General features: G+C 39.7%; 2 protein-coding genes across 2 annotated transcripts; both read left to right on the top strand.

Annotated features, from left to right (window-relative positions):
• The first annotated feature begins 27,290 nt into the window (after positions 1-27,290).
• Positions 27,291-47,959, top strand: LOC139309977 (vomeronasal type-2 receptor 26-like). The gene is made up of 5 exons (XM_070934160.1): positions 27,291-27,569; positions 35,945-36,754; positions 44,877-45,104; positions 45,713-45,839; positions 47,049-47,959. Exons 1-5 carry the CDS (start codon positions 27,291-27,293, stop codon positions 47,957-47,959), a joined length of 2,355 nt encoding a protein of 784 aa, XP_070790261.1.
• Positions 47,960-56,115: 8,156 nt separating this feature from the next.
• LOC139309976 (vomeronasal type-2 receptor 26-like) lies at positions 56,116-132,102 on the top strand. The gene is made up of 12 exons (XM_070934159.1): positions 56,116-56,394; positions 60,268-60,481; positions 60,872-61,077; positions 62,947-63,174; positions 72,630-72,869; positions 81,125-81,321; positions 101,764-101,863; positions 106,283-106,556; positions 108,444-109,218; positions 111,221-111,311; positions 111,580-111,747; positions 131,857-132,102. The coding sequence occupies exons 1-12, from the start codon at positions 56,116-56,118 to the stop codon at positions 132,100-132,102; spliced, it is 3,018 nt and encodes a 1,005-aa protein (XP_070790260.1).
• The last annotated feature ends 12,077 nt before the right edge of the window (positions 132,103-144,179 follow it).

Genomic DNA, 144,179 nt, shown 5'->3' with positions numbered 1-144,179 from the left:
AGAAAGGAATTTGGATTTTTTGTGACTGAGCTAAAGAAACAAAACATCCCATTTAGGTGGGATGCTCCAGTTGGTATAATATTGAGATACCAAGGAGAAAGATATCAATTAAATACTGTTGAAAAAGCGGAAGAATTTTACTACAAGGTTCTTAAAATGGATTTAACATCTCCATGTATGCCATCAGTGTTAGGAACACAGGAGGGGAATAAAGAAATGCAAATTGAACAAGAGACTGAAACCCAGGCTAAGCAGATGGAGATGGAGGTAATGGAAAAACAACAAGTCACAGAGGTCCTTTTGGATGAGTCGCTTTTGGATTCTCCTTTAAAAGTTATAGCTGGATTTTTTACAAATACAAGAGAGGGGGCTTTGGATTTTAATGCGATGTTTCATCAAGTTACAGACCAGCATGGAAATCAATCAGCTGATATACAAGTCCTAGAAAGGCAACCAGGATGGAGATCTAAACCACAAAAAGTTAAGAAAAGAAGAAGCAGGTCTTACAATACTAAAAAATTTTAGACTAAACAACAGTCTAATGCCAGTTACTCAAGAGACGATTAAATATAATAAGCGGGATTTATGGATGGCTGATATATGAAAATATAGCGGAGGCAAATTATTGACTTGTACTATTTTGAGAAGAATGACAGATCTCTGCAGTGCTGTGCCTTAGGGATATGGAAGAAGGCCTCTAACTGAGTGGATTGGAACTTTCTATTTTGAACTCTTTGTAAAATGGATTACGCATATGTTGAGCTATAAGGCACGAGAATTATGGTGGGGCATGCAGAAGATCTGGTTGTTACCCTAACATGGTGGTTGGAATTAATAATCTAGCTGAAAGACATTACAGAAAATATTATATGGATTGCAAACTTAAAGTCATTTGAGGATTCTGTTTATATATGGAAATATTTTTTAGTGGTGTGGTGTGGGCAGAAGAATGAAGATATTAAAATATTATGTATGGTAGACCTGTAGCAAAATGGGTGGAGATAGGTTAGGTTACTGATTGTTTAGCTTAGTAAAAGGGATGTTATGTTTAGATATAAACATATGTAAAAGATTTGAATTAAGAGATATATGTATGGGGGTGGAGGAAATGGGTAGATTATGAGTTGAATAAATGCCAAATTAGGAATTATTATAAAGTTTTATAGTTGAAGGTTGCTTTGAAATGTATAGTATAAGAGGGATATAATAACAATGTTAGAAAGAAATGGTTAGTATGTGGGGGTGGTGTAAAAGGATGGTAAAGTATTATTTAACTTGATATCAATGATTTTGTTTTGAAGAAGCCATGGGGGGAGGGGAGGGGGAGGGGGGTTAGGGAGGAGGGGGGAGGGAAAAAAAGGGGGGGGAACTTGTATTTGAAAAACTTTTTCAATTAAAAAAAAAGAAGAAGAAGAAGATGGAACTGATACGTGTTTCCCAAATTCCCAAAGCCAAATAATATTTCCAGGACTGAAATATCCAAACTGATACTGTGTCTTCTACATCTTCTCTCTTGTGGAAGCAAAACACAGATTCCAAAATAAATAATCAAGGCTCACTGCAGTGTTTGTTGTTTGATGAACACAATAGGTAAACATAAAGGTTTCCCTTGCACATGTTTTAGTTGTTCCCGAAACTAGAGGGTGGTGCTCATCCCTGTTTCAAAGCCGAAGAGCCAGTGCTGTCCAAAGATGTCTTTGTGATCATGTGGCCAACATGACTATACGCCAAAGGTGCATGGAACGCTGCTACCTTCCCATCAAAGATGGTCCCTATTTTTCTACTGGCATTTTCTCTGTGATTTCGAACTGCTAGGTTGGCAGAAGCTGTGACAAGTAACGGGAGCTCACCCAGTTACGTGTCACTAGGGATTCGAACCTCTGAACTGCCAACCTTTTGATCAACAAGCTCAGGATCTTGGCAACTGAGCCACCGTGTCTCTTAGGATGAGCACAATAGGGGCTCTCTATTATTGAGACACACCCCTACAGACAAAAGAATGCAACTCTACTGATACTTCTCAGAGGGGATGGAGAAACTAATGCATAAGCATCAGGGGATGTAAGCAGGCATATTCATAGGTAATGCTTTGCAGGTGACCTTTGGCCCTTCTTCTGTCTACTTACCTTCAAGAGGACCAAAGGGAGAAATAAACAATAAAACAAGAGTAAAGGGGACTTGAAATGCCAGATTCTGTGAAGAATATATTCCTATTAGCACCTTAATCTATGGGAATTGTCCTGATAAGAAAACAAGGTGCACTTCAAAAAAATCAAATCCCCTATATCTCTGTATACCAACCTGATGTAGCAGATTCCATTCATCTAAAACCTTCCTTTCCTCACACTCTGTAGCTCCACCATTTCCTGAAGAATCCCCAGATCTACAACAACACCATGCAAGGAATGTACTTGGATGGGAATGGAGATTTGATGGCTGACTTTGACCTTGTGACTTGGGTGGGTTTTCATAATAAGTCAGGCACCAGTGTGAAATTTGGAAGTCTGGCAAGAGAAGGATCTGCAGGAGTGAAATTCAGCATCAACAAGGAAGCCATCACAAGGCACTATGGGCAGAACCAGGTGGGGAAAATCTTCTGTCTCTTCAGTTTTATCATTATCTTCATGAGTATCCCCTCCCTACCCAACTATATATCAGACTGCCTGCCTTCAGATACAGGCTCTTTTCAATTCAACAATAGAAATGGAGAAGGGGTTTTATGAAGTATAGAAGGGTTCTGTTCCAAGGACATCGAAGGAAGTGAGCATGGTTGATTATCACAATCTACTGCCAGTTTCAAGAATAACTTTCCTGACAATTGTTGGACCTCCCTGGAATGGCCACCACCACCACAGTTTGGCCTGGGGGAGAAACAGAATGTTCCATTTCTAATCTTTTTAGCACATACCTAGTTTGTTGACCCCTTCCATCTCTATGTGTCATTTTATAGCTGATGATTGCAGGTGCTTCTGAATGCCAATTCTTTTCACTTTCAGACATTGCCTTACTCCCAGTGTGTGGAAGCTTGTCAGCATGGATATTTCAAGGTGGTCCAGGAGGGGAAACCAAAATGCTGCTACAACTGTGTCCCCTGTGCAGAAGGAAGGATTTCTATCCAAGAAGGTGAATGAGTGGAAATCAATGCAGTCCTTTCAATGAAGATGAATCTGGGTATTTGGGCCAAAGATGTGGTGTGGCGGCATAGAGGTAGAACTCTCACCTCACAATCAGGAGGGTGTGAGTTCAATCCTAGATAGAGGCAGATATTTCTCTCTCTGGGCACAATGCTGAACAAAACTCCTCACTGGCAACAGGAAGAGCATACGGCCATTAAACATTCTGTTAGCTCCATTCAGTTGCTCAGACTCCATCCCTCAAGGGATTATGGGGTCGTTAAAAGATGAAGATGATTTGGGCCAAAGGCATACAGTATTTATTTAACTACAATGATTGTGTAGCAATAATGTGCCAGAATCCCTTTGAATGAGATTTTGAGATGTAGAGGAAACTAAACAGCTAAGGAGATACTTCTATAGCTTTGTGAAGCATCAGTGGAAATGACAGGAAGTAGTCTGTTGCTTGAGCTTGAGAAAGAATGTCATGTTGCTTCTATAGTATGAATGGCACGGCAGTCAAAACAAAAGCAGACTCCAGCCATATCTCTGTCAAGGCCGTCTCCACGGTAACCCACAGTAGCCAGAGGGGAGTGATCTGTACAACCCGCGAAATTGCTTCATTGGAAAATGTGACTGATGACAAACCTTGGGGGGAGGGGAAAAAAGTGTCAGAGCTGGAACGTAAATTACGTGGGGTCAGAGTTGGCTTCATTTGGAATGTGCTGACATGAAGCTCCTAATAAATAACTGGATTTATTTTGAAACTTGGCTCAAGGCTCATGATATAATTAGAGGATCAGAACCCTGATAGCAAGCCAACTCTGACACTCCATAATTTATGTTCCAGCACTGACACTGTTTCCCCCCAGCCTTTTAAAATCATTAACCATTAGGTTTTTGTGGACAAATGGAATAGAAATATTCCAACCCTCTCAGGTTGGCCAGTTCTAGTCCTTAGAGACCTTACTGAATGATAGAAATGGCTGTCCTTCAGCCCTTTCATTTCCTACAGTCCCACGAATGGACAAAAATGGAGAAAAATGAAGGTATTGGTCAAGTTAACTATGTCTCCCCCCAGATTCTCTCCCTTCTTAATATAGTTACATTTTTTCACTTAATCAACTTTGGACATTTATGAATGCAAGCATATCCACACACACATTCATTAATCTATAAATTCATAAATTTATAAATTCATGGAAAATGTTACATTTCTCCTTTGCAGATGCAAACTACTGTATCAGATGTCCGGAAAATCAATATCAGAATGAGAAGCGAGATCAATGTATTGCCAAAAATGTCACATTTTTGTCCTATCAAGAGAATTTAGGAATCATCCTTACTACCTTTGCTCTATTCCTAATTTTGACCACTATCGTTGTCTTGGGAATCTTCATTACATTTCAAGAAACTCCCATAGTCAAAGCCAACAACCGGGACCTCTCCTACATTCTCCTGGTCTCCCTTCTGATTTCCTTCTTGACCTCATTCCTCTTCATTGGTCGGCCAAGGAGAACCACTTGCCTTCTCCGACAAACAGTCCCCAACATCATCTTCTCAATTGCTGTGTCTTCTGTCTTGGCCAAATCAATCATGGTGGTGCTGGCCTTCCTGGCCACAAAGCCAGGAAATGGAGTGAGGAAATATCTGGGCAAGAGTCTGGCCAACACCATCATCATTTCTTGTTCCATTGTCCAGGTTGTCATTTGTTTCACCTGGTTAGGAGTTTTTCCTTCATTCCCTGATTCTGACATGAACTCCCAGCCTCGAGAGATCGTTCTGCAGTGCAATGAAGGCTCTGCTGCTATGTTTTATATTGCCCTTGGCTATATGGGCTTCCTGGCTGCCGTCTGCTTCACAGTGGCTTTCCTGGCCAGGAATCTCCCTGGGTCCTTCAATGAAGCCAAGCTGATCACCTTCAGCATGCTGGTCTTCTGCAGTGTGTGGCTGTCTTTTGTGCCTACCTATCTGAGCACCAAAGGGAAATACATGATGGCTGTGCAGGTCTTCTCCATCTTGGCTTCCAGTGCTGGGCTGCTGGGTTGCATCTTCATCCCTAAGTGTTACATCATTGTGCTGAGGCCAGATTTGAATACAAAGCAGCAATTGATGTTGAAAAGTGAAGTAGAAAATTGATTCTCCTGGATGTTCTGGGGATATATTATATCTGGGGACCTAATATTTTAACTCACCATTAGGTACTTTTCATTTCTCTGACTGCTTTTTAAAGTGATCTCCTGCTTAAGTCCAATTGCCATCTTTTTATCTTTCTATGTTTGGCAGTATTACTTTGCATTTTGGGTTTCTGTATCAGCTTTTAAGTAAGGACATAGTAGCATTTTAGCATGGCAATTTAGAACTTTTTCGTAACTTTAGGAAAGACCATTTTTCTCTTGAATCAAGGACATTTTTTAAATTTGTGTGAACTAACCTTTTCAGCCATTAAACTATAGAGAGAAGATTCTGAAAGTTATTGAATACAGTTGCAAGTTTTAAGTAAGATACCAACCACCTGGGAAGGGACATGATGTAACCCATAAATTTGCCATTTGGGGACTTTTATCTGTAATCCATGTTTTCTATTGTTCAATTCTTACATGTAATCATCTTTTATTTTTTATTGGTTGCTTTCTCATGTATCACACAGACTAAATGTATGTATCATTTCTTTTTCTATGCTATCAAAAGACGTGACACCTCCATCACTTTAATAAATTTTGTAGTTTTTCTGCTGTCATTTGTATTGTTGATTGGAGGTGAAAAGTGACTTTTGCAAAGGTTAATAGTGTTTTTTTCCCCTCTCAAATTCATTATAATAGATTTCATCAGCTTCATGCCAAATTCGGGGTGCCTGAATTTCAGGTAACAATAGGAGAAAAATGGCTGCAATGCAAAAGATGGACTTTAATTTCAAGGGTCATTTATTCACCAATAAACACTTCAGTGTTTAAAACTTTGAATACACAAGCATGTGTGTGTGTGTGTGTGTATAAAATTTACTTTCTTCTAGCAGTCTGGTGGATCTTAATAATTACAAAACAGTTTTATTTGTGAGACTGGTGAGATACATTGGTGCTGTGATTGGTGAGAGATTGGATGACAATTGTCCAGGAAGATAGAGTCCAATAATGGATTCTTTTTTTTTTTATTGCAAAAGTTTTACAAATACATTTTCACCCCTTTTCCCCCACCCCCCCCAAACTTCCCAACCTCCCTAACCCTCCCTAACCCTCCCCTCCCCCCAGACTTCCCTATAATATACTCATAGCTAGTAAAAAGAGATAAAAAACACACAAAAAAACTCTTAATATGACACTTATATAAAAACTTGAACCCCTCCCTCCCCTGTATAGTTTTTCTTTTTACCTCATTACATTAAAATATTTCTAATACATTATTTTCAAATAAAAGCTATTTGATACTTTCTAGTTTGATATTTGTTCTGAACATATTCTATCCACCTTTTCCATTCCCATTCATAAGTCTCTTGTGAACAATCTTTTAAGTATGCTGAAATCTTCGCCATCTCTGCAAAACTGGCCATCTTCAGAGTCCATTCCTCAATAGTGGGCAAAGCTTCATTTTTCCAATATTTACCTATCAACAATCTTGCTGCTGTTATCATATACAATATCAATTTTGTTTCACCCGATGTAAAACCCTTAACTATGCCCAATAAAAACAATTGTGGAGAGAATTGAATTTTTTTCTTCAAAACATTCTGCATGACCCACCAAATTTTTATCCAAAAAGCCTTAACTTTCCTACAGGTCCACCAAACATGATAATACGTAGCATCCAAACATTCACATCTCCAACATTTTGGCTGAACATTAGGGTACATACATGACAACTTTTTGGGATCTAAATGCCATCTATAAAACATTTTATAGAAATTTTCCCTCAGGTTCTGCGACTGTGTAAATTTAACATTCTGAACCCAAATTTTTTCCCATGTTTCCAACATCACTGGTTCTTCAAAATTTTGTGCCCACTTAATCATACAATCTTTAACTAATTCAGTTTCTGAATCCCTTTCTAGCAAAACATTATAAAGCCTTTTGATATGCATTGGACCTTTCTCTTTTATATGTCTAACCAATTCTTCCTCGTGCAACATAATACCAGTTTTTTGGTCCTCTTTCCATCTCAATTGTAATTGATTATATTGTAACCAAGTTAAATTAATCCCTTCGTCCAACAGTGTCTGCAATGTCTTCAGCTGCCATCTGCCCGCATCTGTAAAAAGAACCTCTTTGTATAAAAACCCCCCGAGTGACATTATATTTGTATTCCACAAAGTATGACCAAGATCCAGCCATAGCGGTATTTTATAATCCCATTTGAGTCGGTGCTTCTTCCAAACTCTCATCAAAGAGTCTCTAAGTATATGACTTTTAAATACTTTATCAACTTTGTCATCATAAAATAAGTAAGCATGCCATCCAAATTCAAGATCAAAACTTTCTGCATTCAATATTCCAGCCTTTTTACTTCCAAACCAATCACTTGTTAAAGTTAAAGCTGCTGCATCATAATATAACTGTAGGTTTGGAAGTTTAAGACCTCCTCTTTCTGGAACATCTTGCATAATTTTCAATTTCACTCTCGGCTTTTTCTCGTTCCAGACAAACTTATTGAGTCCAGTTTGCCAGACTTTCAATTGTTTATCACTTTTAAGCACCGGAATCATTTGAAACAAAAAAAGAAATCTTGGCAAAATGTTCATCTTAACTGCTGCTATTCTTCCAAGTAGAGACAGCTGCAGTTTTTTCCAAGTCTCCATGTCTTTCTGCACCTCTCGCCACAACACCTCATAGTTATTTTGAAACAATTTCATGTTTGATTCTGCATCCTGAACTCCTAGATATTTTACCTTAGGTACAATCTCAAAACCTGCCCTCCTTTCAAGCTCATGTTTACGATCTTGTGTCATGTTTTTAGCTATCATTTTAGTCTTTTTTGGATTCAGTCTAAAACCTGAAACTTTACCATAGTCTTGTATAATGTCCTTCATCAGGATTATTGATTCCATTGGTTGTGATAGGGTAACAACCAGATCATCTGCAAATGCCTTTATTCTGTAATCCTCTTGCCTAAACATTATACCTTTCAAGATATTAGAGTCCCGTATTGTATTTAGCAAGACTTCTAGTGTTAGAATAAATAAAAGTGGGGACAACGGACATCCCTGTCTTGTTCCTTTTTCAATTTTAAACTCTGTTGTCAAACTTCCATTAATAATGATCTGTGCCTTTTGCTCTTGGTAAATTGCTGAAATCGCCTGTATAAATTGATCCCCAAAATCCATCTTTTTAAAAGTCTTTAGTAGAAAATTCCAATCCACTCTATCAAAGGCCTTCTCTGCATCCAAAAAGACCAGCACTGCAGGAATCTGTTTATTCTTCTCAAGATATTCCAATAAATCTATTACTTGCCTTACATTATCCTTCATGTGTCTGCCCTCGATAAATCCCGCTTGATCATCATGAATCATCTTTTGGATTACTGGCATCAACCTGTTGGCTAATACTTTCGCATAGATTTTATAATCTGTATTCAAAAGAGATATTGGTCTATAGTTCTCTGGTTTTTTAGGACCGACTTGTTCTTTTGGTATCAAAGATATGTAAGCTGTTGTCCATGATGGGGGTATTTTACCCCCTTGTTGAATATTGCAAAATAAGTCTCTAAGTTGTTCCACCATTTCAGCTTGCAAAGTTTTATAATACACTGCGGTCAAACCATCCGTGCCAGGAGCTTTGGCTGTTTTTAGCTGTTTAATTGCTACTATTATCTCCTCCTCTGTTATAGGAGAATTCATTCTTTCCTTTTGTTGATCAGTAATTTTTGTAACTCTTTAATCGTTTAAATATTTTTCTATAAGTCCATTCTGCACCTCCTCTTTGGCATATAGTTTAGTATAATAGTCCACAAAAGCTTCTTTAATTAATTTTTGTTGAAAAATTTCTTTCCCTCCAATATCAATACTATCAATAGTCCGTATACTTTGTTTTTTCCTCAATGTGTAAGCCAACCATCTGCCCGGTTTATTAGCGTTACAAAATGTATTGTGCTTCGCATATTGTAAGTTTGTTGCAACTTGTTCCGCCATAAGCATTTGAAATTGGTCTTTCAAAAGTTTTATAGCACCACTTATTCTTTCATCTGTCGGATTTTTAATAAGTAACTGTTCTTTATTCTTTATTTCTATTTCCAATTCAGATCTTTTCTTTTGTCGAAACAGTCTATGTTTAGAGTTCATGTAGATGAGTACCCCTCTCATATAAGCTTTACTTGCATCCCACACAATTTCAATTGGGGTACCTTTATTCAAATTTATTTCAAAAAATTCTTTCAAATGCTTTTTAAGTTCTATTGTATTTTTTTCATATCTAAACAAGTTCTCATTTAATCTCCAAGAACGTCTCTCAACCTTATCCATCTCAATTTCTATCCATACTGGGCTATGGTCAGTCAAAATTCTTGGAAAAATCTTTGTTCTTTTTGTCTTAACAAGTAAATCATCTGACAACAAAATGAAGTCAATCCTAGAGAAGGATCTGTGTCTGTCAGAAAAAAAAGTGTAGTCCAATTCTTTTGGATTATGTATTCTCCAAACATCTTTTAGTTCCATATCTTCTTTCATGTCAAAAAAAGTCTGTGGTAATCTGATCCTAGACTTTGCCAAACTCTTTTTATCTAATTTGAACGCAACCACATGTTTATTGGACCCGTGTCCCTCCTGGTTGGTGCTGGCTACCCGGGAGGTTACACGAGGCTGGCTCCAGAGGATTATAAACGCTTCCTTGAGGGAGGGGTTCTTGCCTTCCGCCTTGAAAGAGGCGGTGGTGAGGCCCCTCCTCAAGAAGCCCTCTCTGGACCCAGCTGTTTTAGCAAACTATCGTCCAGTTTCCAACCTTCGCTTTCTGGCGAAGGTTGTTGAGAGTGTGGTTGCGTGACAGCTCCCCCAGTACCTGGAGGAAACCGTCTATCTAGATCCATTCCAGTCCGGCTTCAGGCCCGGGTACAGCACGGAAACGGCATTGGTCGCGTTGGTTGATGATCTCTGGAGGGCTCGGGACAGAGGTTGCTCCTCTGTTCTGGTCCTATTAGACCTCTCAGCGGCTTTTGATACCATCGACCATGGTATCATGCTGCGCCGGTTGGAGGGGTTGGGAGTGGGAGGCACTGTTTTACGGTGGTTCTCCTCCTATCTCTCCGACAGGTCGCAGTCTGTGTTGGCTGGAGGGCAGAGGTCGACCTCAAGGCACTTGGTTTGTGGGGTGCCACAAGGGTCGGTCCTCTCGCCTCTCCTGTTCAACATTTATGTGAAGCCGCTGGGCGAGATCATCCGTGGTTTTGGGGTGCAGTGCCATCTGTACGCTGATGACACCCAGCTGTACATCTCCACCCCAGACCACCCCAACGATGCCCTTGAAGTGATGTCCCGGTGCCTGGAGGCGGTGCGGGTCTGGATGGGGCGGAACAGGCTCCGACTCAATCCCTCCAAGACTGAGTGGCTGTGGCTGCCGGCGTCCCGATATAGTCAGCTGGTGCCATCGCTGACTATTGGGGGCGAGACATTGGCCCCCACGGAGAGGGTGCGTAACTTGGGTGTCCTCCTGGACGCACGGCTGTCCTTAGAAGAGCATTTGACGGCCGTGGCCAGGGGGGCTTTCTATCAGGTCCGCCTGATACGCCAGTTGCGCCCCTTTCTGGATCGGGACTCCCTATGCACGGTCACTCATGCCCTCGTTACTTCCCGCCTTGACTACTGTAATGCTCTCTACATGGGGCTCCCCTTGAGGAGCACTCGGAGGCTCCAACTGGTGCAGAATGCGGCCGCGCGGGTACTTATGGGGGCGGCATGGCGCTCCCACGTGACACCTCTCCTGCGCGAGCTGCATTGGCTTCCAGTGGTCTTCCGAGTGCGCTTCAAGGTGTTGGTTCTCATCTTCAAAGCGCTCCATGGCTTAGGACCCAGTTATTTACGAGACCACCTTCTGCCTCCGATAACCTCCCACCGGCCAACACGCTCCCACAGAGAGGGTCTCCTCAGGGTGCCGTCTGTCAGGCAATATCGGCTGGCGACCCCCCGGGGAAGAGCCTTCTCTGTGGGGGCACCCGCCCTCTGGAATGAGCTGCCCCCAGGGATACGACTAATCCCGGATCTCCGGACCTTCCGCCGGGCCCTGAAGACGTTTTTATTTCAGCAAGCCGGGCTGGGTTGAAAATTTTTAATTGGTGAATTTTATGGGTAACGGGGTTTTAAATTGGAGAAGCCTAAGATAATTTAATTCTGTTTTAATGTATTTTAATATTTGTATTGTGTGTTTTTAATTTTGGCTGTTCACCGCCCCGAGTCCTTCGGGAGAGGGGGCGGTATAAAAATTTAATAAATAAATAAATAAATAAATAAATAAATAAATAAATAAATAAATAAATAATTTAGAATCAATTACTCCATTCCAGTCTCCCATAATTAAAATAGATCTGTAGTCCCATTGCAGTATTTTAGTATGTAACATCTTATAGAAATATTCCTGTTGTTGATTGGGAGCATAAATTCCAATCAGAAGAATTTGGCCATTTGCTGTAAGCAATTCAATTGCTACAAACCTACCATCTTCATCTGCTTCTATAACTTTAGCTGTTAACTTTTTATTTACATAAATAACCACACCATTCTTTTTTTGCGAAGTTGAAGATATAAAATGTGTTCCTAGTTTGGAGTTTATCAAATATTTTTGATCTTGAGTTGTGATATGCGTTTCTTGTAAACAAATTATATCATTATTAAATTGTTTCAAATATGTAAATAATTTCTTCCTTTTCTGTGCTGAATTCAACCCATTCACATTCCAAGATAAACACTTAAACGTCATCTTCATCTTTCTGGAGCAAAGAGCAGAATAATCGAAGGTCATCCGAAAGCTTCGATCTTGCTCCCCCCGTGGCTCCAGTCTCTTGTGCAGTACTCTTAACTGCCTTCTTGTCTTGTCTTTCCTGTTGTTGTTGTTGCTTTTGTTTAAGTAACTTAGATTGAGCTCGAGTTATACGTTGATCCTTAACTTCGATCATCCGAACTGGGTCCAAGATTGGAGAAGATTCCAGCAAAGGCTCATCCAGAAAACCTCCTTCTGCGCCTTGCATTTCCTCTAGTTCCTGCTTAGACTGTTCTTGCTGTTCTCGTTGAGGTTGCTTCTCATCACTCTCCTTAATCTCCAAAACTGTAGATGTACGTGGGGATGGTGTTCTTTCCTTAAGAATAGTAGTGTAAAAGTGCTCTGCCTTCTCCACGGTATTCAAACGATATCTTTCTCCCTTGTATCTGAAAATTATACCAACTGGGGCGTCCCACCGAAATGGTATCTGTAGATTTTGCAATTCCTTAACAAGAAAGCCAAATTCTTTTCTGGTTTTCAGCATTTTAGGAGGTAATTCTTTATAAATTCCAATTCGTGAGCCCCCCACTTGCACAGAAGTGTAAAAGGATTTTTGCAGGATGTCATTTCTTATTTCTCTATCTGTAAAATATATGACCACATCTCTGGGCAATTGTCTTTGTCTGGCCACCCAAGAATTCACTCTGTAAATTTTATCTATTTTGTGAAAAACCACATCAGGATTAACTTGTAGAATCTTGGCCAGGGCCTCAGAACAAACCTGTCTCAAATCCTGTCTTTCCTCTTCTCGAATTCCTCGAAGCCGTATGGCAAACTCCATTGCCCTGAATTGTACCATCACAATCTCATTTTCAACTCTTTGCATTTTATTGTCAACATCAGCAATTTTGTAATCATTGTCTTTCATCTTAACATTAAGTTCTTCAACTTTAGAATCAACTTTCATAATAAATTCTGCCAGGCCAGACGCCACTTCTGATATTTTTTTGGTCACCTTGTTTTGATTCTGTTTCACCATATCTTTAACTTCATTAATTTCCTGCATAAATTCCTGATGTGATTTTTGAAGTTTATCATCTATCTCCTGTTGAGATTTTTCAAATTTATCATCCAAAGTTTTAGAAATAAATTCTTTTAAATCTCCAACATCAAAATCTTTTTTCTGAGTCTGTATCTGTTGTGCTGGGGGAGGCTGTGCTTTATGTGTGGGAGATCCACCTCCTGTCGCTTTCGCTTCCTGCTTCTTTGAGGCCATCCTGCCACGTAGGCTGGTTTTACTAAAAAGGGAAGTTCTTCTTCCTCTCCCACCTCCACAAAGACTTCTGAAAAAGTCCCCCAGATTTAATCAAATAAGAACCAAAGTAAAGCAAAGTCCAGTATTGAAAAAGGAGAAATTTCTCTCTTATTTCTCTTGTTGCAAGCGAAGCAACTTCGTAGCAGTTTAGAAACTTTGTAACAAAGCAAGATGAGTTCAGCAATCCACACTCGCCAGCTCGTTAACTCTAAGGCTAAGCGCCATGTTTTTACAGTTCACTTTCACTCATCCGCATTTTTTCACTCAGATTAGAAAGCCAAGAAAACTCTAATACTTGCGATTCCGAGTTTCAGGGTTCAAGCAACAGTATGCTGCTTATTAAGGCTGGTTCCTTTTCTTTTAATTAGAAGTTTCCTGTAGCCGGCTTGTTCTGCAGAAGCAGACTTGTCCCACGCCGCCCGGAGTTCCAGCAGGTTGAATGGGAGCCGCTCCTGTTCCCTCCCCAGAAACTATTCCCTGGGGGGGTTGCAGGGGCTCAACCTGGACCCTGCGATCTCTCTTCAAAAATTCTAAAGATTTTTGAAGTTTTCGAGCCGCTTCTTAGTCGTGAAACGGCTCTACAAGCGGCGGGGCTGGCGGAGCTTCAAAAGGCACCGCCGCCGCCGAAAACAAGGAAACCGGAAGTCTCCCAATAATGGATTCTTGATGAGTGCCTCTTTAAAACAGGATGGGGACATCCCCTTCATCAGGTATGAAGTTATCAATGCTTGGTCACACAAGAAGTGGTATTCAGTAGGTTCCGACCAGTTCTGGAGAACCGGTAGAGGAAATTTTGAGTAGTTCAGAGAACCAGTAAATACCACCTCTGACTGGCCCACAGCTATCTATTCTCTGCCTCCCAAGTCCCAGCTGATTGGGACGAAATGGGGATTTTGCAGTATCCTTCCCCTGGAGTGGGGAGGGAATGGAGATTTTACAGTATTAATCCCCTGTCACACCTACCAAGCCACACCCACCAAGCCACACCCACCAAGCAATGGCCAGAGAACTGGTAGTAAAAAAACTTTTAATCCCACCACTAGGTCACACCACCAGGCGTAAAGGATGGCTGGGTGAATATATGGATATTTCTTTGATTTATGTTCATTCTACTTCAGACAGGTGTACGTCAACCCACAACATAAATAAAGCATCCATCCTATAACATAAAGGTCTGAACATTAAAAAAATGCACAGTAGGCCTAAGGTAGCATCAACATCATTTAGTTAAAAAGTCCCCAATATAAAAAAGGTAAGAGTAACAACTTCATCATATCAAAAACACAGCATCAAAGAAATAAACTTTCACATATTATATCATGAAAGAAAACCAATTGGAAATCAACTAAGCAGAATGACAGGTGACCCAAATACTCCCAGAACAATTTGGTCTTGGATGCTTCCTGGGAATCCATTACATTGAGTTACATCAGGAGTTTTCCAGCTGGATCCCAGCTCAGCCTGCAGGGAGGACTGAGAACCTCCTACTTCTCAGATAATTATTAGAATGTTAGTGATTTCTTTCTTGCCTTCAGGCTAAATGTCAAGAGATTCCTTATTCCCCCGGATCTCTGGAGGACATCAACAGACTCAGGAGCAACACATAGTACTATCTGACATCATGAAAGTTAGTGCATAAATTGTCTTTTGACACTGGGAAGCTGGTCTACACTTCATGGACTCTGTTGTGTTGGCCCATGTTTCCATCATTTGGAAAGTCCTCTCTGGACTTCATACTGTATTAGAAAAGTCAGTCCTGCTGCAATCTCCTTTCAACATCTCCAAACTCTTCTGCTCTGCTGATTCTGAGATCAGATGCAAAGCAGAGGATTCCTTTGGCTAACCTAGAAATGAACCCACTGCTTCTGCTTCTGATGGAGCTTTTGTTGCCCCAGGCAGCCGGTGGGATGCTTGGCACCAAGTGCTTCTTGACTTTGGAGAGGAATGCAAGAGACCCACTCAACCACTACAGACCAGGAGACCATCTCATTGGTGGACTCTTCCCGGCAACAAATCTTCGACATTTACGGCTGCACAATTTCAGTTCGTTTCCTTCTACAAAGGTTAAGTGGTAAGTCACAGAATTTTGAATGATGTTGTTATATTGCCTTTGAGAAAAAATAAAGGGGAGTTAAATTTCAGTACATTTATATACAAACAGTATGAAGTGCAATAGATTCCGCAGATAACACAAAAGCAAGATTTAATGCTCAGCATCCTGATGTCAAACTGATCTCTATGCAGACAATGTGCTTTGATCTTTCAAGGCTTGGGAGTTTGACCATGGTTGCAGCTTGTCCATCAAAGAAAAGGACAAGAGGCTCTAACTGGTCAGTCCTGGTCAAACCCAGCTGAGAGAAATGGCTGACTTCTTTTCTGAGTCTTTCCTAGAAGACAGTTCTGTATCTTCCAGAAGGAGAGTTCTGGAAGAAGTTCAAAGACATCAGCTCTCAGATAAGGTGTCTCAAGACATTCTCCCAGATGCTCCATCATGGCTTTCCTCAAAGGTCCATGGATTTCTTTAAACACTCCTCTGCCTGATCAGCAGCCATTTATTGTTTCTTTGATGTGGGTATGGACTTCAGTAAAGCATTTGATTAAGTAGACAATAACCTACTACTTAATAAAATAGAAAAATGTGGGCTAGACTGCATCACCACCAGATGGATTCGTATCTGATTGACCATCCCTACTCAATATTTGGTCCTGAATGGAACAGCATCTACATGGAGGGAGGTATGCAGTGGGGTACCCCAGGGCTCTGTTGTAGGCCCAGTACTATTCATCAATTATTTGGATGAGGGGATAGATGGGGAACTCATCAAATTTACAGACGACACCAAGCTAGCAGGAATAGCCAACACTCCAGAAGATAGGCTTAAGATACAGAAGGATCTTGACAGACTTGAACATTGGGCATTGTCTAAAACAATGAAATTCATTGGTGAAAAAAGTAAGGTTCTACATTTAGGGAAGAAAAACAAAATGAACAGGTACAGTACAGTATACATGGTAACTTGCTGAATAGTGGTGACTTTGAGAGGGATCTTGGAATCCTTGTGGACAATCACTTAAATATGAGCCAGGAGTGTGCTGCAGCTGCCAAAAATGCCAACACATTTCTAGGCTGCATAAACAGAGGGATAGAATCAAGATCACAGGAAGTGTTAATACCACTTTATAATGCCTTGGTAAGACCACACTTGGAATACTGCATCCACTTTTGGTCGCCACGATGTAAAAAAGATGTGGAGGCTCTAGAAAGAGTGCAAAGAGCAACAAAGATCAGTAGGGGACTGGAGGCTAAAGCATATAAAGAATGGTTGCTTGAGCTGGATATGTCCAGTCTTATAAAAAGAAGGACCAAGGGTGACATGATAGCAGTGTTCCGATATCTCAGGGGTTGGCACAAAGAAGAGGGAATCATTTATTTTCCAAAGCATCTGAGGGTAGGACTGCAATGGGTGGAAACTAATCAAGGAGAGAAGAAACTTAAAACTAAGGAGCAATTTCCTGACAGTTGGAACAAATAATCAGTGGAACAACTTGCCTTCAGAAGTTGTGAATGCTCCAACACTGGAAGTTTTTAAGAAGAGATTAGATAACCATTTGTCTGAAGTGGTGTAGGGTTTCCTGCCTACTCAAGGGGTTGGACTAGAACAGCGGTCACCAACTGGTGGTCCGTGGACCATTGGTGGTCCGTGAGAAATTTTTGCTGATCCGCAGAAAAGTTATTTACATTTTTTATATTGCACTAAACCAAGGGTCCTCAAACTATGGTCCCTGGGCCGGATACATACAATGAGCATTTCTGTTGCTGCAGAGAGTCTCCCCCCTTTGGGGGCCTTTTTCTATGGGTTGGAGGGGGGCAGAAATTCTGACTCGGGGTCTGCTTCAGCCTCCTGGAGCAGGGCTTTGGGCGAAGGCTGGATGGAAGCATCGGTTGTGGCAAAGAGCCAGAGGGCCTTGTTCCAGTGGGACTGCATCATGGCCTGGAACTGGCTCACCCCGCTGAACCTCCAGGCACCAGTACCTGGCCTTCCACTCCCACAGGTCTTCCCTCAGCTTGGAAAGCCTATGCTCGTAGTCCTCAGTGAGGTACTCCTTCTTGGTCAGATCCAATTTGAACTGAGCCAGCTCTTTTGGCAACTCTTTCTCATGGCAGCTGCTTAGCTCCAACAACTGCTTCCTGTTGGGGCCGTAAAGAGCCCAGGCAGGCAGGTAAGTGGCTGGGAAGGGAGGGGCGAGTAGAGGCCGGCAAGGCACCTCTTGACACGAGTGACATCGAATTGGCCATGCCCACCCTTCTTGACTCCCCTGTTATTCCACTGATACCAAAGTGGGTTTTTTTGGGGGGGAATTTTTTTTTTTATTTTTAAACAAAACTTAAAACATAAAACAATTATCATCCATTACAATTACAGAAAGTGTATTGCTCGGTTACAAATCTTTTGTGCTTAATCCTCTATCCAACATTTTCTTATTTAACAGTTTATTACATTATTATTGTCATTTACCAATTATTTAACAGTAAATTATCCTCCATAAGGGGAGAAAAACCCCTTTATATGTTTTATTATCTTATCCATTTCATATTTCATATTTCATTTCCATTCTTTCTTGTCTAACCATTGATAAAATAAATCCCATATCAAATAATATTGTTTATCTTCTTCTTCCCTAATTTCAAATGTCAATTTACTCATTTCAGCACACTCCAAAATTTTCTTGATAACGTCGTCATCCGTGGGTATCTTCTCTCCTTTCCAATTTTTAGCAAATACAATTCTAGCTGACGTTAAAACATTTACAATTAAATATCTCATTTCTCTATTGAATATTTCTGGTAAAATCCCTAATAAAAATATCTCTGGTTTAAAGTCAATGTGTTTCTTTGTCATTTTTTCCAATCATTTGTGGATTTTAGTCCAATATCTTTTAGCTTCTGTGCATGTCCACCACATATGGTAATATGAGCCCGGAATCTGATGACACTTCCAACATTTCTCCAATTTATTCTTGTACATTCTAGCTATTCTCGCCGGGGGTAAATGCCACCTGTAAAACATCTTATACAAATTTTCCTTATATGCTGTTGACATTGTCATTTTATAATTCTGCAACCATAATTTTTCCCATTTCTCTAAGTCAATCCCATGACCCATATTTTCCCCCATGCAATCATTGTTTCTTTAACTTGTTCTTCTGTCAATTTTACTTCTAATAAATGACTGTACAATTTTTTATTTACATGGTCATCAGAACCTGTTAAGATTTTATCTAAGTTTGTCAAGTTACTATAAAAACCCTCCATTTTAGAATCGTCATCATATCTAGACTGTATTTGCATATATGAAAACCAATCCATTTCAAACTCTTGTTCTTCTAGTTCTTGCTTCAACTTGAGTTCATCCCTTTCATTTAATAATTCACCATATCTAACAATTTGTTCCTTTCTGAATGTTATTACGTGTGAGACTGCTTCAATAGGTGATAACCAGACTGGAATTTTTAAATAGTAACATTGTTTGATCTTCTCCCAGTTTAATAACAATGATTCTCATATCATATGCCTTCTGAAATAACCCTGTACTTTTGTACTTTTATACCACATAAAAGCATGCCAACCCAACAATAAATCATGTCCTTCTAAAGTCAACAATCTAATATTCCTTAGCATTATCCATTCTTTAATCCACATCAAATTACAAGCTTGATAATATAATTCCCAGTCCGGCAAACCAAAACCTCCTCTTGATCTAACATCTTGCATCAATTTTAGGGTTTTTTTTTATATATATATATTTTATTATTAAAATAACATTACAAACAACATATACAATACTTCACCCTGTGCTATACATAAGAAAGGAAGATTTGGTTCTTCGGATATATCCTCATGATCACCAAAATCCACATTCTCGGGGTACAGGTACCGAAGCATCCAATTTTCCCAGCACATAGTCCACGAATGGTTTCCAAATTTTCCAGAAAATATCTTCTTTATAATCACCATTTCTAATTTTAATATCGCATGTCATTTTATCGTTTAAAGCTAATTTCCACATTTCACAATACCATTCTTCTATTCTAAAATTCACATCTAATTTCCAATATCTGGCTATTATAATTCTACCCATTATAATCATAATTCTAATCAATTCTTTCTCATATTTTGTTGCTTCTATTTCCTTAATTATCAACAGTAATATAGTTTCTGGTCTCAATATTATTGCTTTCCCCATCATTTCAAATATCATTTTCTCCAATTGTTGCCAAAACTTTTTAACTTTATCACATTTGTACCACATATGTTCATAAGTCCCTAATTCCATATCACATCTCCAACATTGTTTACTAATTTTGTTATCCATCAATGACAATCTTAATGGAGTCAAATACCATTTCCAAACAACCTTATAATTATGCTCTTTAATCCTTACAGATAAAGTCTTCATAATTCTACTCTTCCAATTCACATTCCAATCTAAATCTGATATTTTAATATTAAGTACTTTTTCCCAATTCATCTTCATCACCCTTTGTGGTTTTCCATCAAAATTTATAATCTTATATATCTTACTAACGAGTCCCTTTAGCCTAATTTCATCTTTCATAATTTGGAATACTAAATGTTCAAATTCAGTTTTACTTCTACTTATCGAACAATTGTCCCTTACTTTCTTAGTCCATTTTTCTATCTGTATTTTCTGAAGTTTTTAACCAATCTATTATAATTTGTATATTTTCATCTTCCATTACCCTATCACGACTTATATTAGTTTTAATCGGCCAATTTTCAATTGTCTTCCCTAAGAAAATTATATCTGGAATTAAAATTTTAACAAATTTATTCCAAATTTTACTCAGTCCCTTTAACCAATAGCTATTAACTACACATTTTGATTTTGCTTTATCTAAAAACCATGTTGAGCCAAATCTCTTGATGTCTTTTAATTCTAAATCTCTCCAATGACTATCTTCACCTTTAAATATTTTTACCACAGTCCTAATAGCATAAACCCAATAATAATTGAGTAGTTTGGGGATTCCTAATCCACCTTCCTTTTGATTTTGATACCACATTTTCTTCATTAATCTAGGTCTTTTCCCACCATTGCAAAATTTATCCAATTTCTTCTGATATCCTTCAATATCTTTCTCTGTCAAGTTTAACGGTAACATCTCAAATAAAAAATTAAACTTTGGCAACAACATCATCTTACACATTGCAATTCTACCAAACCAAGACAACTTTATCATTTTATATTTATCTATCTTTTTCTCAATTTCATTCATCACCACGTCATAATTTAGTTTTTTCATTTCTTTAACTTTGAGTGAAAGTGTTATGCCCAAATATTTCAATGTATTTTTAATCTTTATCCCAAGTTGTTCTTGCATATTCTCCCACTCCTTACCATTATTATTCATTAATAGTTCAGATTTTGACCAATTTATTTTCAAACCTGTCATCTCCTCAAATTCTTCCAAATGCTTATGTATCTTTTTCAAATCTTTCTCTATATCTTTCAAAATAATCAAAGTATCATCCACATACAGATTTATCTTATATCCCTTATACCCTTCCAATTCTTCATCTTTTTCTATCATTTTAGTCAAAATTTCCATAACTAATAAAAATAATGTTGGAGACAGGGGACATCCTTGTCTCGTACCCGCTTCCAATCTTATCTCTTCTGTCAACCTTGCACTACTTTTTTGATACAATTTTGAAATAACATGTATAAACTTATTACCAAAACCTAGTACCTCAACGATTGTTTTAATAGTTTCCCATTGTACAGAGTCAAAAGCTTTAAAAATATCTAATGATACTATACCTATTTTATCAGCATTATATTCAGCAACATCTATAATATTTAATACTCTTCTGACAATATCACTCATGTATCTACCCTTCACAAAGCCTACTTGGTTATAACTTATATATATATCTATAAATCTACTTAATCTATTACTTATAATGGTGGTAAATATCTTTGCATCTTGATTAATTAAGGAGATGGGCCGATAGGACTCAATCCTTTCTAAGTCTTTATCTGGTTTAGGGATTATAGATATCACCGTTCTATTCCATGACAACGGAACTTCTCCACCATGTAAAATTCCATTAAATAATTTTTGCAATTTTGGTATTATTATTTCCTTAAATTCGTTATAAAACTCAGCAGGTAATCCATCTTCACCTGGAGCTTTCCCTAATTTTATTTTTTGTATTAGTTCATTAATCTCGTCTTGTGTTATATCTTCTTCCATCAAGTCTTTATATGTTTGATCAATTTTCACAACATGTTTTTCTAAATAACTTCTCAGTTTTTCCCGATCAATTAATTTTTTCGAATATAAATTTTGAAAAAAGTTCCTGGCCACTTCGCATTTTTCTATTTTTTTATAGCATCTTATACCCTTATCATCTATCAAGGCTCCAATTTCTCTCTTCTCTCTTTTATTTTTCACCATCCTTGCCAATAACTTAGAGTTTTTATTACTAAATTCAAAAAAATTCCTATTTAAATATCTCATATTCTTTTTTACCAATTCTATATCCTCTTCTATCAATTTATTTTTTAGCAAATTTAGTTCCTCCAAAAAAAATTTTCTTTAGTAAGCAAAAATTGATTCTCCAATTCCTTAATCTGGCTTTTATCTTTTTCAATTTTATTTTTATAATTTTTATATTTTCTGCTTGATAACTTGATACTTTCCCTTCTAAACACTGCTTTCATCGCATCCCAAACAATTTCAAATTTAACCTCTCCATTATCATTCAATATCCAACATTCTTCCCATTTTTTAAATATCCATTTTTTATCCTCCTCATTTTTATACAGTTTTTCATCATATCTCCAACAACTTCCTTTTTTCTCAAAATTAAAATCTATTTCCATCGTAACTTCTGCATGATCAGAATCCTTAAAAATTCCCACATCTATCTTATCCACATTATTCAACAAATCTTTAGAAACTAAGATATAGTCAATTCTTGAATATGTATTATGTATCTTAGAGTAAAAAGTGTACACTCTTTCAGTTCCTTTCACTTCTCTCCAAACATCCACCATGCTGTTTCGAAACATCCATTTATTTAAGGTCCCCATTTTATTTGCTCCTCCACAACGAGTGGGGTTAGTACTATCTATTTTATCTCTAATTAAAGTCCCAAGCCACAATTACTTTCCCTACACTTTCAATTTCCAAAATTTTAGTTATTTTTTCAAGAAATTCTTTTTGCTTCTCATTCGGTAGATATAAATTAACCAGTGTCACTTTTTCCTCATTAGTATTTCCCACAATTATTACATATCTTCCTTCATCATCCACAATTACTTGTTCTTTTTCAAAATATACCCTATCTGATATCAGTGTTGCAACTCCTCTAGCTTTTGAAGTTCCAAAAGATTTTTCATAAATTTGCATACCCTTTATATACATTTCATTTGAGCCTTTTTTCTTTTTATCCTTTGGTAATCTCCTGCCATCTACAAAATGGATTAGGGTTGAAAAGAACCTGAAGATATATTATCTCACTGTGTCGAGTTGGATTACTTATAGAAATGAGCAAAAAAGCAGCAGTTATTAGCTCTGCTGGATCGACCCCCTCTTCATCACCAGCGGGAGGACAATGATCAATACAGACAATGATTCAGCAGGAAAAAGAGAAAGAACATGAGAAAGAAAAGGATGCGACAATGCAGATGATTTTGCAAGGAATACAAGATATAAAATCAAAAATAGAGAAAACAGATGAAAAAGTGGAGAATATACAACAGATGATGAAGAAATATGAAGACAGACTTGAAAAAATTGAAGAAAAAGAGGAACAAAGAGATAAAAAAAATCAGAGATATGGATAATAGATTAAAAGAAGTTGAACGTGATAGAAGCGGCTTAGGCTGGGAGATGGATAAATCAGAATTTTACTTAAGATTCCAAAATGTGGAGGAAGAAAAAGGAGAAAATTTGGCAGAAAAAATGATAGAAATTCTTGCAGGAGCTCTAGCATTTTCTAAAGAAAAAATGTTTGATGGCATTGACAAAACTTACCGAGTATATACTAAATACGCAATGAGAAATAAACTACCAAGAGAAGTCCACATAAGATTTACCAAAAAATCAATTAAAACACAAATATTGCAGATAGCAAAAGAGAAGGCATTGCAATATAAGGGCAAGGAAATTACGGTGCTGAAGCAAATACCGAGAAGAGTAAGAAAGCTGAGAAGAGAGTATCAATTTTTGACAAAAATACTGCTCCAGAAAGGAGTGAAGTACAGATGGCTGATACCAGAAGGATTGGTGTTTACATGGCAAATGCAAAGATTTAAAATAGATTCAATTGACAAAGCTAAAGCATTCCTTGTTAAATATATAAGAGAAAAAGATGCTGAGCCAAGAAGGGAAGAGACACTGCTCCAACTATAAGAAGAGGATCTCCTGATGATGGGAAAGGAGGAGAGCGCATTAGAAGGTGCAGTAGGAGGTGCCATAGAATACAAAGAACAACGTGAACCAACACACAAAGTATAAACATGGAGGAGAAAAAGTTAATTACAATAAATATAAAGGGACTTAATATAGCAACTAAAAGAAGAAAAGTATTTCACAAATTGGAGAAATTGAAAACGGATATAATTTGTTTACAAGAAGTGCATATTAAAAAGCAGCATGAATTACTTTTGGTACAGCCTAAATTAGGGAAACGATTTGCTTCACTGCCACAATGTAAGAAAAGAGGAGTGGTTTTGTATATTAAAGATACAATATTAGGGGAAAAAATTACGAAGATGGAGAAGGATGAATTTTGATGGTGGAAATGACAGACAACAATAGGAAAATATTGCTAACAGCGATATATGCTCCTAGTGACAATCAAGAAAATTTCTACAGAAATTTACATTTGAAATTAATAGAGCTGGATTATGACAACATCTGTATGATGGGAGACTGGAATAGTAGATGAGAAAATGGACTATAATACACAAAAGACAATAAAACAGAGTAGAAAAAAGGATACATAACTGCAGAACCGGTGGGATACCATGAACGCTTATGCCAGAGGCCTGATTATTGACTATACAAGGAAAAGAAATATTAAGAAAAGGCAAGCATATAAAATTCTAGAGGATGATTATAAGACATTTGAAAAAGAACTGCAGAAGTTCCTGCAAAAAAAGACATTAAAATGAAAATGGACACAATTAAACATAAAATGGGATTATTAGAGAAAGAAGAGCTAGCACAAAAAATCAGGAACGCTAAACAGAAATATTTTGAAGATGCTAATAAACCAGGCATATGGCTAGCATATAAATTGAAAAAAGAAAGGAACTCAAGGAAAATATCACAGTTAATAGATGATCAAGGACAAATTAAATTTGCAAATGAGGAGAAGAAGAACATTGTACAAGACTATTATAAAAAGCTATATGAAAAAGAAAAGATAGAAGAGGAAAATATTGAACAATATTTACATAAGGCGAATTTATCTCAGATTCCAAAAGATGTTGAGATGATGTTAGAAGGGAATATAACAATGATGAAGTTGACAGAAGCAATTAAAAAACAAAAAAGTGGGAAAGCACCAGGTCCAGATGGATTACTGGCGGAATATTATAAGACTTTGCAGGAATCACTGAGTCTCCCATTACTAGAAATTATGAATGAAGTAATGCTACAGAAGGAAATACCCAACTCATGGTTAGAAGCATATATTACACTTATTCCAAAAGAAGATACCGACCTACAACAAGTCAAATACTATAGGCCTATATCTTTGCTAAACTCAGACTATAAAATCTTCGCTACAATATTAGCAGAAAGACTTAAAAGATATTTAAATAATTTTATACACCCGGATCAAAATGGATTTCTGCCAAAAAGGCAGATTAGAGACAATTTGAGGATAATTTTGGATACATTGGAATATTATGATGCGCACCCAGAAAAGCAAATGGCTTTGATGTTTTTAGATGCACAGAAAGCCTTTGACAATGTGAACTGGCGATTTATGATACTACAATTGAAACAGATGGGCTTTGGAGAGAAATTTGTCCAAGCTATAGAAGCTATATATTATAAACAAACAGCAAAAATAATGATGAATGGAGAGCTGACAGAATTTATTGAAATACAAAAAGGAACGAGACAAGGTTGTCCATTGTCACCACTGTTGTTTGTGTTAACATTAGAAGTACTAAACAGAAATATCAGAGAAGAAAAAGGAATAAAAGGAATGAAAATTCAAAACCAAGAATATAAATTGCAAGCATTTGCTGATGACCTGGTGTTTATCTTGGAAGAACCACTTCAATCTGTAAACAAATTGATAGACAAAATAGGAGATTTTGGGAAAGTGGCTGATTTGAAAATAAATAAAGACAAAACAAAGATGTTGACAAAAAATATGTTAAAAAAACAAAGTGTTTTGAACAGTTCCTCTGTCCTCTCTCTCAAGCAATCAGGGATCGAGACTATTTACTCAAGAGAAATGGAGGAGCTGGTGCTTCTGTTCAGTTCTTAAATGTTTCATATTCTGCCCTATCTCATTTACGTGCACTTATTCCTACATAGAAAAACATGCACACTATGCACATATAACATGTGTATTATAGTCCTTTGAGTGAATCCTGGTTGCTATGCAGGTTTCTGAGCCACATTGTCAGAAGTGGTTCACCAAAAGCTTTTCCTGGGATATTTTTTGACTCCGCAGTTTGAGGGAGGGAGGGAGGGAGGGAGGGAGGGAGGGAGGGAGAGATGCACAGATTGTCTAGGGTGTTTCTGTTTTGGCTTTTAAAAAATAGATGCTGAGATGAAGAATTTTGGTCAAAGACTTGTACAGTCATATTAATGTTAAATATTTTTATTGTTTTATTTCACATATTCCAATTCTATGTTGAACAATGTGTTTTATAAGTGTCCAAAGTGTTAACATATAAACATCATCATCATAATCATTATAATCATATATACATAAACATATATACAACAATATCAATTGTTATTGAAAAGTATACTATTTTCCATTATAGTATCGATTAAAGAACCATCAAAATATTTACTCATCAGTTTTTCTTTCTCATGCAATCCATATTTCACATAAACCCACTCCTCTAACCTCAGTATCTGTCATTTATAGAATAGTTCCCATGTTATAAAATATTCCGAGTCCTCTTTTCCTTTGTCTTTTAAGGTTAACTTATCCATTTCTGCACATTCCAGAATTTTTTTGATTATAATGTCATCTGTAGGCGTTTCTGGATTTTTCCAGTATTGTGCATACACAATCCTGGTTACTGTTAGGATATGTAAAATTAAATATGTGTTACGCTTATTGTAGTTTCCTGGAAGCATGCCCAACAAGAATGTCTCAGGTTTCAAATCTATGTGTTGTTTTCTCATAATTTCCAGCCACATGCATATTTTCTTCCAGCATTTTTTTGCTTTGGGATACGTCCACCACATATGATAATATGAAACTGGTATTTAGAATAGAATAGAATAACAGAGTGGGAAGGGACCTTAGAGGTCTTCTAGTCCAACCCCCTGCCCAGGCAGGAAACACTACACCACTTCAGACAAATGGTTATCCAACATCTTCTTAAAAACTTCCAGTGTTGGAGCATTCACAACTTCTGCAAGCAAGTTTTTCCACTTATTAATTGTTCTAATTGTCAGGAAATTTCTCCTTAGTTCTCAATTGCTTTTGGTTGCATTTCCAACATTTAACAGATTGGTTGTTATACATATTCGCTAACCTTGCAGGTGAATAATGCCATCTATAAAACATTTTATAGATGTTTTCTTTATGCGCTGTTGACATTGTGAGTTTGTGACTTCTATCCCATGATTTCTGCCACCTGTCCAACATTATCACAGAAGAAATTTATTATTTTTGTTGAATATAACATCATGGCATAATGTACATATCTTTTCAGGAAAGCACTTGTGATGTACTGGAAAATTCTGTCCTTCCTTTTTGCCATTCAGGAAATCAACAAAGATTCTCTTCTCTTGCCCAACCTCACCCTGGGTTATAATCTCCATGACAACTTTCGAGATAGAAGAATGACTTTAGATGGTCTGTTGGATTTGCTTTCGACTGGAGAGGCCAATGTTCCCAACTACAGCTGCGGAAGGAAGAGAAACATGCTGGTTCTTCTGGAAGAGACCAACTCTGACATATCCATCCTCATGGCTGCCATATTGGGCATCTACAAAATCCCACAGGTATAGAGCAGGGAAATGGCTCTCCAGGTTTACTCAAGAGCATTTCAAGGAGGTTTCCTCCTTAAAAATCTTAAGCATGAGTTAAGATGAGCAGTCCTTCTTTATTTCACATTTCATGAGCTGCTATTGTGCCTCTGTGGACAAGGCGCCATCGAAACTACAGCTCTAATTTTAACAGAATAACAGAGTTGGAAGGGACCTTTGAGGTCTGCTAGTCCAACCCCTGCTCAAGCAGGAGACCCTTTATCATTTTAGACAAACGGCTGTCCAGTCTCTTCTTAGAAGCCTACAGTGTTGGACACCCACAACTCATCGGTGGGTTCCAAATTTTTTTACTACTGGTTCTGTGGGCATGGCTTATTTTATGCGCATGGCTTGATGATCATGTGACAATTCTTTAGGATTTAGCAGAGGTACTGGTCTACCAGGCTTTTAACTGCTTGCAGAGCTATACCGGTCTACCCATTTAATTTTGCAGGCACCGGTCTACTCATTTGTTTTCTTTTAACACTGATCAGCTGTAGGGTGGCACTTTGAAGCCCCGCGGCAAGAATTTAAACAGTTTTTTTCCCTCTAGTCAATAGCTGGGACCCAGGAGGCAGCAATAGATTGGGAGTGGGGCCAAGTAAAATTAAGTATAATGCAGGGGGGCAGAGGTGGGGGGGCAGGAGGGCATGGGGGCGGGGGGCCAGAACCGGTTTGGTGACTTCATACCGTCACTGCTACTGGCTCGGTGGAACCGGGCTGAACCAGGAGGAAGCCACCATTGCCACAACTTCTGAAAACAAGTTGTTCCACTGATTAATTGTTCTGTCAGGCAATTTCTCTTTAGTTCTAGGTTGCTCCTCTCTTCCTTGATTTGTTTCCTTCCAAATGCTTTCTGGTGTTTTGGAAAATAGGTTGACACACACAAAGACATTCTTCTTTGTGGCAATCCCTCAAATATCACATCCTACAATACTGCACCTTCTATAAGGACTCATGCACCCACCTCATAACACTTCATCTGATAAAATGCCCAGGAAACACTGATCTTTTTTATATACAATCATTATTATCAGATCAGTACAATGTAGTTCCTTTGAATGTAGCTGAGTTTTTTTTTTAAATAAATAATTTTATTTCTATACCACCCTTCTCCTGAAGAACTCAAGGCAGTGTACAGCCTATTAAAAGCACAAAGACAGACATCAATTAAAAATAATTAAAATGATTAAATAATTTCAGCTCAGATTTAAAACCCCAAAAATTTAAAACAGCCAATTTAAAATCATTACATCGATAGCCCGGCCTGACAGAACAATAAGGTCTTGAGGGCACAGCAAAATACACGGAGGTCGGAGATCTTACGCAGTTCCAGGGGTAATTTGTTCCACAGGGCAGGGGCTCCCATAGAGAAGGCCCTCCCCCTGGGTATCACCAGCCGACATAACTTGACCGATGGCACCCTTAGGAGACCCTCTCTGTGGGAGCGGACTGGCCGGTGGGAGGCTATAGGTGACAGAGGTCGGTCTCAAAGGTACTGGGGCCCTATGCCATGGAGCACTTTAAAGGTAGTGACCAACACCTTGAATCGCACCTGGAAGACCACTGGGAGCCAGTGCAGCTCACGCAGGAGGGGTGTCAAGTGGGCACAATGAGTTGCGCCCATAACCACCTGCGCGGCCGCATTCTGGACCAGTTGGAGCCTCCGAGTGTTCTTCAAGGGGAGCCCCATGTAGAGAGCATTACAGTAGTCCAGCCAGGAGGTGACAAGGGCGTGAGTGACTGTGTTATAATGTTTGCAAAATTAGGTACTGACTGCCCACTGACAATCCACCATTAGTTGTAATATATTATCCTGTCGTTCTTTTTAATTTTTTTAATGTTTCTTATCTGTAACATTGGTCTGTGACTGTAGTAAATTATTAGTATTGTTTAAACTTTCAATCTTCCAAAGAGACCAAAACAAACACAAAAACAACTATAGTTAAAAATTACCAGTTAACAAAAAAGGGTCTCTGAAAGCCCCCTCTTTCCAGAAAAGTAGATTTGGATTACTTTTTATCTTTAAATATTCATTGATAACAGAATATTATCATATTCTGTTCATGTCATATCAGAATATTGTAAGGCAGAATATGATCTTTCCCTAGAGGAGAAATGGAAAAACATGTTCTTGGAGACGGAAAGCAGCCCCCAAGTCTTTCTTAATTGCCCACAGTAGTTATTTTGTGCCCATTGAGAAAGAGTGGGCCAGTCTATCCCCAAAACAAAAGACCTCCAGCTCCAGGATGATGGGATTAAGACATGATCCCTCAGGACATAATAGGATTAACCCTCTACCATCTAGCAGCAGAGCTCACCACATTGGTTTTTCTTACCTAAGTGTAGGACTTTACTTTTCTCTACATTGAATTTCACTTTGTTAGATAGGGTCCAGTTTTCAAGTCTGTCAGATCCATCCGAATCTTGAGCCTAACTTCTAGGGTGTTAGCTATTCTTGCCAGCTTAGTATCATCTGCAAATTTGGTAAATTTCCCTTTTATTCCCTCTTATAAGTCGTTTATGAAGATATTGTAGAGTTCTGGGCCTAAGACAGAATCTTGTGGTACCCCACTGATTACTTCTCTCTTTTTTTTTCTTTTTTTTCTTTTTTTTTTATTGAAAAGTTTTATGAAAAATACAAACATTTTCACCCCCCCCACCCTTCCCCCCTCAATCCCCCCTCCCCTTCCCACCCTCCCTTCTCCTTCCCCTCCCTCCCCCCACCCCCCTCCCTAGACTTCCCAGAACGAGCACAGGGTATAACATTCACAAACCAAGAACTAAAATGTGCTAACAAATTATTACATTTCATATTCTCCCTAGATCCTTAACTCCTTATAACTCAGAAAAAACAAACATAAACTACTTAATATTATTTCATTCATAAGCTATATGAATCTTCTTATTCGGATACTTCTTCTGTATGTAATCAATCCATTTTCTCCATTCCGATATATATCTCTCATTTGAATGGTCTTTAAGGTATGATGAAATTTTTGCCACTTCCGCCAAATGCGCAACTTTTAATGTCCATTCCTCAATAGTAGGTGGATCTTCCTTCTTCCAGTACTGTGCCACCAGTAACTTGGCAGCTGTTATTAAGTTCAAAACCAGCTTAGTCTCTATTACAGTACAATCCGTAACTATTCCCAACAGAAAAAACTGTGGTGTAAATTTAATTTTTTTCTTCAAAATATTTTGAATAATCCACCATATTTTTATCCAAAAAGCCTTAATCTTTTTACATGTCCACCATATATGAAAATATGTAGCATCTTCACACTCACATTGCCAACACTTGGGTTGTAAATTTGGATACATATAAGCTAGTTTTTTTGGGTCTAAATGCCATCTATAAAACATTTTGTAAAAATTCTCCCTTAAATTTTGTGCTTGTGTAAATCTTACATTTCTAACCCATATCTTTTCCCATGTTTCCATCATTATTGGTTCACCTACATTTTGTGCCCATTTTATCATACAATCCTTGACTAAGTCTGTTTCTGAGTCTATTTCCAATAATGCATTGTACAATCTTTTTATGTGCATTTGACCTTCATCTCTTATTTGCTTTATCAGATTCTCATCCTGCTGCAAAATACCAATTTTTTGATCTTCTCTCCATCTGGCCAGCAGCTGTCCATATTGAAACCAAGTCTTAATAATCCCTTCTTCTTTTAATTGTTCCATGGATTTTAACTGTAGTCTGACTCCTTCCTTATAAAGAAGTTCCTTATATGTAATCTTATCTTGCTTTTGCTCTAAATTTATGTTCTCTATCGCGTGTCTGGGTACTGTCCATATTGGTAACCTATCATTTAGTTTATATTTATACTTTTTCCAGACACGCAATAGAGCATTTCTTAATATATGACTTTTAAAAGTCTTATCTACTTTCTTATCATACACTAAGTAAGCATGCCAGCCATAAACCAAACCATATCTTTCAATATTCAATATCTTTTCCTCCGTTAAGTTTATCCAATCTGTGATTGCTGAGAGGGCAGCAGCTTCATAATACAATCTTAAATTGGGCATCTTAAGACCACCTCTTTCTCTAGTATCTTGCAATATCTTTTGTTTGACTCGTGGTTTCTTCCCTGCCCACACAAATTTATTTATGCCCTTCTGCCATTCCTTCAAGTTCTCATCTTTTTTAAGTATAGGTATCATTTGAAAAAGAAATAGAAATTTTGGTAAAATATTCATTTTTACAGCAGCTATCCTTCCCAGCAAAGACAGTTGTAGTTTTTTCCAGTTGTCCAACTCTTTCTGTATTTTGTGCCATAATGGTTCATAGTTATACTGATATAATTTCGTATTTGCAGTCATAATATAGATCTTTCCATCGATGTGCCCTTTTGCATATTCATAACAAAAAATTCTTTCATAAATTTTTTACACTCTTTTACATTTTCTTCGTACCTAAACAAATTATCATTTAACCTCCAGGACCTCCTAGGCCCTTTCTCATACTCCAATTCCAGCCAAACTGGACTATGGTCTGTCAATGTTCTTGAGCAAATCTTCATATTTTTCACCCTAGATAAAAGATCGTTAGTAATTAATATAAAATCAATCCTTGAAAAGGATTGATGTCTATCTGGACAAAAAAGTAAAATCTTTTTCTTCCAGGTTTCTTTCACGCCAGATATCTCTCAACTCCCAGTCATCCATCATTTCCCAAAACGCTTTGGGCAATTTTGCTCTTGTTGACACATTTTGTTTAGGTCCCATCTTGTCTTTTTTAAGATCCAAAACACCATTCCAATCGCCTAACAGGATACAAGTTTTATATGCCCAGTGTGTCAATTTTGAATGTAGTAAATTATAAAAGTTTTCTTGCTGTTGATTCGGGGCATAAACTCCGATTACAAGTATTTTTTCTCCTTTTACTAAAAGTTCTATCGCTAAAAATCTTCCTTGATCGTCTGCTTCAATTAATTTAGCAACTAAGTCTCTTTTCAAATATATAACTATACCATTTTTCTTTTCTGGTGCTGCTGCTACGTAAGATGTACCAAGTCTTGCATTAATCAGATATTTTTGATCTTGTATTCTTATATGAGTCTCTTGTAAGCAAATTACTTCATTCTTAAATTGCTTAAGATAGTGAAATATTTTTCTTCTTTTCTGTGGAGAATTCAAGCCATTAACGTTCCAAGTCAAAAATCTAGTTCCCATCTCTGGGCCTTTGGAGCCTCTGAAGCAAGTCCTGATGCTCTGATCTCATTTGAGTTTTAGGTCTTGCTCCCCCCACTGCTCCTGTTCTAGTAGTATCTTGAATCATTTCTTGAGTTGCCATCTGGGATTGTTGCTGTCTTAATTCTTCCTTGAGTCTAGCTGTCACCGATCTGGTCTGTCTTTGATCCTTTGGTAACTGCGAAAAATCAATCAGCGCCAACTCTTGAGTAGCCATTTGAATTTGTAATATTTCTTCTTGATCAGCCCAAGCTCCCCCCTGAACTACTGTCATGAGCTCTTCTGTCTCAGCTTCCATTACTTCTTTCTTTCTTTTGCCTTCTGGTGATTTAGTTGATTTGGGTGTGCCAGCCTTTAATACATTAGTATGAAAATCTCTTGCTTTCCAAATTGTATTAAGCCGATATCTCTCTCCTGAATAAGTCACCACTAGTCCAGTTGGCACCTCCCATCTGTACTGTATCTGATGTTTTCTCAGTTCATCCACCAGAAAGGCATACTCCCTTCTAGCTCTCAAGATCTTAGGGGGGATTTCTTTCATTGTCATTACTTCCTGGCCTTCCACCCGAAGCTTGTTTTTAAAAGTAGCCTGTAAAATTTCGTTGCGTACTCTCCTTGTAGTAAAATATATCGCAATGTCTCTTGGTAGATGTTTCTGTCTAGCAATCCAGGAATTAACACGGTACAGCTTGTCCATCTGCCAGCCCAGATCATTTTTGGACTCCCCCACCAGCGGTGCCAATGCCTCAGACATCATTTCTCTCAAATTCTCTTGTTTATTCTCCTTCACCCCTCTGAATCTTAAAGCAAATTCCATATCTCTGTATTGTACCATTATTACATCGTCTTCAGCCCTTTGAATTCTGTTTTGAGCTTCTCCTATTTTACTATCCAAAATTTCAGAAGATTGTTTAATTTCCTCAACTCTGTCATCCACCATCTCAATATTGCCTGCCAGACACTTAAATGCCATTAATATATCATCCCTAATCCCCTGATTGCGAATTGCAATCTCATCTGACACAGCCTGTATCTTTTCATTAGTTTCCTTAATTTTTTCATTAGTTTCCTTAATTTTTTCATCAATCACATCAACAATTTTATTTTGGGTGATTTGGAAAGCTTGTTGCAACATTTCCAACGTTAAAGTCTGTGGATCCGCTGGAGGAGCAGAAACTTGTAATCTAGGAATATGAGCTGGGGAGCTACCAGCACTCCCAGTTCCTTTAGTAGGAACAGTTTTTACAGACTTTGAGGCCATTTCCAGTTTAAAATTAGTCTTTATATTTAATCAGAGTCAAAAAGAAGAGTTCCTCAAAAGATTTCCCAATGTTAATTAACGTTTAAAATCCTCCTTCTGTCAGCACAAAAGCTTTTTTTTTTTCCCAAGCGAAGGGCTGCCAGCAAAATGAAACTTTTCCTGTAACTTTCTGTTTCCCCCGCCCTTTCAAGCTTCAATCGCCATATTGTTGCAAAGTACTAAGTGATTACTTCCGAAGGAGGCTCTAGGCATTGGAGTTAGGTAAAAAATACTTGCAGTCTGATTTCTCCTTGCTCGTTCCGCCTGCTGTTAGTTCAAGATGTTAATTCCCTCATTTCCATTCAGCAAGATTGGTCGCGGCTTCTAATTCCACTAATTAGCTAATTAGCGGAGACGTCCCTGGTCTGGAGCGGCTTGACAGGCTTTTAGGGAGCGCGCACCCTTCGCGCCCCAGGATTTTTCCTAGGGCGTTCAGGGGGGTTCTACCTCCACCTGCCTGCTCTTCTCTCTCCCCTTTGCCCGGGGAGAGAATTTCAACCCTCCAGACAGCGTTTGTCGGCTGTTCTGGGGCTTTAACGGAGCCAGGGAGCAGACGCTCTCAAAAGAACATCTTTCGAGGCTCGCGGAGCCAGCGGAAGTTACTGCTTACTTCTCTCCATGTAGACTTAGACCCACCCTCCAGGCTTCAACCAAACTTAGTTCAGACAACCTACAGAGCCAGCTATGACCCCAACAACAGCCAATAGTATACATGAACAGGAAGTTCACAGGAACAGGAAGTTCAAGTGCAAAGCCCAAAAGAAGATATGAAAGCTCCTCACTCTCAACTCCATGTGGTCAGCTGCCCAGGACCTCAAACCCATGTGGTTCTGCTTCATCATTAAAGCACCTTTCCAATCAGCCTCCATGTTTCCAGTGTCTTTCTCCCGGCTTAGAAATGAACCGGAGGGATATTTCTTCCCAAACCCTTTAAGTCCTGCCTACCTTAGCAGTTTGAAAGCATGCAAATGCAAGTAGATTAATAGGTACCATTTTGGAGGGAAAGTTCAATTTGCCTTTGGCATATAGCCATGCTGGCCACATAACCATGGAAATTGTCTTTGGATAATGCTGGCTCTCTTGACCAAAAAACGGAGATGAGCACCATGCCCTAGAGTCAGATATGACAGGGAAATTGTTACTTTCTTTATTAAGTCCATCAAGGTAGGCTAAGAATCTTCCAGTCATTGTCTATGATCTGACCTTTTTTTCCCTAGGTGGCATGAAGAGCCATCTTTCTGGGCACATGAGCTGTTGCCCAACTTACCTGCAGCTGTGCATGCACTCACACCCCAGTTAGTGTTTGGGCCTCGGATGCGCATGCATGTAATTCAGGGGACCCAGTTGATCTTCCGAGCTATCCTGCGCATGTACATGCATGCATGCACAGATGATGTTCACACACGTGTATTGCATGCACAAAATCCACATGCATGCATAGAAGGTGTGGTTGCACATGCAGTGCACAGGATGCATAGATGGTGTGATTTCATGTGCAGCGCACGGGTGAGCCATGCAAAAGTCACATGCATGCATAGATGGTGTGGTTGCATGTGCAGCGCATGGGCGAGCCATGCAAAAGTCACATGCATGCATAGATGGTGTGGTTGCACATGCATCACACAGGACGCATGTGCAAGTTGCATGCATGCACAGATGTTGCAGTTGCGCGCACAGTGCATGTGGAGGAGCCACGCACTAGCACAGATAGTATGCATACACACAAAGCGCATGAAACACATACCTGTTCAGCAGGTGAGTAAATGGTTGGCCACCACTGCCATAGGATCTAACACTTTGACTTTGTAAAATCCTAAAATCAAACACAAACTGTCTTTTTTTCCAGATCAGCTACACTTTTATTTCACCCTTCCTGAGTGATAAAACTCAATTACCCTTTTTCTACCGGACCGGACCCAAAGAAGGTGCTCAGAATCTGGGAATTGTTAAACTGCTACTGTATTTTCGATGGACATTCATTGGCCTCCTCGCTGCAGACACTGATAATGGAGAACGTTTCATTAGGACCTTCAATCCTGTGCTGGCTCAGAATGGCATTTGTGCTGCTTTTTCAGAAATTGCATTACTAAATAACAAGAACATCAATTATATGGTTCCTATTTTCAAAATGTGGCACCAAGTCAACGTATTTGTTTACTATGCAGAGTTTACCTTTGTAGAAGGAGCAGGCTATGTAGAAATCATATTCAACTTTATGAAAAAAACTGTTGCAGGAAAAGTTTGGATCACAACCGCTTTGTGGGATCTCTCCATTGAATTATCATATAACAGTTTCTCTTTAAAATACACCCGTAGTATTTTTTCTTTTCTGATCCAGACCGGCCAAAGGACCAGATCTGAAGATTTGAGAGAATTCAATATTTTAATCAAAGCATTTATGATTAAAACATTTCACTGTTCATATGGGAAACCTGCCTTGTCTGTGAAAGGCTGGACAAGGTGCCTAGAGGAAAAGAACATGGGGACTCTACCTCAAGAGAAGATTGACAAGATCTTTTCTCTAGATAGCTCCTTAACTTACAATGCCATCCAGATTGTGGCACATGCCTTAAATGCGGCCTATTCATCCCAATCCCAAAGGACAACAATGAAGAGAAAAACCAGGCTGGAAGTTGAAAAGATCCAACCATGGCAGGTATTCCCATGGAATAGAAATTATCGATTCCTATTCCTACAGGTTTCATGTTTATTTCTAAGTGTGACGTATAGATGGTGAAGATATACAAAACTCTCTCTGAGAAGCGTGGAATATATTGAGAAAAAATGCTTTAATGAGTCATATTTTCCTCATGAAATCCCTTGTCTTCATCCTTCTTTTATGCTTTGAACTCCCACAGTGCCGAACAACAAATTATCCCTTGCTGAGAGGGGTGGGATTGAAAATTTCTGCAACCTGTTTTCTGCCTGGTTGCTGGCTGGGCATGTTCATGGGGGCGTGGTCTATTCGGCATTCTGCACCACATTGGGGGTGTTTTTTCACCCTCCCCAGGCTCTGGAGGCTTTCCTGGAGCCTCCAGGAGGACGAAAACGGCCTCCCCTGGGCATCGGAGGCCCTCCGGAGGCCAGAAACGAGCCCATTTCCAGAAAACCGGTACACATGTTTCCCCCCCCTCCCGGGAGCATTTGCACATGTTCTGCACTTACCTGACATCCAAAACACATGAAGACTCTTGCGAGGGGCAGGGAAGGGCAGGCAGTGTTATCCAGTCCTTGGAACAACCGGTTCAGCGAACCAGATTAAAATTAACATCCAGTTCACCCAAACGAATCCGAACCAGCTGAATCCCATCCCTGCTTGCTGATATTGTCACGCACACCACTACAACATTTTCATCTCTCCCCCTGTGAGCTTTTCTTTCTTCAGAATCCGTTATTTCCACTTAGAAAAGGGATTTGGATTCTCTTTTGAGTACCTCAAAATTTTACCTCTAAATAGATAAATAAATACCTCTAAATAGAGTACCTCTAAATTTTAATTTTAAAATTTGGATTCTCTGATTGTCAGTGTACATCTTTGTAGGGGCTCCCAAAGAGTGCCAAAATCAATATATTAGTCACTCCTGACTTGATTTTCAAGCTTTCCTTCAGATATCAAGAACATGGAACTGACATGTGTTTCCCAAATTCCCAAAGCCAAATAATATTTCCAGGATTGAAATATCCAAACTGATAATGTGTCTTCTACATCTCTCTTGTGAAAGCAAAACATAGGTTCCAAAATAAATAATCAAGGCTCACTGCAGTGTTTGTTGTTGGATGAACACAATAGGTAAATATAAAGGTTTCCCTTGCACATATGTTTTAGTTGTTCCCGAAACTCATCTCTGTTTTAAAGCCGAAGAGCCAGTGCTGCCCAAAGATGTCTCTGTGATCATGTGGCCAACATGACTATATGCCAAAGGTGCATGGAACGCTGTTACCTTCCCACCAAAGATGGTCCCTATTTTTCTACTTGCATTTTCTTTTTTTTTTAATTTTAAAAACAAACTTTATTCAATATAAAAAGATAAAAATTGTACAAAATGTTCTTAACTCTAAAAATACAATTCTAAATTACATACATACTAACACTAACAAACAGGATTATCTATCTATAATATTTAAACATGTGAATATATTTATATATATATATATACATTAACCTTAATTTCTTAATGACGGTGTATATTTGTTACGTTTAATTTCTTACTATATTTGACATTACTTTTTTTTCCCATTGATTAATCCATTCATACCATCTGTCCCATATTTGGAAATACTGTGAGTCTTCCTTATCGTTTAATTTTAAAGTTAATCTATCCATTTCTGCGCATATAAATATCTTTTGAATTATTTGCTGTTCTGTTGGCAACTGTTCTAATTTCCAGGATTGGGCTAGGGTTAATCTAGCCGCTGTGATTATATGTAACGTGATGTACTTTATTTCCTTTCTACTACTTTTTTTAAGTATACCTAACAAGAAAATTTCAGGTTTTAGGTCAATCTCTTCTTCCGTTATTTCTATTATCCAGGTTCTAATTTTCATCCAAATTTTTTTTAATTTTTGGGCAGAGCCACCAAAGATGATAAAAGGTTCCCAGTGTTTGTCTGAATTTCCAACATATCGGGTTAAAATTTGCATACATTTTTGCCAATCTAGCAGGGGCTAGGTACCACCTATACCACATCTTGTAATGGTTCTCTTTATATGTTGTTGCCTTTGTTATTCTGCAATTATTTTCCCATATCATTTCCCACTCTTCCAATTGTACATTTCTTTCAATATTCCTAGCCGAAGCTATCATTTGACCTTTAACTATGTTTTTTGCCAAATCAAACTCTAATAGGTATTTGTAAATCTTTGAGATTAATTTTCCCTCTTTGGTTTCTAATAATTTATCTAGTTGGTTAGATTTTATTTCAACTCCTCCTTCTTCACTGACTTTTTTGTATCTGGTTTGTATTAATAAGTACGGCCACCAGTCCATTTCTATACCTTGGTCCCTGAGCTCTTGCCGTGATTTTAGTCTTCCATTTATGTCCAGAACTTCTTTGTAGCCTATTATTTTTTGGGTGGCTGATGTATTGGGGTGCATTGTTGCCTCTAATGTAGATATCCAGCCTGGGACTTTCATATAGTGCTTACGTTTAATTTCCAACCAGGTGCCAATTAGTGAGTTTCTTATTATATGATTTTTGAAATGTTTGTATGTTTTATTTCCAATATTCCACAAATAAGCATGCCAGCCTTTTAATAAATCGTGACCTTCCAATTTCAATATTCTTCATCTTTATCACCACAATTCTTCCTAGCAGCGATAATTTAAGTTTCCCTCATCTCTCTAGGTCTTTTTTAATTTGTTGTATTAGTTCTCCATAGTTGTTATCTTTGATAGCTATATTTCTGGTTGTCAAATTCATACCTAGATATTTTATCTTTTTAACTGCTTGCAGTCCCGATTGTTGTTCCAATTCTTCTATTTGTTTTATTGTTAGATTTTTGGTTAATATTTTGGTCTTGTTTTTATTAATTTTTAGCCCTGCCACCCTGCCAAATTTCTCTATCTACTCTGTCAATTTTAATTGTGTTTCTAGTGGGTCCTCTATGAAGAATACAAGGTCATCAGCAAAGGCTTGGACCTTGTATTCTTCTCCTTTTACTTTAAGTCCTTTTATGTTTTTATTTAGTCTAATTCTCCTAAGCAGATTCTCCAGGGTTAAAATGAAGAGCAGGGGTGAGAGTGGGCACCCTTGTCATATTCCTCTACTTATTTCAAAGAAATCTGTTAATTCCCCATTCACTAGTGGTCTTGCCTTCTGATTTGTGTATATTGTAGATATTATCTTTTCAAATTTCTCTCCAAATTTCATATTTTTTATTTGTTGTGTCATGAATCTCCAATTGACCCGATCAAAAGCTTTTTGTATATCCAGAAAAATCAGCGCTGCCTGTTTCTCTGGATGCACCTCATAATATTCTATTATATTAATCACCATCCTTAGATTATTTTTAATTTGTCTTGTCGGCAAGAATCCATTCTGATCTGGATGTATTCTGTTATTTAATATTATTTTTAATCTGTTCGTCATTAAGTTCATAAAGATTTTATAATCGGTATTTAGTAGGGAAATTGGCCTATAATTACTAATTTGTGTTGTATCTGTCCCTTCTTTGGAGATTAATGAAATATGTGCTTCCTTCCAAGATTCTGGTATCTTTGCTTCTTTTAATGCCTCATTGTAAACCTCTAATAATATCCCATTTAATGATGTTCCTAATCCTTTGTATAGTTCTATTGGTAGCCCATCTGTTCCCAGGGTTTTATTATTTTTTTTGTTTCCTGATTGTTTCCTGTAATTCCTCCATCGTAATCTCCCTATTTAGCATCTTTTTTTCCTCTTCCGTTATCACGGGCATTTCCTCCTTTTTTAAATATTGGTATATTTCTTCTACTTTCACCTTATCTTGATTATATAGGTTTTGGAAGAATTGAATTGCTATCTCTCTTTTTTTTTTTCTGGGCTCTGTTGCAACTTGCCTTCATTGTCCTGTAGTTGATGGATTATTCGTTTTTCCCTTTCTTTTCTTAGTTTATAAGCCATCCACCTCCCCGGTTTATTTGCCTGCTCAACTTGATTTTGTCTTATGAATTTCAATGCATTGACATATTTTTCTTGTTTAAGTATATTCAATTTATGTTTGGCTGCCATCCAATTGACTCTTATTTGTTCGTCCCCTGGTCTTTCCTGTAATTTCTCTTCCCAATTTTTAATCTCACCATAAATTTTGTTATATTCCTTTTCCCTCTCCTTTTTCCTTTTACTATTATAGGCTAATGTAATTCCTCTAATGTAGGCTTTTGTTGTGTCCCACAAATTTTGTAAGGATGTCTGATTTTTATTATTATCCTTGAAGAACCATTTCAGTTCTTCTTCTATTCTCTCGGTATATTATTTTTCTTTCATTACCTGTGTATCCCCCTTTCTCCATCCTCTCCATTCTATTATTAATGGGTTATGATCAGCCCAGTCATTTGTCCCTATCTCTACTGATTGGATCTCCTGTGTTAAGGTCTTCGTAGCCCATACCATGTGTATCCTCAACCAAGATTTGTGAGCGTTGGAGTAGTATGTATACTTTTCCTCTTTGGGGTTATATGGTCTCCAAATGTCTACTAAATTTAGTTCTTCTATGAGGGATAAAAATGTTTTCGGTAACAAATTTTTCTTATTATTTTTTTTATTCTGATTACTTCTATAGTCTTTTTTTGGGGGGGTCTACAATGGCATTAAGATTGCCTAGCAGGCATACATTTTCTATATTTTGTTCTATTATTTTTTCATGTAGGTTTTGGTAAAATTCTTTTTGTTCACTATTTGGTGCATATACCACAACTAATAACACATTTTTACCTTTAAGATTAACTTCAATCATCACGGTTCTTCCTATTCTATCTACATATTTAAGTTTGCTTTCTATCTCTTCTTTAACATAACATAAACTGCTATACATTTTTTTCTTCTCATCTGTTAATGATATACATAATTTCCCTAGTTTTTTGCATTGTAGATACTTTTCTTCTTGTTTTCTTATGTGGATTTCTTGAAGACATACTATGTCTGCTTTTTGTTTGATTAATTTTCTAAATGTTTGATTTCTTTTAACAGGAGAGTTAAGTCCGTTTATGTTTATTGATATAATTTTCAGATTCCTGTCCATTTTTAAATTTGGTCTTTGTGCCTTTTCTATAGTATCCACTTTTATCTTTTTCCCCTTCCATGTGGCTAATACTCCTTCCGGCAATAACCATCAAAATAATATTTGTTTTCTGTTTAATAATGCAGTGAGGAATCCATAATCTTTCCTTCACTCTCTAATTTTGGTATTTGTTTTAATGTTATTATCTCTTTTTATTTATAATATATTGGTTTTTCTTTAGCTATTTTAAAGACAATATCTCTAACCATATTTCTTACAAAATGTATGTGGACTTTTCTTGGGAGCCTATGTTGTCTCGCGTAGTTGGTATTTACTCTGAATACTTTGTCTATTTCGTTGATAATCTCCTCTTTATCTCTTTGCAAAATCTCGGCTATCATTTCAGCCATTACTAATGTCAGGTCTTCATCTCCTTCTTCTCTTACGTTTTGGAATCGTAAATAGAATGCCGCTCTCTCCATTTCCAGTTGTGCCACTGTACTTTCAAGTTCTTTATTGAGACCTGTCATTTTTACATCTAATAGTTCTAATTTCTCTTCTGTTTGTTCTGTTTTTTTTTCCTATGGCCGTAATCCTTTGGTCGTTTTTTGAAATCATCTCCTGAATGGAGTCCATTTTTCCATTTAGTTTTTGGATATCTTCTTTGACAGAATTTTTAAGTTCATCTAAGTCTCTCCTGGTTTCCTCATGATTTTTAGACATACACTCTTGCATTTTTTGCATAGTCTCCTGTATTGTCACTAACGTGGTCTGAACCGTCTGCATACTCATGGTCGGGGTTTGTTTTTCAGTTGGGAAAATCCCTTCTATAGTTTTTTGCGTCGCTGGAGATGCCATTAATCCAATTGGTGTTGAAGTAACCTTCTTCCCTCATTTTACTGTGGTTACTGTAGTAGATGTCATTTCTTTCAGAATTTTATATTGTTTTTCTAAAATTCTGTCTACTTTTTCCCAAATCAGCATCCGCTTCTCAATCAATTTTTTTATACTATTTGATATTAAAGTTCTTAAATGAGATTAACTATCTTCTATTTCTATTATTCTTATGGTAAATATCCTCTTATATTCAGGTATGTGATCACAATCTATATTGCCTTACTAATTTACCTTATATCTCTATTATTCCACTATTATTCTGATTGATTTTCAATTCAATTGGTTATACTAATCAAAGCTATAAGTACTATATATCCTATAGAAATATATTGTTAATACAAACTTATACCAAATGTTATGATATTTTATCTCTAAGATAATTAATTAGTTATCTAACAGACGTTATAATAAATTAGATATCAGTAAAAAAGTATATAACGGTGTAAAAATCAAAATATTACAATATTACAATATTTAAGCAATTCTAAGTCTCTCTCTCTCTCTCTCTCTCTCTCTCTCTATCTATCTCTATCTCTATCTCTCTCTATCTCTTTGTATAGTATTAATACTATACAATTAATTACTTGTATAGTAATTAATATCTCTCTATAGTATTAATACTATTTGAGTTAAGTTGATCTTCTAATAAATAATTAAGATAATTAAGAATAAATTAATTAAGGAGTAATTAAGAATAAATAAATTACTATAATTACTATAATTACACAGTAAAACTTATAATTCAATGTATCGTTAATATTGGAAATTATTATATTTAAAATATATGTAGCATATAAGTATATAATATAAGTATAAGTATAATGTAAGTATATATGGGTTTTTCTTTTAAGGGTTAATTACTATAAAATTCACTGTTCTTTGCACTGATCACGTTTTTGCACTTCTCCAAAATCCACCAATATTAATCCACTCTTCTTAAAATTAGAAAGCAAAGCACACACAGTCTTTCACTCTTACTGTCCAAAATGGCAATCCTTACTTTCCGGTTTCTTTTTATCACAGATTAGTTGTTGTCTATATTGTTCTTCTCCGTCGGTGTAGCTTTACCCAGAAAAGAAAAATCAGTGTCCTGCTTCCTATCGTTTCTTTCTCCAAGATACACTCTCTTTTAAATGTCTCTTCAGTAAATAAAACTAACGTGGCAGGTTTCGCTGAGTCACTTCGCTCCTCTCGTTGTTTGCCGCCTGCAACTTTCTGAGTCTCTCTGCCTTTCCGCTACTCCTCCGGGCTCTAGGTTTGATCTCCTCCTCGCAGCAATTATCAATAGAGTTATTTTAACTTTTTGTTCTCCTGCTCACACCGATTTTCACCCCGTGCTCACTCGTTCGCTTCCTGCTTTTATACTTGAAATGTTGAGTCTCTGGTCTGGCCAGATTGGCCGTCTTCTTCTGGAATAAGGGCTGTTCTCGGCGTGGTGGGAGACCGCACCTCTCCACACCGCCTCCTCCGAAGTATCCCTCTTTCAGACGGTCCACCGCAGCACCGATCTCTCCCACAACGGGCTCCGAAACGCTGAAAAATCAACAAGGAATGCGGAGCACTCCTTCTCCATGTCGCCTCGACCCACGCCTCAACCGGAAATCCTTTCTACTTGCATTTTATACGTGATTTCGAACTGCTAGGTTGGCAGAAGCTGTGACAAGTAACAGGAGCTCACCCAGTTACATGTCACTAGGAATTCGAACCTCTGAACTGCCAACCTTTTGATCAACAAGCTCAGCATCTTGGCAACTGAGCCACCGTATCTCTTAGGATGAGCACAATAAGGGCTCTCTATTATTGAGACACACCCCTACAGACAAAAGAATGCAACTCTACTGATACTTCTGAGGGAGGATGGAAAAAATAATGCATAAGCATCAGGGCATGTAAGCAGACATATTCATAGGTAATGCTTTGCAGGTGACCTTTGGCCCTTCTTCTGTCTACTTACCTTCAAGAGGACCAAAGAGAGAAATAAACAATAAAACAAGAGTAAAGGGGATTTGGAATGTCAGATTCTGAGAAGAATATATTCCTATTAGCACCTTAATCTATGGGAATTGTCCTGATAAGAAAACAAGCTGCACTTCAAAAAAATCAAATTCCCTATATCTCTGTATACCAACTTGATGTAGCAGATTCCATTCATCTAAAACCTTCCTTTCCTCACACTCTGTAGCTCCACCATTTCCTGAAGAATACCCAGATCTACAACAATACCATGCAAGGAATGTTCTTGGATGGGAATGGAGATTTGATGGCTGACTTTGACCTTGTGAGTTGGGTGGGTTTTCATAATAAGTCAGGCACCAGTGTGAAATTTGGGAGTCTGGCAAGAGAAGGATCTGCAGGAGTGAAATTCAGCATCAACAAGGAAGCCATCACAAGGCATTATGGGCAGAACCAGGTGGGGAAAATCTTCCGTCTCTTCAGTTTTATCATTATCTCCATGAGTATCCCCTCCCTTCCCAACTATATATCAGACTGCCTGCCTTCAGATACAGGCTCTTTTCAATTCAGCAATAGAAATGGAGAAGGGGTTTTGTGAAGTATAGAAGGGTTCTGTTCCAAAATTATCGTAGGAGGTGACATGGGGGTGTAGGAAAATTCAGGCAGGATTTAAGGGGAGAGAGAAACAAAATCACTTGAGTTGCCCATGTTCATTTTGACATTCAAGAGGTTGATGCTATAGCTGGATATTTGGTGGAAAATGTGTGCAAAATTAATCATACTGCAGAATTCCAGAATTCCTGTTTCTTCTATGTCAGTTTCTAAAATGGAAGCATGGTTGATTATCACAATCCACTGCCAGTTTCAAGAATAACTTTCCTGACAATTGTTGGGCATCCCTGGAATGGCCACCCCCACGACAGTTTGGTCTGGGGGAGAAAATAGAATGTTCCATTTCTAATCTTTTTAGCACATACCTAATTTCTTGACCCCTTCCAACTCTATGTGTCATTTCATAGCTGATGATTGCAGGTGCTTCTGAAGGCCAATTCTGTTCACTTTCAGACATTGCCTTACTCCCAGTGTGTGGAAGCTTGTCAGCATGGATATTTCAAGGTGGACAAGGAGGGGAAACCAAAATGCTGCTACAACTGTCTCCCCTGTGCAGAAGGGAGGATTTCTACCGAAGAAGGTGAGTGAGTGGAAATCAATGCAGTCCTTTCAATGAAGATGAATCTGGGTATTTGGGCCAAAGATGTGGTGTGGCGGCATAGAGGTGGAACTCTCACCTCACAATCAGGAGGTTGGGAGTTCAATCCTAGATAGAGGCAGATATTTCTCTCTCTGGGCATAATGCTGAACAAACTCCTCATTGGCAATAGGAAGAGCATACGGCCATTAAACATTCTGCTAGCTCCATTCAGTTGCCCAGACTCCATCGCTCAAGGGATTATGGGGTCGTTAAAAGATTATGATGATTTGGGCCAAAGACATACAGTATTTATTTAACTATAATGACTGTGTAGCAATAATGCGCAAGAATCCTCTTGAATGAGATTTTGAGATGTAGAGGAAACTAAACAGCTAAGGAGATACTTCTATAGCTTTGTGAAGCATCAATGGAAATGACAGGAAGTAGTCTGTTGCTTGAACTTGAGAAAGACTGTGATGTTGCTTCTATAGTATGAATCGCACGGCAGTCAAAACAAAAGCAGACTCAAGCCATATCTCTGTCAAGGCCATCTCCACGGTAACCCACAGTAGCCAGAGGGGAGTGATCTCTACAACCCGCGATACTGCTTCATTGGAGAATGTGACTGATGACACATCTTGGGGGGAGGGGGAAACAGTGTCAGAGTAAATTGTGTGGGGTCAGATTTGGCTTCATTTGGAACATGCTTACATGAAGCTCCTAATAAATAATTGGATTTATTTTGAAGCTTGGCTCAAGGCTCATGATATAATCAGAGGATCAGAACCCTGATAGCAAGCCAACTCTGAGACTCCATAATTTACGTTCCAGCTCTGACACTGTTTCCCCCCAGCCTTTTAAAATCATTAACCATTGGGTTTTTGTGGACAAATGGAATAGAAATATTCCAACCCTCTCAGGTTGGCCAGTTCTAGACCTTAGAGTCCTTACTGAATGATAGAGATGGTTGTCTTTCACCCCTTTCATTTCCTACAGTCCCACAAATGGACAAAAATGGAGAAAAATTGAGGTATTTGTCATGTTAACTATGTCTCCCTTCAGATTCTCTCCCTTCTTAATATAGTTACATTTTTTCACTTAATCAACTTTGGACATTTACGAATGCAAGCATATCCACACACACACTCATTAATCTATAAATTCATAAATTTATAAATTCATAGCAAATGTTATATTTTTCCTTTGCAGATGCAAACTACTGCATCAGATGTCCAGAAAATCAATATCAGAATAAGAAGCGAGATCAATGTATTGCCAAAAATGTCACATTTTTGTCCCATCTAGAAAATTTGGGAATCATCCTTACTACCTTTGCTCTATTCCTAATTTTGACCACAGTCTTTGTCTTGGGCATCTTCATTACATTTCAAGAAACTCCCATAGTCAAAGCCAACAACCGGGACCTCTCCTACATTCTCCTGGTCTCCCTTCTGATTTCCTTCTTGACCTCATTCCTCTTCATTGGTCGGCCAAGGAGAACCACCTGCCTTCTCCGACAAACAGTCTTCAACATCATCTTCTCAATTGCTGTGTCTTCTGTCTTGGCCAAAACAATCATGGTGGTGCTGGCCTTCCTGGCCACAAAGCCAGGAAATGGAGTGAGAAAATATCTGGGCAAGAGTCTGGCCAACACCATCATCCTTTCTTGTTCCATTGTCCAGGTTTTCATTTGCTTCACCTGGTTAGGAGTTTTTCCTTCATTCCCTGATTCTGACATGAACTCCCAGCCTCGAGAGATCGTTCTGCAGTGCAATGAAGGCTCTGCTGCTATGTTTTATATTGCCCTTGGCTATATGGGCTTCCTGGCTGCCATCTGTTTCATGGTGGCTTTCCTAGCTAGGAATTTGCCGGGGTCCTTCAACGAAGCCAAGCTGATCACCTTCAGCATGCTGGTCTTCTGCAGTGTCTGGCTGTCCTTTGTGCCTACCTATCTGAGCACCAGAGGGAAATACATGGTGGCTGTGCAGGTCTTCTCCATCTTGGCTTCCAGTGCTGGGCTGCTGGGTTGCATCTTCATCCCTAAGTGTTACATCATTGTGCTGAGGCCAGATTTGAATACAAAGCAGCAAATGATGTTGAAAAGTGAAGTAGAAAACTGAATCTCATGGATGTTCTGGGGATATATTATATCTGGGGAGATAATATTTTTACTCATCATTAGGTACTTTTCACCTCTCTGACTGCTTTTTAAAGTGATCTCCTGCTTAAACCCAATTTCCATTTTTCTATGTCTGGCAGTACTACTTGGCATTTTGGGTTTCTGTATCAGCTTTTAAGTAAGGACATAATAGCTTTTAGGATGGCAATTTAGACCTTTTTCATAATTTTAGGAAAGCCCATTTTTCTCCTGAATCAAGGACATTTTTTAAATTTGTGTGAACTAACCTTTTCAGCAATTAAACTATAGAGAGAATATTGTGAAAGTTATTGAATACAGTTGCAAGTTTTAAGTAAGATACCAACCACCTGGGAAGGGAAATGATGTAACCCATAAATTTGCCATTTGGGGACTTTTATCTGTAGTCCATGTTTTCTATTGTTCAATTCTTACATGTAATCATCTTTTATTTTTTATTGGTGGCTTTCTGATGTATCACACAGACTAAATGCATGTATCATTTCTTTTTGTATGCTATCAAAAGACTTGACACTTCCATCACCTTAATAAATTTTGTAGTTTTTCTGCTGTCATTTGTATTGTTGATTGGGGGTGAAAAGTGACTTTTGCAAAGGCTAATAGTGTTTTTTCCCCCTCTCAAATTCATTATAATAGATTTCATCAACTCCATGCCAAATTCGGGGTGCCTGAATTTCAGGTAACAATAGGAGAAAAATGGCTGCAATGCAAAAGATGGACTTTTCATTTCAAGGGTCATTTATTCACCAATAAACACTTCATTGTTTAAAACTTTGAATACACAAATGTGTGTGTGTGTGTGTGTGTGTGTGTGTGTGTAAAGTTTACTTTCTTCTAGCAGTCTGGTGGAGCTTAATAATTACAAAACAGTTTTATTTGTGAGACTGGTGGTGATATACTTTAGTGCTGAGATAGGTGAGAGATATGGAGAGATTGGATGACAATTGTCCAGGAAGGTAGGGTCCAATAATGGATTCTTGATGAGTGCCTCTTTAAAACAGGATGGGGACATCCCCTTCATCACGTATGAAGTTATCAATGCTTGATCACACAAGAGGTGGTATTCAAGAGGTTCTGACCAATTTTTTATAGTTTGGAGAACCAGTAAATACCACCTCTGACTGGCCCACCCCTATCTATTCTCTGCTGTCTGAGTCCCAGCTGATTGGGAGGAAATGGGGATTTTGCAGTATCCTTCACCCAGAGTGGGGAGGGAATGGAGATTTTACAGTATTCTTCCCTTGGAGTGGGGAGGGAATGGAGATTTTACAGTATTATTCCCCTGCCACACCCATCAAGCCACGCCCACCAAGCCACACCCACCAAGCAATGGCCAGAGAACTGGTAGTAAAAAACTTTGAATCCCACCACTGGGTCACACCACCAGGTGTAATGGATGGGTGGCTGAATAGATGGATATGTCTTTCATTTCTGTTCATTCTACTTCAGACAGGTGTATGTCAACCCACAACATAAATAAACCATCCATCCTATAACATAAAGGTCTGAACTATAAAAAATGCACAGTAGGCCTAAGGTAGAATCAACATCATTTAGTTAAAAAGTCCACAATAAAAAAAGGTAACATAACAACTTCATCATATCAAAAACACAGCATCATACAATAAAACTTTCACATATTATATCATGAAAGAAAACCAATTGGAAGTCAACTAAGCAGAATGACAGGTGTCCCAAATACTCCCAGAACAATTTGGTCTTGGATGCTTCCTGGGAATCCATTACATTGAGTTACATCAGGATTTCTCCAGCTGGATCCCAGCTCAGCCTGCAGGGAGGACTGAGAACCTCCTCCTTCTCAGATAATTATTAGAATGTTAGTGATTCTTTCTTGCCTTCCAGCTAAATGTCAAGAGATTCCTTATTCCCCTGGATCTCTGGAGGAGATCAATAGACTCAGGAGCAACACATAGTACTATCTGACATCATGAAAGTTAGTGCATAAATTGTCTTTTGACACTGGGAAGCTGGACTATACTTCATGGACACCAGGAGGTCTGCTGTTGTGTTGGCCCATGTTTCCATCATTTGGAAAGTCCTCTCTTGACTTCATATTGTATTAGAAAAGTCAGTCTTGGTGCAATCTGCTTTCAACATCTCCAAACTCTTCTGCTCTGCTGATTCTGAGATCAGATGCAAAGCAGAGGATTCCTTTGGCTAACTCAGAAATGAACCCACTGCTTCTGCTTCTGATGGAGCTTTTGTTGCCCCAGGCAGCCTGTGGGATGCTTGGCACCAAGTGCTTCTTGACTTTGGGGAGGGATGCAAGAGACCCACTCAACCACTACAGGCCAGGAGACCATCTCATCGGTGGGCTCTTCTCTGCCACAAATATTCGACTATTACAGCTGCACAATTTCAGTTCTTGTCCTTCTATAGAGGTTAATTGGTAAGTCACAGAATTTTGAATGATGCTGTTATATTGCCTTTGAGAAAAAAAATAGGGGGAGTTAAATTTCAGTACATTTGTATACAAACAGTATGAAGTGCAATAGATTCAGCAGATAACACAAAAGCAAGATTTAATGCTTAGCATCCTGATGTTGAACTTATCTCTATGCAGAAAATGTGCTTTGATCTTTCAAGGTTTGGGAGTTTGATGATGGTTGCAGCTTGTCCATCAAAGAAAAGGACAGGAGGCTCTAACTGGTCAGTCCTGGTCAATCCCAGCTGAGAGAAATGGCTGACTTCTTTTCTGAGTCTTTCCTAGAAGACAGTCTTGTAACTTGCAGAAGGACAGTTCTGGAAGAAGTTCAAAGAAATCAGCCCTAAGATCAGGTGCCCTTAAGACATTCTAAGTGCTCCATCACAGCTTTCCTCATAGGTCCATGGATTTCTTTAAACTCACCACTGCCAGATCAGCAGCCATTTATTGATTCCTTGATGTGGGAATGGACTTCAGTAAAGCATTTGATAAAGTAGACCATAACCTACTACTTAATAAAATAGAAAAATGTGGGTTAGACTGTATCACCACCAGATGGATTCGTAACTGACTGACCAACCCTACTCAATATGTGGTCCTCAATGGAACACATATACATGGAGGGAGGTATGCAGTAGGGTACCCCAGGGCTCTATTTTAGGCCCAGTACTCTTCAACATCTTCATCAATGATTTGGACGAGGGGATAGATGGGGAACTCATCAAATTTACAGACGACACCAAGCTAGCAGGAATAGCCAAAACTCCAGAAGATAGGCTTAAGATACAGAAGGATCTTAACAGACTTGAACATTGGGCCTTATCTAACACAATGAAATTCAGTGGTGAAAAAAGTAAGGTTCTACATTTCGGGCAGAAAAACAAAATGCCTTGGTACAATATAGTATGCGTTGTTCCTTGCTCAATAGTGGTGACTGTGAGAGGGATCTTGGAATCCTTGTGGACAATTAATTAAATATGAGCCAGGAGTGTGCTGCAGCTGCCAAAAAAGCCAACACAGTTCTAGGCTGCATAAACAGAGGGATAGAATCATGATCACCTGAAGTGTTAATACCACTTTATCATGCCTTGGTAAGACCACACTTGGAATACTGCATCCACTTTTGGTCACCACGATGTAAAAAAGATGTGGAGTCTCTAGAAAGAGTGCAAAGAGCAACAAAGATCATTAGGGGACTGGAGGCTAAAGCATATAAAGAATGGTTGCTGGAGCTGGATATGTCCAGTCTTATAAAAAGAAGGACCAAGGGTGACATGATAGCAGTGTTCCGATATCTCAGGGGTTGCCACAAAGAAGAGGGAGTCATTTATTTTCCAAAGCACCTGAGGGTAGGACTGCAATGGGTGGAAACTAATCAAGGAAAGAAGCAACTTAAAACTAAGGAGCAATTTCCTGACAGTTGGAACAAATAATCAGTGGAACAACTTGCCTCCAGAAGTTGTGAATGCTCCAAGACTGGAAATTTTTAAGAAGAGATTAGATAACCATTTGTCTGAAGTGGTGTAGGGTTTCCTGCATAAGCAGGGGCTTGGATTAGAACAGTGGTCACCAACTGGTGGTCCGTGGACCACTGGTGGTCCATGAGAAATTTTTGGTGGTCCGCAGAAAAGTTATTTGCATTTTTTTATATTGCACTAAATCAAGGGTCCTCAAACTATGGCCCCTGGGCCGGATGCATACAATGAGCATTTGTGTTGCTGCAGAGACCTCCGCCCTTGGGGGCCTTTTCTATGGGTTGGAGGGGGGCAGAAATTCTGACTCGGGGTCTGCTTCAGCCTCCTGCTGCAGGGCTTTAGGCGAAGGCTGGATGGAAGCATCGGTTGTGGCGAAGAGCCAGAGGGCCTTGTTCCAGTGGGACTGCATCATGGGCTGGATCTGGCTGACCATCTCATTCCGCCAGTACCTGGCCTTGCACTCCCGCAGGACTTTCCTCTGCTAGGAAAGCCTATGATCGTAGTCCTCAGTGAGGTCCTTCTGCTGAGCCTCCTTCTTGGCTAGATCCATTTTGAACTGAGCCAACTCTTTTGCCAACTCTTTTCCATGGCGGCTTCTTAGCTCCAACAGCTGCTTCCTGTTTGGGCCCTAAAGAGCCCAGGTAGGCAGGTGAGTGGCTGGGAAGGGAGGGGCAAGTAGAGGCCGGCGAGGCACATCTTGAAGCGAGTGACATTCAGTTGGCCATGCCCACCCAGTCACATGCCCACCTAAACACACTCACCCAGCTGGTCATTAGGCAGATCATATAAGTGGTCTGCGGGATTTTAAATTATGAATTTAGTGGTCTCTGAGGTCTGAAAGGTTGGTGACCCCTGGATTAGAAGATTTCCAAGGTCCCTCCCAACTCTGTTATTCTATTCTATCCTAAGATGTTCCTTCTTGACTCACCTGTTGTTCCAAAGATGTTGACAAAAAAAATGTTAAAAAAACAGTGTTTTGAACTGTTCCTCTGTCCTCTCTCTCAAGCAATCAGGGATCGAGACTATTTACTCAAGAGAAATGGAGGAGCTGGTGCTTCTGTTCAGTTCTTAAATGTTTCATTTTCTGCCCTATCTCATTTACGTGTACTTATTCCTACATAGAAAAACATGCACATTATGCACATATAACATGTGTATTATAGTCCTTTGAGTGAATCCTGGTTCCTATGCAGGTTTCTGAGCCACATTGTCAGAAGTGGTTCAGCAATAGCTTTTCCTGGGATATTTTTTGACTCTGCAGTTTGAGGTTGAGAGAGAGAGAGAGAGAGCAAGTGACAAACAATGCACAGATTGTCTAGGGTGTTTCTGTTTTGGCTTTTAAAAAGTAGATGCTGAGATGATGAAGTTTGGTCAAAGACTTGTACAGTCATATTAATGTTAAATATTTTTTATTGTTTTATATCACATATTCCAATTCTATGTTGAACAGTGTGTTTTCTAGGTGTCCAAAGTGTTAACATATAAACATCATCATCATCATCATTATAATCATATATACATAAACATATATACAACAATATCAATTGTTATTGAAAAGTATACTATCTTCCATTATAGTATCGATTAAAGAACCATCAAAATATTTACTCATCAGTTTTTTCTTTCTCATGCAATCCATATTTCACATAAATCCACTCCTCTAACCTCAGTATCTGTCATTTATAGAATAGTTCCCATGTTATAATATATTCTGAGTCCTCTTTTCCTTTGACTTTTAGGGTTAACTTAACCATTTCTGCACATTCCAGAATTTTTTTGATTATAATGTAATCTGTAGGCGTTTCTGGATTTTTCCAGTATTGTGCATACACAATCCTGGTTATTGCTAGGATATGTAAAATTAAATATGTGTTACGCTTATTGTAGTTTCCTGGAAGCATGCCCAACAAGAATGTCTCAGGTTTCAAATCTATGTGTTGTTTTCTCATAATTTCCAGCCACATGCGTATTTTCTTCCAGTATTTTTTTTGCTTTGGGACACATCCACCACATACTGTATGATAATATGAAACTGGTATTTAGAATAGAATAGAATAACAGAGTGGGAAGGGACCTTAGAAGTCTTCAAGTCCAACCCCCTGCCGAGGCAGGAAACCAGGGGTGGGTTCTAATTTTTTTTACTACCAGTTCTGTGGGTGTGTGTTGAGGGTAAACTGCCCTATGCAGAGTTGAGCGACAGACCAGACAGCATTGCAACACAGATACTCTCAGACTCTGAACCTTGTTAGAAAAATAAATAGTTTTTACTTGTTGTAAAACAAACAAACCTGGCTTCTCATAAACAAAGATAACACTTTCAATACAAAACAGAGTTTGCTTACAGTTCTAGTTCCGTAACACCGACACAGTATCTTTAGCAGTAATATCACGAGCAGGAGTGAGTAAGAGTGAATGAACTTCCTGCCTTCCTTTTATTTCTGTTTTAACCACTTAATCAATTAGTCATCTTGCAGCAGTTAAAGTAACAGTACATATTATCTACCCAACCGTAGGATAAGAATGCTTTTTATGCAATTTCAGGTGTGTTAACATGTCACCACCCTTAAGGAGTCTTGTGCGAAACAACTTTCGTGTAATGTTAATTTGCGCCCCTACAGTGTCACGAACATAAAGATGTTTCAAATTTCCCCAGCATTTTGCAGCAGACTGTTCACCCTCGATATGAACAAGCTGGGTATCTTCTAGAGACAAACCAAAAATACACAATGCACTCTCATTCTTCCTCTGGAACTCAGCTATCTTCCTGGCATCCTCGGCATTGTCAGCATTCCAGGAGGTCACATCTGGTGGATTCTGCATTACATCCCATAGCCCTTCTGCGCAACAGGAAACTGCACTTGGTGGACCAGGATTTGTAGTTGGTGCCATCCAGCCGGGTAACCAGCAATAAATTGGGAGCTGGAGCTTGTACCATCCTCACCAGGATATTAAATATGTATCAGAACGTCTGGAGCAATAGTGCTGCAACTCTCTTATTGCTGTAACTGGTACACACACTCTGGCACTGGGCCCAGAACCAGGGTTGAGGGTAAACTGCCCTCTGCAGAGTTGAGCAATGGACCAGACAGCGTTGCAACACAGATACTCTCAGACTCTGAACGTTGTTAGAAAAATAAATAGTCTTTACTTGTTGTAAAACAAACAAACCTGGCTTCTCATAAACAAAGATAACACTTTCAATACAAAACAGAGTTTGCTTACAGTTCTAGTTCTGTAACACCGACACAGTATCTTTAGCAGTAATATCACGAGCAGGAGTGAGTAAGAGTGAATGAACTTCCTGCCTTCCTTTTATTTCTGTTTTAACCACTTAATCAATTAATCATCTTGCAGCAGTTAAAGTAACAGTACATATTATCTACCCAACCGTAGGATAAGAATCCAACAGTGTGGCTTATTTTGTGGGTGTGGCTTGGAGGTCATGTGACTAGGTGGGCATGGCTAGCTGGTCAGAGTCATTTCTGGAAGGACCTCGCACTTACGACCAGTCCTCAGACTTACGACCAGTCCTCGCACGTATGACCCGACTCATTTGTTTGCTTTTAACACTGATCAGCTGTAGGACGGCCTTTTGAAGCCCCGCGGCAGGAGTTTAAAAAGTTTTTTTCCCTCTAGTCATCAGCTGGGATTCAGGAGGCAGCAATAGATTGGGGGTGTGGCCAAATAAAAGGTAAGAATAACGTGGGGGGAGGGCGGGGGGGAGAACCAGTTCGGTGACGTCATATCGTCACCGCTACTGGCTCAGCCGAACCGGACCGAACCGGGAGGAACCCACAACTGCAGGAAACCCTACACCACTTCAGACAAATGGTTATCTAACATCTTCTTAAACACCTACAGTGTTGGAGCATTCACAACTTCTACAGACAAGTTTTTCCACTTATTAATTGTTCTAACTGTCAGGAAATTTCTCCTTAGTTCTAAATTGCTTTCAGTTGCATTTCCAACATTGAACAGATTGATTGTTATATATATTCGCTAACATTGCAGGTGAATAATGCCATCCATAAAACATTTTATAGAGGTTTTCTTTATGTGCTGTTGACATTGTGAGTTTGTGATTTCTATCCCATGATTTCTGCCACCTGTCCAACATTATCACAGAAGAAATTTATCATTTTTGTTGAATATAACATCATGGCATAATGTACATATCTTTTCAGGAAAACAGTTGTGATGTACTGGAAAATTCTGTCCTTCCTTTTTGCCATTCAGGAAATCAACAAAGCTCCCCTCCTCTTACCCAACCTCACCCTGGGTTATAACCTCCATGACAACTTTCGAGACAGAATGTTGACATTGGATGGACTGTTGGATTTGCTTTCGACTGGAGAGGCCAATGTTCCCAACTACAGCTGCGGAAGGAAGAGAAACATGCTGGTTCTCCTGGAAGAAGCCAACTCTGACATATCCATCCTCATGGCTGCCATATTGGGCATCTACAAAATCCCACAGGTATAGAGTTGGGAAATGGTTCTCCAGGTTTACTCCAGAGCATTTCAAGGATGTTTCCTTCTTAAAAATCTTAAGCATGAGTTAAGATGAGCAATCTTTTATTTCACATTTCATGAGCTGATATTGTGCCCCTGTGGACAAGGCGCCATCGAAACTACAGCTCTAATTTTAACAGTCCAACCTCTGCTCAAGAAAGAGACCATTTACTGCTACTGGCTAGGTGGAACCGGGCCAAACCGGGAGGAAGCCACCATTGCCACAACTTCTGAAAACAAGTTGTTCCACTGATTAATTGTTCTGTTAGGCAATTTCTCTTTAGTTCTAGGTTGCTCCTCTCTTCCTTGATTTGTTTCCTTCCAATTGCTTTCTGGTGTTTTGGAAAATAGGTTGACACACACAAAGACATTCTTCTTTGTGGCAATCCCTCAAATATCACATCCTACAATACTGCACCTTCTATAAGGACTCATGCACCCACCTCATAACACTTCATCTGATAAAATGCCCAGGAAACACTGATCTTTTTTATATACAATCATTATTATCAGATCAGTACAATGTAGTTCCTTTGAATGTAGCTGAGTTTTGTTATACTGTTTGCAAAATTAGGTACTGACTGCCACTGACAATCCACCACTTGTTGTAATATATTAACCTGTCGTTCTTTTTAATTTTTTTTAATGTTTCTTATCTGTAACATTGGTCTGTGACTGTAGTAAATTATTAGTATTGCTTAAACTTTCAATCTTCCAAAGAGACCAAAACAAACACAAAAACAACTATAGTTAAAAATTACCAGTTAGCAAAAAAGGGTCTCTGAAAGCCCCCTCTTTCCAGAAAAGTAGATTTGGATTACTTTTTATCTTTAAATATTCATTGATAACAGAATATTATCATATTCTGTTCATGTCATATCAGAATATTATAAGGCAGAATATGATCTTTCCCTAGAGGAGAAACAGAGAAACATGTTCTTGGAGACAGAAAGCAGCCCCCAAGTCTTTCTTAATTGCCCACAGCAGTTATTTTGTGCCCATTGAGAAAGAGTGGGCCAGTCTATCCACAAAACAAAAGACCTCCAGCTCCAGGATGATGGGATTAAGACATGATCCCTCGGGACATAATAGGATTAACCCTCTACCATCTAGCAGCAGAGCTCACCATATTGGTTTTTCTTACCTAAGTGTAGGACTTTACTTTTCTCTACATTGAATTTCATTTTGTTAGATAGGGTCCAGTGTTCAAGTCTGTCAGATCCATCTGGATCTTGAGCCTTACTTCTAGGGTGTTAGCTATTCCTGCCAGCTTAGTATCATCTGCAAATTTGGTAAATTTTCCTTCTTTTCCCTCTTATAAGTCGTTTATGAAGATATTGAAGAGTTGTGGGCCTAAGACGGAACCTTGTGGTACCCCACTGCTCCCTTCTCTCCATGACGACTTAGACCCACCCTCCAGGCTTCAACCAAACTTAGTTCAGACAACCTACAGAGCCAGCTATGACCCCAACAACAGCCAATAGTATACATGAACAGGAAGTTCAAGTGCAAAGCCCAAGAGAAGGTATGAAAGCTCCTCACTCTCAACTCCATGTGGTCAGCTGCCCAGGACCTCAAACCCATGTGGTTCTGCTTCATCATTAAAGTACCTTTCCAATCAGCCTCCATGTTTCCAGTGTCTTTCTCCCGGCTTAGAAATGAACCAGAGGGATATTTCTTCCCAAACCCTTTAAGTCCTGCCTTCCTTAGCAGTTCAAAAGGGTGCAAATGCAAGTAGATTAATAGGTACCATTTTGGAGGGAAAGTAACAGTGTTCCATTCGCCTTTGGCATGTAGCCATGCTGGCCACATAACCATGGAAATTGTCTTTAGATAATGCTGGCTCTCTTGACCAAGAAACGGAGATGAGCACCATGCCCTAGAGTCAGATATGACAGAGAAACTTTTACATCCTTTATTAAGTCCATCAAGGTACGCTAAGAATCTTCCAGCCATTGTCTATGATCTGACCCTTTTTTCCCCTAGGTGGCATGAAGAGCCATCTTTCTGGGCACATGAGCTGAAGCCCAATTTACATGCAGCTGTGCATGCACTCACGCCCCAGTTGGTGTTTGGGCCTCGGGTGCGCATGCATGTAATTCAGGGGACCCAGCTGATCTTCCAAGCTACCCTGCGCATGCATGACCTCTCAGCGGCATTCGATACCATCGACCATGGTATCCTGCTGCAGCGGCTCAGGGGGATAGGGTTAGGAGGCACTGTTTTACAGTGGTTCTCCTCCTATCTCTCGGGCCGTCTGCAGTCTGTTTGGGCGGGGGGTCAGGGATCCTCCCAGAGGCCTCTCACTTGTGGGGTGCCTCAGGGATTGGTTCTCTCCCCTCTGCTCTTTAATATCTATATGAAACCGCTGGGTGAGATCATCCGTGGTTTTGGGGTGAGGTATCATCAATATGCTGATGATACCCAGCTTTACATCTCCACCCCTGACTACCCTAGGGATGCCCTTTCCGTGATGTCCCACTGCCTGGAAGCGGTGCGGGTTTGGATGGGGAGGAACAGGCTTAGACTCAACCCTTCCAAGACTGAGTGGCTGTGGATGCCGGCATCCCGGGATCTGGAGGTTCCATCCTTAATGATCGGAGGTGAAATCCTTGCTCCCTCCGACAGGGTCCGCAACTTGGGTGTCCTCCTGGATTCTCGGCTGTCTTTAGATGACCATCTGACGGCCGTAACCAGGGGGGCCTTCGCACAGGTCCGTCTTGTGCGCCAGTTGCGCCCGTTCCTAGACCGGGATGCCCTCGCCACGGTCACTCACGCCCTTGTTACCTCTAGGTTGGACTACTGTAACACCCTCTACATGGGGCTGCCCTTGGGATGTGTCCGGAGGCTTCAGCTAGTCCAAAATGCAGCCGCGCGGGTAGTTACGGGGGCGTCTAGATACTCCCGTGTAACACCTCTCCTGCGTGAGCTGCACTGGCTACCGGTGGCACTCCGGATACGTTTCAAGGTGCTGGTGCTCACCTATAAAGCCCTTCATGGCTTAGGCCCGGGGTACTTGCAGGACCATCTCCAGCCGTTCTCCCATCGTCCTGTGCGCTCTCACAGAGTCGGCCTCCTCAGGTTGCCGTCGGCCAAACAATGTCGGCTGACGACCCCCAGGGGGAGGGCGTTCTCTGTGGGAGCCCCGACCCTCTGGAATGGATTGCCCACTGAGCTCAGGACAGCCCCCGACCTTCTTTCCTTCCGTCGCGAGCTGAAGACGTGGCTCTTCCGCCAATTAAACTGATCCGTTTGGGGGTACACTGGTATAATTTTAAATCGTTTTTAATTGGGTTACTGATTTTAATTTGGTATTGTATTGTGATTTGTATTGAAGTTGTCATTTTGTAAGCCGCCTTGAGTCCCTAGGGAGAAAGGCGGCATATAAATCGCAATAAATAAATAAATAAATAAATAAATAAATAAATAAATAAATAAATAAATGCACAGATGACGTTCACACACGTGTATTCCGTGCACAAAATCCACATGCATGCATAGAAGGTGTGGTTGCACATGCAGCGCACAGGATGCATAGATGGTGTGGTTACATGTGCAGCGCATGGGTGAGCCATGCAAAAGTCACATGCATGCATAGATGGTGTGGTTGCATAGGATGCATGTGCAAGTTGAATGCATGCACAGATTTTGCAGTTGCGCGCACAGTGCATGTGGAGGAGCCACACATTAGCACGGATGATATGTGTACACGTAAAGCGCATAAAACGCATACCTGTTCAGCACTCGGTGAGTAAAAGGTTGGCCACCACTGCCCTAGGATCTAACACTTTGACTTTGTAAAATCCTAAAATCAAACACAAACTGTCTTTTTTTCCAGATCAGTTACACTTTTATTTCACCCTTCCTGAGTGATAAAACTCAGTTACCCTTTTTCTACCAGACCGTCCCCAAAGAAGGTGCTCAGAACCTGGGAATTGTTAAACTGCTGCTGTATTTTCGATGGACATTCATTGGCCTCCTTGCTGCAGACACTGATAATGGAGAACGTTTCATTAGGACCTTCAATCCTGTGCTGGCTCAGAATGGCATTTGTGCTGCTTTTTCACAAATCACATTACTAGATAACAAGAACATCAATTATATGATTCCTACTTTCAAAATGTGGCACCAAATCAATGTATTTGTTTACTATGCAGAATTTACCTTTGTAGAAGGAGAAGCCTATGTAGAAATGATATTCAACTTTATGAAAAAACCTGTTGCAGGAAAAGTTTGGATAACAACCGCTTTGTGGGATCTCTCCATTGAATTATCATATAACAGTTTCTCTTTAAAATACACCCGTAGTATTTTTTCTTTTCTGATCCAGACCGGCCAAAGGACCAGATCTGAAGATTTGAGAGAATTCAATATTTTAATCAAAGCATTTATGATTAAAACATTTCACTGTTCATATGAGAAACCTGCCTTGTCTGTGAAAGGCTGGACAAGGTGTCTAGAGGAAAAGAACGTGGGGACTCTACCTCAAGAGAAGATTGACAAGATCTTTTCTCTAGAAAGCTCCTTAACTTACAACGCCATCCAGATTGTGGCACATGCCTTAAATGCGGTCTATTCATCCCAATCCCAAAGGACAACAATGAAGAGAAAAACCAGGCTGGAAGTTGAAAAGATCCAACCATGGCAGGTATTCCCATGGAATAGAAATTACCTATTCCTATTCCTACAGGTTCCATGTTTATTGCTAAGATGTATAGATGGTGAAGTGTGGTATATATTGAGAAAAATTGCTTTAATGAGTCATATTTTTCCCATAAAATCCCTTGTCTTCATACTTCTTTTATGCTTTGAACTCCCACAGTGCCGAACAACAAATTATCCCTTGCTGAGAGGGGTGGGATTGAAAAATTTCTGCAACTGGTTTGCTGCCTTGTTGCTATCTGGGCATGTCCATGGGGGTGTGGTCTACTCGGCATCCTGAACCACATTGGGGGTGCATTTTCACCCTCCCCAGGCTCCGGAGGATTTCCTGGAGCCTCCAGGAGGACGAAAATGGCCTCCCCTTGGCATCGGAGGCCCTCCAGAGGCCAGAAATGAGCCCATTTCCAGAAAACCAGTACACCTGTTTTCCCCCCCTCCCGGGAGCATTTGCACATGTTCTGCACTTACCTGACATCCAAAACACGTGAAGACTCTTGCGAGGGGCAGGGAAGGGCAGGCAGTGTTATCCAGTCCTTGGAACAACCGATTCAGCGAACCAGATTAAAATTAACATCCAGTTCACCCAAACGAATCTGAACCAGCTGAATCCCATCCCTGCTTGCTGATATTGTCACGCACACCACTACAACATTTTCATCTCTCCCCCTCTGAGCTTTTCTTTCTTCAGAATCCGTTATTTCCACTTAGAAAAGGGATTTGGATTCTCTTTTGAGTACCTCAAAATTTTACCTCTGAATAGATAAATAAATACCTCTAAACAGAGTACCTCTAAATTTTAATTTTAAAATTTGGATTCTCTGATTGTCAGTGTACATCTTTGTAGGGGCTCCCAAAGAGTGCCAAAATCAATGTATTAGTAACTCCTGACTTGATGTTTCAAGCTTTCCTTCAGATAACAAGAACATGGAAATGACATGTGTTTCCCAAATTCCCAAAGCCAAATAATATTTCCAGGACTGAAATATCCAAACTGATACTGTGTCTTCTACATCTTCTCTCTTGTGGAAGCAAAACATAGGTTCCAAAATAAATAATCAAGGCTCACTGCAGTGATTCTTGTTTGATGAACACCAATATAAAGGTTCCCCTAGCACATATGTTTTAGTTGTTCCCAAAAGTAGGGGGTGGTGCTCATCTCTGTTTCACAGCCGAAGAGCCAGTGCTGTCTGAAGACGTCTCTGTGATCATGTGGCCAACATGACTATACGCCAAAGGCGCATGGAACTCTGTTACCTTTCCACCAAAGATGGTCCCTATTTTTCTACTTGCATTTTCTACATGCTTTCGACCTGCTAGGTTGGCAGAAGCTGCGACAAGTAATGGGAGCTCACCCAGTTACGTGTCACTAGGGATTCGAACCTCTGAACTGCCAACCTTTCGATCAACAAGCTCAGCATCTTGACCACGGAGCCACCGTGTCTCTTAGGATGAGCACAATAAGGGCTCTCTAATATTGAGACACACCCCTACAGACAAAAGAATGCAACTCTACTGATACTTCTCAGGGAGGATGGAAAAACTAATGCATAAGCATCAGGGCATGTAAGCAGACATATTCATAGGTAATGCTTTTCAGGTGACCTTTGGCCCTTCTTCTGTCTACTTACCTTCAAGAGGACCAAAGAGAGAAATAAACAATAAAACAAGAGTAAAGGGGAATTGGAATGCCAGATTCTGTGAAGAATATATTCCTATTAGCACCTTAATCTATGGGAATTGTCCTGATAAGAAAACAAGCTGCAGTTCAAAAAATCAAATTCCCTATATCTCTGTATACCAACCTGATGTAGCAGATTCCATTCATCTAAAACCTTCCTTTCCTCACACTCTGTAGCTCCACCATTTCCTGAAGAATCCCCAGATCTACAACAACACCATGCAAGGAATGTACTTGGATGGGAATGGAGATTTGATGGCTGACTTTGACCTTGTGAGTTGGGTGGGTTTTCGAAATAAGTCAGGCACCAGTGTGAAATTTGGGAGTCTGGCAAGAGAAGGATCTGCAGGAGTGAAATTCAGCATCAACAAGGAAGCCATCACGAGGCACTATGGGCAGAACCAGGTGGGGAAAATCTTCCGTCTCTTCAGTTTTATCATTATCTTCATGAGTATCGACTCCCTTCCCAAACTATATATCAGACTGCCTGCCTTCAGATACAGGATCTTTTTAATTCAGCAATAGGAATGGAGAAGGGGTTTTGTGAAGTATAGAAGGGTTCTGTTCCAAAAACATCGAAGGAAGTGATATGGGGATGTAGGAAAATACAGGCAGGATTTAATGAGAGAGAGAAACTTGAGTTGCCCATGTTCATTTTGACATTCAAGAGGTTGATGCTACAGCTGGATATTTGGTGGAAAATGTGTGCAAAATCAATCATGCTGCAGAATTCCAGAATTCCTGTTTCTTCCATATCAGTTTCTGAAATGGAAGCATGGTTGATTATCACAATCTACTGCCAGTTTCAGGAATAACTTTCCTGACAATTGTTGGACTTCCCTGGAATGGCCACCCCCACCACAGTTTGGCCTGGGGGAGAAAAAGAATGTTCCATTTCTAATCTTTTTAGCACATACCTAGTTTCTTGACCCCTTCCAACTCTATGTGTCATTTTATAGCTGATGATTGCAGGTGCTTCTGAAGGCCAATTCTGTTCACTTTCAGACATTGCCTTACTCCCAGTGTGTGGAAGCTTGTCAGCATGGATATTTCAAGGTGGTCCAGGAGGGGAAACCAAATTGCTGCTACAACTGTGTCCCCTGTGCAGAAGGAAGGATTTCTATCCAAGAAGGTGAATGAGTGGAAATCAATGCAGTCCTTTCAATGAAGATGACTCTGGGTATTTGGGCCAAAGATGTGGTGTGGCAGCATAGAGGTAGAACTCTCACCTCACAATCAGGAGGTTGTGAGTTCAATCCTAGATAGAGGCAGATATTTCTCTCTCTGGGCACAATGCTGAACAAAACTCCTCATTGGCAATAGGAAGAGCATACGGCCATTAAACATTCTGCTAGCTCCATTCATTTGCCCAGACTCCATTGCTCAAGGGATTATGGGGTCATTAAAAGATGAAGATGATTTGGGCCAAAGACATACAGTATTCATTTAACTACAATGACTGTGTAGCAATAATGTGCCTGAATCCCCTTGAATGAGATTTTGAGATGTAGAGGAAACTAAACAGCTAAGGAGATACTTCTATAGCTTTGTGAAGCATCAGTGGAAATGACAGGAAGTAGTCTGTTGCTTGAGCTTGGGAAAGAATGTCATGTTGCTTCTATAGTACTATGTCAAAACAAAAGCAGACTCCAGCCATATCTCTGTCAAGGCTGTCACCACGGTAACCCACAGTAGCCAGAGGGGAGTGATCTCTACAACCCATGAAATTGCTTCATTGGAGAATGTGACTGATGACACACCTTGGGGGGAGGGGGAAACAGTATCAGAGTAAATTGCGTGGGGTCAGAGTTGGCTTCATTTGGAACATGCTTACATGAAGCTCCTAATAAATAATTGGATTTATTTTGAAGCTTGGCTCAAGGCTCATGATATAATTAGAGCATCAGAACCCTGATAGCAAGCTAACTCTGACAGTCCATAATTTATGTTCCAGCTCTGACACTGTTTTCCCCCCCAGCCTTTGAAAATCATTAACCATTGGGTTTTTGAGGACAAATGGAATAGAAATATTCCAACCCTCTCAGGTTGGCCAGTTCTAGTCCTTAGAGACCTTACTGAATGATACAGATGGTTGTCCTTCAGCCCTTTCATTTCCTACAGTCCCACGAATGGACAAAAATGGAGAAAAATGGAGGTATTTGTCATGTTAACTATGTCTCCCCCCAGATTCTCTCCCTTCTTAATATAGTTACATCTTTTCACTTAATCAACTTTGGACATTTACAAATGCAAGTATATCCACACACACACTCATTAATTTATAAATTCATAAATTTATAAATTCATGGCAAATGTTACATTTCTCCTTTGCAGATGCAAACTACTGCATCAGATGTCCGGAAAATCAATATCAGAATAAGAAGCGAGATCAATTTATTGCCAAAAATGTCACATTTTTGTCCCATCTAGACAATTTGGGAATCATCCTTACTACCTTTGCTCTATTCCTAATTTTGACCACAGTCTTTGTCTTGGGCATCTTCATTACATTTCAAGAAACTCCCATAGTCAAAGCCAACAACCGGGACCTCTCCTACATTCTCCTGGTCTCCCTTCTGATTTCCTTCTTGACCTCATTCCTCTTCATTGGTCGGCCAAGGAGAACCACCTGCCTTCTCCGACAAACAGTCTTCAACATCATCTTCTCAATTGCTGTGTCTTCTGTCTTGGCCAAAACAATCATGGTGGTGCTGGCCTTCCTGGCCACAAAGCCAGGAAATGGAGTGAGAAAATATCTGGGCAAGAGTCTGGCCAACACCATCATCCTTTCTTGTTCCATTGTCCAGGTTGTCATTTGTTTCACCTGGTTAGGAGTTTTTCCCTCATTCCCTGATTCTGACATGAACTCCCAGCCTCGAGAGATCGTTCTGCAGTGCAATGAAGGCTCTGCTGCTATGTTTTATATTGCCCTTGGCTATATGGGCTTCCTGGCTGCCGTCTGCTTCACGGTGGCTTTCCTAGCCAGGAATTTGCCTGGGTCCTTCAACGAAGCCAAGCTGATCACCTTCAGCATGCTGGTCTTCTGCAGTGTCTGGCTGTCCTTTGTGCCTACCTATCTGAGCACCAAAGGGAAATACATGGTGGCTGTGCAGGTCTTTTCCATCTTGGCTTCCAGTGCTGGGCTGCTGGGTTGCATCTTCATCCCTAAGTGTTACATCATTGTGCTGAGGCCAGATTTGAATACAAAGCAGCAAATGATGTTGAAAAGTGAAGTAGAAAACTGAATCTCATGGATGTTCTGGGGATATATTATATCTGGGGAGATAATATTTTTACTCATCATTAGGTACTTTTCATTTCTCTGACTGCTTTTTAAAGTGATCTCCTGCTTAAACCCGATTTCCATCTTTCTATGTCTGGCAGTATTACTTGGCATTTTAGGTTTCTGTATTAGCTTTTAAGTAAGGACATAGTAGCTTTTAGCATGGCAACTTAGACCTTTTTCATAATTTTAGGAAAGCCCATTTTTCTCCTGAATTAAGGACATTTTTTAAATTTGTGTGAACTAACCTTTTCAGCCATTAAACTATAGAGAGAATATTGTGAAAGTTATTGAATACAGTTGCAAGTTTTAAGTAAGATGCCTACCACCTGGGAAGGGAAATGATGTAACCCATGAATTTGCCATTTGGGGACTTTTATCTGTAGTCCATGTTTTTTATTTTTCAATTCTTACATGTAATCATCTTTTATTTTTTATTGGTGGCTTTCTGATGTATCACACAGACTAAATGTATGTATCATTTCTTTTTGTATGCTATCAAAAGACTTGACACCTCCATCACCTTAATAAATTTTGTAGTTTTTCTGCTGTCATTTGTATTGATTGGAGGTGAAAAGTTACTTTTGCAAAGGCTAATAGTGTTTTTTTCCCCCTCTCAAATTCATTATAATAGATTTCATCAGCTCCATGTAACAAAATCCAGGTAACAATAGGAGAAAAATGGCTGCAATGCAAATGATGTACTTTTAATTTCAAGGGTCATTTATTCACCAATAAACACTTCATTGTTTAAAACTTTGAATACACAAGGGTGTGTGTGTGTGTGTGTGTGTGTGTGTGTGTGTGTGTGTGTGTGTAAAATTTACTTTCTTCTAGCAGTCTGGTGGATCTTAATAATTATAAAACAGTTTTATTTGTGAGACTGGTGATATACTTTAGTGCTGAGATTGGTGAGAGATATGGAGAGATTGGATGACAATTGTCCAGGAAGGTAGGGTCCAGTAATGGATTCTTGATGAATGCCTCTTTAAAACAGGATGGGGACATCCCCTTCATCAGGTATGAAGTTATCAACGCTTGGTCACACCAGAGGTGGTATTTAGCAGTTTCTGACAAGTTCTGGAGAACCGGTAGAGAAAATTTTGAGTAGTCCAGAGAAACGTTAAATACCATCTCTAACTGGCCCGCCCCTATCTATTCTCTGCCTCCCGAGTCCCAGCTGATTGGGAGGAAATGGGGATTTTGCAGTATCCTTCCACTGGAGTGGGGAGAAATGGAGATTTTACAGTATTATTCCCCTGCCACAGCCACCAAACCACGCCCACCAAGCAATGACCAGAGAACCAATAGTAAAAAACTTTGAATCCCACCACTGGATCACACCACCAGGTATAATGGATGGGTGGATGATTAGATGGATATTTCTTTGATTTATGTTCATTCTACTTCAGAAAGGTGTATGTCAATCCACAACATTAATAAAGCATCCATCCTATAACATAAAGGTCTGAACTATAAAAAATGCACAGTAGGCCTAAGGTAGTATCAACAACATTTAGTTCAAAAGTCCACAATAAAAAAAGGTAACAGTAACAACTTCATCATATCAAAAACACAGTATCATACAATAAACCTGTCACATATTATATCATGAAAGAAAACCAATTGGAAATCAACTAAGCAGAATGACAGGTGTCCCAAATACTCCCAGAACAATTTGGTCTTGGATGCTTCCTGGGAATCCATTACATTGAGTTACATCAGGATTTCTCCAGCTGGATCCCAGCTCAGCCTGCAGGGAGGACTGAGAACCTCCTACTTCTCAGATAATTAATACAATGTTAGTGATTTCTTTCTTGCCTTCAGGCTAAATGTCAAGAGATTCCTTATTCTCCTGGATCTCTGGAGGAGATCAACAGACTCAGGAGCAACACATAGTACTATCTGACATCATGAAATTTAGTGCATAAATTGTCTTTTGACACTGGGAAGCTGGACTATACTTCATGGACACCAGGAGGTCTGCTGTTGTGTTGGCCCATGTTTCCATCATTTAGTAACTCCTCTCTTGACTTCATACTGTATTAGGAAATTCAGTCTTGGTGCAATCTGCTTTCAACATCTCCAAACTCTTCTGCTCTGCTGATTCTGAGATCAGATGCAAAGCAGAGGATTCCTTTGGCTAACCCAGAAATGAACCCACTGCTTCTGCTTCTGATGGAGCTTTTGTTGCCCCAGGCAACCTGTGGGATACTCGGCACCAAGTGCTTCTTAACTTTGGGGAGGGATGCAAGAGACCCACTCAACCATTACAGGCCAGGAGACCATCTCATCGGTGGGCTCTTCTCGGCAACAAATATTCTACTATTACAGCTGCACAATTTCAGTTCTTGTCCTTCTACAGAGGTTGATTGGTAAGTCGCAGAATGTTGAATGATGTTGTTATATTGCCTTTGAGAAAATAATAGGGGGAGTTAAATTTTGGTACATTTGTATACAAACAGTATGAAGTGCAATAGAATTCAGCAGATAACACAAAAGCAAGATTTAATGCTCAGCATCCTCATGTCGAACTGATCTCTATGCAGACAATGTGCTTTGAGCTTTCAAGGCTTGGGAGTTTGATCATAGTTGCAGCTTGTCAATCAAAGAAAAGGACAGGAGGCTCTAACTGGTCAGTCCTGGTCAATCCCAGCTGAGAGAAATGGCTGACTTCTTTTCTGAGTCTTTCCTAGAAGACAGTCCTGCATCTTCCAGGAGGACAGTTCTGGAAGAAGTTCAAAGACATCAGCCCTCAGATCAGGTGCCTCAAGACATTCTCCGGTTGCTCCATCATGGCTTTCCTGATAAGTCCATGGATTTCTTTAAACTCACCACTGCCAGATCAGCAGCCATTTATTGTTTCCTTGATGTGGGTATGTGGGGAAATTGATTAAGTAGATCATAACCTACTACTTATTAAAATAGAAAAATGTGGGTTAGACTGCATCACCACCAGATGGATTCTTAACTGACTGACCAACCCTACTCAATATGTAGTCCTGAATGGAACAGTATCTAAATGGAGGGAGGTATGCAGTGGGGTACCCCAGGGCTCTGTTTTAGGCCCAGTATTCTTCATCAATGATTTGGACGAGGGGTTAGATGGGGAACTCATCAAATTTAGAGATGACAGCAAGCTATCAGGAATAGCCAACACTCCAGAAGATAGGCTTAAGATACAGAAGGATCTTGACAGACTTGGTCATTGGGCGCTATCTAACAAAATCAAGTTCAATGCTGAAAAAAGCAAGGTTCTACATTTAGGGAAGAAAAACAAAATGCACAGGCACCATATATGTGGTACCTTGCTCAATAATAGTAACTGTGAGAGGGATCTTGGAATCCTTGTGGACAATTAATTAAATATGAGCCAGCAGTGTGCTGCAGCTGCCAAAAAAGTCGACAGAGTTCTAGGCTGCATAAACAGAGGGATAGAATCAAGATCACATGAAGTCTTAATACCACTTTATAATGCCTTGGTAAGACCACACTTGAAATACTGGATCCACTTTTGGTCGCCACGATGTAAAAAAGATGTGGAGGCTCTAGAAAGAGTGCAAAGAGCAACAAAGATCATTAGGGGACTGGAGGCTAAAGCATGTAAAGAATGGTTGCTGGAGCTGGATATGTCCAGTCTTATAAAAAGAAGGACCAAGGGTGACATGATAGCCGTGTTCCGATATCTCAGGGGTTGCCACAAAGAAGAGGGAGTCATTTATTTTCCAAAGCACCTGAGGGTAAGACTGCAATGGGTGGAAACTAATCAAGGAAAGAAGCAACTTAAAACTAAGGAGCAATTTCTTGACAGTTGGAACAAATAATCAGTGGAACAACTTGCCTCCAGAAGTTGTGAGTGCTCCAACACTGGAAGTTTTTAAGAAGAGATTAGATAACCATTTGTCTGAAGTGGTGTAGGGTTTCCTGCCTACTCAAGGGTTTGGACTAGAACAGTGGTCACCAACTGGTGGTCCGTGAGAAATTTTTGGTGGTCCGCAGAAAAGTTATTTGCATTTTTTATATTGCACTAAATCTAGGGTCCTCAAACTATGGCCCCTGGGCCGGATACATACAATGAGCATTTGTGTTGCTACAGAGAGTCTCCCCTCTTTGGGGGCCTTTTTGTATGGGTTGGAGGGGGGCAGAAATTCTGACTCGGGGTCTGCTTCAGCCTTCGTGCAGGGCTTTGGGCGAAGGCTGGATGGAAGCATTGGTTGTGGCGAAGAGCCAGAGGGCCTTGTTCCAGTGGACTGCATCATGGCCTGGAATTGGCTCACACCACTGAACCTCCAGGCAGCAGTACCTGCCTTGCACTCCCGCAGGTCTTCCCTCTGCTTGGAAAGCCTATGATCATAATCCTCAGTGAGGTCCTTCTGCTGAGCCTCCTTCTTGACCAGATCCAATTTGAACTGAGCCTGCTCTTTTGCCAAATCTTTCTCATGGCGGCTGCTTAGCTCCAACAACTGCTTCCTGTTGGGGCCCTAAAGAGCCCCGGTAGGCAGGTGAGTGGCTTGGAAGGGAGGGGCGAGTAGAGGCTGGCGAGGCACCTCTTGACACGAGTGACATCGAGTTGGCCATGCCCACCCAGTCACATGCCCCCCTAGCCTCACCCACCCAGCTGTTCATTAGGCAGATCATATTAGTGGTCCGCGGGATTTTAAATTATGAATTTAGTGATCTCTGAGGTCCGAAAGGTTGGTGACCCCTGGACTAGGAGATCTCCAAGGTCCCTCCAACTCTGTTATTCTATTCTATCGTAAGATGTTACTTCTTGACTCACCTGTTGTTCCACTGATACCAAAGTGTTTTGAACAGTTCCTCTGTCCTCTCTCTCAAGCAATCAGGGATCAAGACTATTTACTCAAGAGAAATGGAAGAGCTGGTGCTTCTGTTCAGTTTTTAAATGTTTTATTTTCTGCCCTATCTCATTTACGTGCACTTATTCCTACATAGAAAAACATGCACACTCTGCACATATAACATGAGTATTATAGTCCTTTGAGTGAATCCTGGTTGCTATGCAGGTTTCTGAGCCACATTGTGAGAAGTGGTTCACCAATAGCTTTTCCTCGGATATTTTTTGACTCCGCAGTTTGAGGTAGAGAGAGAGAGAGAGAGAGAGAGAGAGAGAGAGAGAGCAAGTGACAAACAATGCACAGATTGTATATGGTATTTCTGTTTTGGCTTTTAAAAGGTAGATGCTGAAATAAAGAATTTTGGTCAAAGACTTGTACAGACACATTAATGTTAAATAAATTGTTTTAATTGTTTTATATCACATATTCCAATTCTATGTTGAACAGTGTGTTTTATAAGTGTCCAAAGTGTTAATATATAAACATCATCGTTATCATCATCATCATCATATATACATAAACATACATACAACAATATCAATTGTTATTGAAAAGTATACTATCTTCCATTATAGTATCGATTAAAGAACCATCAAAATATTTACTCATCAGTTTTTCTTTCTCATGCAATCCATATTTCACATAAATCCACTCCTCTAACCTCAGTATCTGTTATTTATAGAATAGTTCCCATGTTATAAAATATTCTGAGTCCTCTTTTCTTTTTACTTTCAGGGTTAACTTATCCATTTCTGCACATTCCAGAATTTTTTTGATTATAATGTCATCTGTAGGGGGTTTCCGGATTTTTCCACTATTGTGCATACACAATCCTGGTTACTGTTCGGATATGTAAAATTAAATATGTGTTACCCTTATTGTAGTTTCCTGGAAGCATGCCCAACAAGAATGTCTCATGTTTCAAATCTATGTGTTGTTTTCTCATAATTTCCAGCCACATGCATATTTTCTTCCAGTATTTTTTTGCTTTGGGACACGTCCACCACATATGATAATATGAAACTGGTATTTAGAATAGAATAGAATAACAGAGAGGGAAGGGACCTTAGAGGTCTTGTAGTGTTGGAGCATTCACAACTTCTGGAGTCAAGTTGTTCCACTGAGTAATTGTTCTAACTTTTCAGAAATTTCTCCTTAGTTCTAAATTGCATTTGGTTGCATTTCCAACATTTAACAGATTGATTGTTATACATATTCGCTAACCTTGCAGGTGAATAATGCCATCTATAAAACATTTTTTTTAAATTTGATTTATATGCCATCCTTCTCCGGAGACTCAGGGCGGCTTACAATGCGTTAAGCAATAGCCTTCATACTTTTGTATATTTATACAAAGTCAGCTTATTGCCCCCACAAACTGGGTCCTCATTTAACCTACCTTAGAAAGGATGGAAGGCTGAGTGAACCTTGAGCCTGGTAAGATTCGAACCTGCAGAAATTGCAGGCAGCTGTGTTTAATTACAGGGTGCATTAAACCACTGTACTACCAAGGCTCTTTTATAGAGGTTTTCTTTATGTGCTGTTGACATTTTGAGTTTGTGATTTTTATCCCACGATTTCTGCCACCTGTCCAATATTATCACAGAAGAAATTTATCATTTTTGTTGAATATATATAACATCATGGCATAATGTACATATCTTTTCAGGGAAGCATTTGTGATGTACTGGAAAATTCTGTCCTTCGTTTTTACCATTCAGGAAATCAACAAAGCTCGCCTCCTCTTACCCAACCTCACCCTGGGTTATAACCTCCATAATAACTTTCGAGACAAAATGTTGACATTGGATGGTCTGTTGGATTTGCTTTCGAATGGAGAGGCCAATGTGCCCAACTACAGCTGTGGAAGGAAGAGAAACATGCTGGTTCTCCTGGAAGAGGCCAACTCTGACATATCCATCCTCATGGCTGCCATATTGGGCATCTACAAAATCCCGCAGGTATAGAGTAGGGAAATGGCTCTCCAGGTTTACTCCAGAGCATTTCAAGCAGGTTTCCTTCTTAAAAATCTTACGCATGAGTTAAGATGAGCAGTCTTTTTTTAAAAAAGTATTTTTTTAATTTTTTTATAACAAAAACATAAAACTCATCTTTTCAAAACAAAGCTTTTACTCCGGTCACATTCAAACAAATCATTAACAAATCTTATTTTTCAATTGACATAACTAAATATTTTAAACAAATCTTTCCTCAAATCTATCTGTATAATTATGCCATTATCTCCAAAAACCCATTACTTAATCTTGAATCCTAATCTGTTCCAGTCGGGGTTCAGGCCTGGGTACAGCACGGAAATGGCATTGGTCGCGTTGATAGATGATATCTGGAGGGCTCGGGACAGGGGATGTTCCTCTGTCCTGGTCCTGTTAGATCTCTCAGCGGCTTTTGATACCATCGACCATGGTATCATGCTGCACCGTTTGGAAGAGTTAGGGGTGGGAGGCACTGTGTTGCAGTGGTTCTCCTCCTTTCTCTCTGACCGGTCGCAGTCTGTGTTGACAGGGGGCAGAGGTCGACCCCGAGGCCCCTCATATGCGGGGTGCCGCAAGGGTCGGTTCTCTCGCCCCTCCTGTTCAGTGGTTTATGTGAAGCCGCTGGGCGAGATCATCCGTGGTTTTCGGGTGAGGTACCATCAGTACGCTGATGACACTCAGCTGTACATCTCCACCCCAGACCACCCCAACGATGCCCTTGAAGTGATGTCCCGGTGCCTGGAGGCTGTGCGGATCTGGATGGGGAGGAACAGGCTCAGGTTCAACCCATCCAAGACCGAGTGGCTGTCCCGATATAGTCAGTTGGTGCCATCACTGACTATTGGGGGCGAATCATTGGCCCCCACGGAGAGGGCGCGCAACTTGGGCATCCTCCTGGATTCACGGCTGTCTTTAGAAGAGCACTTGACGGCCATGACCGGGAGGATTTTTCATCAGGTTCGCCTGATTCGCCCGTTGCGTCCCTTTCTGGATCGGGACTCATTACTCACAGTCACTCATGCCCTCGTCACCTCCCGCCTGGACTATTGTAACGCTCTCTACATGGGGCTCCCCTTGAGGAGCACCCGGAGGCTCCAACTGGCGCAGAGTGCGGCCGCGCGCGTGGTAATGGGAGCGACATGGCATTCCCATGTAACACCCCTCCTGCGCGAGCTGCACTGGCTCCCGGTGGTCTTCTGGGTGCGCTTCAAGGTTTTGGTTACCACCTTTAAAGCGCTCCACGGCATGGGACCTGGGTACTTGTGGGACCGCCTACTATTTATTTATTTATTTATTTATTTATTTATTTATTTATTTATTTATTTATTTATTATTCAAGTTTCTATACCTCCCTTCTCCTTTCGGACTCAGGGCAGTGAACAGCCAAAATAAAACATTTATACATAAAGTACGATTAAAAATAGATTTAAAATAATTAAATTTGGCCCATAGTTTAAAATTTATCAATTTAAAATCCATATCAAAATTTAAAATCAACCATAAAATCATAAAATCAAGAGAGACCGGCTAACTGAAAGAGATGAGTTTTTAGGGCCCAACGAAAAGTCCGGAGGTCGGAGATCACTCGTATCTCTGGGGGTAGATTGTTCCAAAGGGTAGATGCCACCACAGAGAAGGCTCTCCTCCTGGGGGTCACCAGCCGGCATTGTCTAGCCGATGGCACCCTGAGGAGGCCCTCTCTGTGGGAGCGAACTGGCCGGTGGGAGGCTATTAGTGGCAGAAGGCGGTCCCGTAAGTACCCTGGCCCTAAGCCATGGAGCGCTTTAAAGGTGATCACCAACACCTTGAAGCGCACCCGGAAGTCCACCGGAAGCCAATGCAGCTCGCGCAGGAGAGGAGTCACATGGGAGCGCCCCATTGCTCCCATAATCCCCCGCGCAGCCGCATTCTGCACCAGTTGGAGCCTCCGGGTGTACCCCAAGGGGAGCCCCATGTAGAGAGCGTTACAATAGTCCAGACGAGAGGTGACGAGTGCTTGAGTGACTGTGCGTAGGGAGTCCCGATCCAGAAAGGGGTGCAACTGGTGTATCAGGTGAACCTGATAAAAAGCCCCCCTGGCCACGGCCGTCATATGCCCTTCTAAAGACAGCAGTGCATCCAGGAGGACGTCCAAGTTGCGGGCCCTTTCCGTGGGGGCCAGTGATTTGCCCCCAATAACCAGCGATGGCGTCAGCTGGCTATACCGGGACGCCGGCAGCCACAGCCCCTCGGTCTTGGAAGGGTTGAGTCGAAGCCTGTTTCTCCCCATCCAGACCCGCACGGCCTCCAGGCAGTGGGACATCACTTCCAAGGCATTGTTGGGATGGTCTGGGGTGGAGATGTACAGCTGAGTATCATCAGCGTACTGATGGAACTCCACCCCAAAACCACGGATGATCTCACCCAGTGGCTTCACATAAATGTTGAACAGGAGGGGCGAGAGGACCGACCCTTGTGGCACCCCACAAACAAGGTGCCTCGGGGTCGACCGCTGCCCCCCTGTCAACACGGATTGCGACCGGTCAGAGAGATAGGAGGAGAACCACCGCAAAACAGTGCCCCCCCAATCCCAGTCCCTCCAGCTGGCGCAACATGATACCATGGTCGATGGTATCAAAACCACCAATAGCCTCCCACCGGCCGGTATGCTCCCATAGAGACAGGCTCCTCTGGGTGCCGTCGGCCAAACAATGCCGACTGGTGGCCCCCAGGGGGAGAGCCTTCTCTGTGGGGGCACCTACTATCTGGAACGAGCTCCCCCCAGAGATACGGAGGATCCCGGATCTGCGCACCTTCCGCCGTGTTTTAAAGACCTTATTATTTCACCAGGCGGGCCTGGCCTAATTTTCTCCCTCTTTTATAAAAGATTTTTAATTTTTTAAATATCTCTTAGTATTTTATATATTCAATTTTAAAATTGGTTTTAAATAATTTGGGATTTTAATTTGTCTGGGCCAAAATTATTTAATTTGATTTTAATTCTATTTTTAAATTTTGTATGTATGTTTTTTATTGTTTGGCTGTGCACCGCCCTGAGTCCTTCCGGAGTAGGACGGTATAGAAATCAAATCAAATAAATAAATAATAAATAAATAAACCAATTATCAATCCATTTTTCTCTTTCATTTGCTTAGATGGATATATTTTAACAATATGAATCATACAATTACATTAAGCATTCCAAAAATATTTAATTTCAACATATCCATTTTGTTTCTAATTATTAAACTCAAAATTTATACTCTTTATTTCTATTATTAAACCTAACTTATCCATTTTATCTTAACTATCACTCTCAACATGTGTCTCCTCAGTTTAATTATCCCACCTCCTTTTGTATTTTCCTAAAAAGAAAAAAGAACCCAGCGTTATTTATCATTTATCTTTATTGTTAAACCAATCATTTTTATTTCTTAACTATAACACAACATAACCATTTATTTGACTGTTGGACACAGCATATCCTTTTTTTTTAATTTTTTGGCTGATACACAGCATGCCCTTTCTTGTTTGGCTGTTAAACACAGCATGTTAATTTTTGTTTTTTGGCTTTTAAACTCAGCATTTCATTTTTATTTTTGTTTGGCTGTTACATGGCATATTCAGTTTTGTTTTGGCTGATACACAGCATAACCTTTTCGTTTGGCTGTTCAACACAGCATAATATAACTTTTTGGCTGTTAAACACAGCACTTTCATAATTGGTTTAACTTTATCTATTTAAATCTCTAGTTAATCCTTTCTTTGTTGTTTCCATCCATCTATACATTGTTTTTTCACATAGTCATTATTTTTCTGTATCCTTTTTCATAACATTCATAACATTTTAACATTGAGACATGTGTTGGTTCTTGCTTAAAACATATCTTTAAATGTATTTAATTCCTTTTAATATTTTCAGTTAATCATATTTATCCTTATTCTTTCCTTTAGCATTTTAACTTTAAAACATAGTTCTTGCATCAAGCATATCTTACATGTATTAATTTCTTTTAACATTCTTAATTTCTGTAGAGACCTCCCTTAATATTACAATTTATTTTTGCTTTATTTTATTTTTAATCACATTATCTTCATTTCCTTGCCTTTCCATTCTCCAATATTAATTTTATTCTCCATAAATCAAATTAATTCTCTTTTCTTATTTTTATTCCGGACATAATATTTCAAATCTTTTTCTTTTAGAGCTACACTTAGTCCTTCTTTTATTCCTGCGCCAGCTCAGTTTCCCATAACAAAGGAAAGTTACAAAGTTCCTCTTTACACCAGATGGTGTCTCTCTGTAATTCACATTTGTGTTAGTGATGCAAACCTCCATTTTATTTGTTGTTATATAACCATCCAATCTTCTTCTTTTAATTTATTTATTTATTTATTTATTTATTTAATTTGTATACCGCCCTTCTCCCAGAAGGGACTCAGGGCGGTGAACAGCCAAAATTAAAAAACATACAAATGCAAGAGTTAAAATAATTAAAAGAATTAAATCATTGGCTTAAATTAAATTAAAAAGGTATCAAATCTTCTTTTCCTTTAAGAAACCCAATTCAAAATTTTAAAATGTTTAGTCTTTTCACCATATCTCCAAATTAATTCTCATAATTCTGTCCCAAAATTAGTTGTTTCAGAGGTCTTTGTCTCTTTAAAGTTGTAGATTAAAAAAAAAAAATTCCAAAGCCCCTTTGTTGTGTACCCAGTCTTGGAAGGGTTGAGTCGAAGCCTGTTTCTCCCCATCCAGACCCGCACGGCCTCCAGGCACCGGGACATCACTTCAAGGGCATCGTTGGGGTGGTCTGGGGTGGAGATGTACAGCTGAGTGTCGTCAGCGTACTGATGGTACCTCACCCGAAAACCACGTATGATCTCGCCCAGCGGCTTCACATAAATGTTGAACAGGAGGAGCGAGAGGACCGACCCTTGCGGCACCCCACATATGAGGGGCCTCGGGGTTGACCTCTGCCCCCCTGTCAACACAGACTGCGACCGGTCAGAGAGAAAGGAGGAGAACCACTGTAACACAGTGCCTCCCACCCCTAACTCTTCCAAATGGTACAGCATGATACCATGGTCGATGGTATCAAAAGCCGCTGAGAGATCTAACAGGACCATGACAGATGAGCAACCCCTGTCCCGAGCCCTCCAGAGATCATCTACCAACGCGACCAATGCCGTTTCTGTGCTGTACCCGGGCCTGAAGCCCGACTGGAACGGATCCAGATACGACATTTCATCCAGGTGCTGGGGGAACTGATGCACAACCACACTCTCAACAACCTTTGCCACAAAGCGAAGGTTGGAGACCGGACGATAGTTTAGCAACATTGCCGGGTCCAGGGAAGGCTTCTTGAGGAGAGGCCTCACCACCGCCTCTTTCAAGGTGGCGGTAAAGTCACCCTCACCCAACGAAGCATTTATAATCCCCTGGAGCCAGCCTCGTCTCACTTCCCGGGAAGCCAGCACTAACCAGGAAGGACACGGGTCCAATAAACAAGTGGTCGCGTTCAGTCTGACCAGAATCCTGTCCACGTCCTCAGGGGTCACAGGATCAAACTCATCCCAGATAACATTCTCAAGACCTGCCCTAGTCTCTCCCCCTGAGACTACCCAGTCGGAGTCCAAATCTTCCCAAATCTGAGTGATTTTGTCATACAGATACTGAGCAAAATCCTCGGCTCTACCCTCCAAGGGGTCCTCCCGCGCTTCCTGGTGGAGCAGGGAGCAGGTCACCCTAAAGAGGGCAGCCGGGCGGTTATCTGATGACGCAATAAGAGCAGCAAAATAGCTACATTTTGCTGCTTTTATCGCCACTAAGTAATTCCTAATACGGGATCTTACTAGTGTCCGGTCAGATTCAGAAAGACTGGCCCTCCAACTACTCTCTAGGTGTCTTTTCTGGTGCTTCAACTCCCTCAGCTCCTCGGTAAACCAGGGAGCCAATTGAGATCGGCGCCGGGTCAGAGGCTGCAAAGGCACGACCCGATCCAGAGCTCCAGCGGCCGCCCTATCCCAGGCGGCCATTAGGTCTCCTGTCGAGGCATGTGCCAGAGCCTCAGGAAATGGCCCAAGCTCCATCTGGAATCTGTCAGGTTCCATCAGGCGCCTGGGGCGGAACCATCTTACCGGCTCTGCCTCCCTGCGGCGGGGTGCAGCGGTTCGAAGGTCAAGACGAAGGAGAGAGTGATCTGACCATGACAAGGGTTCGGTAACTATATCCCCTATCTCAAGATCCCTCAACCACTGTCCAGAGATAAAAACCAGATCCAGCGTGTTTCCCCCCGTGTGGGTAGGGCCATGAATTAACTGGGTCAGATCCATAGCTGTCATGGAAGCCATGAACTCCCGAGCCACCTCAGATGCCTCACCCATGGACGGCAGGTTGAAATCCCCCATGATCATAAGCCTAGGGGTATCAACTGCCACCGCGGCGATGATGTTGAGTAGCTTGGGCAGGGCTGTTGCCATGTGGCAGGGAGCCAGGTACGTGATCAGCAAACCCATCTGAACCCCATGACCCCATTTCACAAAAAGGGATTCACAGCTGGCCGTCTGAGGAACAGTGGCCTCCCTCGGTCTTAGACCTTCTTTAATAATAACCACTACCCCCCCCACCCCTCCCCTGTGACCTCGGCAGATGGAATGCTTGGAAACCTGGCGGGCACATTTCAACGAGGGGAACCCCCCCCTCCTGGCCCAACCAGGTCTCCATAACACCTGCCAGGTCCGCACCCCCCTCCTGAACAAGATCACAAATGAGGGGGGCTTTGTTTACTACGGACCTGGCATTGCACAGCATCAGCCAGAGGCCTGGGTCCTGATGGTCTATGCAACCTGAGGAGCGAGTAGAGCCTTGGGGGCCGGAGCACACCACCGCTTGTAAACAGCGAGTGCGCACTCCCCTAACACAATATGGCCCCCTGCTCCCGCCATATCTACCCCTCCCACCTACAGTACTGATGTTCAGAAAACTATCCGAACAAGCTCTAACCCCCCCTCGACCCCGGGTCCCCCACCCCCCATGCCGCGCTTCACTGCCAGACCCGACCCTCCCCCTTGTGGGTTATCCCCCATACCCACAGCCCAAATTCCAATCTGACCCACCCCCTCCCTGGGACCCCTTAAAAATTGACTAAAATTTTCAATAGAAAACCCCTCAATCCCCTAGTTTGCACATGCCACCTCTCTGGGTCCAAAAACCCATCCTTGAGGTGGGCCCTCGATAGTGAGGAGGGCCACATCTGTGAGAGGGGGGAATCTCGCAGCGCAAGAAGATCCGCTGTTGTGTACATCTCCAAGATACAGCGATGGAGGCATGGAGCTCAAACAGGGGACTTCACAAAAGATGTAACACAGCCATTTGTTCATTGATGTACTATTGGTATCTCTACTGTCCTCCCACGACAGTAGGAGGGTCCTGATTATCTCATCCAATGGGAACGTCCTCCAGCCTGCCCTCTCACGGCAGGGCCCCCAGGGGGGCCGTAGATCGAACTTCTCCGACAGACGAGACTCATGATGTAATAGAGGACCCCTCAACAGTTGCATCAATTGGCTGACCCATGGTCAGAGGAAGAGTTTATCAGTCTATCAGTCAGTCAGTGAGTCACTTCAGGGGCAAAGATGGAAAATCCTTGGCATAGTCTTATACTCAAGATCACATCCGAATAAGTCCCAATGAAAAAAAGGGGGGGAGAAAGGAGGGGGAAGAAGGGAAAAGGGGAAGAGAGGGGGGGAGAGAGAGGACTCACTCCGGGCAAATAATGAGCCCATTTAGGCGGACACAGTACCCGGGGGGGGGGAAGAAAAAGGGCTGGTATCCATACGAGGGAAATCCCTCTGTCACCCACCAGCCCTATTTTCCTCAGTTCTTCCAGACCCCAGCCTCCATTAAATGTCACAGGAGGCCTCCAGGTCCTCTGCAGCAACCAGGATATTACGAGGGGGGGGGTCTCTCTTCTCCAATCCCAAGACCCGTTTATACTCCTCTCAGTTTCTGAGTGGGTTAGGTGGAAATTCAACGGGCTTCCACCACTCGCTGCCCCAAAGCCATTCTTCCCCCTTCATCTTCTCTGCCAATGCCTCTGGGCTTATCCAGGGGCGAGGGAGGTCTTAAAAAAACACTCGCCTCGAGCTCCACTGACTGAGCCCGCCGCCGCGATGATAAGCCACCATATCTCCGCTCTCTGCGCTGCTCTGCTCTCTTTTCTCACCCTTCTCCACTCCAGCAGCACTTCCATTCTCAGTTCTCCTCTCTCAGTTCTCGCCCGATAAGCCACCATGCCTCAGCTTTCAGCTCCGCTCTCCGCTCCCCTCCAGCAGGGCCTCCGCTCTCGGCTCTCGGCTCTCTCAGCAGCATCGGCAGCATCGGAGCGGCACAATTTCCACTCTCCCTTGCCGCTTCCGACTCCGAGAACGTCCAGGGGTGAGAAGGTCTCAAAACCCTTGCCCCGGACTCATCTGACTGAACCAGGGGTTGCTGATGGTCGAGCTCCCCTGTAGTACCCCCTAAGGCCCCGAAAAGTCCTCCATCTTGCTTGTTTTATCAAATTTTCTTCACTTTGTGTAATACCAATTTTCTGATCTTTTTTCCATCTATTCTGCAGCTGTACATACTGAAACCAGGTTTGAATTGCCCTTTCCTCTCTTAGTACATTCAGAGGCTTTAACTGTAATACATTTCTTTCTGTAATCAGAAGTTCTTTATAAGTAATTACATTCTGTCTTTGTTCTATATTTATATTTTCTATCGCATGTCTGGGTACTACCCACATGGGTATCTTGCCATTCAATTTATATTGGTATTTTTTCCAAACACACAGGAGGGCATTCCTTAATATGTGACTTTTAAAAGTCCTATCCACCTTCTTCTTATAAACTAAGTAGGCATGCCAACCATATAGCAAATCATACCCTTCAATATTCAGTATTCTTTCATCTGTTAAATTAACCCAGTCACTAATTGCTGACAAAACAGCTGCTTCATAGTACAATTTTAGATTGGGCAATTTCAAACCTCCTCTTTCACGTGTATCCTGCATTATTTTTAATTTAACTCTTGGTCTCTTCCCTACCCAAACAAAGTTGTTAATGCCTCTCTGCCATTCCTCCAAATTTGCATCCTTTTTAAGTATTGGTATCATTTGAAAGAGAAATAGAAACTTGGGCAGAACGTTCATTTTAACTATTACTATTCTTCCCAACAAAGACAGTTGTAATTTTTTCCATTTATCCATTTATCACATTTGCCTTGTATCGAAATAAGTTTTCATTCAGTCTCCAAGATCTCCTAGACCCCTCCCCAAACTCTAGTTCCATCCACACCGGATTATGTGTGGATGGAAGCTGGAGCTTCCCATCTGTATTGCAACTGACGCCTTCTAAGTTCATCAATTAAAAATGCATAGTCCTTTCGAGATCTTAACATTTTGGGGGGAATTTCCTTCATTACAAAACCTCCTGTCCTGCCACTTGAAGTTTCTTCTTATAAGAAACTTGTAAAACTCCATTTCTTGTTCTCCTTGTAACAAAGTAGATCACAAGATCTCTTGGTAGTTGTCTCTGTCTGGCAATCCATAAATTAACGCAATAAATTTTGTCTATTTGCCAGTCACACTCTGCTTTAGATTCTCCAGTAAACTGAGCAAGGGCTTCTGCAAAAATCTCTCTGAGATTTTCCTGGTTATTTCCTTTGAAGCCTCTGATCGCGGGGGTTAGCGCTCCCAAAGGAGCTGCCGTCGACGCCTGTGGTACCACCAGAAGTTCCCCCCAGCACTTTTCTCCGAGGAACTTGCCTGTTCCTCTCGGTAGTCCAAGGAGCCCCTCTTCTTCCCCTGTCCCTGCAAGACTGGTTCGGTCCGAAGAACCATCAATAGCGGTTCGGCAGCTGGGGTTTTCGTGGGACTCATCAGAGCCCGCTATTTCCCTGACTCTCTCACCATGATGCCAAACCGGAAGTCGGTGAGCAGTCCTTTTTTATTTCACATTTCATGAGCTGATATTGTGGCCCTGTGGACAAGGCGCCATCAAAACTATAGCTCTAATTTTAACAGAATAACCTTTGAGGTCTCCTAGTCCAACCCCTGCTCAAGCAAGACCCTTTACCATTTTAGACAAATGGCTGTCCAGTCTCTTCTTAAAAGCCTACCGTGTTGGACACCCACAACTTCTGAAAACAGGCTGTTCCACTGATTAATTGTTCTGTCAGGCAATTTCTCTTTAGTTCTAGGTTGCTCCTCTCTTCCTTGATTTGTTTCCTTCCAACTGCTTTCTGGTGTTTTGGAAAATAGGTTCACACACACACACACACACACACACACACACACACCTTCTTCTTTGTGGAAATCCCTCAAATATCACATCCTACAATACATCACCTTCTATAAGGACTCATGCACCCACCTCATAACACTTCTTCTGATAAAATGACCAGGAAACACTGATCTTCTTTATATACAATCATTATTATCAGATCAGTACAATGTAGTTCCTTTGAATGTAGCTGAGTTTCGTTATACTGTTTGCAAAATTAGGTACTGACTGCCCACTGACAACCCACCACTAGTTGTAATATATTATCCTGTCATTCTTTTTAATTTTTTAAATGTTTCTTATCTGTAACACTGGTCTGTGACTGTAACAAATTATTAGTATTGTTTAAACTTTCAATCTTCCAAAGAGACCAAAACAAACACAAAAACAACTATAGTTAAAAATGACCAGTTAGCAAAAAAGAGCCTCTGAAAGCCCCCTATTTCCAGAAAAGTAGATTTGGATTTCTTTTTATCTTTAAATATTCATTGATAACAGAATATTATCATATTCTGATCATATCATATCAGAATATTATAAGGCAGAATATTATCTTTCCCTAAAGGAGAAATAGAGAAATGTGTTCTTGGAGACAGAAAGCAGCCCCTAAGTCTTTCTTAATTGCCCCCAGGAGATATTTTGTGTCCGTTGAGAAAGAGTGGGCCAAATGGATTGAGAATACTACAAATGGATCATTTACATTTAAGCCTATATCAATCAACAGTTGTTTATAATAGTTCTGTGTACATTAAAGACAGACAAGAAAATTCAGCTTCCATGGTTGATAAACTAATGTGCTTTTACCTGATAGATTTCCATCCTATTAATGAATTTCCCAACATTATTGCAATTCCTGATGTTGATTTACGTGTGGATAAATCAGTTGCAAAACTAGGTCAGCATTCAGCAATCAGTATATGCAGTTAATACAAGATCATTGTTAGACTCTAAATATAACGCATAATGCATTGTTTGTTTTAAATATCTTAGTAGTCTCTTTGCAGCTTGCCAATGCCTCTCAGTTGGTTCAGCATTATACCTAGCTAGTTGATTTACACTACAGGATATATCTGGCCCGGGGGTGAAATGCTCCCAGTACGGACCGGATCGGGTGAGTAGATAGCGGAGATTGAGGCTAGTTCGCCGAACCGGGAGCAATGGCTGGATGGCCATGCCCCCGAACCGGTCCACAGCCTGCAGTCCTGCATGCTTGCCTGTCTTCCATGCTGCCTTCCTGGCGTCCCGGTGGCCAGCTTGAGAAGGCAAGCAAGCAGAAACCCACGTGGAAGGCAGGCGAGCATGGCAGGGCTGCGGGGAAGGAGCCCAGGTGGAAGGCAGGCAAGCATGGCAAGGCTGCGAGGAAAGAGTCAAATTTAGTGTCTCTCAATTTGCAAAGAATCGTGATAATTAAAAAGATCAGTAAGCCTAAATATCAATAACAGAGACCGAAGCTGTTTGTGTGTGTTTATGTAAATGTGGGTGTGGGTGTGTGGGTGTATGGGTGTGTTAAGCACGAAGCATTACAAAGTGCTGGGCTACTCACGACACCTTCCTTCCCGGGCACGGCAAAGAACCGGGAAGTCTGGGTGCGTGTGCTCGAGGGAGGAAGCCTCTGCCTGCTGATCAGGCAACGCAGCTGGGATCATCAGAGCCTTTTAAAAGCATTTTTTACAACCTCTTAGCCGAAGTGGTTGTAGAAAAAAATGGTTTTAAAAGTAAAAAAAAAATATTGGCCACGCCCACCCAGTCACATTACCCCCCACCAAGCCACGCCAACAGAACTGGTAGTAACACATTTTAGATTTCACCCCTGATCTGGCCTAGACCAATTACTAATATAAGATAGACTACCAATCAAGGATTGATAAAGTTCCTTGTTGAATACAGGACTTTGAATATTATCATGGTTAAAATCCTGACTCATTGGTGTCTTCGCAGGCTTACATAGTTCCATATTATAGTGTTTTAACAATTGGCTAATTTTACTAGCTTGTGACACTTTATACCCTCTATTAGTTTTCACAATATCGAAATCTAAATAGTGCTTGATTTTACCTATATTTCACCTAGATTTCTAATCCTAAACTTATTCTGTAACATAGAAATAAGTTCTGTTGCTTCCTGTTCTGTTTTTGTAATAATAGCAATATCATCAGTAAACAAGAGTAAAAACAAAATCAAACCATCTTTCTCCTGTTTAAATAAACATTTATCTGCTACACCTTCAATAAAACCCATAGCATTCAATTCTTTAACTATACATCTATTCACTCATACCCTGATTGCTTTAAACCATAGAGACTTCTTTAGTTTCCAGCAATCAGTTCGCTCATCAATTCTTACACCTAATGGTTTTTTCATATAGATATTGTGCTGTAAAGGTGCATGTAAATATGCTGTCTCAATATCTTTTTTAAAAAAAGAGTTTTTATTGAATAAGCAAGATTATAACAATTCAATGTTTTCGGTTTGGCTACGTGCAATTATATTATATACATTATGTAAATAGTATCGATTAAAGTTTATATAATTTAAAATTTAAATATTTGTTACGTTATTACATTGACAGTTATAGTAGATCTTATTACTTTACCTATATATGTTGCATAAATAGTTTGATACTGTTTCTCTTAATTCAAATTAACATTACATTTATTTCCCAGCCACTTATACCACCTTTCCCATACCGTGCAAAATTCCGAATCCTCGTTCTCATTTAATATATAAGTTAGCCTACACATTTCAGTGCATTCTAACATTTTACTAATTATCTGTTCTTCTGTTGGGCCTCCTTTCTCTTTCCATTGTTTCACATACACTAATCTGGTGGCAGTAATGAGGTGTATTATTAAGTATTTCTTCTTCTTCCCATATGCCCTTCTTAGCACTCCCAGGAGATAGATTTCTGGCTCCCAATTGATATTTTCATCTATTAATTATTGGATCCATTTTAAAAATTTTCTCCAAAATTTCGTCGCTTCCGGACACGTCCACCACATATGTTAGAAGGTACCTTGGGGATAGCCACATTTCCAGCACATTGGGTTTTCATTCAGGTATATTTTCGCTATCCTGGCTGGCGCTAAGTGCCACCTATACAGGATTTTGTACTGGTTCTCCTTGTATGTTACTGCTCTAGTCAATTTGAGGTTATTATTCCAGATTTCTTCCCAATCGTCTAAATTTATATTGTGTCCAATATTTTTCCCCCAAGCAATCATCTGATCCTTAACTATTTCTCCTTCCCTGTCATATTCAAGCTTGTATGAGTATAATTTGGCTAATAATTTATTTTCTACTCCCATCCATATACTATCAAATCCATTGGTCCCTATTTCTATGCCACATTCCTCCTTATCTTTCCTGTATCGTGATTTAATTTGCAAGTAAGGCCACCAGTCAATTTGAATCCCTTGTTCCTCCAAGGCCTTATTTGTTTTACGATTGCCACTTTCATCTAAAATCTCTTGGTATGTAAACATTTTTTTCATACCTAACAAATTTGGATATATCATTGCCTCCATTATGGAGGTCCATTTTGGGATTTTTGTGTAGTGTTTGTATCTGATTTCCTTCCAAGTCTGCATTAATACATTTCTAATTTTATGTCTATAGAAGTACGTCTCAGCCCCTTTTCCTTTATCCCACAAGTAGGCATGCCAGCCTTTCTGCAGGTCATACCCTTCCAGTGTCAAGAGTCTTTTGTTTCGTAATTCAGCCCATTCTCTTAACCAGACTAGATTAGCAGCTCTCTGATATATCTCCCATACTGGGAGGCCGAATCCACCTCTATTCCTTTTGTCCTGCAGTGTTTGAAGTGCAATCCTTGGCTTTTTCCCTCCCCAGATAAATTTCCTTATGGTCGTATTCAAAACTGAGCCTGGATAGCTCTGCAGACAAAGGCACTGTAATTTAACACCAGCAGTCTGCAATTAAAGTAAGTTCGAATCTTGCCAGGCTCAAGGTTGACTCACCCTTCCATTCTTTCTAAGGTAGGTAAATTGAGGACCCAGTTTGTGGGGGCAGTAAGCTGACTTTGTATAAAATATACAAAAGTATGAAGGCTATTGCTTAACGCACTGTAAGCTGCCCTGAGTCTGTGGAGAAGGGCAGCATGTTGCAATATTTTCAGGATCAGACTCAATAAGATTAGTGAGAGTTAGAGGTTTGAATATATTTTCTTTTATTTACAGCAGGCATTCTATATTCACTGAATATTCTCAGATAGAAGCAAGGAAAAAGATGCAGACAGCTCCTTATATATACAATGGGAGGAGCTAGATGTGGCAGTGGTGAATTATGAATACATTAAGGAGTGAAGAATAAATTAACCCCTGATACCCCGTTCATATACTATTTACACATTGGAGAATAAGGCATTTACATCTGACAAATCCCCCTCTAAATGCCGATTCGTTATGCAACACCAATTACATTCAGATTCAGGACAATACAAGACATACAATTTAGAAGTTAAATATTTGTGCTGCTTAGAAGGTAAAGGCTTTGTCAATATGTCAGCTAATTGTTCTGAAGTATCACAATGCACTGCTTTAATAAATCCATCCTGAGATAATTGTCTCACATGTTTAAATTTTATATCTATGTGTCTGGACCTTTGTCCAATGGCGTCAGATCTAGATATTTCAATGGCTGCTTTGTTGTCTTCATGCATAACAAAAGGCAAAGCAGGTTTTTTCCAAACATCTGAAATTAAATCATTAAACCATACAAGGTTATTTGCAGCTTTGGATAAACAAACATATTCTGCTTCTGTCGTTGAAGTGGCCACTAGTTCTTGTTTACCAGTGTACCAGTAAACTGGACAGTCATTTAAGAGGAATATATAGCCAGATGTGCTTTTTCTACATGAGGTGTCTCCAGCCCAGTCCGCATCTGCGTAACATGTAAGCTTTGGTTCTTTATTATCGTTAGGTTCTAACATTAAACAAAAGTCTAGTGTACTTTTCAGATATCTTAAAATTCTTTTAACAGCTTCCCAGTGATACATTGTTGGCTTGCTGACATGTCTGGATAATAAATTGAGTGGTAAAGCGATATCTGGTCTTGTCCAATTAGATATATAAAGAAGTGAACCTATGATTGATCTATAAAATGTGTTATCTTTGAATTCGGGAGAAGATTCATCAGTATTTCTTAGAAAGTCAGTTTGCATAGGAGTATCACAAGGTTTGGCATTATTTAGATTGCATTTATTTAAAAGTTCTATGATCTTATCTCTCTGAGTAAGTTTGAATCCTCTTTTAGTCTTATTAATTTGAACACCAAGATATTTGTTTACTTTGCCTAGAGATTTTAATGAGAAATGTTCATTTAGCTTAGTTACAAAGGTTTCTCTTCTCTCTTTATGTTTTCCTATGTATAAAATGTCATCCACATAAATCAATACAAATTCTATGTAATCATCACCCTTTTTTACAAAGAAACAGTTATCAGCAGTGGTAGCATTGAAGTCCATGGTTTTAAGTACTTTTACTAAACAATCATACCATTGTTTACCAGATTGTTTTAACCCGTATAAACTCTTGTTTAACAACCAAATCTCATTTTTGTTTGTGTATTGACTGTGAGGTGCTCTTACATATATTTCCTTATCTAGTTTTGCGTGTAGATACGCAGTCTGTATGTCATATTGGAATACATCAAGATTGAGTGCTGATGCTACCACTAGAGCTGTTTTGACACTCTCTGTTCTTACTGTGGGGGAATACGTGTCAGTATAGTCCTCCGGATATTTCTGTGCATAACCTTGTGCAACTAGTCTAGCTTTGTATAGGGTATTGCCTCCCTCTAAGTTCTTAATTTTATATATCCACCTGGTACCAATAATTGTTTTATCTTTAGGAGCAACTGCAGGTGTAAATACATTTAGTCCTTGTAAACTTTCCATCTCTTTTTTCATCGCTAATTCCCATTTTTCTTTTTCTTTACTAGGGAGTTTTAACACTTCCTCATATGTATTAGGTGTTGTTGGCTCACCATCCATATGCATTATATAATCCTTGTATTTATTTGGTATTTGATTTCTGGTGTTTCTAATAGTTTTTTTAGGTTTACTATCGTTATCATGCAAATATCTTGCTTCCTTTTTTGTTAGTGTATCTGTTTTTATTTTGTGTTGGCTATTTGTCCATGTTTTGGTTTTGTTTTTATATTTGTTGATATCTTGCTTTTCTATAGTCTCTTTCTCATGAGATTTTGTATCTTTGTTGTTATTTGGAAATATTTCATTAAGATGTATTTTAGACCAGTTGGCCTGTTCATGGAACACAGCTGTTCTGGAGACTATAAATTTGTTATTATTATCAATGAATCTGTATCCTTTAGTGCCTGTCTCGTAACCCATAAATCTGAGTCTTCTGGACACGTTTTCTCCCTTTCTTCTTAATTGCTTAGGTATGTGTACGTCTGCAGTGACTCCAAATATGTGCATGTGTGCTAATTTTGGTTTCCTATTATACATCACTTCATATGGTGTCTTATTTACAATGCTGGACCAGGTTCTATTCTGTGTGTAATTTGAATAATGTAAGGCTTCTGACCAGAATTGTTTGCTTAAGCCAGCATCTTCCAATGTGCATCTAATCATGGTTTGTAATGTTGAGTTCTTCCTCTCCGCAATCCCGTTCTGGAACGCAGAAAATGGGCTAGATGTGTAATGTAACATTCCTTTGTCTTTTAACCATTGGGAGAATTCTTTAGACATGAATTCACATCCCCTATCTGTCATAATTTGTTTTATTTTGATATTGTGTTGTGTTTCTATGCGTTTGTAAAATTCTTTAAATTTTTGAAAGGTTTCATCTTTGTGTTTTAATGTATAAACAAATCCATAGCGGCTATAATCGTCTACTATTGTCAAGAAGTAACATTTTCTATAAGTGATTGATGGAGTTAATGGACCAACTAAGTCCATGTGTACTAAATCAAAAATTTTGTTGGTTGATCTAGTAGATTTTCTTGGTCTGGGACTAGTTTTTAGTTTTGTAGATTTACATACTGAGCATTCCAAATAGTTTTCACAATTTTTTATTTTAACACCTTCTGCGTGTTCAGTCATTTTTTGTACTACAGGAAAACTGGCATGTCCTAACTTCCTATGTAAGATGTGAGCACACTCATCATGAATTGGCTTACCTATTTTTGGTTTTTTTTCATTGTGTGTATCTACGTGATCATGAGATATTTTACATTCATCATTGTCACTGTTGCTAATATTTTCATTATCTACTTCAATACAATCTTCCATATTTGAATCAATGTTATGCAACCATTTTTCCTTTGTTATCAGATAAGGTAGGCCTCCTTTAATCATCACAGTGCCTATATTTATTTTATTCTTCTCCAAAGTCGCTTTTCCTTTAGAAAAAACAATGTTAATGTCAGAATCTCTACTTAGTTTTATGGCACTTAGTATGTTATGAGGTATTTCAGGTATTAACAATACCCCCTCTATTTTTCCTAGACCAGGCAGGGTTACATTCCCTCTACCTAATACTTGAACCTTTTCTTGGTTAGCTACCTTTATTACAAATTTATCTTCTATAAATGAAGACAATATATTTTTCTTATTAGTGGTGTGATTAGTTGCTCCAGAATCAATAAGCCAATTATTGTTCTCATTTTGCTGTATGTTAGTGTTGTCTTGTTTATTTAATCCATTTAGTGAACCAGATTTTCTATCCTTTGAATTATCTCTGCCCCCTCTATTCTCTTTGTAATTTGGTGGGCTTCTATATCTATGTCTATCTATGGAAGACTGTCTATAATTGTATTTGTTTCTATATTCTGACCTATGTCTTTCTTTTGAAATTTTGGGGCAATCTCTCCTATTGTGTTCCCTGGATCCACAGTTATGACATTTAAATGTTTCATTATATTTTTCTTGGAAAGCTACTTTCCTATATGGTTTGTGTTCTATGTGATTGTTAGAACGATTCCTTCTTGAATTGTCTTCTGCTATTAATTTATTGGATAGACTTTCTATGGATAAGTATCCTAGATTGATTGTGTCTAAATGTGTTATATAATTGTCCCATGATGGATCAAGTGAGTTGATAATAACACTTTTCATTGTTTGGTCTGAAATCACCTCCCCCCTCAAATGCAGCTCAGCTCTTATTTTGTTTAAAGATATTAAGTGCTCACTTATGGAAACCCCTGGTTTTATCCTAGATGAAAAGAAATCTTTAGACATCCTTGTGGTGGTAGCTACACTGTCACTGTGAAACAAATTAAACATGCATTGAATAATTTCTGAAACAGTCAGATTTGGCTTAATGCTGTGATACATTGCAGGAGACACACTAGATATTAATAAGAAAAATGCTCTATGGTGTAAACAATCTATTTTTAGAGTCCAAGGTCTTTTTGGGGGACTAGTGATAAAAAATAGTAAGTTTTCCTTCATAAAGACAACCTGGAGCTGTTGATACCATTCTTGCAAATTAATGCCATCTACCCTTAGCTTTGGGAAGTCACTGGGTAAATTTCCGACATTATTAGGTCCATTACTTACAACCTGAGGCAGTCCGTGGTCTCGTAAATGCAGAAAGTTACAAAACGGCATGGGGATGCTCGCAACGAGCCTGCACGGTCTCCTCGCCAGTTCATGTCTTCCCGGGCCGTCTGCGTAGTCTTGCGCATGCGCGTTGTCCATTTCTTCCTTGAAGTCGTCATGAAAGGTTCTCCTCACCGCGGCTCGCTCGTTCCGCTCCTCCTCAGATGAATCGGTCTCTGGTTCGACTTTGGGAGTCCTGACGACGGCGGCTGTTCTTCCTTTTCTTCTGAGGGCGTTGGTGCTTGCTTCGGTCTGTGGCGTGGGGCGGTATCGGCAGGGCTCTCTGGGTTCGGGCGTCGGCGCTCTCGTAGTCAGGATGGGAGCGGGCAGGTCTTGAGGCATTGGCTTGCTCGCTCGCTTCTTCGTTAGCTTTTTAGTAATTTTTAGTTTTGGCCCAAATGCAGCAAAAAGCGTTTTCATTGCTGATTTTATTTGGTAGTTTTTTGAATCACCTTCACTTTCTGATTCTGATTCTTCTGAGGAGTTTGAATCTTCTTTTTCATTTTCGTTGTCTGATAACGTTTTTCGTGCCAGAAATTTTGAATTGAGCTTTTTGATTGGCTCTGCTTCGCTCACCTTGGAGGCCTGTTGAAACCAAGATGGCTGCCATTCAAAATTTCGCGCTGGATCACCGTTTTTCTTCTTCACAATATTTTTTTCTGCAGTCATATCACTCACTGTTTTTGGGTCTTTAGACTTTTCATTAGTGATGTTTTTCTCTCTCGCTGCTCCGCTGTTCTTCAGCATATCTTGGAGGTTCGCGATGAGGCTTTCATCGTTCTTCTGGCTCTTTAATAGTTTTAATATTTCTGACCTGAGTTCGTTATTCTCTATTTCGATTTCCTCCTGGTCATCATTTTCATCTATAATTTCTTCGTCTTCAGTGGTGTATTCTTCGGATTCTCTCGAAATTGCGTTTGTGGATTCGTTGAATATTTCTTGTTCTGTTTCCATTTCTTTGCTGTATGCCCTGGTGTTGGGCCTATCTTTCTTAGACATTTTTAAGTTTTTATTGAGTCAATTAACCATCCTCTGCTACCAGCTTGTTGCAATATTTTCAGGATCAGACTCAATAAGATTAGTGAGAGTTAGAGGTTTGAATATATTTTCTTTTATTTACAGCAGGCATTCTATATTCACTGAATATTCTCAGATAGAAGCAAGGAAAAAGATGCAGACAGCTCCTTATATATACAATGGGAGGAGCTAGATGTGGCAGTGGTGAATTATGAATACATTAAGGAGTGAAGAATAAATTAACCCCTGATACCCCGTTCATATACTATTTACACATTGGAGAATAAGGCATTTACATCTGACACGGCATATAAATCAAATTAAAAAAAAATCTAAAAAAAAATATTATCTAAATTAACTGGTGTAGTTTGAAATAAGTATACCAGTTTAGGTAGGATGCTCATCTTAATGGTAGCTATCCTACCTAATATTGATATTTGCAGCTTCCCCCACCATTCCAAATCTTGCTTAATTTTGCCTAATAGTGGTACATAATTATCTTCCTTTAAAGACGTGCATCTAGCCCTTATCCAAACTCCTAAGTATTTTATCTTTTTGACTACTTGCAGACCTAGAGTTTCTTCTAATATTTTCTGTTGCCCACCTGACATATTTTTGGTTAACATTTTGGTTTTTGTTTTGTTCAGTTTAAATCTGGATAGCTTCCCATACTGGTCCAATTCTTCCAATACGTTTTTCCCGGTCTCTAGTGGTTCTTCCATGATTAATGCAACATCATCGGCAAATGCTTGAGTTTTAAAAGTTTCACTCCTAATTTTTAATCCTCTTATCTCATTATTACGTCTTATATTCGTCTTAACAGAACCTCCAGAGCCAATATAAATAAAAGCGGTGACAGCGGGCAGCCTTGTCTCACACCTTTACTAATCTGAAAAGTTTTTGTCATGTCACCATTTAATATAATATTTGCACTTTGTTTATCATATATTGTTGTAATCGCTTTCTCAAAGTTTTCTCCAAATTTCAACTCTCTAATTTGCTGAATCATGAATCCCCAGTTTAAATTGTCAAACGCCTTCTGGGCGTCAAGGAAGACTAATGCCATTTGTTCCTCAGAGTGTGTTTCATAGTATTCTAAAATATCTAACACTACCCTCAAATTATTCCTAATCTGCCTTCCCGGGAGAAATCCATTTTGGTCAGAGTGGATCCAATTGTTCAATATCGTCTTCATCCTACCTGCAATTATACTCATAAATATTTTATAATCTATGTTGAGTAGGGAAATCGGCCTATAATTCTTTATTTGATTTGATTTGGTACCTTCTTTTAACACCAATGTAATGTATGCCTCCCTCCACGAGTCTGGAATTTTGGATCCGCTCAGTGCCTCATTACATATTACCAACAGTTTTGAGGTGAGTATTTCTTCTAGGTCTTGATTTTTGTACAGCTCTCCTAGGAGACCATCCGGGCCTGGAGATTTGTTATTCTTTAATTTTGAAATTACCCTCTTTAGTTCCTCAATTGTGATCTCTCTGTTGAGCATCTCACTTTCTTCCTCTTTTATCTGAGGGAGCTTCTCCTTTGCCAAGTATTGTTTGATATTCTCCATTGGGATTTCCTCCTCCTTATACAGGACCTCATAATATTTCTGGGCAAATTCGAGTTTTTCCTCCTCTTTATTCAAAAGCGTTCCATCCAGATCCTCCAATTGATAAATAATCCCCTTTTCTTTGTCTTTTTTTAATTTATACGACAGCCACTTCCCCGGTTTATTTGCGTTCTCAAAATAATATTGTTTAGATTGTTTAATTTTACAAGCCAATTCTTCCTGTTCTAATAAATTTAATTTGTGTCTCATTGCCATCCAATTTTCTTTTGTTGCCTCATCACCCGGGTCCCTCTGTAGTCTCTTTTCTGCATCGCCTAGTTGCTCCACCAAGTCTTTCTGTGCCTTCCTTTTCTCTTTATTTTTGTATATGTTGTGCGATATTACTAGCCCTCTTAAGTATGCCTTCATTGTATCCCAAACAACCACTCGAGGGATCTCTTGATTTTCATTTTCCAAAAAAAATAGTTTTAGCTCTCCCTCGAGTTTTTTGGTATACTCCTTGTCTCTCAAGATTTGGGTATTTAGCCTCCATCTCTTCCGTTGTTTCCTATGTAAATTTTTCCACCTTATCTCTAGTGGACTATGGTCAGCCCAAATATTTGGGGTTATTTCCACTTAGTCAATTTCTATCCCCAAACCCCTAACTGACCCACACCATGTCAATTCTTGACCAAGAATTTTGGGGTTCGAATAAGAAGTATATTGCTTTTCATTCTGGTGTAGGACCCACCATAAATCCACTAGATTGTGTTCATCCGCTAGTTCGAAGAAGGTTTTTGGCAACTTTCCCCTTTTTTTCTTTTTTTCATTCCCGCTCCTATAATCCTTATCTGGGTTTAATACCCCATTAAAATCCCCGACTATACAAATATTCCTATATTCCAATTCACTTATTTTTTCACCTAACTTCTTGTACAATTCTGCTGTCTCAATATCTATATGGGGATGGGGAAAAACAGGCTCCGACTCAACCCCTCCAAGACCGAGTGGCTGTGGCTTCCAGCGTCCCGATATAGCCAGCTGATGCCATCACTGGCTATTGGGGGTGAATTACTCGCCCCCACGGAGAGGGCTCGCAACTTGGGCGTCCTCCTGGACGCACGGCTGTCTCTAGAAGATCATTTGACGGCCGTGGCCAGGGGGGCTTTTTATCAGGTTCGCCTGATATGCCAGTTGCGCCCCTTTCTAGATCGGGACTCTCTACGCACAGTCACTCAGGCACTAGTCACTTCCCGCCTGGACTACTGCAATGCTCTCTACATGGGGCTCCCCCTGGGGTGCACCCGGAGGCTCCAGCTGGTCCAGAACGCGGCCGCACGGGGGATTATGGGGGCGACGAGGCGCTCCCATGTGACACCTCTCCTGCGCGAGCTGCACTGGCTCCCAGTGGTCTTCCGGGTGCGCTTCAAGGTGTTGGTGACCACCTTTAAAGCGCTCCATGGCTTAGGGCCGGGGTATTTACGAGACCGCCTTCTGCCACCAATAGCCTCCCACCGGCCAGTACACTCACACAGAGTGGGCCTCCTCAGGGTGCCGTCCACCAGACAATGTCGGCTGGCGACCCCCAGGGGGAGAGCCTTCTCTGTGACGGCGCCCACCCTCTGGAACAACCTTCCCCCAGAGTTACGGATAATAACAGACCTCCGGATTTTTCGTCGGGCCCTGAAAACTAGCTGGGCTGGCTTGAGCTAAATTTTAAATTGATTTTAAATTGGGTTGTTTTAATTACAGCCAAAACATTTAATTATTTTAATATTGTTTTTAAATTTTGTATGCTCTGTTTTTACTTAGGCTGTGCACCGCCCTGAGTCCTATTGGAGAAGGGCGGTATAGAAATTTAATTAAATAAATAAATAAAATAAATCTATATGAGTAATTCGATAGTCATTTTTTGCTGCCCACACTAACATTGTTTTCAATGTAGTCGCTCTTAAACTGGGAGCAAAAACTTCATCATAGTCTTTTTCAGACTGAGGAAATCCTTGAGCAACTATTTATTTATTTATTTATTTATTGATTGATTGATTGATTGATTGATTGATTGATTGATTGATTCAATTTATATGCCGCCCTTCTCCAGAGACTCAGGACGGCTTACAATGCATTAAGCAATAGCCTTCATACTTTTGTATATACCTGCTTTCGGCCCCCCCAAGCGGTGTTCTTTTTTATACAAAGTCAGTTTATTGCCCCCACAATCCGGGTCCTCATTTTACCTACCTTGGAAGGATGGAAGGCTGAGTCAACCTTGAGCCTGGTGAGAATTGAACTCGCAGTAATTGCAGGCAGCTGGCAGGTAAAGTGCTAATTTTAACAGCACATTAGTCCTCTGTGCCACCAAGGCTCGTCTTAACTAATCTTGCTTTATGGGTTACAGTTCCATCAACACCTGTTTTTAATTTATAAACCCCTTTACAACCAATTAAACGTTCGCCTGGTGGTAACTTAACATTTTCATACACATTTAACTCAGTTAATGATTTAAGTTCTTTATCCATAGCTTCCTTCCAAGCTACTTGATCCTTTTCAGGATACAATTTGAGGTCATTGTAGTTAGAAGGTTCTATATTTACCTGACAAACCACACTAGCTTGATACCTATCAAATGAATGTTTAACCCGAGTAGATCTTCTAGGTAATTCAGGACTCATAACCAGTATTTCAACTAATTCCTCCCCTAAAACTTCCTCTTCCTTTACAGTATTAGGTTCTACATCATCTATTACATCTTCAGGGGTATTATTGAACATTTGAGTATCAATAATAACACTATCCTCATTTTTGTAACCAGCTTGCTCAAGCTTATCCCAACCAACATGCTCCAGGAATTTAGCACTATCACTACAATAAATGCTAGTGGTACCTGGCGCTCAAAATCTAAATGATCTGTGATTATATTCATATCTAACAAAAAAACATTTTCTAGCTCTTTGTTGTCCCTTTCGCCTTAATTGCGAGGGAATATGAATCCAAGCAGGAGCACCAAACGTATGCAGATAGCTTAATTCAGGTTTTCTACCATGCCAAATGTAAATGGTAACTCACCAATTGATGAATTAACTATGTTATTCAAAACATGATTAGCACACATTAGTGCTTCACCCCAAAGTGTTTCAGGCAAACAAGAATCCGCTAACATTGACTTAGCCATAGCTTGCAGTGTTTGTCCTCTGGGTTCTATATAAGCATTACGTTGCGGTCTATAAGGGGCAGAATGTTTATGTTCAATACCTGCCTCCCGTAACATATTCTCTAATTTTATATTGGTAAACTCGGTACTATTATCTCTTACCAAGCAAACCACCTTATGTTTCTGTTTTCTCTCAACAAATTTCAGCCAATTTGATATACGCTGAAATGTTTCTGATTTAGTTTTCATCAAGTAACAGAAACCATAACGAGAAAAATTATCAATAATGCTTAATATATAGCAGGCTCCACCTAAACTCGGTTGTTTAGGAACAATTATATCAGCAAACACTACTTCTAATGGTTCTTTAGTGTTAAATCCATTGACTCTATTTGCTGGGGTTACTTTGCTCTTCTCTTGGTTACATGCATTGCAACTGAGATATTTATTACAAGGTTTTAACCTTATCCCCTCAGATAATTCTACTGTCCTTCTCAACACCTTAAAATTCACATATCCTAAATGCTGATGAAGCAAATGAATGCATTCATCATGTGGCTTATTATTGTCATAAACCGAGTTAGCATTAGCCACAATTGCTGGATCATCCTTCAATATAAATAAATCATTCTTTAACTTTGCAATAACACTTTTACCATCTTTTTCTATTAAACATTTATCTCCCCTAAAGGTTACTACAAATCCAGCTTGTAATAATGATTTTACAGATAACAAGTTGAATTTTAGTTTCAGTATATATAACATTGGTAACTGCTCATTTATAAATGAACAATATGCAATACCTTCTCCAGCTACTTTCATTTTCCATCCATTGGCTAATGTTACATGTTGTTTACTATTAGTCAGTTTTACAAACTTTTATTTACTTCTAGTGATGGATTGCAATGCACCACTATCAACTACCCACAAATCATAGTTTACAGTAGTGGAACTGGATATAAACCAGTTGCAACTCAGAGAAAATTAGTTCCTTTTCATGTAGCTCTTGTAAAGTTATCTTCATAAACTCCAAATGAGCTAACATATCTGCACCTTTAAGAAGATGAGATTTAAACTTTACATGTAAGGTGTATGTGTGCACCCACACTATCATGAACATAAATTCTCTTCAGATTGTTCCAACACCTGGCAGCAGAATCTTCACCATGAATATGGACTAGCTGCTGGTCACTCAGTGTCAGTTCAATTATACAAAGAGCTTGTTCATTATACCATTTAAATTTAACTATTTTCTTTGCATCTTCATCATCTGCTGGATTCCATACAGTTACATCTGGTGGATCATTAACTACATCCCATAGTCCTTCCTTATGCAGAAGTAGGCTGCATTTCATAGACCAGGAAACATAGTTTGTTCCATCCAAAAGGATTATCAAGGTTATGCTGGATGACTGTTCTTATGCCATCTTCACTTGGACAAAAAACAACTAACACAGTTGTCTGAATATACTACTGTGCATTCACACTAACTCTCAGTGTCCTGGGCCCATATCCAATGTTAAGGATATTCTTAGCTCATAAACGATGTTGTGGGTTATTGAGCAGACTACCCTTTGAGTATATGCATAAAAGTGACTGGGAGTGTTTGTGAATAGTCACAGTTAACATACAGACATACTGACTTGTGGTAGTGTTTTACTTTTAAGGAAAAGTAAAGCAAAGTCCAAAAACAATCCAAGTCATACACAGATAAAGCAAGAGTTAAAAGATCAATCCAGGGATATTTCAAGTACAAAGTCTTCTTACCAGTTGTAGTCATACACAATAAAACAGTTCTTTTTGAGTTTCCAGCAGGAACAAGTTCAATATTAAAACAATCAATAAATAGTAGAAAGAAAGAAATAGCAATGATCAAACAGTGATAATGCAGAGAGATCAGGTAGAGAATTCTAGCAAATAAGCAGGTAAAATGGTATAGTGTCCACACAAGCCATGATTCATGCTTTCCTTAAGTACATTGGCTACAGAGCTTAGCCAATCAGGATACAGGATGATGCAATACAGTCTTAAAGCAATATGATAACTTTTGACTGCAAATATGGTTTATATATTGCCTGAACAACTAGTTAGACAATTAGCCATGTTCTAACAGTATGAAAGCTCCTCACTCGCAACTCCAAGTGATCAGTTGCCCAGGACTTCAAACCCATGTGGTTCTGCTTCATCATTAAACCACCTTTCCGATCACCCTCCATGTTTCCAGTGTCTTTCTCCCTACTTGGAAATGAACCAGAGGGATATTTCTTCCCACACCCTTTAAGTCCTGCCTACCTTAGCAGTTCAAAAGTGCGCAAATGCAAGTAGATTAATAGGTACCATTTTGGAGGGAAAGTAACAGTGTTCCATTCACCTTTGGTGTATAGCAATGCTGGTCACATAACCATAGAAATTGTCTTTGGATAATGCTGGCTCCCACAGCCAAGAAACGGAGATGAGCACCATGCCCTAGAGTCAGATATGACAGGGAAAATTTTACTTTCTTTATTAAGTGCATCAAGGTGGCTAAGAATCTTCCAGTCATTGTCTATGATCTGACCCTTTTTTTCACTAGGTGGCATGCAGAGCCATCTTTCTGGGCACATGAGCTGTCATCTAACTTACCTGCAGCTGTGCATGCACTCATGCCTTGGGTGCGCATGCATGTAATTCAGGGACCCAGCTGATCTTCCGAGCTACATGTGCATGCATGTGCATGCATGCACAGATGATATTCACACACGTGTATTACATCCACAAAAGCCACAGGCATGAAAAGTTGGTGCGATTCCATGCGCAGCAGACGGGGGAGCCCTGCAAAAGTCACATACATGTGTAGATAGTATGCTTGTGCAAAGAGTGCACAGGATGCATGTGCAAGTCGCATGCATGCACAAATGGTGCAGTTGCATGCACAGTGCACGTGGAGGAGACACGCATTAGCACGGATGGTATGCGTACACGCAAAGCGCACAAAATGCATACTTGTTCAGCACTCGGTGAGTAAATGTGTGGACGCCACTGCCCTAGATTCTAACACTTTGACTTTGTAAAATCCTAAAATCAAACACAAACTGTCTTTTTTTCCAGCTCAGCTACACTTTTATTTCACCCTTCCTGAGTGATAAAACTCAATTACCCTTTTTCTACCGGACCGTCCCCAAAGAAGGTGCTCAGAACCTGGGAATTGTTCAACTGCTGCTGTATTTTCGATGGACATTCATTGGCCTCCTTGCTGCAGACACTGATAACGGAGAACATTTCATTAGGACCTTCAATCCTGTGCTGGCTCAGAATGGCATTTGTGCTGCTTTTTCACAAATCGCATTACCAGATATCAAGAACATCAAATATATGATTCCTATTTTCAAAATGTGGCACCAAATCAATGTATTTGTTTACTATGCAGAGTTTACCTTTGTAGAAGGAGAAGCCTTTGTAGAAATGATATTGAACTTTATGAAAAAACCTGTTGCAGGAAAAGTTTGGATCACAACCGCCTTGTGGGATCTCTCCATTGAATTATCATATAACAGTCTCTCTTTAAAATACACCCATAGTATTTTTTCTTTTCTGATCCAGACCGGCTAAAGGACCAAATCTGAAGATTTGACAGAATTCTATATTTTAATCGAAGCATTTATGATTAAAACATTTCACTGTTCATATGGGAAACCTGCCTTGTCTGTGAAAGGCTGGACAAAGTGTCTAGAGGAAAAGAACGTGGGGACTCTACCTCAAGAGAAGATTGACAAGATCTTTTCTTTAGATAGCTCCTTAACTTACAATGCCATCCAGATTGTGGCACATGCCTTAAATGCGGCCTATTCATCCCAATCCCAAAGGACAACAATGAAGAGAAAAACCAGGCTGGAAGTTGAAAAGATCCAACCATGGCAGGTATTCCCATGGAATAGAAATTACCTATTCCTATTCCTACAGGTTTCATGTTTATTGCTAAATGTGACGTATAGATGGTGAAGATATACAAAACCCTCTCTGAGAAATGTGGAATATATTGAGAAAAATTGCTTTAATGAGTTATATTTTTCTCATGAAATCCCTTGTCTTCATCCTTCTTTTATGCTTTGAACTCCCACAGTGCCGAACAAAATATTACTCCTTGCTGATGGGGGTGGGATTGAAAATTTTCTGCAACCGGTTTGCTGCCCAGTTACTGGCTGGGCATGTCCATGTGGGCATGGCCTACTCGGCATCCTGCACCACATTGGGGGTGCATTTTCACCCTCCCTAGGCTCCGGACGTTTACCTGGAGCCTCCAGGAGGGCAAAAAGGGCCACCTGGGCATTGGAGGCCATCTGGAAGCCAGAAATGAGCCCGATTCCAGACTTCTGGTATGCCCGTTTACCCCCCCCCCAAGCCTTGCACATGTCTTACCAGGCATCCAAATCGCGTGAAGACAATTTGGGAGGGGCAGGGTGGGGCAGGCGGTGTCAGCCAGTACTTGGAAAAACTGGTTCAGCGAACCAAATTAAAATTAACATCCAGTTCTCCCAAACCAGTCTGAACCGGCTGAATCTCATCCCTGCTTGCTAATATTGTCACGCACACCACTGCAATATTTCTATCTCTTCCGCTTTGAGCTTTTCTTTCTTCAGAATCTGGAATTTCTACTTCGAAAAGGGATTTGGATTCTCTCTCCGTATATTAGAATCCAATACAACATTGTATGATTGTCAGTGTACATCCTTGTAGGGGCTCCCAAAGAGTGCCAAAATCAATATATTACTCACTCCTGACTTGATGTTTCAAGCTTTCCTTCAGATAACAAGAAGATGGAACTGGGCTTCCTGTTTGGCTTCTGTCACCGTCAGACGGTCTTTTGAGACCGCCAGCCCTGTCGCCCGTAAAGAGCCGCCTTTACAGCTGAAAGGCGGCTTGAAAAACTCATTTCCTTAAGGAGATGTGAGATAGAGCCGGCGAGGGCATGTAGAGCCCTCTTCGAAGTCCCCAGAGTTTTTGTTTTACTCTTGGGGACGAAGCAGGATGAGGCTCCCTATTCTGCTTGCCGCTGCTCCGGGCTTCGGGAGAACTCTGCTTTTTGCAGAGCCAGGCAACGGGACCAATCCATTCAATGAAAATCAACAGATTGTTTAAACAAATAGGATGAGATCTGGATTTTGGACCCTAAATCGCAAGTATTTCTAACAATTTTATAAGTGATTTTAAAAGCGAAGAAAAGAGGAAAAAAAAGTTTAAAATGGCGACTGACTGAGGCTTGAGAAGAAGAAAGCTGAAAGCGAAAGTCCTTCCGCCTGAATAGTTTAACAAGTTACAAAGTAGCAATAATAGCACTGGCTAGAATTGAAAAGAATAATTTCTACTTTATGTTTCTTTCTTCTTGGAGATTTTATATTGATATTGTTTGGAGAGAAGTCTTTTTCTTTAAAAAGAGTCTGTCTGTGTGGCAGGATGGCGTTAAAACTGATAAAGCCAGACAAACAAGTAGCGGGGGGGGGTTTCCCCCATTTACAAACCATATGAACAAGTTTTGAATTTGCAGACTCAGAAGAATGGTTTTAACCTAAAAGAATTTGTCTTGGAGGAGATGGCAAGACATGATGAGATTGTGAACCAGAATCTTGAAAAATTCAGGCAGGAAATTAAAGAGTTGGTACAACAAAAATATGCCAATTTGAAACAACAGTTTGTAACAGCTTTGAAAACTTTTTCAGAAATAGTTATAAAGATGGATAAAGATATGAATTTAGAACTAGAGTCTAAAATGGAGGAAGTTGATCATAAGATTTATAATTTGGACAATAAAATACAAAGAATTGAAAATGATTTGATAAATATTCAAGACAATAGCTCAGAAGTAAAGTCTAAAAAGGAAGCAGATCACGAGACTTACAATGCAGGTAATATAAGACAAAGGATTGAAAAAGAAGTTGTAATGATGCAATACAGGTCCATGGAATTTGCGGTCAGAATGAGGGGACTACAGGAAAATAATAGAGATGATTTGAGAAAGATGTCTGCTGAAGTTCTGGCTGTGATTTTAAAGGTTAGTCCTGAAGAGGTATCCTGTAAGATTGATAAGGCCTACAGAGTAAATTCCTGGGTTGCAAAGCAAAGGCAGTTGCCTAGAGATGTGGTGATTTACTTTACAGATAAAGGAATAAGAAATGATATTGTGCAAAAGTCTTTTAACTCCACTCTAGAACTGAATAGAAGGAAGATTTGGATATATAAAGAGCTGCCATCCAAGATGTTAAAAGATAGAAAGGAATTTGGATTTTTTGTGACTGAGCTAAAGAAACAAAACATCCCATTTAGGTGGGATGCTCCAGTTGGTATAATATTGAGATACCAAGGAGAAAGATATCAATTAAATACTGTTGAAAAAGCAGAAGAATTTTGCTACAAGGTTCTTAAAATGGATTTAACATCTCCACGTATGCCATCAGTGTTAGGAACACAGGAGGGGAATAAAGAAATGCAAAATGAACAAGAGACTGAAACCCAGGCTAAGCAGATGGAGATGGAGGTAATGGAAAAACAACAAGTCACAGAGATCCTTTTGGATGAGTCGCTTTTGGATTCTCCTTTAAAGGTTATAGCTGGATTATTTACAAATACAAGAGAGGCGGCTTTGGATTTTAATGCGATGTTTCATCAAGTTACAGACCAGCATGGAAATCAATCAGTTGATATACAAGTCCTAGAAAGGCAACCAGGATGGAGATCTAAACCACAAAAAGTTAAGAAAAGAAGAAGCAGGTCTTACAAAACTAAAAATTTTTAGACTAAACAACAGTCTAATGCCAGTTACTCAAGAGACAATTAAATATAATAAGCGGGATTTATGGATGGCTGATATATGAAAATATAGCGGAGGCGAATTATTGACTTGTACTATTTTGAGAAGAATAACAGATCTCTGCAGTGCTGTGCCTTAGGGATGTGGAAGAAGGCCTCTAACTGAGTGGATTGGAACTTTCTATTTTGAACTCTTTGTAAAACGGATTACGCATATGTTGAGCTATAAGGCACGAGAATTATGGTGGGGCATGCAGAAGATCTGGTTGTTACCCTAACACGGTGGTTGGAATTAATGATCTAGATGAAAGACACTACAGAAGATATTATATGGAATATAAATATAAAGTCACTCGGGTGGTTTTTTATATACGACAACATTTATTACTGATTGGGGCAGATGGTAATTGAAGATACTGAATATACTGTTGGAAACAGAACTTGATGTTACCCTAACATGGGCGATGGAATTAATAATCTAGCTGAAAGACATTACAGAAGATATTATATGGATTGCAAACTTAAAGTCATTTGAGGATTCTGCTTATATATGGAAAAATTTTTAAGTGGTGTGGTGTGGGCAGAAGAATGAAGATATTAAAATATTATGTATGGTAGACCTGTAGCAAAATGGGTGGAGATAGGTTAGGTTACTGATTGTTTAGCTTAGTAAAAGGGATGTTATGTTTAGATATAAACATATGTAAAAGATTTGAATTAAGCGATATATGAATGGGGGTGGAGGAAATGGGTAGATTATGAGTTGAATAAATGCCAAATTAGGAATTATTATAAAGTTTTATAGTTGAAGGTTGCTTTGAAATGTATAGTATAAGGGGGATATAATAACAATGTTAGAAAGAAATGGTTAGATATGTGGGGGGGTGTAAAAGAATGGTAAAGTATTATTTAATTTGATATCAATGATTTTGTTTTGAAGAAGCCATGGGGGAAGGGGAGGATGAGGGGGGTTAGGGAGGAGGGGGGAGGGGAAAAAAGGGGGGGGAACTTGTATTTGAAAAACTTTTTCAATTAAAAAAAAAAAGAAGAAGATGGAACTGATACGTGTTTCCCAAATTCCCAAAGCCAAATAATATTTCCAGGACTGAAATATCCAAACTGATACTGTGTCTTCTACATCTTCTCTCTTGTGGAAGCAAAACACAGATTCCAAAATAAATAATCAAGGCTCACTGCAGTGTTTGTTGTTTGATGAACACAATAGGTAAACATAAAGGTTTCCCTTGCACATGTTTTAGTTGTTCCCGAAACTAGAGGGTGGTGCTCATCCCTGTTTAAAAAGCCGAAGAGCCAGTGCTGTCCAAAGATGTCTTTGTGATCATGTGGCCAACATGACTATACGCCAAAGGTGCATGGAACGCTGTTACCTTCCCACCAAAGATGGTCCCTATTTTTCTACTGGCATTTTCTCTGTGATTTCGAACTGCTAGGTTGGCAGAAGCTGCGACAAGTAACGGGAGCTCACCCAGTTACGTGTCACTAGGGATTCGAACCTCTGAACTGCCAACCTTTTGATCAACAAGCTCAGGATCTTGGCAACTGAGCCACCGTGTCTCTTAGGATGAGCACAGTAGGGGCTCTCTATTATTGAGACACACCCCTACAGATGAAAGAATGCAACTCTACTGATACTTCTCAGGAAGGACGGAGAAGATAATGCATAAGCATCAGGGGATGTAAGCAGGCATATTCATAGGTAATGCTTTGCAGGTGACCTTTGGCCCTTCTTCTGTCTACTTACCTTCAAGAGGACCAAAGGGAGAAATAAACAATAAAACAAGAGTAAAGGGGACTTGGAATGTCAGATTCTGTGAAGAATATATTCCCTATTAACACCTTAATCTACGGGAATTGTCCTGATAAGAAAACAAGCTGCACTTCAAAAAAATAAAATTCCCTATATCTCTGTATACCAACCTGATATAGCAGATTCCATTCATCTAAAACCTTCCTTTCCTCACACTCTGTAGCTCCACCATTTCCTGAAGAATCCCCAGATCTACAACAACACCATGCAAGGAATGTACTTGGATGGGAATGGAGATTTGATGGCTGACTTTGACCTTGTGACTTGGGTGGGTTTTCATAATAAGACAGGCACCAGTGTGAAATTTGGGAGTCTGGCAAGAGAAGGATCTGCAGGAGTGAAATTCAGCATCAACAAGGAAGCCATCACGAGGCATTATGGGCAGAACCAGGTGGGGAAAATCTTCCGTCTCTTCAGTTTTATCATTATCTCCATGAGTATCCCCTCCCTTCCCAACTATATATCAGACTGCCTGCCTTCAGATACCGGCTCTTTTCAATTCAGCAATAGAAATGGAGAAGGGGTTTTGTGAAGTATAGAAGGGTTCTGTTCCAAAATTAACGAAGGAGGTGACATGGGGATGTAGGAAAATACAGGCAACATTTAAGGGGAGAGAGAAACAAAATCACTTGAGTTGCCCGTGTTCATTTTGACATTCAAGAGGTTGATGCTACAGCTGGATATTTGCTGGAAAATGTGTGCAAAATCAATCATGCTGCAGAATTCCAGAATTCCTGTTTCTTCCATGTCAGTTTCTGAAATGGAAGCATGGTTGATTATCACAATCCACTGCCAGTTTCAAGAATAACTTTCCTGACAATTGTTGGACCTCCCTGGAATGGCCACCACCACCACAGTTTGCCCTGGGGGAGAAAAAGAATGTTCCATTTCTAATCTTTTTAGCACATACCTAGTTTGTTGACCCCTTCCAACTCTCTGTATCATTTTATAGCTGATGATTGCAGGTGCTTCTGAATGCCAATTCTTTTCACTTTCAGACATTGCCTTACTCCCAGTGTGTGGAATCTTGTCAGCATGGATATTTCAAGGTGGTCCAGGAGGGGAAACCAAAATGCTGCTACAACTGTGTCCCCTGTGCAGAAGGAAGGATTTCTATCCAAGAAGGTGAATGAGTGGAAATCAATGCAGTCCTTTCAATGAAGATGAATCTGGGTATTTGGGCCAAAGATGTGGTGTGGCAGCATAGAGGTAGAACTCTCACCTCACAATCAGGAGGGTGTGAGTTCAATCCTAGATGGAGGCAGATATTTCTCTCTCTGGGCACAATGCTGAACAAAACTCCTCATTGGCAACATGAAGGGCATCCGGCCATTAAACATTCTGCTAGCTCCATTCATTTGCCCAGACTCCATTGCTCAAGGGATTATGGGGTCATTAAAAGATGATGATTTGGGCCAAAGACATACAGTATTCATTTAACTACAATGACTGTGTAGCAATAATGTGCCTGAATCCCCTTGAATGAGATTTTGAGATATAGAGGAAACTAAACAGCTAAGGAGATACTTCTATAGCTTTGTGAAGCATCAGTGGAAATGACAGGAAATAGTCTGTTGCTTGAGCTTGGGAAAGAATGTCATGTTGCTTCTATAGTACTATGTCAAAACAAAAGCAGACTCCAGCCATATCTCTGTCAAGGCTGTCACCACGGTAACCCACAGTAGCCAGAGGGGAGTGATCTCTACAACCCATGAAATTGCTTCATTGGAGAATGTGACTGATGACACACCTTGGGGGGAGGGGGAAACAGTATCAGAGTAAATTGCGTGGGGTCAGAGTTGGCTTCATTTGGAACATGCTGACATGAAGCTCCTAATAAATAATTGGATTTATTTTGAAGCTTGGCTCAAGGCTCATGATATAATTAGAGCATCAGAACCCTGATAGCAAGCTAACTCTGACAGTCCATAATTTATGTTCCAGCTCTGACACTGTTTTCCCCCCCAGCCTTTGAAAATCATTAACCATTGGGTTTTTGAGGACAAATGGAATAGAAATATTCCAACCCTCTCAGGTTGGCCAGTTCTAGTCCTTAGAGACCTTACTGAATGATACAGATGGTTGTCCTTCAGCCCTTTCATTTCCTACAGTCCCACGAATGGACAAAAATGGAGAAAAATGGAGGTATTTGTCATGTTAACTATGTCTCCCCCCAGATTCTCTCCCTTCTTAATATACTTACATCTTTTCACTTAATCAACTTTGGACATTTACAAATGCAAGTATATCCACACACACACTCATTAATTTATAAATTCATAAATTTATAAATTCATGGCAAATGTTACATTTCTCCTTTGCAGATGCAAACTACTGCATCAGATGTCCAGAAAATCAATATCAGAATAAGAAGCGAGATCAATGTATTGCCAAAAATGTCACATTTTTGTCCCATCTAGACAATTTGGGAATCATCCTTACTACCTTTGCTCTATTCCTAATTTTGACCACAGTCTTTGTCTTGGGCATCTTCATTACATTTCAAGAAACTCCCATAGTCAAAGCCAACAACCGGGACCTCTCCTACATTCTCCTGGTCTCCCTTCTGATTTCCTTCTTGACCTCATTCCTCTTCATTGGTCGGCCAAGGAGAACCACCTGCCTTCTCCGACAAACAGTCTTCAACATCATCTTCTCAATTGCTGTGTCTTCTGTCTTGGCCAAAACAATCATGGTGGTGCTGGCCTTCCTGGCCACAAAGCCAGGAAATGGAGTGAGGAAATATCTGGGCAAGAGTCTGGCCAACACCATCATCCTTTCTTGTTCCATTGTCCAGGTTGTCATTTGTTTCACCTGGTTAGGAGTTTTTCCTTCATTCCCTGATTCTGACATGAACTCTCAGCCTCGAGAGATCGTTCTGCAGTGCAATGAAGGCTCTGCTGCTATGTTTTATATTGCCCTTGGCTATATGGGCTTTCTGGCTGCCGTCTGCTTCACGGTGGCTTTCCTGGCCAGGAATTTGCCTGGGTCCTTCAATGAAGCCAAGCTGATCACCTTCAGCATGCTGGTCTTCTGCAGTGTCTGGCTGTCCTTTGTGCCTACCTATCTGAGCACCAAAGGGAAATACATGGTTCCTGTGTAGGTCTTCTCCATCTTGGCTTCCAGTGCTGGGCTGCTGGGTTGCATCTTTATCCCTAAGTGTTACATCATTGTGCTGAGGCCAGACTTGAATACAAAGCAGCAATTGATGTTGAAAAGTGAAGTAGAAAACTGATTCTCCTGGATGTTCTGGTGATATAATGTATCTGGAGAGCTAATATTTTTACTCATCATTAGGTACTTTTCATTTCTCTGACTGCTTTTTAAAGTGATCTCCTGCTTAAACCCAATTTCCATCTTTCTATGTCTGGCAGTACTACTTGGCATTTTGGGTTTCTGTATCAGCTTTTAAGTAAGGACATAGTAGAATTTTAGCATGGCAATTTAGACCATTTTCGTAATTTTAGGAAAGCCCATTTTTCACCTGAATAAAGGACATTTTTTAAATTTGTGTGAACTAACCTTTTCAGCCATTAAACTATAGAGAGAATATTCTGAAAGTTATTGAATACAGTTGCAAGTTTTAAGTAAGATACCAACCACCTGGGAAGGGACATGATGTAACCCATACGTTTGCCATTTGGGGACTTTTATCTGTAATCCATGTTTTCTATTGTTCAATTCTTACATGTAATCATCTTTTATTTTTTTATTGGTGGGTTTCTGATGTATCACACAGACTAAATGTATGTATCATTTCTTTTTCTATGCTATCAAAAGACTTGACACCTCCATCACCTTAATAAATTTTGTAGTTTTTCTGCTGTCATTTGTATTCTTGATTGGAGGTGAAAAGTGACTTTTGCAAAGGTTAATAGTGTTTTTTTCCCCTCTCAAATTCATTATAATAGATTTCATCAGCTCCATGCCAAATTCGGGGTGCCTGAATTTCAGGTAACAATAGGAGAAAAATGGCTGCAATGCAAAAGATGGACTTTAATTTCAAGGGTCATTTATTCACCAATAAACACTTTATTGTTTAAAACTTTGAATACACAAGCGTGTGTGTGTGTGTGTGTGTGTATAAAATTTACTTTCTTCTAGCAGTCTGGTGAATCTTAATAATTACAAAATAGTTTTATTTGTGAGACTGGTGAGATACATTGGTCCTGGGATTGGTGAGAGATTGGATGACAATTGTCCAGGAAGATAGAGTCCAATAACGGATTCTTGATGAGTGCCTCTTTAAAACAGGATGGGGACATCCCCTTCATCAGGTATGAAGTTATCAATGCTTGGTCACACAAGAGGTGGTATTCAGTAGGTTCCGACCAGTTCTGGAGAACCAGTAGAGGAAATTTTGAGTAGTTCAGAGAACCAGTAAATACCACCTCTGACTGGCCCACCCCTATCTATTCTCTGCCTCCCAAGTCCCAGCTGATTGGGACGAAATGGGGATTTTGCAGTATTCTTCCCCTGGATTGGGGAGGGAATGGAGATTTTACAGTATTAACCCCCTGTCACACCTACCAAGCCACACCCACCAAGCCACACCCACCAAGCAATGGCCAGAGAACTGGTAGTAAAAAAACTTTTAATCCCACCACTAGGTCACACCACCAGGCGTAAAGGATGGCTGGGTGAATATATGGATATTTCTTTGATTTATGTTCATTCTACTTCAGACAGGTGTACGTCAACCCACAACATAAATAAAGCATCCATCCTATAACATAAAGGTCTGAACAATAAAAAATGCACAGTAGGCCTAAGGTAGCATCAACATCATTTAGTTCAAAAGTCCCCAATATAAAAAAGGTAACAGTAACAACTTCATCATATCAAAAACACAGCATCATACAAATAAACTTTCACATATTATATTATGAAAGAAAACCAATTGGAAATCAACTAAGCAGAATGACAGGTGTCCCAAATACTCCCAGAACAATTTGGTCTTGGATGCTTCCTGGGAATCCATTACATTGAGTTACATCAGGAGTTTTCCAGCTGGATCCCAGCTCAGCCTGCAGGGAGGACTGAGAACCTCCTACTTCTCAGATAATTATTAGAATGTTAGTGATTTGTTTCTTGCCTTCAGGCTAAATGTCAAGAGATTCCTTATTCCCTGGATCTCTGGAGCAGATCAACAGACTCAGGAGCAACACATAGTACTATCTGACATCATGAAAGTTAGTGCATAAATTGTCTTTTCACACTGGGAAGCTGGTCTGCACTTCATGGACTCTGTTGTGTTGGCCCATCTTTCCATCATTTGGGAAGTCCTCTCTTGACTTCATACTGTATTAGATAAGTCAGTCCTGCTGCAATCTCCTTTCAACATCTCCAAACTCTTCTGCTCTGCTGATTCTGAGATCAGATGCAAAGCAGAGGATTCCTTTGGCTAACCTAGAAATGAACCCACTGCTTCTGCTTCTGATGGAGCTTTTGTTGCCCCAGGCAGCCTGTGGGATGCTTGGCACCAAGTGCTTCTTGACTTTGGAGAGGAATGCAAGAGACCCACTCAACCACTACAGACCAGGAGACCATCTCATTGGTGGACTCTTCCCGGCAACAAATCTTCGACATTTACAGCTGCACAATTTCAGTTCGTTTCCTTCTACAAAGGTTAAGTGGTAAGTCACAGAATTTTGAATGATGTTGTTATATTGCCTTTGAGAAAAAATAAAGGGGAGTTAAATTTCAGTACATTTATATACAAACAGTATGAAGTGCAATAGATTCAGCAGATAACACAAAAGCAAGGTTTAATGCTCAGTATCCTGATGTCAAACTGATCTCTATGCAGACAATGTGCTTTGATCTTTCAAGGCTTGGGAGTTTGACCATGGTTGCAGCTTGTCCATCAAAGAAAAGGACAAGAGGCTCTAACTGGTCAGTCCTGGTCAATCCCAGCTGAGAGAAATGGCTCACTTCTTTTCTGAGTCTTTCCTAGAAGACAGTGATGTATCTTCCAGAAGGACAGTATTGGAAGAAGTTCAAAGACATCAGCCCTCAGATCAGGTGCCTCAAGATATTCTCCCAGATGCTCCATCATAGCTTTCCTCAAATGTCAATGAATTTCTTTAAACTCACCACTGCCAGATCAGCAGCCATTTATTGTTTCTTTGATGTGGGTATGGACTTCAGTAAGGCATTTGATTAAGTAGACCATAGCCTACTACTTAATAAAATAGAAAAATGTGGGTTAGACTGCATCACCACCAGATGGATTCGGAACTGACTGACCAACCCTACTCAATATGTGGTCCTGAATGGAACAGCATCTACATGGAGGGAGGTGTGCAGTGGGGTACCCCAGGGCTCTGTTTTAGGCCCAGTACTATTCATCAATGATTTGGATGAGAGGATAGATGGGGAACTCATCAAATTTACAGACGACACGAAGCTAGCAGGAATAGCCAAAACTCCAGAAGATAGGATTAAGATACAGAAGGATCTTGACAGACTTGAACATTGGGCATTATCTAACACAATGAAATTCATTGGTGAAAAAAGTAAGGTTCTACATTTAGGGAAGAAAAACAAAATGCACAGGTACAGTACAGTATATGTGGTAACTTGCTGAATAGTAGTGACTTTGAGAGGGATCTTGGAATCCTTGTGGACAATCACTTAAATATGAGCCTGCAGTGTGCTTCAGCTGCCAAAAATGCCAACACAGTTCTAAGCTGCATAAACAGAGGGATAGAATCAATGTTAATACCACTTTATAATGCCTTGGTAAGACCACACTTGGAATACTGCATCCACTTTTGGTCGCCACGATGTAAAAAAGATGTGGAGGCTGTAGAAAGAGTGCAAAGAGCAACAAAGATCAGTAGGGGACTGGAGGCTAAAGGATATAAAGAATGGTTGCTGGAGCTGGATATGTCCAGTCTTATAAAAAGAAGGACCAAGGGTGACATGATAGCAGTGTTCCGATATCTCAGGGGTTGCCACAAAGAAGAGGGAGTCAAACTATTCCCCAATGCACCTGAGGGTAGGACTGCAATGGGTGGAAACTAATCAAGGAGAGAAGCAACTTAAAACTAAGGAGCAATTTCCTGACAGTTGGAACAAATAATCTGTGGAACAACTTGCCTCCAGAAGTTGTAAGTGCTCCAACACTGGAAGTTTTTAAGAAGAGATTAGATAACCATTTTTCTGAAGTGGTGTAGGGTTTCCTGCCTACTCAAGGGGTTGGACTAGAACAGCGGTCACCAACTGGGGGTCCGCGAGAAATTTTTGGTGGTCCGTAGAAATGTTATTTGCATTTTTTATGTTGCACTTAACCAAGGGTCCTCAAACTATGGCCCCTGGGCCAGATACATACAATGAGCATTTGTGTTGCTGCAGAGAGTCTCCCCCCTTTGGGGGCCTTTTCGTATGGGTCGGAGGGGGGCAGAAATTCTGACTCGGGGTCTGCTTCAGCCTTCTGGTGCAGGGCTTTGGGCAAAGGCTGGATGGAAGTATCAGTTGTGGCAAAGAGCCAGAGGGCCTTGTTCCAGTGGGACTGCATCATGGCCTGGAACTGGCTCACCCCGCTGAGCCTCCAGGCACCAGTACCTGGCCTTCCACTCCCACAGGTCTTCCCTCAGCTTGGAAAGCCTATGCTCGTAGTCCTCAGTGAGCTACTCCTTCTTGGCCAGATCCAATTTGAACTGAGCCAGCTCTTTTGCCAATTCTTTCTCATGGCAGCTGCTTAACTCCAAAGACTGCTTCCTGTTGGGGCCGTAAAGAGCCCAGGCAGGCAGGTAAGTGGCTGGGAAGGGAGGGGCGAGTAGAGGCCGGCAAGGCACCTTTTGACGCGAGTGACATCGAGTTGGCCATGCCCACCCTTCTTGACTCCCCTGTTATTCCACTGATACCAAACTGTTTTGTTTTTTTTTTGGAATTTTTATTTTTATTTTTAAACAAAACTTAAAACATAAAACAATTATCATCCATTACAAGTACAGAAAGTGTATTGCTCGGTTACAAATCTTTTGTGCTTAATCCTCTATCCAACATTTTCTTATTTAACAGTTTATTACATTATTATTGTCATTTATCAATTATTTAACAGTAAATTGTCCTCCATAAGGGGAGAAAAACCCCTTTATATGTTTTATTATCTTATCCATTTCATATTTCATATTTCATTTCCATTCTTTCTTGTCTAACCATTGATAAAATAAATCCCATATCAAATAATATTGTTTATCTTCTTGTTCCCTAATTTCAAATGTCAATTTACTCATTTCAGCACACTCCAAAATTTTCTTGATAACGTCGTCATCCATGGGTATCTTCTCTCCTTTCCAATTTTTAGCAAATACAATTCTAGCTGCCATTAAAACATTCACAATTAAATATCTCACTTCTCTATTGTATATTTCTGGTAAAATCCCTAATAAAAATATCTCTGATTTAAAGTCAATGTGTTTCTTTGTCATTTTTTCCAATCATTTGTGGATTTTAGTCCAATATCTTTTAGCTTCTGTGCATGTCCACCACATATGGTAATATGAGCCCGGAGTCTGATGACACTTCCAACATTTCTCCAATTTATTCTTGTACATTCTAGCTATTCTCGCCGGGGGTAAATGCCACCTGTAAAACATCTTATACAAATTTTCCTTATAGGCTGTTGACATTGTCATTTTATAATTCTGCAACCATAATTTTTCCCATTTCTCTAAGTCAATCCCATGACCCACATTTTTTCCCCATGCAATCATTGTTTCTTTAACTTGTTCTTCTGTCAATTTTACTTTTAATAAATGACTGTACAATTTTTTAATTACATGGTCATCAGAACCTGTTAAGATTTTATCTAAGTTTGTCAAGTTACTATAAAAACCCTCCATTTTAGAATCGTCATCATATCTAGACTGTATTTGCATATATGAAAACCAATCCATTTCAAACTCTTGTTCTTCTAGTTCTTGCTTCAACTTGAGTTCACCCCTTTCATTTAATAATTCACCATATCTAACAATTTGTTCCTTTCTGAATGTTATTACGTGTGAGACTGCTTCAATAGGTGATAACCAGACTGGAATTTTTAAATAGTAACATTGTTTGATCTTCTCCCATTTTAATAACAATGATTCTCATATCATATGCCTTCTGAAATAACCCTGTACTTTTGTACTTTTATACCACATAAAGCATGCCAACCCAACAATAAATCATGTCCTTCTAAAGTCAACAATCTAATATTCCTTAGCATTATCCATTCTTTAATCCACATCAAATTACAAGCTTGATAATATAATTCCCAGTCCGGCAAACCAAAACCTCCTCTTGATCTAACATCTTGCATCAATTTTAGTTTTTTTTTAAATATATATATATATATATATATATATATATATATATATATATATATATATTATTAAAATAACATTACAAACAACATATACAATACTTCACCCTGTGCTATACATAAGAAAGGAAGATTTGGTTCTTCGGATATATCCTCATGATCGCCAAAATCCACGTTCTCGGGGTACAGGTACCGAAGCATCCAATTTTCCCAGCGCATAGTCCACGAATGGTTTCCAAATTTTCCAGAAAATATCTTCTTTATAATCACCATTTCTAATTTTAATATCGCATGTCATTTTATCGTTTAAAGCTAATTTCCACATTTCACAATACCATTCTTCTATTCTAAAATTCACATCTAATTTCCAATATCTGGCTATTATAATTCTACCCATTATAATCATAATTCTAATCAATTCTTTCTCATATTTTGTTGCTTCCATTTCCTTAATTATCAACAGTAATATAATTTCTGGTCTCAATATCATTGCTTTCCCCATCATTTCAAATATCATTTTCTCCAATTGTTGCCAAAACTTTTTAACTTTATCACATTTGTACCACATATGTTCATAAATCCCTAATTCCATATCACATCTCCAACATTGTTTACTAATTTTGTTATTCATCAATGACAATCTTAATGGAGTCAAATACCATTTCCAAACAACCTTATAATTATGCTCTTTAATCCTTACAGATAAAGTCTTCATAATTCTACTCTTCCAATTCACATTCCAATCTAAATCTGATATTTTAATATTAAGTTCTTTTTCCCAATTCATCTTCATCACCCTTTGTGGTTTTCCATCAAAATTTATAATCTTATATATCTTACTAACGAGTCCCTTTAGCCTAATTTCATCTTTCATAATTTGGAATACTAAATGTTCAAATTCAGTTTTACTTCTACTTATCGAACAATTGTCCTTTACTTTCTTAGTCCATTTTTCTATCTGTATTTTTTCAAACCAGCCTAAACCCAATTTTTCAATGATTTCTTTTTTCCTCCTTTCATTTTCTGAAGTTTTTAACCAATCTATTATAATTTGTATATTTTCATCTTCCATTACCCTATCACAACTTATATTAGTTTTAATCGGCCAATTTTCAATTGTCTTCCCTAAGAAAATTATATCTGGAATTAAAATTTTAACAAATTTATTCCAAATTTTACTCAGTCCCTTTAACCAATAGCTATTAACTACACATTTTGATTTTGCTTTATCTAAAGACCATGTTGAGCCAAATCTCTTGATGTCTTTTAATTCTAAATCTCTCCAATGACTATCTTCACCTTTAAATATTTTTACCACAGTCCGAATAGCATAAGCCCAATAATAATTGAGTAGTTTGGGGATTCCTAATCCACCTTCCTTTTGATTTTGATACCACATTTTCTTCACTAATCTAGGTCTTTTCCCACCATTGCAAAATTTATCCAATTTCTTCTGATATCCTTCAATATCTTTCTCTGTCAAGTTTAACGGTAACATCTCAAATAAAAAATTAAACTTTGGCAACAACATCATCTTACACATTGCAATTCTACCAAACCAAGACAACTTTATCATTTTATATTTATCTATCTTTTTCTCAATTTCATTCATCACCACATCATAATTTAGTTTTTTCATTTCTTTAACTTTGAGTGAAAGTGTTATGCCCAAATATTTCAATGTATTTTTAATCCTTATCCCAAGTTGTTCTTGCATATTCTCCCACTCCTTACCATTATTATTCATTAATAGTTCAGATTTTGACCAATTTATTTTCAAACCTGTCATCTCCTCAAATTCTTCCAAATGCTTATGTATCTTTTTCAAATCTTTCTCTATATCTTTCAAAATAATCAAAGTATCATCCGCATACAGATTTATCTTATATCCCTTATACCCTTCCAATTCTTCATCTTTTTCTATCATTTTAGTCAAAATTTCCATAACTAATAAAAATAATGTTGGAGACAGGGGACATCCTTGTCTCGTACCCGCTTCCAATCTTATCTCTTCTGTCAACCTTCCGTTCACCTTCACTCTTGCACTACTTTTTTGATACAATTTTGAAATAACATGTATAAACTTATTACCAAAACCTAGTACCTCAACGATTGTTTTAATAGTTTCCCATTGTACAGAGTCAAAAGCTTTAAAAATATCTAATGATACTATACCTATTTTATCAGCATTATATTCAGCAACATCTATAATATTTAATACTCTTCTGACAATATTACTCATGTATCTCCCCTTCACAAAGCCTACTTGGTTATAACTTATATATCTATCTATAAATCTACTTAATCTATTACTTATAATGGTGGTAAATATCTTTGCATCTTGATTAATTAAGGAGATTGGCCGATAGGACTCAATCCTTTCTAAGTCTTTATCTGGTTTAGGGATTATAGATATCACCCTTCTATTCCATGACAACGGAACTTCTCCACCATGTAAAATTCCATTAAATAGTTTTTGCAATTTTGGTATTATTATTTCCTTAAATTCTTTATAAAACTCAGCAGGTAATCCATCTTCACCTGGAGCTTTCCCTAATTTTATTTTTTGTATTACTCCATTAATCTCGTCTTGTGTTATATCTTCTTCCATCAAGTCTTTATATGTTTGGTCAATTTTCACAACATGTTTTTCTAAATAACTTCTCAGTTTTTCCCAATCAATTAATTTTTTCGAATATAAATTTTGAAAAAAGTTCCTGGCCACTTTGCATTTTTCTGATTTTTTATAGCATCTTATACCCTTATCATCTATCAAGGCTCCAATTTCTCTCTTCTCTCTTTTATTTTTCGCCATCCTTGCCAATAACTTAGAGTTTTTATTACTAAATTCAAAAAAAAATCCTATTTAAATATCTCATATTCTTTTTTACCAATTCTATATCCTCTTCTATCAATTTATTTTTTAGCAAATTTAGTTCCTCCAAAAAAAATTTTCTTTAGTAAGCAAAAATTGATTCTCCAATTCCTTAATCTGGCTTTTATCTTTTTCAATTTTATTTTTATAATTTTTATATTTTCTGCTTGATAACTTGATACTTTCCCCTCTAAACACTGCTTTCATCGCATCCCAAACAATTTCAAATTTAACCTCTCAATTATCATTCAATCTCCAACATTCTTCCCATTTTTTAAATATCCATTTTTTATCCTCCTCATTTTTATACAGTTTTTCATCATATCTCCAACAACTTCCTTTTTTCTCAAAATTAAAATATATTTCCATCATAACTTCTGCATGATCAGAATCCTTAAAAATTCCTACATCTATCTTATCCACATTATTCAACAAATCTTTAGAAACTAAGATATAGTCAATTGTTGAATATGTATTATGTATCTTAGAGTAAAAAGTGTACACTCTTTCAGTTCCTTTCACTTCTCTCCAGGCATCCACCATGCCGTTTTGAAACATCCATTTATTTAAGGTCCCCATTTTATTTGCTCCTCCACAATGAGTGGGGTTAGTACTATCTATTTTATCTCTAATTAAATTAAAGTCCCCAGCCACAATTACTTTCCCTACACTTTTAATTTCCAAAATTTTAGTTATTTTTTCAATAAATTCTTTTTGCTTCTCATTCGGTAGATATAAATTAACCAGTGTCACTTTTTCCTCATTAATATTTCCCACAATTATTACATATCTTCCTTCATCATCCACAATTACTTTTTCTTTTTCAAAATATACCCTATCTGATATCAATGTTGCAACTCCTCTAGCTTTTGAAGTTCCAAAAGATTTTTCATAAATTTGCGTACCTTTATATACATTTCATTTGAGCCTTCAGATTTCTGATGGGTTTCTTGCAAAAATAATATAGCTGGTAAATCTCTTTTAATTTTAAGTTCCAATCATCTTCTCTTGATCTGATTCCCTGTACCCATCACATTCCATGTCATTACTTGGATTGATTGTAAAGTATGAGGACATAACAGAGATAAAAGATCAAATGCTTAAGATGGGTGGAACATATGCAAAAACATCAACACCAGAAGAAAAGGGGGCTGCTGGAGGACAAGACCCTAAAGGATTAAAGTGGAAGGAAATCTCACCTGCGATGGTTGAACAAAAGAAAAGTCGTGATGATATAATGGGAGATGGAGCGGATAAGAAATTGAAGGATCTTGAAAAAGAATTGCAGGAAGCTGAGCGCGGGGAAAAGTTACCACCCTTTTCTCTGAGAGATGAATTTAAGTAGACTACCCGAAAGAAGTGACCCGACCATTAGCACGTCCCCTCTCCCCCACTCTCTTTATAGAGGCGGAAACCAATTGAGGATGTGGGGGACGAAGATTGTTTGTTATTTAATGTTTGATGTGTCTTTTGTCCTTTTTTCTTTTTTTTCTTTTTTTTCTTTTATGTTGAATGTTGTTTGGAATGTGGGAGATTGGTGCTGGGATCTGGGCAGAGAAAGGAAGAGGAGGGGAAAGGATTAAAAAGTTACAGTTTAAATGAGCATCAATTTTAGTTTTATCCTTGCCTTTTTGCCCTGCCATATATATTTTAACACCATTTTATTTAAATCTTCAAAATATTTTTTTCCCAACTTAATTGGAATTGTCTGAAATAAATATAAAAGTCTGGGCAGTATATTCATTTTAATAGTTGATATTCTCCCTATCAATGATAGCTGCAAATTCTCCCATTTTGTTAGATGTTGCTATCTGTTGTTTAAGCTTATCATAATTATTCTCCTTAAGAGTACCACATTTTGCTGTCAAATGTATTCCCAGATATTTAACCTTATTCGTGACCTACATCCTTGATACTTCCACCAATTCTTCTTTCTGTTTTTTTAACATTTCCTTTTTCTCTTTTGGCCCTTTTTCTTTTCTTTTTTTCTTTTTTTTTTACTTGCTGATTGGAGATTCTTACTTGAATTTGTTTTTGGCTATCCCAGATGATTGGTTTAGGGCACAAAAGAGCATGAAGAGTGCTGTTTTTTGGGGGTATTTTTTTTTTCTTTTCTCTTCTTCTTTTTCCTTTTTTCCTTTTTTGGTTTTTTTTTTTCTGTTTCTTTTTTCTTTTTTCTTTTTATCCTTTGGTAATCTCCTGCCATCTACAAAACGGATTAGGGTTGAGAAGAACCTGAAGATATATTATCTCACTGTGTCGAGTTGGATTACTTATAGAAATGAGCAAAAAAGCAGCAGTTATTAGCTCTGCTGGATCGACCCCCTCTTCATCACCAGCGGGAGGACAATGATCAATGCAGACAATGATTCAGCAGGAAAAAGAGAAAGAACATGAGAAAGAAAAGGATGCGACAATGCAGATGATTTTGCAAGGAATACAAGATATAAAATCAAAAATAGAGAAAACAGATGAAAAAGTGGAGAATATACAACAGATGATGAAGAAATATGAAGACAGACTTGAAAAAATTGAAGAAAAAGAGGAACAAAGAGATAAAAAAATCAGAGATATGGATAATAGATTAAAAGAAGTTGAACATGATAGAAGCGGCTTAGGCTGGGAGATGGATAAATCAGAATTTTACTTAAGATTCCAAAATGTGGAGGAAGAAAAAGGAGAAAATTTGGCAGAAAAAATGATAGAAATTCTTGCAGGAGCTCTAGCATTTTCTAAAGAAAAAATGTTTGATGGCATTGACGAAACCTATCGAGTTTATACTAAATATGCAATGAGAAATAAACTACCAAGAGAAGTCCACATAAGATTTACCAAAAAAAATCAATTAAAACACAAATATTGCAGATAGCAAAAGAGAAGGCATTGCAATATAAGGGCAAGGAAATTACGGTGCTGAAGCAAATACCAAGAAGAGTAAGAGAGCTGAGAAAAGAGTATCAATTTTTGACAAAAATACTGCTCCAGAAAGGAGTGAACTACAGATGGCTGATACCAGAAGGATTGGTGTTTACATGGCAAATGCAAAGATTTAAAATAGATTCAATTGACAAAGCTAAAGCATTCTTTGTGAAATATATAAGAGAAAAAGATGCTGAGCCAAGAAGGGAAGAGACACTGCTCCAACTATAAGAAGAGGATCTCCTGATGATGGGAAAGGAGGAGAACGCATTAGAAGGTGCAGTAGGAGGTGCCATAGAATACAAAGAACAACGTGAACTGAGCCCTAATAGATCAACAAAACCAACACACAAAGTATAAACATGGAGTAGAAAAAGTTAATTACAATAAATATAAAGGGACTTAATATAGCAACTAAAAGAAGAAAAGTATTTCACAAATTGGAGAAATTGAAAATGGATATAATTTGTTTACAAGAAGTGCATATTAAAAAGCAGCATGAATTACTTTTGGTACAGCCTAAATTAGGGAAATGATTTGCTTCACTGCCACAATGTAAGAAAAGAGGAGTGGTTTTGTATATTAAAGATACAATATTAGGGGAAAAATTATGAAGATGGAGAAGGATGAATTTTGATGGTGGAAATGACAGACAACAATAGGAAAATATTGCTAACAGCGATATATGCTCCTAGTGACAATCAAGAAAATTTCTACAGAAATTTACATTTGAAATTAATAGAGCTGGATTATGACAACATCTGTATGATGGGAGACTTCAGTGGAATAATAGATGAGAAAATGGACTATAATACACAAAAGACAATAAAACAGAGTAGGAAAATTTTGCTGAAATCTTTTTTTAAGATGATAGAGGAAATAAATTTAAAAGATATATGGCGAGAAAGAAATGCAAAATATAGACAATATGCTTTTTATTCTAATAGACATTTATCATGGTGCAGAATAGATATGATATGGTTGACTATGGACTTGACCTCGAACATAGAAGAAATAGCCATAGAGGCTAATTCTTGGGCAGATTATAATACAATGATGGTAAGATGGAAAGGACAAAGGAGAAGGTCTAGATGGACCTTAAACCCTACAATATTAAAAGAAAAGGATTTCCTACAGAACATGGAGAAAAAATTAACTTTTTTTTTCAAAGAAAATAGAAAAGAGGATACATCACTGCAGAACCGGTGGGATACCATGAATGCTTATGCCAGAGGCCTGATTATTGACTATACAAGGAAAAGAAATATTAAGAAAAGGCAAGCATATAAAATTCTAGAGGATGATTATAAGACATTTGAAAAAGAACTGCAGAAGTTCCTGCAAAAAAAGACATTAAAATGAAAATGGACACAATTAAACATAAAATGGGATTATTAGAGAAAGAAGAGCTAGCACAAAAAATCAGGAACGCTAAACAGAAATATTTTGAAGATGCTAATAAACCAGGCAGATGGCTAGCATATAAATTGAAAAAAGAAAGGGACTCAAGGAAAATATCACAGTTAATAGATGATCAAGGACAAATTAAATTTGCAAATGAGGAGAAGAAGAACATTGTACAAGACTATTATCAAAAGCTATATGAAAAAGAAAAATAGAAGAGGAAAATATTAAACAATATTTACATAAGGCGAATTTACCTCAGATTCCAAAAGATGTTGAGATGATGTTAGAAGGGAATATAACAATGATGAAGTTGACAGAAGCAATTAAAAAACAAAAAAGTGGGAAAGTACCAGGTCCAGATGGATTACCGGCGGAATATTATAAGACTTTGCAGGAATCACTGAGTCTCCCATTACTAGAAATTATGAATCTTCTTCTTTCTTTTCTTTTATTAAATTTGTATACCGCCCTACTCCCGAAGGACTCAGGGTGGTGAACAGCCATGGAATAAAACATATAAATACAAAATTTAAAATAGATTAAAACGAAATTAAAATAATTTGGCTGAACAAAATTTAAAACCCCAATAATTTAAAACCAAATTTAAAATTTCCATTTAAAAGGGGAAAGACTTAGGTCAGGCTGGCTTGGTGAAATAAAAAGGTCTTAAGCGCGCGAAGGAAGGTACGCAGATCCAGAATCCTCCGTATCTCCGGGGGGAGGTCGTTCCAGATCGTAGGTGCCCCCACAGAGAAGGCTCTCCCCCTGGGGGCTGCCAGTTGACATTGTTTAACAGCCAAACAAGAAAGGGCATGCTTTGTATCAGCCAAAAAATTAAAAAAAAAGGATATGCTGTGTTCAACAGTCAAATAAATGGTTATGTTGTGTTATAGTTAAGGAATAAAAATGATTGGTTTAACAATAAAGATAAATGATAAATAAAGCTGGGTTCTTTTTTCTTTTTAGGAAAATACAAAAGGAGGTGGGATAATTAAACTGAGGAGACACATGTTGAGAGTGATAGTTAAGATAAAATGGATAAGTTAGGTTTAATAATAGAAATAAAGAGTATAAATTTTGAGTTTAATAATTAGAGACAAAATGGGTATGTTGAAATTAAATATTTTTGGAATACTTAATGTAATTGTATGATTCATATTGTTAAAATATATCCATCTAAGCAAATGAAAGAGAAAAATGGATTGATAATTGGTTTATTTATTTATTATTTATTTATTTCATTTGATTTCTATACCGTCCTACTCCGGAAGGACTCAGGGCGGTGCACAGCCAAACAATAAAAAACATACATACAAAATTTAAAAATAGAATTAAAATCAAATTAAATAATTTTGGCCCAGACAAATTAAAACCCCAAACTATTTAAAACCAATTTTAAAATTGAATATATAAAATACTAAGAGATATTTAAAAAATTAAAAATCTTTTATAAAAGAGGGAGAAAATTAGGCCAGGCCCGCTTGGTGAAATAATAAGGTCTTTAAAACACGGCGGAAGGTGCACAGATCCGGGATTCTCCGTATCTCTGGGGGGAGCTCGTTCCAGATAGTAGGTGCCCCCACAGAGAAGGCTCTCCCCCTGGGGGCCTCCAGTCGGCATTGTTTGGCCAACGGCACCCAGAGGAGCCCATCTCTATGGGAGCGTACCGGCCGGTGGGAGGCTATTGGTGGTAGTAGGCGGTCCCGCAAGTACCCAGGTCCCATGCCATGGAGCGCTTTAAAGGTGGTAACCAAAACCTTGAAGCACACCCGGAAGACCACCGGGAGCCAGTGCAGCTCGCGCAGGAGGGGTCTTACATGGGAACACCATGTCGCTCCCATTACCACCCGCGCGGCCGCACTCTGCGCCAGTTGGAGCCTCCGGGTGCTCCTCAAGGGGAGCCCCATGTAGAGAGCATTACAATAGTCCAGGCGGGAGGTGACGAGGGCATGAGTGACCATGCGTAACGAGTTCCGATCCAGAAAGGGACGCAACGGGCGGATCAGGCGAACCTGATGAAAAATCCTCCCGGTCACGGTCATCAAGTGCTCTTCTAAAGACAGCCGTGAGTCCAGGAGGACACCCAAGTTGCGAGCCCTTTCCGTGGGGGCCAATGATTCGCCCCCAATAGTCAGCGATGGCACCAGCTGACTATATCGGGATGTCAGAAACCACAGCCACTCGGTCTTGGATGGGTTGAGCCTGAGCCTGTTCCTCCCCATCAAGATCCGTACGGCCTCCAGGCACCAGGACATCACTTCAAGGGCATCGTTGGGGTGGTCTGGGGTGGAGATGTACAGCTGGGTGTCGTCAGCGTACTGATGGTACTCCACCCCAAAACCACGGATGATCTCACCCAGCGGCTTTACATAAATGTTGACCAAAAGGGGCGAGAGAACCGATCCTTGTGGCACCCCACATATAAGGGGCCTCGGGGTCGACCTCTGCCCCCCCGCCAACACAGACTGCGACCGGTCGGAGAGAAAGGAGGAGAACCACCTTAATACGGTGCCTCCCACCCCCAACTCTTCCAACCGGTGCAGCATGACACCATGGTCGATGGTATTAAAAGCCACTGAGAGGTCTAACAGGACCAGGACAGAGGAGCATCCCCTGTCCCGAGCCCTCCAGAGATCATCCACCAATGCGACCAATGCCGTTTCCGTGCTGTAACCAGGCCTGAAGCCCGACTGGAATGGATCTAGATACGTCGTTTCATCCAGGTACTGGGGGAGCTGTCGTGCAACCACACTCTCAACAACCTTCGCAACAAAGCGAAGGTTGGAGACTGGACGATAGTTAGCCAATACTGCCGGGTCCAGGGAAGGCTTCTTGAGGAGAGGTCTCACCACCACCTTTTTCAAGGCGGCGGGAAAGACACCCTCACCCAATGAAGCATTTATAATCCCCTGGAGCCAGCCTCGTGTCACCTCCTGGGAAGCCAGCACTAACCAGGATGGACACGGGTCCAACAAACATGTGGTCGCATTCAGTCTACCCAGAATCCTGTCCACGTCCTCAGGGGTCACAGAATCAAACTCATCCCAGATAACATTCTCAGGACCTGCCTCCATCATCCCCGCTGGATCTACCTAATCGGAGTCCAGATCTTCCCGAATCTGAGTGATTTTGTCATGCAGATACTGAACAAAATCCTCGGTTCTTCCCTCCAAGGGGTCCTCCCGCGCTTCCTGGTGGAGCAGGGAGCAGGTCACCCTAAACAGGGCGGCTGGGCGATTATCTGATGACACAATAAGAGCAGCAAAATGGGTACATTTTTCTGCTTTTATCGCCACTAGGTAATTCTTAATATGAGATCTTACCAGTGTCCGGTCAGATTCAGCACAACTGGCCCTCCAACTACTCTCTAGGCGTCTTTTCCGGCGCTTCATCTCCCTTAGCTCCTCAGTGAACCAAGGAGCCAGGTGAGATCGGCACCGGGTCAGAGGCCGCAAAGGCACGACTCGATCCAGAGCTTCAGCAGCCGCCCTATCCCAGGCGGCCACTATGTCTCCAGTCGAGGCGTGAGCCAGACCCTCAGGGATTGGCCCAAGCTCCATCTGGAACCTGTCAGGTTCCATCAGGCACCTGGGGCAGTACCATCTTGTCGGTTCCGCCTCCCTGCGGCGGGGTGCAGCAGTTCGAATGTCAAGGTGAAGGAGAGAGTGATCCGACCATGACAAGGGCTCGATGACTATATCCCCTATCTCGAGATCACTCAGCCACTGTCCAGAGACAAAAACCAGATCCAGCGTGTTTCCCCCCGCGTGTGTAGGGCCATGAATTAACTGGGTTAGGTCCATAGCCGTCATGGAAGCCATGAACTCCCGAGCCACCTCAGATGCCTCACCCACGGACGGCAGGTTGAAATCCCCCATGACCATAAGTCTGGGGGTATCAACCGCCGCCGTGGCGATGACATTGAGAAGCTCGGGCAGGGCTGCTGCCACATGGCAGGGAGCCAGGTACATGATCAGCAAACCCATCTGAACCCCATGACCCCACTTCACGAGGAGAGACTCACAGCCGGCTGTCTGAGGGACAGTGGCCTCCCTCGGCCTAAGGCCTTCTCTAATAATAACTGCTACTCCCCCACCCCTCCCCTGTGACCTCGGCTGATGGAATGTGTGGAAGCCTGGTGGGCACATTTCTACCAGAAGGACCCCTCCCTCCGGGCCCAACCAGGTCTCTGTAATACCCGCCAGGTCCGCTCCCCCCTCCTGAACAAGATCACAAATGAGGGGGGCTTTATTTACTACAGACCTGGTGTTGCACAACATCAGTCACAGGCCCAGGCCCTGAGGGTCTGTGCAACCTGGAGAACGAGTGGAGCCTTGGGGGCTGGAGCGCACCACCGCTCGAAGACAGCGGGCACGCGCTCCCTCCACATGATATGGCCCCCTGCTCCCGCCATATCTACCCCTCCCACTCACAGTACCGATGGTAAAAACACAATCTGGACAAGCTCGACCCCCCCATCACCCCAGGATCCCCTACCCCCCCTGCCGCGCGTCATGGCCAGGCCCGACCCTCCCCTGAATGAAGTAATGCTACAGAAGGAAATACCCAACTCATGGTTAGAAGCATATATTACACTTATTCCAAAAGAAGATACCGATCTACAACAAATCCAAAACTATAGGCCTATATCTTTGCTAAACTCAGACTATAAAATCTTCGCTACAATATTAGCAGAAAGACTTAAAAGATATTTAAATAATTTTATACACCCGGATCAAAATGGATTTCTGCCAAAAAGGCAGATTAGAGATAATTTGAGGATAATTTTGGATACATTGGAATATTATGATGCGCACCCAGAAAAGCAAATGGCTTTGATGTTTTTAGATGCACAGAAAGCCTTTGACAATGTGAACTGGCGATTTATGATACTACAATTGAAACAGATGGGCTTTGGAGAGAAATTTGTCCAAGCTATAGAAGCTATATATTATAAACAAACAGCAAAAATAATGATGAATGGAGAGCTGACAGAATTTATTGAAATACAAAAAGGAACAAGACAAGGTTGTCGATTGTCACCACTGTTGTTTGTGTTAACATTAGAAGTATTAAACAGAAACATCAGAGAAGAAAAAGGAATGAAAGGAATGAAAATTCAAAATCAAGAATATAAATTGCAAGCATTTGCTGATGATCTGGTGTTTATCTTGGAAGAACCACTTCAATCTGTAAACAAATTGATAGACAAAATAGGAGATTTTGGGAAAGTGGCTGGTTTGAAAATAAATAAAGACAAAACAAAGATGTTGACAAAAACTATGTTAAAAAAACAAAGTGTTTTGAACAGTTCCTCTGTCCTCTCTCTCAAGCAATCAGGGATCAAGACAATTTACCCAAGAGAAATGGAGGAGCTGGTGATTCTGTTCAGTTCTTAAATGTTTCATTTTCTGCCCTATCTCATTTACGTGCACTTATTCCTACATAGAAAAACATGCACACTATGCACATATAACATGTGTATTATAGTCCTTTGAGTGAATCCTGGTTGCTATTCAGGTTTCTAAGCCACATTGTCAGAAGTGGTTCACCAAAAGCTTTTCCTGGGATATTTTTTGACTCCGCAGTTGGAGGTTGAGAGAGAGAGAGAGAGAGAGAGAGAGAGAGAGAGAGAGAGAGAGAGAGAGAGAGAGAGAGAGAGAGAGAGAGAGAGGTGGGGGGGAGAGAGAGAGCGCAAGTGACAAACAATGCACAGATTTTCTAGGGTGTTTCTGTTTTGACTTTTAAAAAATAGATGCTGAGATGAAGAATTTTGGTCAGAGACTTGTACAGTCATATTAATGTTAAATATTTTTATTGTTTTATATCACATATTCCATTTCTATGTTGAACAATGTGTTTTCTAGGTGTCCAAACTGATAACATATAAACATCATCATCATAATCATTATAATAATATATACATAAACATATATACAACAATATCAATTGTTATTGAAAAGTATACTATCTTCCATTATAGTATTGATTAAAGAACTGTAGGAAGAAATATCCTTCTGGGTTTAGCTCCAAGTGGGGAAAAGACACTGGAAACATGGAGACTGCTTGGAAAGATAGTTTAATGGTGGACAGGATCACATGGTTTGAGTTCCTGAACAGAAAAGGGGCAAGATACAGCGAGTCCCTGGGTTTTATGCTCTCTCTGGCTTTGAACTTCCTGGGCCCCCGAAAGAGTATCCTGGTTGGTTGTCAGACTCCCAGGGGGTGGGGGGTCTTAGCTAACCTTGCTGGCTGATGTAATATTCCCAGGTGCAATGTGGTGAGTTTCTGTTGCTAGATGGGTCCTTTGTGTTGCAGATGATGGTCCATTGACAAAGATTGAGTTTCTGCCTCTGGCCCATTGACAAAGGGTGGGGGCAGGAAGATGGGAGCTGCTTCATCTTTAAAACATGCTTCTCCATTTCTCATCCAGGGAAACATAATATTCTGCCTTTTTAATATTTCCTAAAATATTTCATTCTTCTAGGAAAGGGGTGGGTGCTAACTTCCTACAATCCCTACTTTTTTTTTTCAAAACATGAGTTTTGAAACAAGTTCTTGGCAAAAGATTAAAATTGATCAGATCAGGGAGACTTGATAAGTGTTTTTAATTTCCTTTAAATTACAGGCTGCCCATTTCATGGGTTGGTTACTGAACCTGCCCTAGCTCTTACTTTAGTGCATCCAGGATTTGTGAATCCAAATTGGGGTTAGACTGTGCACTCAGGGCTTTTTTTTTTTTTTTTTGAATTACACACAATGAGCTCTGGGACTTCTACTCTTGAGACCACCAGTGCAACATATCTTTCTTTACCGGGCAACTGGGCAGCATCATTTGTGAGTCACGGTCAGGGCTTGGGTGTTGGATATCACTTTTTCTGCTCTGTGGCACTAACAGCACAAGTAGTCTTATCTCCCTGCTAATTCCATGGGAGAGGGGACAATCCCCCTCAGGCAATTCCTTCGCTTGAAGAGATAGCAGAAAAGTGATATCCAACACCCAAGCCCTGACCGTGACTCACAAATGATGCTGCCCAGTTGCCCAGTAAAGAAAGATATGTTGCACTGGTGGTCTCAAGAGCAAAAATCAACCTAGGAGAAGCTTTGGGTGGAGGTAAGTGAAGGGAATAGTTTCAGTCTAATTCTGAATGGTGTGTCTCTCTGTGTGTGCACGTATATGCAGCTACTTTTACAATACAGGCAATACAAACATTTTGGACATATTTCTCCTCCCCACCAGACAGAAATCTAAGGTGTACAGAACTTGCTGTGGCAACCACTTTCAAATACAATCCTTACAATAAACTGATTACAATATAAATTTGACAAGAAAGAAAACTTTACAATGAATTTCCACCCTCCCTCATAGTCTCTCCAGACTGTCTTCTGGGGATTGAAAAGAGTCTTTTAGTCTTTACTTGTACATCTCAGGGTCTTTTCTTTCATGTCTGCTGGATGACGTGCTTGGTGGAAAGGCTGGTCAGTCAGGCTTGGGAAGGTCTGCTCCACTCTGGTTGCTGTGATGACTTTCAGTGGAGGCTGGATTCAAACCCAATTCCTGGTTCAATCAGATGGAGAGTGTCTTCTGGAGGCAGCATCTGGATCCATGTTCTCTGCTTCCACAGGTTGCAGAGTCCTTTGTGCAGGGCTGAAAGACATGAGAACAGGGTTCCCTCCACCCCCTTTTGTGGGTAATCTTCCCAGGAAAGGCATTGTAACAGGATTAGAGATGTGGGGGGGGGGAGATAGCTTGCACGCTTAGTTTGAAAAGAAACAACACACCAGCATTGCAGTTACTAAACAGATAATGCAGTTTCAACAAAATGGATACACAACAGATGAGAAAGAAAAAAATGGATTCACACACTTTGGGAAAGAGATGAACAGGTAAAACCATTTAAACACATACAGTGAGTGCAAGACTAAATTTTTTTCTGTAGATGAACTTAAAATGTTTCCTCATGAACTTGAGTTGTTACTTTAAGATACAGAGAGGGAAGGAGAAAAAAATAGAAACAAATGAAAAGTTCTCTTTACTCTGTTCTTGTTGGTAGATGGGTCCTTTTTGTTGCAGATGATGGTCTATTGACAAAGATTGAGTTTCTGCCTCTGGCACATTGAGAAAGGGTGGGGCAGGAAGATGGGAGCTGCTTTTTCTTTAAACATGCTTCTCCATTTCTCATCCAGGGAAACATAATAGTCTGCCTTTTTAATATTTCCCAAAATATTTCATTCCTCTAGGAAAGGGGTGGGTGCTAACTTCCTACAGAACCATCAAAATATTTACTCATCAGTTTTTCGTTCTCATGCAATCCATATTTCACATAAATCCACTCCTCTAACCTCAGTATCTGTCACTTAACCATTTATAGAATAGTTCCCATGTTATAAAAAATTCTGAGTCCTCTTTTCCTTTGACTTTTAGGGTTAATTTATCCATTTCTGCACATTCCAGAATTTTTTTGATTATACTGTCATCTGTAGGGATTTCTGGATTTTTCCAGTATTGTGCATACACAATCCTGGTTACTGTTAGGATATGTACAATTAAATATGTGTTACCCTTATTGTAGTTTCCTGGAAGCATGCCAACAAGAATGTTTCAGGTTTCAAATCTATGTGTTGTTTTCTCATAATTTCCAGCCACATGCATATTTTCTTCCAGTATTTTTTTTGCTTTGGGACACGTCCACCACATATGATAATATGAAACTGGTATTTAGAATAGAATAGAATAACAGAGTGGGAAGGGACCTTAGAGGTCTTCTAGTCCAACCCCCTGCCCAGGCAGGAAAACCTACACCACTTCAGACAAATGGTTATCCAACATCTTCTTAAAAACTTCCAGTGTTGGAGCATTCACAACTTCTGCAGGCAAGTTGTTCCACTTATTAATTGTTCTAACTGTCAGGAAATTTCTCCTTAGTTCTCAGTTGCTTTCGGTTGCATTTCCAACATTTAGCAGATTGATTGTTATACATATTCGCCAACCTTGCAGGTGAATAATGCCATCTATAAAACATTTTATAGAGGTTTTCTTTATACGGTGTTGACATTGTGAGTTTGTGATTTCTATCCCATGATTTCTGCCACCTGTTCAACATTATCACAGAAGAAATTTATCATTTTTGATGAATATAACATCATGGAATAATGTACATATCTTTTCAGGAAAGCACTTGTGATGTACTGGAAAATTCTGTCCTTCCTTTTTGCCATTCAGGAAATCAACAAAGATTCTCTTCTCTTACCCAACCTCACCCTGGGTTATAACCTCCATGACAACTTTCAAGACAGAAGAATGACTTTGGATGGTCTGTTGGATTTGCTTTCGACTGGAGAGGCCAATGTTCCCAACTACAGCTGCGGAAGGAAGAGAAACATGCTGGTTCTCCTGGAAGAGGCCAACTCTGACATATCCATCCTCATGGCTGCCATATTGGGCATCTACAAAATCCCACAGGTATAGAGCAGGGAAATGGCTCTCCAGGTTTACTCCAGAGCATTCAAGGAGGTTTCCTCCTTAAAAATCTTAAGCATGAGTTAAGATGAGCAGTCCTTCTTTATTTCACATTTCATGAGCTGCTATTGTGCTCCTGTGGACAAGGCGCCATCAAAACTGCAGCTCTAATTTTAACAGAATAAGAGAGTTGGAAGGGACCTTTGAGGTCTGCTAGTCCAACCCCTGCTCAAGCAGGAGACCCTTTATCATTTTAGACAAACGGCTGTCCAGTCACTTCTTAAAAGCCTACAGTGATGATCATGTGACAATTCTTTAGGATTTAGCAGAGGTACTGGTCTACCAGGCTTTTAACTGCTTGCAGAGCTGTACCAGTCTACTCATTTGTTTTTGCAGGCCCTGGTCTACCCATTTAATTTTGCAGGCATCAGTCTAACCATTTATTTTTGCAGGCCCTGGTCTACCCATTTATTTTTGCAGGAACCGGTCTACTCATTTGTTTTCTTTTAACACTGATCAGCTGTAGGGTGGCACTTTGAAGCCCCGCGGCAAGAATTAAAACAGTTTATTTCCCTCTAGTCAATAGCTGGGACTCAGAAGGCAGCAATAGATTGGGAGTGGAGCCAAATAAAAGTAAGTATAATGCAGGGGGGCGGAGGTGGGGGGGGGCAGGAGGGCATGGGGGCAGGGGGCCAGAACCGGTTTGGTGACTTCATACCGTCACTGCTACTGCCTCGGTGGAACCGGGCCGAACCGGGAGGAAGCCACCATTGCCACAACTTCTGAAAACAAGTTGTTCCACTGATTAATTGTTCTGTCAGGCAATTTCTCTTTAGTTCTAGGTTGCTCCTCTCTTCCTTGATTTGTTTCGTTCCAAATGCTTCTGGTGTTTTGGAAAATAGGTTGACACACACCCCTTCTTCTTTGTGGCAATCCCTCAAATATCACATCCTACAATACTGCACCTTCTATAAGGACTCATGCACCCACCTCATAACACTTCATCTGATAAAATACCCAGGAAACACTGATCTTCTTTATATACAATAATTATTATCAGATCAGTACAATGTAGCTCCTTTGAATGTAGCTGAGTTTTTTTTTTTTTTTTAAATAAATAATTTTATTTCCATACCACCTTTCTCCTGAAGGACTCAGGGCGGTGTATAGCCTATTAAAAGCACAAAGACAGACATCAATTAAAAATAATTAAAATGATTAAATAATTTCAGCTCAGATTTAAAACCCCCAAACTTTAAAACACCCAATTTAAAATCATTACATCAATAGCCCGGCCTCACAGAACAACAGGGTCTTGAGGGCACAGTGAAATACACGGAGGTCGGAGATCTTACGCATTTCCAGGGGTAATTTATTTATTTATTTATTTATTTATTTATTTATTTATTTATTTATTTATTCAATTTATATCCCGCCCTTCTCCAAGTGGACTCAGGGCGGTACACAGCCAGAACTAAAACACATATCAATACAAAATTTAAAATTATTAAAAGAGTTAAATAACTATGGCCCAAAAATTTAAAACATTGAAAACTAAAACCCCTTGACAATTTAAAAAGCTAAAAAACTAAAAAAAAAAGGGGGGGGGGTTCACGCCAGCCCTGCTTGATGGAAAAGAAAAGTTTTTAGGGCATGGCGAAAAATCCGGAGATCCGATATCCTTCGTATCTCTGGGGGCAAATTGTTCCAGAGGGCAGGAGCTGCCACAGAGAAGGCCCTCCTCCTGGGGGTCGACAGCCGGCATTGCCTGGCTGACAGCACCCTGAGGAGTCCCTCTCTGTGGGAGCGTACTGGTTGGTGGGAGGCTATCGGCAGCAGGAGGCGGTCCCGCAAATACCCAGGTCCCATGCCATGGAGCGCTTTAAAGGTGGTAACCAACACCTTGAAGTGCACCCGGAAGACCATTGGAAGCCAATGCAGCTCACGCAGGAGAGGTGTCACATGGGAGCGGCCCCTCGCTCCCATAATCCCCCGCGCAGCCACATTCTGCACCAGTTGGAGCCTCCGGGTGCTCCTCAAGGGGAGCCCCATGTAGAGAGCATTGCAGTAGTCCAGGCGGGAAGTGATGAGCACCTGAGTGACTGTGCGTAGGGAGTCCCGATCCAGAAAGGGAGGCAACTGGCGAATCAGGCGGACCTGATAAAAAGCCCCCCTGGCCACGGCTGTCATATGCTCTTCTAAAGACAACCATGCATCCAGAAGGACACCCAAGTTGTGAGCCCTATCCATGGTGGCCAATAACTCACCTCCAATAGCCAGTGATGGCACAAGCTGGCTATATTGGGACGCCAGAAGCCACAGCCACTTGGTCTTGGAAGGGTTGAGTCAAAGCCTGTTACTCCCCATCCCCATAATTCATTCCACAGGGAAGGGGCTCCCACAGAGAAGGCCCTCCCCCTGGGTGTCACCAGCCTACATAACTTGGCCGATGGCACCCTGAGGAGACCCTCTCTGTGGGAGCGGACTGGCCGGTGGGAGGCTATTGGTGGCAGAGGTTGGTCTCGAAGGAACCGGGGCCCTATGCCATGGAGCACTTTAAAGGTGGTGACCAACACCTTGAATCACACCTGAAAGACCACTGGGAGACAGTGCAGCTCACGCAGGAGGGGTGTCACGTGGGCACAACGAGTTGCGCCCATAACCACCCGCACGACTGCATTCTGGACCAGTTGGAGCCTCCAAGTGCTCTTCAAGGGAGCCCCATGTAGAGAGCATTACAATAGTCCAGCTGGGAGATGACAAGGGCGTGAGTGACCGTGTTATAATGTTTGCAAAATTAGGTACTGACTGCCCCCTGACAATCCACCACTAGTTGTAATATATTATCCTGTTGTTCTTTTTAATTTTTTTTAATATTTCTTATCTGTAACATTGGTCTGTGACTGTAGTGAATTATTAGTATTGTTTAAACTTTCAATCTTCAGAAGAGACCAAAACAAACACAAAAACAACTATAGTTAAAAATTACCAGTTAGCAAAAAAAGGGTCTCTGAAAGCTCGCTCTTTCCAGAAAAGTAGATTTGGATTACTTTTTACCTTTAAATATTCATTGATAACAAAATATTATCATATTCTGATCATATCATATCAGAATATTATAAGGCAGAATATGATCTTTCCCTAGAGGAGAAACAGAGAAACATGTTCTTGGAGACAGAAAGCAGCCCCCAAGTCTTTCTTAATTGCCCACAGCAGTTATTTTGTGCCCATTGAGAAAGAGTGGGCCAGTCTATCCACAAAACAAAAGACCTCCAGCTCCAGGATGATGGGATTAAGACATGATCCCTCGGGACATAATAGGATTAACCCTCTACCATCTAGCAGCAGAGCTTACCACATTGGTTTTTCTTACCTAAGTGTAGGACTTTACTTTTCTCTACATTGAATTTCATTTTGTTAAATAGGGCCCAGTGTTCAAGTCTGTCAGATCCATCTGGATCTTGATTCTAACTTCTAGAGTGTTAGCTATTCCTGCCATCTTAGTATCATCTGCAAATTTGGTAAATTTTCCTTCTATTCCCTCTTATAAGTCATTTATGAAGATATTGAAGAGTTCTGGGCCTAAGACGGAATCTTGTGGTACCCCACTGCTTCCTTCTCTCCATGTAGACTTAGACCCACCCTCCAGGCTTCAACCAAACTTAGTTCAGACAACCTACAGAGCCAGCTATGACCCCAACAACAGCCAATAGTATACATGAACAGGAAGTTCACAGAAACAGGAAGTTCAAGTGCAAAGCCCAAGAGAACATATGAAAGCCCCTCACTCTAAACTCCATGTGGTCAGCTGCCCAGGACCTCAAACCCATGTGGTTCTGCTTCATCATTAAACCACCTTTCCAATCACCCTCAATGTTTCCAGTGTCTTTCTTCCGGCTTGGAAATGAACCAGAGGGATATTTCTTCCCTTTAAGTCCTGCCTACCTTAGCAGTTCAAAAGGGTGCAAATGCAAGTAGATTAATAGGTACCATTTTGGAGGGAAAGTAACAGTGTTCCATTCGCCTTTGGCATATAGTCATGCTGGCCACATAACCATGGAAATTGTCTTTGGATAATGCTGGCTCTCTTGACCAAGAAATGGAGATGAGCACCATGTCCTAGAGTCAGATATGACAGGGAAATTGTTACTTTCTTTATTAAGTCCATCAAGGTAGGCTAAGAATCTTCCAGTCATTGTCTATGATCTGACCCTTTTTTTCCCTAGGTGGCATGCAGAGCCATCTTTCTGGGCACATGAGCTGTCGCCCAACTTACCTGCAGCTGTGCATCCACTCACGCCCCAGTTGGTGTTCGGGCCTTGGGTGCGCATGAATGTAATTCAGGGACCCAGCTGATCTTCCGAGCTATCTGTGCAAGCATGTGCATGCATGCACAGATGATGTTCACACACGTATATTGCGTGCACAAAATCCACATGAATGCATAGATGGTGTGGTTGCATGTGCAGCACACGGGTGAGCCATGCAAAAGTCACATGCATGTGTAGATGGTGTGGTTGCACATGCAGCACACAGGATGCACGTGCAAGTCGAATGCATGCACAGATGTTGCAGTTGCACGCACAATGCATGTGGAGGAACCACGCATTTGCACGGATGGTATGCATACACGCAAAGCGCATGAAACACATACCTGTTCAGCACTCGGTGAGTAAAAGGTTGGCCACCACTGCCCTAGGATCTAGCACTTTGACTTTGTAAAATCCTAAAATCAAACACAAACTGTCTTTTTTTCCAGATAAGCTACACTTTTATTTCACCCTTCCTGATTGATAAAACTCGATTACCCTTTTTCTACCGGACCGGACCCAAAGAAGGTGCTCAGAACCTGGGAATTGTTAAACTGCTGCTGTATTTTCGATGGACATTCATTGGCCTCCTTGCTGCAGACACTGATAACGGAGAACGCTTCATTAGGACCTTCAATCCTGTGCTGGCTCAGAATGGCATTTGTGCTGCTTTTTCACAAATCACATTACTAAATAACAAGAACATCAATTATATGATTCCTATTTTCAAAATGTGGCACCAAATCAACGTATTTGTTTACTATGCAGAGTTTACCTTTGTAGAAGGAGCAGGCTATGTAGAAATCATATTCAACTTTATGAAAAAAACTGTTGCAGGAAAAGTTTGGATCACAACCGCTTTGTGGGATCTCTCCATTGAATTATCATATATCAGTTTCTCTTTAAAATACACCCGTAGTATTTTTTCTTTTCTGATCCAGACCGGCCAAAGGACGAGATCTGAAGATTTGAGAGAATTCAATATTTTAATCAAAGCATTTATGATTAAAACATTTCACTGTTCATATGAGAAACCTGCCTTGTCTGTGAAAGGCTGGACAAGGTGTCTAGAGGAAAAGAACCTGGGGACTCTACCTCAAGAGAAGATTGACAAGGTCTTTTCTTTAGATAACTCCTTAACTTACAACGCCATCCAGATTGTGGCACATGCCTTAAATGCGGCCTATTCATCCCAATCCCAAAGGACAACAATGAAGAGAAAAAACAGGCTGGAAGTTGAAAAGATCCAACCATGGCAGGTATTCCCATGGAATAGAAATTACCGATTCCTATTCCTAAAGGTTTCATGTTTATTGCTAAGTGTGACGTATAGATGGTGAAGATATACAAATCTCTCTCTAAGAAGTGTGGAATATATTGAGAAAAATTGCTTTAATGAGTCATATTTTTCTCATGAAATCCCTTGTCTTCATCCTTCTTTTACTCTTTGAACTCCCACAGTGCTGAACAACAAATTATCCCTTGCTGAGAGGGGTGGGATTGAAAAATTTCAGCAACTGGTTTGCTGCCCGGTTGCTGGCTGGGCATGTCCATGGGGACGTGGTCTACCCGGCATCCTGCACCACATTGGGGGTGCTTTTTCACCCTCCCCAGGCTCCGGAGGCTTTCCCGGAGCCTCCAGGGTCGAAAACAGCCTACCCTGGGCATCAGAGGCCCTCCAGAGGCCAGAAATGAGCCCATTTCCAGAAAACCGGTACACCTGTTTCCCCCCCCCCCACAAGAGCCTTTGCACATGTCCTGCACTTACCGGACATCCAAACTGCGCGAAGACTCTTGCGAGGGGCAGGGAAGGGCAGGCAGTGTCAGCCAGTCCTTGGAACAACCGGTTCAGCGAACCAGATTAAAATTAACATCCAGTTCACCCAAATGAATCCGAACCAGCTGAATCCCATCCCAACTTGCTGATATTGTCACACACACCACTACAACATTTTCATCTCTCCCCCTGTGAGCTTTTCTTTCTTCAGAATCTGTTATTTCCACTTAGAAAAGGGATTTGGATTCTCTTTTGAGTACCTCAAAATTTTACCTCTAAATAGATAAATAAATACCTCTAAATAGAGTACCTCTAAATTTTAATTTTAAAATCTGGATTCTCTGATTGTCAGTGTACATCTTTGTAGGGGCTCCCAAAGAGTGCCAAAATCAATATATTAGTCACTCCTGACTTGACGTTTCAAGCTTTCCTTCAGATAACAAGAAGATGGAACTAACATGTGTTTCCCAACTTCCCAAAACCAAATAATATTTCCAGGACTGAAATATCCAAACTGATACTGTGTCTTCTACATCTTCTCTCTTGTGGAAGCAAAACACAGGTTCAAAAATAAATAATCAAGGCTCACTGCAGTGTTTGTTGTTGGATGGACACAATAGATAAATATAAAGGTTCCCCTTGGACATATGTTTTAGTTGTTCCCGAAACTAGGGGCTGGTGCTCATCTGTTTTAAAGCCGAAGAGCCAGTGATGCCCAAAGATGTCTCTGTGATCATATGGGCAACATGACTATATACGAAAGGTGCATGGAACGCTGTTACCTTCCCACCAAAGATGTTCCCTATTTTTCTACTTGCATTTTCTTTTTTTTTTAAATTTTAAAAACAAACCTTATTCAATATAAGAAGATAAAAATTGTACAAAACGTTCTTAACTCTAAAAATACAATTCTAAATTACATACATACTAACACTAACAAACAGGATTATCTATCTATAATATTTAAATATGTGAATATATATATACATTAACCTTAATTTCTTAATAACGGTGTATATTTGTTACGTTTAATTTCTTAATATATTTGACTTTACTTTTTTTTCCATTGATTAATCCATTCATATCATCTGTCCCATATTTGGAAATACTGTGAGTCTTCCTTATCGTTTAATTTTAAAGTTAATCTATCCATTTCTGCGCATATAAATATCTTTTGAATTATTTGCTGTTCTGTTGGCAACTGTTCTAATTTCCAGGATTGGGCTAGGGTTAATCTAGCCGCCGTGATTATATGTAACGTGATGTACTTTATTTCCTTTCTATTACTTTTTTTAAGTATACTAACAAGAAAATTTCAGGTTTTAGGTCAATCTCTTCTTCCGTTATTTCTATTATCCAGGTTCTAATTTTCATCCAATTTTTTTTTAATTTTTGGGCAGAGCCACCAAAGATGATAAAAGGTTCCCAGTGTTTCTCTGAATTTCCAACATATCGGGTTAAAATTTGCATACATTTTTGCCAATCTAGCAGGGGCTAGGTACCACCTATACCACATCTTGTAATGGTTCTCTTTATATGTTGTTGCCTTTGTTATTCTGCAATTATTTTCCCATATCATTTCCCACTCTTCCAATTGTACATTTCTTTCAATATTCCTAGCCGAAGCTATCATTTGACCTTTAACTATGTTTTTTGCCAAATCAAACTCTAATAGGTATTTGTAAATCTTTGAGATTAATTTTCCCTCTTTGGTTTCTAATAATTTATCTAGTTGGTTAGATTTTATTTCAACTCCTCCTTCTTCACTGTCTTTTTTGTATCTGGTTTGTATTAATAAGTACGGCCACCAGTCCATTTCTATACCCTGGTCCCTGAGCTCTTGCCGTGATTTTAGTCTTCCATTTATGTCCAGAACTTCTTTGTATCCTATTATTTTTTGGGTGGCTGATGTATTGGGGTGCATTGTTGCCTCTAATGTAGATATCCAGCCTGGGACTTTCATATAGTGCTTACGTTTAATTTCCAACCAGGTGCCAATTAGTGAGTTTCTTATTATATGATTTTTGAAATGTTTGTATGTTTTATTTCCAATATTCCACAAATAAGCATGCCAGCCTTTTAATAAATCGTGACCTTCCAATTTCAATATTCTTTGGTTATCCAATTGATCCAATCCTTAATCCATATCAGACTTGCCGCTTTATAATATTATTCCCAGGCTGGTAGGCCAAAGCCTCCTCTAGTTCTGTAATGTTTTTAAATTTATCCTCGGTTTTTCCCCCTCCCATATAAATTTTGAGATTATTTTATTCAAATTTGTAAAGAAATTTTTCTCTAATTTAACCGGGATAGTTTGAAATAAGTAGAGGAGCCTTGGGAGTATATTCATCTTTATCACCCCAATTCTTCCTAGCAGCGATAATTTAAGTTTCCCTCATCTCTCTAGGTCTTTTTTAATTTGTTGTATTAGTTCTCCATAGTTGTTATCTTTGATAGCTATATTTCTGGTTGTCAAGTTTATACCTACATATTTTATCTTTTTAACTGCTTGCAGTCCCGATTGTTGTTCCAATTCTTCTACTTGTTTTATTGTTAGATTTTTGGTTAATATTTTGGTCTTGTTTTTATTAATTTTTAGCCCTGCCACCCTGCCAAATTTCTCTATCTCCTCCATCAATTTTAATTGTGTTTCTAGTGGGTCCTCTATGAAGAATACAAGGTCATCAGCAAAGGCTTGGACCTTGTATTCTTCTCCTTTTACTTTAAGTCCTTTTATGTTTTTATTTAGTCTAATTCTCCTAAGCAGATTCTCCAGGGTTAAAATGAAGAGCAGGGGTGAGAGTGGGCACCCTTGTCGTACTCCTCTACTTATTTCAAAGAAATCTGTCAATTCCCCATTCACTAGTAGTCTTGCGTTCTGATTTGTATATATTGTAGATATTATCTTTTCAAATTTCTCTCCAAATTTCATATTTTTTATCTGTTGTGTCATGAATCTCCAATTGACCCGATCAAAAGCTTTTTGTGCATCCAGAAAAATCAGCGCTGCCTGTTTCTCTGGATGCACCTCATAATATTCTATTATATTAATCACCATCCTTAGATTATTTTTAATTTGTTTGGTCAGCAAGAATCCATTCTGATCTGGATGTATTCTGTTATTTAATATTATTTTTAATCTGTTCGCCATTAAGTTCATAAAGATTTTATAGTCGGTATTTAGTAGGGAAATTGGCCTATAATTACTAATTTGTGTTGTATCTGTCCCTTCTTTGGAGATTAATGAAATATGTGCTTCCTTCCAAGATTCTGGTATCTTTGCTTCTTTTAATGCCTCATTGTAAACCTCTAATAATATCCCATTTAATGGTGTTTCTAATCCTTTGTATAGTTCTATTGGTAGCCCACCTGTTCCCAGAGTTTTATTATTTTTTTGTTTCCTGATTGTTTCCTGTAATTCCTCCATCGTAATCTCCCTATTTAGCATCTTTTTTTCCTCTTCCGTTATCACGGGCATTTCCTCCTTTTTTAAATATTGGTCTATTTCTTCTACTTCCACCTTCTCTTGCTTATATAGGTTTTGAAATAATTGAATTGCTATCTCTCTTTTTTTTTTTTTGTCTGGGCTCTGTTGGAGCTTACCTTCATTGTCCTGTAGTTGATGGATTATTCGTTTTTCCCTTTCTTTTCTTAGTTTATAAGCCATCCACCTCCCCGGTTTATTTGCCTGCTCAAATTGATTTTGTCTTATGAATTTCAATGCATTGACATATTTTTCTTGTTCAAGTATATTCAATTTATGTTTGGCTGCCATCCAATTGACTCTTATTTGTTCGTCCCCTGTCTTTCCTGTAATTTCTCTTCCCAATTTTTAATCTCACCATAAATTTTGTTATATTCCTTTTCCCTCTCCTTTTTCCTTTTACTATTATAGGCTAATGTTATTCCTCTAATGTAGGCTTTTGTTGTGTCCCACAAATTTTGTAAGGATGTCTGATTTTTATTATTATCCTTGAAGAACCATTTCAGTTCTTCTTCTATTCTCTCAGTATATTATTTTTCTTTCATTACCTGTGTATTCATCATCCATCTATTTTCCCCCTTTCTCCATCCTCTCCATTCTATTATTAATGGGTTATGATCAGCCCAGTCATTTGTCCCTATCTCTACTGATTGGCTCTCCTGTGTTAAGGTCTTCGTAGCCCATACCGTGTCTATCCTTGACCAAGATTTGTGAGGGTTGGAGTAGTATGTATACTTTTCCTCTTTGGGGTTATATAGTCTCCAACTGTCTACTAAATTTAGTTCTTCTATGAGGGATAAAAATGTTTTCGGCAACAAATTTTTCTTTTTATTTTTTTATTCTGATTACTTCTATAGTCTTTTTTTTGGGGGGGGGTCTACAATGGCATTAAGATTGCCTAGCAGGCATACATTTTCTATATTTTGTTGTATTATTTTTTCATGTAGGTTTTGGTAAAATTCTTTTTGTTCACTATTTGGTGCATATACCACAACTAATAACACATTTTTACCTTTAAGATTAACTTCAATCATCACGGTTCTTCCTATTCTATCTACATATTTAAGTTTGCTTTCTATCTCTTCTTTAACATAAACTGCTATCCCTTTTTTCTTCTCATCTGTTAATGATATATATAATTTCCCTAGTTTTTTGCATTGTAGATACTTTTCTTCTTGTTTTCTTATGTGGATTTCTTGAAGACATACTATGTCTGCTTTTTGTTTGATTAATTTTCTAAATGTTTGATTTCTTTTAACAGGAGAGTTAAGTCCGTTTATGTTTATTGATAGAATTTTCAGATTCCTGCCCATTTTTACTTACTTCTTTTTGTTCCTTTACTTCCTGTCCCTTTTTTTTTTTGCTTGGTTTTGTGCTCTTGTCGTTACTCCTTCTTCTTCTTCTTCTTGAATTTCCCCTTCTTCCTCTTTTTCTTTCTCCTTATTGTTCTCTTCACGTAGGGTTATTTGGTCTTCTCGTCTTGACGTTGTTTTGCCTCTCCTTCCCAACTCTTCTCCTCTGCCGTCTGTTCCTTCTTGTTCCATCACCTGGTCATATAAGTTTTGTGCCTTTTCTATAGTATCCACTTTTATCTTTTTCCCCTTCCACGTGGCTAATACTACTTCTGGCAATAACCATCAAAATAATATTTGTTTTCTGTTTAATAATGCAGTGAGGAATCCATAATCTTTCCTTCACTCTCTAATTCTTTTTGGTATTTGTTTTAATGTTATTATCTCTTTTTATTTATAATATATTGGTTCTTCTTTAGCTATTTTAAAGACAATATCTCTAACCTTCTTTCTTACAAAATGTATGTGGACTTCTCTTGGGAGCCTATGTTGTCTCGTGTAGTTGGTATTTACTCTGAATACTTTGTCTATTTCGTTGATAATCTCCTCTTTATCTCTTTGCAAAATCTCGGCTATCATTTCAGCCATTACTAATGTCAGGTCTTCATCTCTTTCTTCTCTTACGTTTTGGAATCGTAAATAGAATGCCGCTCTCTCCATTTCCAGTTGTGCCACTGTACTTTCAAGTTCTTTATTGAGACCTGTCATTTTTACATCTAATAGTTCTAATTTCTCTTCTGTTTGTTCTGTTTTTTTCCCCTATGTCCGTAATCCTTTGGTCGTTTTTTGAAATCATCTCCTGAATGGAGTCCATTTTTCCATTTAGTTTTTGGATATCTTCTTTGACAGAATTTTTAAGTTCATCTAAGTCTCTCCTGGTTTCCTCATGATTTTTAGACATACACTCTTGCATTTTTTGCATAGTCTCTTGTATTGTCACTAACGTGGTCTGAACCGTCTGCATACTCATGGTCGGGGTTTGTTTTTCAATTGGGAAAATCCCTTCTATAGTTTTTTGCATCGCTGGAGATGCCATTAATCCAATTGGTGTTGAAGTAACCTTCTTCCCTCATTTTACTGTGGTTACTGTAGTAGATGTCATTTATTTCAGAATTTTATATTGTTTTTCTAAAATTCTGTCTACTTTTTCCCAAATCAGCATC

Source organism: Pituophis catenifer, unplaced genomic scaffold (genome assembly GCF_029215685.1).
Source record: "Pituophis catenifer annectens isolate HBS135680 unplaced genomic scaffold, rPitCat1.0.hap2 SCAF_2, whole genome shotgun sequence".
NCBI lineage: Eukaryota > Metazoa > Chordata > Lepidosauria > Squamata > Colubridae > Pituophis > Pituophis catenifer.
This window is presented reverse-complemented; position numbering and strand designations above follow the sequence as displayed.

What these genes read in the sequence shown, in the direction of transcription:
- LOC139309977 (XM_070934160.1), top strand. Translation starts at nt 27,291, where the DNA reads ATGTACTGGAAAATTCTGTCCTTCCTTTTTGCCATTCAGGAAATCAAC. An exon ending in GCATCTACAAAATCCCACAG is followed by an intron (nt 27,570 to 35,944) that starts GTATAGAGCAGG and finishes CTTTTTTTCCAG; the next exon opens with ATCAGCTACACTTTTATTTC. An exon ending in GGCATTATGGGCAGAACCAG is followed by an intron (nt 45,105 to 45,712) that starts GTGGGGAAAATC and finishes GTTCACTTTCAG; the next exon opens with ACATTGCCTTACTCCCAGTG.
- LOC139309976 (XM_070934159.1), top strand. Translation starts at nt 56,116, where the DNA reads ATGTACTGGAAAATTCTGTCCTTCCTTTTTGCCATTCAGGAAATCAAC. An exon ending in TTTTATCATTATCTCCATGA is followed by an intron (nt 106,557 to 108,443) that starts GTATCCCCTCCC and finishes TCTCCTTTGCAG; the next exon opens with ATGCAAACTACTGCATCAGA. An exon ending in GTTCGTTTCCTTCTACAAAG is followed by an intron (nt 111,748 to 131,856) that starts GTTAAGTGGTAA and finishes TTTGCCATTCAG; the next exon opens with GAAATCAACAAAGATTCTCT.